Raw genomic sequence first — 144,179 nt, forward strand, 5'->3', positions numbered from 1 at the left:
ATCTTAATAAATATTCCTCAATGTTTGATGGATTTGTTGAATATTCTTTCAATTTTTATCAAAAGTTGTAGTATATCTCAGCTACTCTATTTATTAGATAAAAGATGTGTTGAATATAGAATTAGGTTTGAATCTGCGAAACATTTTCACTGTATGCAATCATCTTTATTTTGATATGTGAAACTCATACAGGTTTATTTTTAGAATTCATTTCAAATGAGATGTTTTTGCAATCGCATCTGGAAATCATTTAAATGTCAAATTTCTCCTTTTTCGTTTTTAAAAAAATCAAATATTACTGAACAAATGCTTATGCGTAATATTAGAAACATTTTACTATTACATATACTTATTCTTTATTACTGAAAAGAGATTTTAAGACAGTCAGTAATGTATACATAATGATGTCCATTAATTATTTGGCTTATATATCATTGAATTTTCAAACATTACTGTCTTAGATTTGAAAACTTAATATTAACTCATGAACTCAACCTTTTCTGAGAACTTAGTACTTGTCTATCTGTGTTCATTTTACAGTTTGATAAGTTTCTTTGGGGGGTGGGATAATGATTCGATTCTTTGGAAAATTTGTGGGATGGTTCAGTCAATTTTACTTAAGGATAAGAAGAAACACTCATTTTCAATTTCTACTTTGGACAATATTTCAGCTACTTTGGATGAAATAATGTTGTAAAACTTGTGGCCATCACAGCGTATCGATTTATTTTATAAAGTTCAATACATCTATTCGAAGAAATCCCATCACAGTTAAATGATTTTGTTTATTATATATATATATATATATATATATATATATATATATATATATATATATATTTAATAGTTGATACGAAACGACAATACATCTATTCATAAGTCTTGACCTGAATTTTAACTGTGTTCACATGATTAGAAATGAATTTGAACTTTTAAGAGTTTCCTCGTGAAAGTATCAAGAAAAAGATTGTCATAACGCAAGTCTGAATTTTTTTCTAAAAATCAATCACTATTTAAAAAAAGCATTATGTATTATTGAAACTTTCTTTCAGAAGGGAAATGAATAGAATTAGTCGTTTGATATATCAATAAGTTTATTTCTTGTCAAAAGAATTACAAACAAGATGTGTTGTTTTAAAATTCATCTGATTAAAAATGAGATATATACATATGTTAAAAACTTTTAATTATAGGAGCTAGCAACAGAGGCTAGGATATGATTTCTGTCCTATTTAGGACTCATTATTTGAATGCACTTGTATCTGAATGTTGGTGTATGCACTGAAACTAGAACCTATCACCGTTCAATTCATATGCCAACGTGTTATTTATTGAGCTACTGAGTTTAGAAACTCATTCATTTGTGGGTTTATTTGTGAAGGTTTTTAATATCCCATTGCTAATATTAAAGGACTGTAGTTGAACAATCTTTTTAAACACGTGTGCATTCTAAGGGATTTGGCTTGATATTGTCATTTAGTCACAAGTTCTTTAGTATTATAATTCAACTATTCCATCTACGAATTCTCTCCTGGTTTCTTCTTTTAAAGTTTATTATTACTATTATTACCATTAATATTGTAAGGTTAAACTGAAATTATAAATGTAATATGTTTACAGTTGTCAACTCTTGACACGAAACACTTATCATTTACACTCTGCTTTTTGATAGTCCCCTTAACGATGTTAGTTCGTAATAAAATCAAAATAAACAAGCGAAATTTATTGAGAAAAAGTTTTACACATTAACACATCTATCTCTTTATTTTTCAGTTTACTAATTTGAACAAATTAGAATTGAATGTAGTCCATACCACATTGTCATGTTCAAACTTCAATAAGTTACGAGAAATCATAACAAGCTATAAATAAATATGATAATGAAAATCATAGGAACATAATGGGAAACAAACAAAAATTTGTAATCTCAAATTGTATTATATTATTCTAGAAATGATGAATCTAATTAATTGAATCAATGGTGTTTCATGTGATATTCCTTTTTTTGTATCGAAACATTCACTTCACCGATACTAAAACTATTTATTCTCTTACAATAATCAAATCATTGATAATGATTTCATAAATGTACACTAAGTTTGTAATCTGATCAATTCGAGGTCTATTAATTTCTTATTATCACTCCAGTTAAGATCACTACACGTGAAGCTAGGATCACAGTGACTGAATATGTGTCATACAATATATATACACTTCAACTGTCTTGATCTAATGCATGCTAAAAATGGAATGAAATCATTTACCACATCAATTTATAAGAAAATCCTTCAGATTGGGATATATATACTGCAATGGTATATTTAAAAAAGAGTACGAGAACCACATAATATGTGTTCGATCCGAGAAATACTAGATATCTCTTAATGAAACTATAGATTATCGGTTATATATACGGAAAAAATCTTTATATATGTTGAAGTTATTGAATTTTAGTAGATTTATTCTCAGGTTTTGTTATCCATACAATGTTCTTGTTTGTGTTTTTATACGTTAGTGTGTGTATGTGTTCATATCTAACTCTTTGTTTGTGTTTCTTTGTCTTATAAAAATCGATAGCTACTATATTTTGTTGTTTAACCATCATCATATAATTATTATAACATTTAAAATAAAAGGAGTAAACTATTTCGTCGTCTGTTAGTTAGTACAAATATACATCTAACAACAAAGTTCGTTTTTAAAATCTAAGGCTACAAAAATAAACATTTTAAATGTTTGTTTTTTTTTCATACAGAAAACTTCGAATATGGATTATTTTACTTAGGAATCTTATATTTAGTTGCATTTAATTATCATTACTGAAGACTACTATGTTTTGTGATTATAGTAATAAAATTAGTAAGAATGTATTAGCCAGTGTTGTGACCTTGCCAAAGCGTTCTGTCCTAGAGAACGTATATAAACTTAACTGATCAACATCTACAATGTATAAAGCTCTCAGATCGACAGTTTTTCTATCAACTACCATCATTTATCAGTGCATACACTAAAATAGACCTTAATATTGGGTTGTTTGACTTAATGACCATAATTGAAACTTGATGAATAGAATCTGCTCAATACTAATGATAAAATCGAGTCTTGTCTATTAGCCTCTAATTAAATTTTTTTTTAAAAACTAGACTATTGATCAACTAGGTTTGTTTTAATAAATATGTAATACAGTTAATTTATTATAGAATATGTAAACTTGATTATATACCATACATTATGTATATCTGTTTCATTTAAATGTTTTTCTTTTCAATATAATTCTAAAAAAGGTAATATTTAATTGTTTATTAAGTCTAATATTCATTTAATAAATGACAATCATTTACCATTTGTGTTCATACAAACTGAGTGAGACTGTAATTTATGGACGGTCTTTGAGCGACACTAAAGTGATCTTGAAAATGTCCACCTACTTACTAGTGTTAAATGAGGGTTATAAACCAGTGTGAAGAACTAGGATTATGATTTATAGTTGATGTTTAGTGTTAGAAATTAGATTTAGGGTTTTCATTACGAACTGACATAAGGTATAATGCCAAAACGCTATTTAAACAAATGGATGAGTGAATTTCGCGTCAAAATTCAAAACCTGTTACTCTAAATCTGATTGACTCGTCCATAAATTATAGTTTCGCCGAAGTTGTTTATTTCAGTTGATTAACAAACAATGTGTTTTATAACTAGTTATGTAGGTATTTCTACATTTTTTCTTCCTTTAATTTATGCATCTCAATAGAGGCCATTTTTTCCCATATTCATATTCAAAATAATGGACACTGAACTCATTGACGAATTTACACTTTTTAACGTACTATTCAATAAATATTGATGAGATTATATTGATTTATATACGAGTCGATCGATCAATTGATCGATTCAGTCATTATTATTATTTTACATTTGACGAGATTTTCAAAGACATGAAAATAGCCATTTTAATTTGCACTAATAATATAAAATTTTAAAATATGTTTTATCATAGGGATAATTTATGCATTTTATTCTGTACTTCTTCTTCTTCTTCCCGTTTATACTTAATTCGATATTGTGCGAAAAAGAAAACCAGTAAGATATCATCTCTGTTCCTTTTTATTCTCTAAATATTCATAACAAATGTTGGATATATTGAATCACAAGGTCATTCGATGGTTGTATAAATGGACTAAGTAGAATACCGAAGAAAATTAATTCCATATTTATCTTTTGTAAACATTCCTTTCAATATTATTTATTATTATTATAATGCAGAATATTGATTGTTCAGATTGTTTCTATAAAAGAAAGTCACATGATAATTAGCTTTCTTATTAAGTGAATGAATGTATATGAGGAATAATTATAGGGAAAGGTTTTTATAAAAGCCATTGTTAGTTAGATAGGTGGGTAGGTGTATCACTACTTCATTGTATCGTAAATGAGTTTATGTGACTCTCCATTTGTTTATTTAATAATAATTAGATTCTGTGATCGATAGATTTTGATTAGATTTTTATGATTGGAACATTACAACCATTTCTCCCAGAAAACATTAATCTAACATTAATTAGTAAACGTATTAAATGTCTTATTAGGTAGCTATCATTTGACGATACTTGGACTAATTCATTTACATTCAACTACCAAAAGATGATGATGAATTGTAGATGTTTTATGTCTGAAATTGTAAATATGATTTATATTTGTATTGGGGAAAAACAATCAGTATGAGACTCTTCAGTAGATGGAATCTAGGATCAGGACCTTCGGATCCCAAAGCAAGCGCTTGACATTTAGATCAATAAGTTAACATCGCATGGTCTACTTTCCTAAACTGTAAAAATATGATTAAATTACTCTTTATGAAAATCCAAATTAAATCGTTTAATCAAATCTTCGATATATCCAATTAATAATTATGTGTTTTTCGAAAATCCTCTTTTCAGATTGCACACATATGCGAATATATACTCTCTTGATTTAATCATATTCATTCGTATAAAGTCAACTCTTCTTTATAATAAAATCAAGATGTTTTTATTTAGAACAAGTGAAACTTTAAATCAATCTACGTCCATTCTAAATATATGGCGCCATTTTTCAATAAAGTTAACGCATGAAGCAATGAAAGCATTTGAGTTACTAGGTATATCAACATCCAGTACACCTGAGGAATGTAGGAGAGCTTATTTAAATTTAGCTCGTCGTATTCATCCAGATGTAAAGAGCGAACTAATTAATACTATTAATGACAACAATAGTAATAATAAGATCAATAATGATTTTCAAAACAGGACAAATGTTGAATTTCATCAATTACATAAAGCTTATGCACTTGCTTATGAAATTTGTCTTGACAATCATGAGTCTGGTAATGATTATATACTCGAACAATTGGACAATGATATTCAAGAGTTTCCTCATAAAGCGCCTCAAGTAAGTCTCATTAGTGTAATATATATGTCTAAACCTTGTTATTGATCATTATTGGATAACTAAAGGTTTTTTTATACTGAAGAGTATTTTCATCATGGTTATTTTTGTTAATTCGTTTGGGGTAATAGACAGGATATTTTAGGATTAGGTTTCACGCTAGTAGGCATTTTTCATCAGGAAGCAACTAAATGCTTGAGAGAACTGATACTTTCTCCTTCTGAGATTCGGACTCGTTTCACCCAGCTTCACAGTCTAACATGCTACTACTGGTTTCCATCTCCATAAAACTTTTTTATTGTCTACATAAATATGATTTTTATTAGTTTTATCTGAGTTTCAATCTGTATCTCGAACCATTTTTCAGTATTTCTATGACTTGTGGAGAAGGTTTCAATAGTACTGATGTATAAAACGAAGGAAAACAATTATTTCTGTTTACGAAGGACAGGGTTGAGCTTCCCGATTCGACATGAACCATTAATAACTACTTAGTTCTCATATGTAAGCATTCTGTTCTCCTGTAAACGTAGGTATATTCACCAAAGCTAACTTCTTTAATGCATTTGGAAAGTACACACATGAGAGAGATTCTTTAAGTTTTACTACTGAAATAAATAAATATGTTCCCCTTGTACTACGTTTCACACTTCATGTAACTCATTTAATAAGTATATATCTATATACTTGATTTTAACCTACAATCTTCATGATAGAGTAACGTTAGTAGTCGGTTATCAAAATAGGTGAAGAGGAGCGTTTGAATCCGTGAGTTAGTCTGACTATTATCAGTATAGCAATATTACATCAGCAGATCAAATTCACTAAACAAAAGTGTTAGCTACAAAACACCGTAGAATCACCTTGGAACCCAACTATAATGCAGATATGTTATTATACACTGCAGTCTGTTTTACGTATTTATTTCCCTACCTATTATCATACTTAGCAGAGTGCTTGTTACAAGACTTGAAAACCGTTCCAATCTTATTTTAGATCGTGATTCAGTCAGTCATAATCAATATAGAGCCTAGGGTAAATTTGTGTTAGTCCAAGTTCCCATTCTATATCAATATAACGAGATGAGTTTAACAAGACGAATGCCGAACGAGTCGAATTACTTGTAGTGGTACTAGTGATGAAAAAGAGTAAATGTTGAGAATGTGATTAAAAAAAAAAACAGAATAAAAGTAGTCTACAATTCACAATCTAGAGGAACGTGAAAAGTGAATGAGTCTGTGATACTGTGACTGATTTTGAGCCATGTCATACACAAAATCTACAACCAAGTTCGTTGTTATCTATTGAACTCTAAAACTCAAAGCTAAAACGACCTTATTATTGGATCCTTTCTTATTTTCGAATAGTTTTTTGATTTGATATCATTTCAGTAATGAGTAATAGCTTAATTAATTGGAATACAATAGACATATGATATGTTTTTCCAATCAGATGTGACATGTATTCATCACATCTTAAGAAAGATTATAGATACTTAATTGTATAATGTTGTAAATATATTCACACAGTAAGTTCTTGAAGGATTATTGTTAAAAATGCAGCTCAATTCAATATATACAAATCTGTTTGTTAATCTAATTGCAAGTAAATCATATAAAGTGTCATGTATTGTTAAATCATTTAGATTTATTTCGGAAACCAAATGAAAGTTTATCACTAGTCTTCACATTTTTCTCTCGTATTCAAGTTACCGTGTAGATTTAGAAGCGTTCAGCTAGAAGATTTATCATATATATATATATCATTTCTCTAAAAGAATTTTCAAATAGCCTTGATTCATATCGATTATCATGAGTAGTAAGGTCATATGAGAGGAGAAATATGGTTTATTACAGTAACTTAATAGTAGTTTGTTCTTTTGCTCAACCTTCACCTTCTTGTCTTTTTTAATTTTATTTTCTCCTACCTGTTCTCTAACTAATTTAATTTCCTTCTTTTAGAATGTGCCTTTGTTCCTGTTATTGTACTTTTAGATAAACTACAGGAAATCATTTCACATATCAAACTATATTATTATTGTTATTGTTATTATTATTATTAAAGTAAATATTACTTTACAGTGATTGAGACTGAATAGCTTTGTATGCAAGTAATTTCTGTTTTGAATAAAGGGATATTTTTCAAGTTGAAATTGAATCTACATTATCGTAAGATTCAAAACGTCTCGGACTCTGAGTTGATAAATATTCTACTAGGCTTTCATGTTTATAAGAGGTACGCGCACTTTCGTACTTGCTACATGAGCTGGTGTTGTAGTATGTCGGAAAGAATTTAAGGTGGGTCAAACCAAGTCTTAGGATGCGTCTGTGAAGACACTCACTGTTGAACTGAGCCATGTAAGTAGGTGAAGACTACCTGATTGGGGTCCTTACGATTATCGTAATCGATGATTGCAGACTTTTGGTAACGTTGGTCAAATTCTTTTACAATGATCTAGGTGCATTCATTATTTTCCGTCCCTTAGATCCTAAGTTTCCAAATTATCCAATAAACGTTTTCTACCCCACTAATCAATATTTTCTCCTGAAACATTTTCTTCAGACCAATCTTTTTTATGACTACTAATAACGTCAATACCTCTACTAATCTGGGATTTGCCCTGACAACTTCATCTCCCTGTGCTAATGTCGTGTGACAAGTTGAACCAACGTACATACATAACAGCTCCTACATTGTGTACAAGAGACTATGCTATCTGCCTAACGATGTCCCTTGGAATCACCCCACAGTTAGATATGAATTATATGAACCATTTGACTGATTGAATATTTAGTGTATTATGCTATCTTCGTAATTCGAAGATTACCGAAACTGGTAAAACTACGCTATCCCACTAACCATAACCGGTGTTAAAATTGGTCTTGAAATGTTGAAGACATTTATTTATTAGCTAGTGCACAGATAACAGACCAAATCCAGAATATGTAAATCAAAACGCAGCGAAATTTCAATATCAACAATGTTTTTATATAGTTTTTACATTTCATATTGTTCACGATAGGTTTTTTTATCGTGCCCAACGACTGTTACAGTAGAACTTCAACGTTAATAATCCACATACTAATATGAAACAGAGACGATGTGACATTCGGGATAGGTTTATATTCCGAACATAATTGAAAAACTGAAATGCAGTTACTTTGTTTGCATCCAATGACCTTGAAACATAACAAAGTTAGCGAACGAAACATGACAACAGACAATCAAATAACAGCGAAGATCATTGCAGGAATATGAGTCAGAGAAGTTAGAAGAACTGACCTCTTTTTGTCATCAAAATATTGTTTTTATTTTATGTGTTACACAAATGCTAATATTATAGTTATTACTAGGAATGGATAGATTTTGGAATACGGAACACAACATTCGTTCTATTTCGTCCTGTTTCAAACACATCAGATCCATGTACCTGCATCTCAGTGTTTATGTTCACAGAACGACTCGAACTCACAACGCTTCATACACTGAGTTACTCAGTTCACTTAACCACAACCTTGTTCAATGAGCATGATTTCCATTTTATTATTATTATTATTATAATCAGTAAAGGTCTGAATTACCGGGTTGTTGATATTCAAAACTGAATTTGTTTGTCTATTTTGATGCATATGCACACGTCTTGAACTCCACTTCTATTCACAATCTAATCTATTCTAATAAACTTGTTACAGAATGACTATCTTGAATACAACGCTCACAGTAAGTAATAACCAAAGACTGATCAAAATTCTACAACGAGATAATTCAAACCCTTCCCAATGGCTATATATTTTTTTATGAACGTCTACTAACATAAAATGTAAGTCGATTAAATTCAACTAATTAAAAATATCGTTTATATTCAATGTTCAATGGAGTTTATGTCATTTATTTCTCGTAAATTATATCCAATATTGAATGCTGATTACATTATTAAAAAATAGATGAAAGTTGACAAAGAATAGTTTGAACAGTGCTAAACTGAACTGAATGTCATTCACACAGAAGAAACAAAGAGGAATAAAAGGTAGGAAGTATCTCAGAAGAAAACAATTTTTTCATTGGACAATTCACTGTGATAATGTCAAATGGCAGTTGTTAAAGTTGACCATAGTTTATTTATTGACATACAACGCACAAGAATGTATGTCTATTTCTATATATGAACGTATGTTTGATACCAAGTCTACCAGGTAAAATGCTAAAATACACACATTGTCATAGTTAATGTTTTGAAAATTCACATAATACAACATAAGTAGTTAACTACACTGATAAGATTAGAAACAGTAAATTGAAAAATCCTTAGACCTATTCAACTAATCAGAAAAACAGTAACTGTAAATGAAAGATTCACAATTTCAAAAAAAGTAGGAAGAATTTGCAAAGTAGATGTAGTTTGCGGGCTACTGATGGCTTTTCTCAGTTGTCTGTAGGTTCCTCAACTCCGCCTGTAGCTCTTCTAGAGTTACTGCCGGTCCCAATCCCAGGTAAAGGAGGAGGGTTGGGCATGGGGTTAGCGTCCCCATCCTGTAGAAAACTAACTCGCTAAAAAAACGCTTACCAGAAAAAATAATTCAAACCATTTTAACTCTGCCCTGGGAGTTAGAAGGTATTCATTTAGAAGAATTATGACGCTTCATGGTGAAAGTCGAGTTCCTTCGGAAGCCACGAGGCCGATGCCCCTTCTAACAACCAGAGCAAACATTTTTATAGGTACATGGAACGTCCGAACAATGTGAGAGACCGGGAAGACCAGTCAAATAGCAACGGAAATGAGGAGATACAACTTGAGAGTACTGGGAATCAGAGAAACCCATTGGACCCAAGCTGGACAACAAAGGCTAAATACGAGAGAGATGCTGCCAAACTCCGATCACGAAGAGGAAAATGCTCCACACGCTCAGGGGGTCACTCTAATGCTGTCCAAAATAGCACGAAATGCACTTGTAGGATGGGAATCTCACGGATCCAGAATCATCAAAGCATCATTCAAAACAAAGAAGGAGGGGATCACAATGAATATTATCCAATGTTATGCACCCACCAATGATAGCAACGACGACATTAAAGATCAATTCAACGAGCCGCTGCAATCAATCATAGAGGAGTGCCAAAGAAAGGACCTGACCATTCTGATGGGAGATCTAAATGCCAAAGTTGGAATAGACAACACCGGATATGAAGATATTATGGGACGACATGGACTGGGACAGAGAAACGAAAATGGAGAAAGATTTGCAAATCTATGTGCATTCAACAAATTGGTCATAGCGGGCACAATATTTCCGCATAAGCGTATACACAAGACTACATGGATCTCACCGGACCACACTACAGAGAACCAGATAGATCATATTTGCATCAACAAAAAATTCCGAAGGACAATGGAAGATGTGAGAACCAGGAGAGAAGCTGACATAGCTTCAGATCACCATCTAGTTGTAGCCAATTTAAAACTGAAGCTAAAAAAGAACTGGAGAAGTGGACAAACAACAATACAAAGGTTCAATACAGCCTTCCTTCGAGATACTGACAAACTCAGTGAATTCAAGATAGCTCTCAACAACAGGTTCCAAGCCTTACAAGATCTACTGAAGGAAGAAGAAACTAGTATGGAGGACAACTGGAAAGGCATCAAAGAAGCATTAACTTCAACGTGTCAAGAGGTTCTGGGCCTAAAGAAACACCATCATAAGGAGTGGATCTCTACAGAAACACTGAACAAGATCAAAGAAAGGAAGAACAAGAAGGCAGTAATAAACAACAGCCGAACACGAGCAGAGAAAGTCCAAGCACAAGCTGAATACACAGAAGCAAACAAGCAAGTGAAGAAGAGCATTAGAGCCGACAAGAAGAAATACGTGGAAGAACTAGCAACGACGGCGGAAAAAGCCGCAAGGGAACGAAATATGAAACAGCTTTACGATACAATGAGGAAACTAGCAGGGAAATATATTAAACCAGAGAGACCGATCAAAGACAAAGAAGGCAAGCCAATCACTGAAATTCAACAACAGCGGAACAGATGGGTAGAATACTTCGAGGAACTCCTGAATAGGCCGGCTCCAATGAATCCACCGGACATCGAAGCAGCACACACAGATCTTCTCATAGACGTCAACCCACCAACGAAGGAAGAAATCATAATGGCCATCAGACAAATCAAGAACGGGAAAGCAGCGGGACCCGACAACATACCAGCTGAAGCACTGAAGTCAGACATCGAAGTAACTACAAACATGCTTTACCTTTTATTCAAAAAGATTTGGGAGGAGGAACAAGTGCCGATGGACTGGAAAGAAGGGCACCTCGTCGAGATTCTAAAGAAAGGAGATCTGAGCAAATGTGAAAACTACAGAGGCATTACACTGCTGTCAATACCAGGGAAGGTCTTCAACAGAGTGTTGCTGAACCGGATGAAAGATGCAGTAGACGCCCAACTTCGAGATCAACAAGCTGGATTCCGTAAGGATCGATCGTGCACAGGCCAAATTGCAACACTACGGATCATCGTCGAACAATCAGTTGAGTGGAACTCGTCACTATACATCAACTTCATCGATTATGAAAAGGCATTTGACAGTGTGGATAGGAGGACGTTATGGAAACTTCTTCGACACTACGGAGTTCCTGAGAAGATTGTCAATGTTATCCGGAACTCATACAACGGACTACAGTGCAAAGTAGTGCATGGAGGACAGCTGACAGATGCATTCCAAGTAAGGACCGGAGTCAGACAAGGCTGTTTACTCTCTCCCTTCCTCTTTCTTCTGGTGGTCAACTGGATTATGAAGACCTCAACATCTGAAGGAAAATACGGAATACAATGGACAGCTCAGAATCAATTAGACGATTTGGACTTCGCAGATGACCTAGCCCTCCTATCACGTACACACGAACAGATGCAGATGAAGACAGCCAATGTAGCAGCAGTCTCTGCATCAGTAGGCCTCAGCATACACAAAGGGAAAACCAAGGTCCTCAAATTCAAGGCGGAGAACAGCAATCCAATCACTCTTAATGGCGAAACTCTGGAAGATGTAGAATCCTTCACATACCTGGGAAGCATAATCGATGAACAAGGAGGCTCAGATGCAGATGTAAAGGCAAGAATTGACAAAGCAAGGGTCGCATTCCTACAATTGAAGAACATATGGAACTCAAAACAACTTTCAACCAATATCAAAGTGAGAATCTTCAACACCAACGTCAAGGCAGTTCTACTGTATGGAGCGGAAACTTGGAGAACTACAACAACCACCATCAAGAAGGTACAAGTATTTATAAATAGCTGTCTTCGCAAAATACTCAACATCCACTGACCGGATACCATCAGCAACAGCCTTTTGTGGGAGAGAACAAATCAGCTTCCAGCTGAAGAAGAAATTAGAAAAAGACGATGGAAATGGATAGGACATACATTACGCAAATCATCAAACTGCATCACGAGACAAGCCCTAACTTGGAATCCTGAAGGGAAGCGGAAAAGTGGAAGGCCTAAGAACACATTACGTCGGATAATAGAAGCAGATATGAAAAGGATGAATAGGAACTGGAAGGAGCTGGAAAGGATTGCCCAGGACAGGGTTGGATGGAGAATTCTAGTGAGCGGCCTATGTTCCTTCACGAGGAGTAACAGGCGTAAGTAAGTAAGTGTAGGTTCATTCATCTTGAATTCAGAGATAGGTATACATATTGACAGTAATAAGTATCAGTGAATAAGTATCGCTCCATTTCTTTTTTGTTTCCAATCATTCCTGCATTCATGGTCTTGTAATTTTATCGGCAACTCAACGACATATTGTTTCTAGTGTTTTGGTAATTAAGACTAATGACGATATGGTCAATAGTCGACATTCTAGCTAGGTAGAATCGTAGTCTGCTCATCCTTGATTGGCTCATTAGTTTCATTGACAAAACAAAATACTAAATCATAAAAAGACATTATTTTCAAGTTTCAATTGGATAAATAACGTATTAAATAAAAGTAGATGTTGTATACACTATACTATACTAGTTAACTTAAGTAAGACGCTACACTCGTATTGAGCTGATAAATAATAAATGATGAATAAACATTTGAATATGGCATTTATCAACTGAAGTGCCATTAGGAATCACGGAATATTACACAAGAGTCTTGTTTCAGTGAACGACGCTTCAGTAACGAACAATAACCTTCAAACCAGACAAAAATCTCCAGACAGCAGCCTTTTCAATCAAGAACTAAAAATTTAAGCCTAAACATTGAAGACTGAAGATGGAGACAATAATCGAAAAAAGAACATTGTTACTGGAGGAATAAAAAGATTTTAATGTTCATCAAATGATAAATAAAATTATCATAAACAGTCTTCCAGATTTTATCATATGATTGAGTTCGTTTCATCAATGATCTGAATCTCAATTTCATTCATACCCCAAAAAAACACATGTATTCATTCTGTAGTGAAAAATACTATAACTTACTAAAAGTTACTCTATTTCTAAATAGAAAACACTTGCTAAAATGAACTAGTTACAGTAAAATCTAATGATATTTGAATCGATATATGCGATTTTCTAGAATAATATTCATTACAGACTGATGGTTTTATCTAAAGAACAAGCGGAAACCAGAGTGTATGATAAACATCTAGTTTCATCCTAGTTTAACAGTGAGTAATCTTGAACAATTGAGACTACTTTGCACAATTAATCGGTTAGGTTTTTATGTCTGAAATTATCAAAATACAGTTTACGAAATCAAACACAGTTCATCGATAATTGATAGATATCACCTGAAAGGTAATTAAAATGCGATAATGTTCTAACTATCGCTAGTTTATTTTATCGTTCTGGACAACTCCAATAGATAACATCAATTTATGTTTCACAATAAATTAGAGATTGAATGAAATTTTCTAATTATTTCACTTAATAGTATGTGAACTAGTTCTTTTTAAAATTTTAACCGTTTACAAAATTGTATTATTATAAATAAGAGTTTGAGTTATTTCATTGTCGATATGCAAAATTAAATTTTGATCAGTCTTTGGTTATTACTTACTGTGAGCGTTGTATTCAAGATAGTCATTCTGTAACAAGTTTATTAGAATAGATTAGATTGTGAATAGAAGTGGAGTTCAAGACGTGTGCATATGCATCAAAATAGACAAACAAATTCAGTTTTGAATATCAACAACCCGGTGATTCAGACCTTTACTGATTATAATAATAATAATAATAAAATGGAAATCATGCTCATTGAACAAGGTTGTGGTTAAGTGAACTGAGTAACTCAGTGTATGAAGCGTTGTGAGTTCGAGTCGTTCTGTGAACATAAACACTGAGATGCAGGTACATGACTCTGATTTGCTCGAATGAAAACGAATGTTGTGTTTTGTATTCTATTGCTAGCCACTTTTCATTTTTTTATATACCTGTTTAATAGTAACTATCATACTGAACTAATCAACATGTGTACTTTCAATCTTTGGTTATTAGTGTTTTAAAAATTTAATATGCTTTCAAGGTTACTTTGATGCACTTGAACTTAGCTGGAAAATCACTAAACTCTAAGATATCAGTTTACAAATGCTTTATCTTCGTTTATAAAGTTTCAACAATGAAGATAAAAGACTTCATACATGAGATTGAACTCACGATCTACAGATTTTCTAGTGAGTATTACATCACCCAATTCTTCGAATAGTTGTGTTGTATTTCATTTTAAGCCCTAAGTTTCATGATATTTATTTTTCATTTTATGTATTAAAATGCACTACACTGGAGCGTTCATAGCAGACAGTTTGGATAACTTGTTTTGTTTGAAAGGAAGTCTTTATTAATATGCAGTTTTTACCTACTAAATGAAAGGAAATATGATCGCGAGTGCTGAGTACGTTAGATTTATTGAACATTCAAAAGTTTTCAGAAATCCCATACAAAGACAGTTTTTATTTCTATTTAAATTGAATTAAAATCCATTGAATATTATATTTTTGCTATTATAATGTTCGCTATTGTTGTTAATAGTGACGATAATTTTGTCTAATTCACTAAACCCACTAACTAAAAGTATTTAGAAAACGTCGATGATAAATAATTATGGTATCGCAGACTATTGAATTGATAAGAATTTTAGGTATAAGTTAATGCAAGATAATTGACATTAATGTTTTTTTCTAATTCATTCTATTAAAGTAATTTAATAATCATAAAAATAATAACTATACTGTAATGATCAAACTATTAAAGTTAATAAGCCTGGTTGGATAATTTTGATGACTAGCTATTGTATTGTATTTGTTTATTGGTTTGGTTCAATATTCACAGTCTAAAAAAATTTGAACAACTGATCATCATTACTATTCTTAGGATTTTTATTATTATCATTATGATGTTGAAATTATAAAAAGTACAAAGCAAACAAGTTAACGCTGAATCAAAAAGACCAATAGGTCAGGAAGTAATAAAATTTTAAGTACTTACAACCAGAAGAATTTGAATGTTTATGGTGAGATCATAATTTATGAACGACCTTTGATGCGCATTGTTGAGGAGTCACATACTAGTTCGAGTTGGTCGTTTATTGCTTCCAGGTTTCCAATCGTCGTCTAACCGGTTTGCGATTTCAAAGAAATTCTCCGATTTGTTAATTCCTCTCTTATTTAGCTACTTTGTCATGTTTTTCTATAGACATTATTGTTACTGTATGAAGGATATTATTGTATCACACGTTTGGTATATTTTAGAAATATGAAAGCTTTCCTGAAAGTCACACATTCCATTTCTTTTATTCGTGTTTTGACCAGTAACCCTGAGATTTAATTGTTGTATATTAGTGTTCCGATCTGTCGAGTTTGCGTAGCGCCTATTTCTTATTAGAAGAACATCTTAATCGTTTTTACCTTTCAACAATAAGCAAATAACTCGCAGATCATAATCGTGATAGATAGCCGAACACAGTAAATACCCTAACTAAATGTCTACTTGGACTAAGGGTTTCACTAAAACTTGATCAATAGAATTCGAACGGCAACTAGGACCAGAAACTCAATGCTATTGGTGACTCTTCAGTAAACAAACAGTGTATACTTTGAATGACCTCGGCAAAAATAACTTAATTCTGGGTCAGTTTTTTTTCATCATATGCTTCACAGTTGAACACGGCTTATAACAGTTAAAAATATAATACATGAATGTTTCGATTCGTTTTGAAATCATAAAGCAGTAAGCATCACCAACTTCTTTTAGTGTTTAAATCAAAAACTCCTATAGCTTGACGAATACCTTGACTTTTAAACTAGCATTTCATAGATTCTTATTCTACTAATATGATATTAATACCCATAGTTAACTTGAAGAAAAACTTACATCAGTTCGCCGTAAGATTGTTTTAACGTGTGTCTAACTCAACAACCATAAATATTAATATGCCAAAAAATAAAATCATATTTGATAAGTGTTATAAAGAAGAGATTTAGAGTTTATTATGAATAAATAGAATACTAATTAATGGTTGATGCATGATACAAGATAGACCTACTGATTAAAACTAAGTGATCTGATAGAAATTGACACCCAAATAAGAAATATTAACACGAGATTAAACACTATGAAATGTCTTTTATTGTAAAATGTTATCATTTCTAAGTTACTCATTTGCCAATCCAATAAAGATCTGATCATTGAGCTTAATTTTTACTCTTGATATCAATGAATTTGAAAAAGTCAGTGTTTCAAGAAATAATACACTAATTAAAGTGGCTTTTATTGCTGAATTCTGTATAAAAAAGATTCATAAAGAATTCCCATACCTGCCTTAAATCAACTTGCGACCTTACAGTATATCGATTTGAAATTATTTATCCCAGTTCATTTAATTAAATAAGTGACATTTAAATCATTCTGTTTAATTATTGTTTAACTGACGAAGCAAACAATCAATTACAATAAGTAATTATAGCATTTGAACTAGTTGTCATAGAACTGACTTACATATTGATGTAATTAGGATTGGTCAAGTAACTGTAGAGTTAATATTTTATTTGAATGTGTTTTTTAATTTGTGTCTAGCAATTTGTTCTTTCTAACAATTGAGCAACTTTTCAATTCCTAATTGTTAGGAAAAATAACAAAATGGTTGGTTGAGTATACTGCAGGCAATTTTTGCCAAGAAACCGTAAACTATTCGAATATACAGACTCACAAATGTATCAATTTCTCAATGTCTAGTCACGATGATGTGCATTCTGTCCCACAGTTTCCGTTTTTCGGCTGTGTGTTCACTTAAAATATAAAAATAATTTAACGTTCTAGTGTATTATTTTTATGATAGTTACTGATCCATCAGTTTTCTGTTCACAAGTTCGTAGATATCAAGGTTTTATCGTCGATCATATCCTTTAAGATAAGCACATATATAATCAAGTATTAAGAAGAACTTACGAAATGAAATGTAGTTGTGTTTTTTTGTTTGCACATTTTATTTTTCCTTACTTATCACATGACTTTGTATCTATTTCCTGCTAAATATCTGTATATTGATCAATTTTAATGTTTTCAAATGGTTTGTATGTTATCATACAAATATATAATGGTGCTAATTTTGTAATGTGAAAATGAAACGTGATTGAACATTTTCCTCATGATTTGATGGTTATTCTTTGCTTGTATTTTTACTAAGATTGTAGAAACACTTGATGTTAAGTTGGTAATTTTATATATATATATATATATATATATATATATATATATATATATATCAGTTTGTAACTAGTGTTACAGATGAACTGAAAATATTTGAACTATTAAGAACTGCTATATTGAATATTAATAATTTCACTGTGTTTTGGACATATTTGTTTTACTCAACGAAACGAACAATTTACTGCTTCGCTTCATGTAGTTGAAAATTCAAGAGTAAAAACAGGAAAAAATGTGTTATTTCGTTAGGTTCTCATCGGCTGCTCATAGTCAACAATGTTTTGAAATGAAAATTATGAAATGAGTTGGAAATATAAACTTAAACTTATTTTGAAATTTAATGTAAGAATACATGTTAACACAGTATAATAAACATTGAAATAAAGTTAAAAATATTGAATAAAAAAGAACAAGTATATTTTGTGTGCAAAGAGTATTCTGGAATGTTAAAAGTAGTAAACAACCAAAAAGTTGGAAATAAATAGCTACATAATGAGCAAATACCAATGATATATAAGAATAAAACGAGTAAAGCTCAGTAAGTCAAAGACGAAATTATTGACCTCAGAGAGAGTGAAGATATGTAGTAAATAAGTAATCAAATAAGATAGGATTAATACAATACTTTTTAATCAAATAAAAGACATATTAACAAAGCAAAGAATAATTAGTGACAGTCATATTTAGAATTGATAAATCAAGCTGTGGGTCACATGTGGAGGAATTCGAACACTTCACTTCTACTCTAAGTTTGTTCTGATGATGTTGTTCTGAGAAACAATGAAATCTCCACGGTCAAACCCTTCAGCTCAGAGAAAAAAACTCTGTCACTTAATATAAATAATTCAATAAGTGTCAGAACACTTAATCTTGACTTCTTATTAATGATTCTGTCATTCAATCCACGTGCAGTGGTTTTTAACGTTTGTCCAATCGGGAGGCTACAAGTCAAGATTTTGGAATGTTCTTTCAAAAGACGACTGGATGGAATGTCTTCAGCTCTTTCAGAGATTTTTAGAGCTTCCTTGAGTTTACGAGAGGCCGTCCCTACACTGTCATTATTTAGATTTATTCATCTTAATAATCCTTAATTCGTTCAGTATTTATCAAAATATAATCTATAATAATGGTTTACTAATTATTCGAATTTCTTTTGGGCTACTTTAAAAGTAAACTTGTTGAAATTAGACAGTTTTGAGCAAAACAACTATAGATATTCTTTTTAGTTAATTAAAATAAAGTAGAAATATGTCTAGCAGAAATTATATGTGATAATTAGATTTATAATTAATTATTTCCAACACTAATGACTTTTAATCATTTTGTGTTAAAATACTTTGGCTATAAAGTAATTTTCGTATTGATTATTAAAAAAAAGCAATGAATTCTGCTACCCAATGGATTCGTTTTATAGCATAACATTTATCAATTCATACAAACAGTCATCTCTCTTATAATTTACGTTGGACCATATGGATTAATAAACAATTCTAGAAATAATCAGACAATATTTTCTCCTTAATACAATGGTAATTAAAGTTTTCACCATAAGGAATATATTAGCCATGATCACCATTAACAGTGAGGTTTACGGTTGGCTTATGGTAAATTCTATTTACGAACGATTAAGAAATTTTCTAATACGACTCAAAGAGTCGGGACTCAAATAGATCGGATTTCTGTCACACAATAACACTCCAATATTAATACTTCACACTGTAATAGAGGAAATGAATCATTTTCAGGCTAACTTTATATCCTGTACAGAAGTCAGTGATTGAAAAAGGAACAACAGTGTTTTTATAGTAACATACATTAACTTTGGGATACATAACCAAGTTAATAAACTAACGGTAATGAAAACCATTTAAGTAACAATAAGTGTGATCGTGGAAATATGATTAAGAAAAATACAATCAAGGTTAACCTTACATATGATAGCGGAAAACCACGTCAGTACATTATTAATATAAAAATATGTCAAAATATACAAGGACATAATTCCAAACTTCCTACAAATATTTGCTTACTGTTTATACAAAAGTAGATAGAAGAGATATTTGAGTATATGTGACCAAATAATCGAACTACAAATCCACATAATCAAATCTGTAGAAAAGTCCCCTTATATAACAAGACTTATTTCATGTAAATTTCACTAAAAGTTTTTACAAAGTACTCGATATTTTATCGAACATTTTTGTCTCAAAAAGATGGTAATATTTTCAGTTATCTTTCGAATTTTTAATAACTGTGTATTATGTTAAATAACTTTGTAAGTGATTGATTGTAGATGGATTTTTACAGCAAAATTACATCACTGAGGAGATCGTTAAGAATTAAGGACAACTAGATTTGTTAACAGCGTGAATCTATGACTGTATATATAGTTGAAACTATAACTCCCACGTTTTTCGACAAATTTAATCTCATTTACCTGTGTATTCACTTTGTTTGGTATTCTTAAATTATCAACGTAGTAAGCTATCTTATCTTGCTTAAATTTCTATGGTATTTCAGTTGATGTCAGTTCGCATGAAATAACTTAATTTAACTAGTGAAAAAAATAACAACCTAGGTCTATAATTTATTATGTTGTTATTTAAATACAAATGACAGTTACTGTGATGTTGTGACGTTGTATTATACCTGATAGTTGATTTTTATTAACAGTTAGAACGTGAAACATTCCTGTTAGTATGTGCATAATGATTATTTTTCGGAGTGACAGGAACATAGAAATATAGTTTCAGTCATTTCAGAACCAGTAATAATTTCATTCTTTTATAATTTATATCGTAGACTGACTTTAGTTAGACAATCACTCAAAACTAGGAATCACATTACAGTTTTTTCATTATGATATGGGGCTCATCAACATTGGCTGTCCGCCTCCCCGCCAGTGGCCGAACCTAGGACCTTGAAGCTTCGCATGAACGTTTAACCTTCACACCCCTGATGCGGTATTCAGCGGTCTACGTATCTAATTCCAGTCAATTTTCGATACTGAATAATCGTATTTCAATGCTATTGATGGTCAATTATATATTATCCGACATCGTTGAACTCCACTGGTCATGGTTAATCACCAAAATCTGGTCACCAGTGTGTATATGATTATTATTGATATAGGGCGTTTGTAGAGATTGGTGAAGTTCACAGTGTACATCACGGATCGTGAGATCTCGGATTCAATTTTCAGTAGGGTCATGAATATGCACTGTCAAGGAGTCCCACACTAGTATGAAACAACTGCTCCATCCTCGATAGAAATTAGAAAAATCAATAATCACCCCAGATCTTCTGCAGTAATAAGTTTATTAATTGTTGACTTAAAATATATAAACTAACTTCTCAAAAAATAACTGTTAACTAAAGTTTCATATTTACCTTTCAATTTTTTTCCGCGCTCTTCCTCACAATTTGCAACTGCTATTTATTTTATCATCAAAGACTGTATATTCCTATCTTAGATGCAGTTTTAACATTTGATTTGTTGCTTAAAATAAACTCTTCCAAAGAATTTTACACTCGATTTTTTTGAACCTTGTTTAATTTCTATTAAACTCCAGTAGAGATTGATCATTTGTAGCAGTTCTTAAGATCAACAAAGCTCTTCCAAATAATATCATGTTTAGTTTTAAGAAAAACATTTTGTTGTGTTTTGTTTTAAGTGTCTTTTTTATTTACAAAGACAAGTTGTAACGTTAGTAGAAGAAAAGAAAAACTCACACCACTTTGATGTTACTTCATCAAATAACCAACTAGTTTATAATGAATAAAATTAGAAATTAATCGATTTTATTGTCTAGCCAATAAAGGGTATGGTTGAAGAAGCTGTTTATTTTCAGGTGTTTTTTTACGATATAGTCTTCCTATCTCTCCTACTGTAGTAGAGGACACGTCAAAAGTGTACACTAACGATCTCGGCTAGAAATTGAACCTCGAACTTTCAGGTCTTTTAATAGGTGCGTTATTTTTAGACCATTATAGTTGATAGGTGTCATTACCAAGGTTTGACTTGATTTGATATAATTTTGATTTGGTCATTTATTCTCTAAAGAAACGGCTTACACTAAGTCAAGAAAGGTCAGAAAATCTCATTTTTCTACTCATTGGGATATTACGAATATATTATTTATCATTATAGTTGATGTCCACTAGTTTACCTGTTCATTATCAGCTAACCTATAATATTGCGTAACCATTATTCACTGTCTTTTGTGAAGAATACTTCTCAAAGTTAGTCATTTTACCAGTCACCACATGCTTATTATTAGTACACGTAAATTTGTGAAAATTATCAAGATTGTAACTTAAATACCACAAGCTGATTTCAGTATGTTTAACTTCATTAAATTTGTTGTGTCGAGTAATATTGAACCATGATTGTCCATCGAACAACGATTGACATATCCAGTTATGATAATAAAAGAGAATATTTCATATGTAACTTTGATTCACTCGAGATTTATACTTTGGGTTTTACTGTGGTTGACTAATGGTGTGAATAAACAATTGCTCTTTAAAAGTAATTCTCAATTGGTGATTGTATATTATATAATTGTACGTATCACGTTATCTGGTACTATGATCTGTCAAGTATACTGATCAAGTACCTTGCCTACTCTATCTAATTTAGAGTTTAATGTCTTCATCCTATTACCTACTGGTAGTACTATCTCTTGTCAAACGGTAAATACTCTAATCACTCCATTATCTCTATTATAAAAATAAATAATTGGTTACCTTGAGTAGGCAAACCGGTTTTTTATAAAAGATAACTATTTACATAGTCAACTTACTATTGATCGAAACAATATACAATAGTCTATATTCATCTTTCCTGTTAAGCGATCTTCTCATATTACTAACTTTGTTTATCGTTCATATGCCCATATACTCTATTTCACAGCCATTATACTTGCTATTTCACACATAACGTGCAGTCTGATGTAATCCAAGTTATTACCTACTGTTTATCAATTCTTCTGTATTAAATAATCCTTTGCTAATTTATTTCTATGCGACTCTCGTTAATGCCTTTCGTTTGTGTTTTTATTGGATTTTAATGAATCGATAAATAATTTGATGTCATTGTTAAAGATGTTTCCGTTAAGCTACTTGCATATGACTGATCTACTATAGGATTGAAATGTCTACATAGACCAGCCAATCAACCATAACTAATATCATGCTGTTTAGTCCTTACGGCCAATCGAATTACGTCGATTAAGACTATAGATGGGCTTTACTGAAAATTATCAACTTAATTCCAAAGTTCCTTATCGATTTTTTACCATCACTTAACACTTTATAGGTTATCATTAGAATCATTGTGTATAATTATAGTTGAATAACTTTTGGTTTAAAATCACTAAAACGAGATTTATTACTGAATCGTTTCGTTGTCATTTCAAATTCATCGTTTATTATTCACTGCTTATTAGCAAGTAAGTAAAACTGGAAAGAATTAAATATTGCCTTGCATTTAAATCTCTGTTATAAAGGAGGATTTTATGATTTTACGAACCAATTTTGAATTGTTAAAATGAATGTGAATAAAATACCGATTGACAGGCGATATTTAATGATACGATTTCGCTCAGTGATAGCTAAAAACCAAAACATCCTATTTTCTAATGACTTATCACACTAGTCGATAAACATTCTCAAAAGATAACTGGTGGGCGATACGGTTTTGTTTCAAGGAGGTAGTAATCTATGATTAAGCAACATTCGGTGACACAAATCGAAACTAATTATAATGATGATGTGTTCCCGTTAAATAGGGAGTTTAAATGGTATTTTGGTTTTCATTTCATCATTCAGATTTATTTGTTAATTTTTTTAACTGTAAAAGGCTGATGATAAGTAGAATTCATCAGTTTGTAAAATCCATCCTACTCCATCGATTATGAATCCCAATTAATTTCGTGTATTTTCTGAACTAGTTCCGTTGGAGTGAGGATTACTATCCTCTTTCAATGTTCAGCAAAAATAAGATATCTTGTATTTTCAAACATTTTCCCATTTATTTAATGTGTCAGTGCTGCATATCGTGGACTTTATTTCAATAATTTCAGACTGCACATATGTCTTCTGTGAGAACGCTACTGTAGCGCATCTCAACTTTCTAGGTGAAATAAACGAAGAGAAATTTAGACCTTGAAATGAAATCTTCAACAAAAATTATGCTCTTAAAAGCACTCAATAAGCGAAAAAAAATGCTAAGGCTTATCTACATTTAACATTAGGGCAGATGCGCTGCTGATCCACGGACACGTATGTATCCCTACCTATTGTGTAGTTACACTCATCTGACAACTCCATAAAAGAAGTCGGATACAAAATGTTTTAGAAAGGGATATTTATTTTGGTTATACATTGTATGCAGGTAGTGTGAATTGATGTACTGAGAAATTGTCGTGCTACGTGTTGTATGTACATAGGCCCTGAAGTCAACTCGTCTAATGGATTGTTGACTCAGCTTATATAGCTATAAATTTATTACAATAAATAGATAAACAAAAGATGGGTACATTCACACATGTGCAAAAATTGCACCTGGATAAAATGTGACAATTTTTCATACCAAAGTGGAATATTTACTTGTCAGACTTTTTACCTGTCCAGACAAGAACAGATTTGAATACGAGTGTATAGTATGATATAACTAAAGAACTATATTCTTTATGTTTTACCTTCACAACTTCTATATTATTGGAAGTTCATGTCAATGGAAATTTGTATCACCTAGACCATCAAACTAATAATCAAACAACTGTTCTATTCATTCAATTATTATTAAGTTGATTTGACTTAAGCGATTTATAAAGCTTTTCAATCCGAACTCATTTATTTTACCTACTAAACCAAATAGTTAATCTACAAAAGAAAATGATGAAGTTTATTCTTTGATTTTAAATTTATTCTAATTAAGTTTGATTAGACTTGTAATTAATAATTTATCACAATGAATCAATGAAATCCGTCCAGTGTTTCCAGGTTTTCAATGGTGGTCTAACATCGATCCACTCATGTTCTCATTAAAAAATTGTCCGTCTAGTTGATACGGTTTTTGTGTTAATCATATAAAATAATTCAATGTTAGATATATATTTAATATAATTTTATTCAGCAAACTAGTGATTATGTTCATAGTATATTGTCATTAAATGAATTTTAAATACAGATGTTGTTTAGGTAGTACAGATTATACATCCACTTTTCACTGGTTAAATTTATCTTCTATCAATATGAACGTATATATATATATATATATATATATATATATATATATATATATATATATATATCTTAAATCAGTTTTGATTAACTAAAATTAGTTTGTTTTTTCTTTTACCTAAAGTTATTGAAAATGTACAATCAATAATTCAATGTTATATTATTAAAGAAATGAATTTTTAATAAATCGAGAAAAGCGTTCACGTGAGGCTGACGGCCCTATGTTCAAGTCTCTCGTGCGGGATGGTGGGTGCTCGTCGCTGAAAAGTCTCATACTAGGAGGAAACGATCGTCCAGTGCTCCCAGGTTTTCAATGGTGGTCTAGCTTAGAATGACTCGTTAATTCAACTGTGAAAATTCTACAATCTACACAAATCTCCATACTGATAAATGTCAAAAAGTGTAAAAGTTCTGTTTGAATTAAGTCGTTCCACATGACTGTTATGACAGATCATAAAAATTATTTTTCTTTATAGTAGTTCTCATCACTTACGACAACTGGAGAAGCATGGAAAACTAAATAGGACCCAACGACCGTTTCTGTTTCGAGTTTGCGACTTACCGTGAATGATGGAACTCAGGGCCTCCAGCTTTGATAAATAACACAAAACCTTTAGATCACTGAGTCATAATTCACTGGTTTATATTTCAGAAAGTGCGCATTTTCTTATCACCTAAAGACTATAGGATCTGTTAAGACAATGTAAATGAAAGCTTATGTAGTACACAAAATGAAGTATACAAAATGAAATTAAGTCGAAGTTCATTTTGATTATGAGTATATAAATAGTTGAGAAATTTTCATGTTAATGTGGGATTCCTCAGTGGATAACGCAACCGATCGTTTGTATAACAGAATATAAGCTTACTAAATTGTATATATATATATATATATATAAGTGAAACTGTACCTGAATTTTCTAACATATGAAATATCTAAATATCGTTATGCAAAGAATTTCACCCTAACAATGTGCTGATCTGGAAAAGAATAACTCGAAAAAAAAAAGTTATATCCACGATCTTCTACATAGTTTCCGTTCGTTTCTTATTTCTGGGAAGCCAATTTTTACTATACCTTAACAGTAAATAACAATTCTTTTACGTAATCTTGTTCTATAATAATCATATTTTGCAAGTCGGCCAATGGATTTAAAAGTTAACGAGCTTTTTCTTAAAATTGATTCATTTTAACAACTAAAGAACGAGATTTCACGTTCATAATCAAGTGAGTACATTGTGTCATTAACTGTTTGTGAACACTAAATAATCAATTATGACTAGTAAACGAAGAACGGGAAATTAGAATGAAATTCAGTTCTTTATCATTTGAAGCGTCTAACTGTTAGTTTAAGTAGCCACTGGAAGTTCCATTTAGTTAATGAACCTTAAGTAGGGTGAAATAGATGTTTTAGATTCTAATGCTAATCCCAGGATAAAGGGAAATTTTTTTACTCTATCAATTCTATTTATCATATCTTCAGCGCACATCTAAGTGTAACTTATTTACAAAGTACGTTTTATTTTACTATGCTCTGAGCCACATTTTGCGTTTATATGGTCTGGTAATACTACCTGGTCACTCAAACCAAAGTCTATGTAATGAGGTTAGAATTACCGTTCTATTTATTTAAACATGAAACTATTCCTTTGCTTGATGCACACAGATGGTTGTTTCTTTACGGATCAAGTAAAATTCATTGGTTTACTTCGGAGCTTAAAATTACACTTTGAATAATTGAGACCATTAGTTTGAGAACTTTAACAATTTGACATTTCTTAAAACTATATTACTTCGCATGTTTTCATTTATTCTGCATTTCTCCCTTTATGCTTCTTTGTGTAACTATCAGAAATCATTGTGATCACCAGATTTTTTACACCAGTTAGTTTCGATTATCTTCTGTTGTGTTTAAAAACACAGAAAAAAAATCAATTTAACAATAGTGAGACAGAAAAACAGAGAAAAAAATTTTTTTCGATAAATTTCGATGGCCAAATAATCACATCATGCTATCCTACATGTGTACTAATGACTTTTCAAAAAAATCTACAACACTTTGGAAATACCATCAATCTAAATGCCATATATATATATGGTATTATTCTTTAATGCCGATTGATTTTCACCGATTTTCTTTGTTTTTCCTGCATTTACATACAATTATTTGTAATTTTGATAATATTTTCCAGTAACTTCTTTAAGTTTTCATAGAGGATGAATAAATCATTTCATGAAGAAAGTGACTCAGAAATCATTAATCTTATGTTATCATATACAATTCAAATTGATAATTACCATGCACAACTATACAGATATAGTAATATGTTTATACTTTGAAAATGACTAAAGAATTGATACTGATTCAAAGAAATGCAAAAGAAGCAATAATAATATTTATAATAACCATAATGATATTGGTACATTATTTGAGAAGGCATTATTCATAAATTGTTATAACTGGGCATTTATTACAGAATTATCACTAATGTATGACATATGATCAATTCACAATGCAAAATACGAGGTGGTATCGATTCTAGTTAACCACAGAATGCGGGATTTACACTTTAGTAATTTCTTGTTAGAATGACTGAAATATCATTTATACTAAAAAGTAAAAATAAGTATTAACAATTTCAATTCAGTTAAATAATTCATGTTAACGTTTTAATTACAACAAATTAAAATAAAAACTTCAATTTCATAGTTCACGTCATGAATTGATCTCACTTAAACAACCATTGGAAAACAAGAAAGCATAAGACAAATGTTTAGTTCCATTATGGTACACCTCAGCAGTGAATATCCACGACCATGCTAGGAATTGAACCCAGTGCCTTACTTTGACACCACTGAACTAGCACTCATTAGTTTACGTGTCTAACTTTAATTGATTGAATGTATATTAAAAGGCTAAAACTATCATTTAGCTACAAAACATGCAATCACCATAGTGACTTATCAGATAACAAATGTTTAGCTAGGGTTAGACATGAAAATCAACTAGAAACCAATAATTATGCGGTTCCGATTATCATGTCGTTGTGATATTGATTCCTAAAAGAATGATGGATGCCAAAATTTCAAAACTCTGGTAATTATGTTCTTCACGTGATTTCAATTTGTAACCAATTCCGTGCTTTAATATTTAATGATTTTTTAGTACACTTGGTTCATAGCTACCAGTAGAGTTCAGGGCGTGTGTTTCATCTTATTTAGGTCTCTTCATCTGAATGCATTTCCGATTGTTGATATTCACAGTGGGACTAGAACCCAGTATATTTTTCTTCAGTCACCAACGTGTTACTCACTAAGCTACTAACTCAAGATAGCCACTTACTTGTTCGATTGGCATGAGGGTACTAATGAGAGTTTTTAATTTCCGATTGTTGATCATTTTACTCTTAAAATGACATGATTTTCTCGATATTTCGACATCTATCATTAATTCTGATTTCATGATGTATAAAAAATCAATAGTTCCAAAATATATGTCTAAATGTTGCTTACGTATTTCAAAGTATTAAATTCTGATTGCATTAGATAGAACTAAACGATACTGATGTTATTGAACAATTCTAAGAACGATTTAGGGACTAGTCCATCAAATATTAGCCAATAAGAATACATATTTTGTAAATGAAACATATATTACGAAAAAACGATCAAATTACAAAAAAATGTAGTTTTAAAATATTAAACGTAACACTCCCAACCCTGATAATCCTGAAACAACTTTATCTTTACACACCATCCCTTCGGTGTATGTTTTTTCTGGTCACGGTCATATAAGATGCATTTTCTTAATATTTCAACGTTCTGTAAATGATCCACAATTGTATTATCATCCAAAATGCGAAATCTCGTTGGAAAAGGCATCTAATAGCAGGCTACTCGTAATTCCGTTAAAAATTACTCATCAAATCAACAATCACTGTCTCCATTGTGACTAATAAACTCTATTTCTTTCAAGGTTGTCAGTATAGTTTGCTTTTGTCTTGTATTACAATTTCTCTCGAATCGAGAAATTTAATATTGAAAGAGTATAAACTACACAGATCCATAGATGGCATCAATACTATATGATTTCTCACTTTGATCTTTTCGAATGTTATTTGTCGGTACTTTTACTCTTACCTTTTTTGATCAGCTCATATTTCAGTTGATCTTTTCATGGGCTTTAAAAAAACACGTAAAGTCGATTTTTTGCACAGCATTATTATAGCTCTAAATAAATCATATAGTGAGACGTGTTTAAAGATGACAAGCTCTTTCACACTGTCCGAAATTGCATGTCCTTATGTTTACTTTTGCTCTGGCTGTTAATAAAAATGTCTAGCTCATGGCTTCTGAAGACGGTTGGCTTTCACAATAAGGTGAAGACTATTATTAAGTAAGTACGTAAGTAACCTATTTAACGATTTGGTAATGGAGATTTTTTAAGGCTCTGCGCAACCCTTCTCTCTTTACTAGGTCCTGGGACCAGTAGCGAACTTTAGAAGTGATCTATTCGGGGTTAAAAAATTTTTGTAACTAAATTAAAAGAATTCTTGAAGACTAAAAATGTACTTTAATAAACTTATATCAACTGTACTCAACTTTGAGTGTTATCCTTTAGTTGACCATCAGCTTTGGAAGGAAATGAATCTGGATTACTGTAAACGTGTTGTCGTATGAAGTAGTTTCGGGGTAAACCTGTATGATCTACAGCAAATCAACAAGGTGAATACTATCTATATTTCATAGGTAAAATGGAATCCTGTCCACAGAGTAACGTCTTGAATCAAATGTGAATAAATCCATCCCGCAGGATTTTTTTAGCCAGTAGTATAAGTTGAGACCGCATATAAACAATGTTTAGAAAATATTGGACAATTTGTTATCTCAGTCTTGAATATCGTAACCTGTAAAGTGAATTGAATGGGTTCCCAACTGTTTTTTTTATGAATAACATAACAATGATGCTTTCTAGAACCTTCTAGATTAATGAATTAAATTCAAAAAAGACTTACATGTTATTTTCAGCCTATTGTATGTGTTGGTGAACCAACTGCTTTTTGCACATGGTCCACAAATCACCTTGTGAACAAACTGATTAAGTGCAAAATCATTTTTAAAATTCAGTAAAGAAAATTCTCTTTTCAACGATTTTATTTACTTAAACTGTTCAGTCGTGTTTATATTTAATTTTATTTGCCAAAATAATAGTCGATAGTATTGATAGTATTGAATAATTAAAAATACTTGAGGTGATTGGAAATGAGTAGTAGTAATAATTGAAAAAAAACACCATAGGTTATGGAAGATATGGAGGAAGGGTAAGACCATAGAAGGACGATGGACTGAAAATACTGTTTTAATATGCAAAGTTTAGGCTTGAACTGATGAATAGCAATAGTCTCTGAGATGTATAATTTTTTTCATTTTCATTTCCTTTGAACCGTCTCCCCTGACTATATGTGTATTCACGAAGGAGGCTTCTAGTGAAGATAGTGGCAGGAAGTGACTAGATGCTCCAAGATTGAGCTTTTGACTGACTTCTGTAATTCTTTGGAAAGCCAGTCAGAGTAATATTCCTATATGCGTTTCGGAAAAGCGCGCTTTGTGTGGCCAATATCACCTCCTCTACATGAGCAAGTAAAGTGATAGACCCACATTGATTTGGCCCAAAGCAAGAGCTCATCCTTCACACAACTTTAATCATAGACCAACTAGGAAAGATAATGCGAAGTTCAGCCACATAGAACATTTTCCTCAGAGATCTTGAAGGTCTGTTTTTCATAATTTTTGATGATGGCTCATTTAAACTAAATATTTATGAAGAGAGTCTTCCTTAGTGCTGCGGACACTCTTTCATGGTGTCGTTTTAGATTCGTATTTTTCTCAATGAATGTACGTGGATATCCATTGTCGATCAGTATCTGTCAAAGTTTATCAATTTTATTCACGGTACAGATTTGTCCGGCCCTTGTGCAAAGACAATAGACCGGGTTTCTATTTCCCTTCAATGGGATCCAACTTTGAAAATTTGTGTATTAGCCATTGCATGTTGGCTTTCCATATATTCCGAGAGCTAAATGAATCCCTGAATTGCTTTCGTTTTCATTTAATGGAACAATGAATCTCTTTCGTTATTTTAATTTTAAAATTTCAGTATTACTTTCTTATAAAACCAAAGTATTCATATTATATTCATTTCACTTGATGCCGTTAATATTATCAATAATCTCAATGTGAAAGTATTATTAAGTATACTATTGAGTTAAATGAATGGCTTAAAACAACTCATAACAACTGACTAACAAGATAGAAGCAATCTAGATCGTTCTAATCATTTAGTTATTGAAGACTGATCTCATTAACGATGTTTGCAAATTCATTTTACTCGGTGAAGCAAAACTTTTGTACCTAGTCAAAATTATCTTCAATTAGATTTGTGACATTTGACTGTCACTTATAATTTCTTATCCTGTTTCAAATTCAAAACTCTTTTAGAATATTCATTATAACGTTACATTTAATTGAAATGTCTGTCAGGCACACATATAGAGAAAGATTTAATCAGTCAACTTAACATTTGAGTTTCACTGTTATTCAGTAATTATTTGTTTTCTCCACTTTTATGTTGATTAACCTTCAATTTAATTAAATTCTAGAATAATTAAATTTGATTGGTTAATACTTTACAAAAACAAACAAATTTTCATGTTCTTCGAAAGTACAATTTTATCGATCCGTTAAAGTAATAAACTTATCGAAAGAAAAGCCAAAAGATAAAGAATTGAAGTAATGCATCATCCGTAGAAATTATCATTCTCATTTTGATAAACAAGAATTGTAAAAATATTTTGTTTCTTCACTTATAATAGTAGCTTTTTTGAGATCACAATTTAATCAGTCAAACTGCAAGAAATCTGAATACATTTTATGACCTGGATATATACATACCGTTATCGACCATTCTATTTGTTTTCGTTAGTAAAAATTGTCATCCGATCATTGGTTAATGATAATAAATAATAATAATAATCAATGGTTTAATTGGTTGAATTTTCGTATTGTTTAAGGTGATGTATTGTATACACATATTTCTCTTTATTTCAGTATACAGAACTGTAAATACCTACAAGTTTATCTTTTAAATTATGATTCTTTACATTATATTCACTATAGTACGAGATTCAATACACTGAACTCAATAAGACAAAACACCCATAAATAAAATTAAGCATTATTCTCTTAATAGCTTTTTCATCGAATCTCCAACAATGGGACCGATAAGTCGTAAAACAGCAATGTTGTAATTCATCTTCGAACTATAATTGCACCGTATGAAATGTGCAAGTATTTATTGCAAAATTCTGAAATATCTGAGAATGACCTACTAATGTTGAAAGCTTTAAGGTTCTATATTCCAAAAGATATTTTGAGATATTTGAAAAACTCGTTTTTTACTGATTCTCGTTGAAATATTTATGAAAATATATTATTTTACAACTATTCACTTTGTATTATTTGTTTGAGTCTTCCGATTAATGTTAAGAACTGCAATTGATCTGTCTCTTATTGACATATGTGCATTCTGTGTGGATTGCCTCGATACTGTCACTAAGTCGAAATCATTGTAAGCAAAGTTGAGTGGTGGCTAGCAGTGAAATTCAGGACGCGCGTTGTGTCCTGTTTGGGACCCGTCAGTTGGATGCATGTAGATTCCAGAGTTGATGTTCACTCAGGGACTCGAACCCAGTACCGTTTGCTTCAAACGTCCACTTGGCTACTAAGTTCAGATAGCCACTAGCTTGTGCACCGGGGTGAAGTTTGGTTCATTTTTGTATTGGTTATTTGAATCTTCCCATTGATATTTGGGACTGCAATTGATTTCGCAACTATTCTTAATACTTACCGTGATAGAGTAATATGTCTCATACTTAACTGCTTAGGTAATGACTTGTGTATTCCTTTTGTGGACTCCTGAATTCTTTTACTCATGAATTTTAGATATAAAAAAGAAGTAATTGTATGTAGAAAACGAATGTATTTATAAGATATCATGTGACCTTGAGGCTATAAGAGCCTCTGGAAAACATGCTGAAATCGACAAAAAAATCAGTAATCGTTCGGTTGGTCTGGTGAATGTATAATTTGTCGTTTTCTAGGATCCTCTTTACATTTTCTAAGTAGCATTGGTTCGCTGAAGTATTTTCTACATTTTCCCCAACATTTTCCTAACATAAAGCTGGCCATAGTGTTTAATTACTCAATTTTGAGTAGTACAAAGTTTTAATTTAGCAATTTACATGTTTATTATCAGAACCTGATTACCAAGCTATAGTTACGCACGTTCAATATCAAGAAATTACAGGTAATGACTTGTCAGAAATGTTAACAATGCTACTACTAGTTTGGTTATTTTTTCATAGCTGCGAAATAACTGCTTTTTGCTATTTATTCAACGGAACAAGACTGAAATATCAACTCAGAGAAAATCAGACTGTTGGCGGAGACTTGTTTATTTACTAACTACTAATTAAAGCGACATCAAAAATAATAATTAAATCTGCTGAGGAGTTCCATACTAGGACGAATCGGCCGTTCAGTACTTCCAGATTTTCCATGATGGTCTGGCTTTAATCGACTCATGAATTCAACCATTAAATTACTACAATCTCCATAAAAAAAACCCAATCTGAAAATATATATTTATTTGTATATAATTTTTAAATGTTCAATCAATAAATAAATTTGTATGAAATGAACTAACACTTAATCGATAATTTAATGTGTCTATACAATTTACAAAATTAATAAATTCAGTAACTTAATTCATTCCTAACTTATACATTTGTTTCCATCTTAACATTTTAATTTGTCTCAAACATACCAAAATTTTAGTTAAACTTAAAAGCAACTTAAATAGACTGTTATCAACTTATAAAAATTTATTTCTGACTTATAAGATTATTTTCCTAGTCAAGCGTTTCTGTTTCAATGAGAAAGCATTGTTTAGATAGTTGTTTAATCAAGTTTAGAGTGAGAAAATAACTAACTGGCAGCATTGAGTAATTATCTCACTTTAACAATGGTTTGAATTTTGATACAAATAGCCAGATGATCCCGTATTAACCTCTAAATGTAGTACACTTAATCCTTGATAGAAATAAGAATTATGGATTGTTGTTTATTAATGATTTATAATTTTTTTAATATTTCAATCAAATAAGTGGTATTATTTATTTATCGCTTAAGATACTTTTTTTGTCTAAATTTTTCTTCATGTTTAGAAAAATTAACAGACTAGTACTTAAAAGTAGTACATAGATTCCAGCCAGTTATTGATTATCTGAAAATTTCTCTCAAATTTATCAGTTGAATGTGGAAAGGGTTTTAGTTGAGATCTTAATTGATTAGGTCGTATACGAATTATAAGTTCTGTATGTTTGTATATTACTCTCGTCAATTATTATTGATGTTTACACTTTTCATATTCAAATCCATTAGTTTCGGAATGTATTTAAAGTATCTTAGTTGGACTTTTGGGGATGGGGGAGTTACATACGGACGTACAACTAACTGTTGCATTTTACAATTGTTTTTATTCAAGATATATTAGTTTGTTTTTTTAAGCTGCTTTTTTCAAAGTTATGAAGCGTTTTAATTTCTAAAAACGATCTTATTATTAATTTTTACTCTTTTCTATAAAGTGAGGGGTTAACCAATCAAAATAACTTCACAAAGATTGCCATAGTCTCTTTTCGAACTCTTCCTAAAAGTGATTGCTGGCAACTGGATAATTATGGGTCACTAGTCGATAAATTCTCATAAAACAGTTATCGCCCTGTCATTCTTTAAACTGTATCTTTAGCAAGTACAATTTCCTCATTCATGCACCATAAATTATCGCACATATAATTTGCGTTGGTGATCAATCATGAGGTGAAAAGCAGAACTTGGAACTTACATATTACCTCTCTCAATAAGTTAACACTATTTTTCCTGGTAAATAATCTCAGTCATGACTAAAGACTAAGGAATGAATACTGCAGTAAAGCCGAGCTGATTTGAAGAAATATATAAAAATTCGGTCATATAAGCCCCATTAGAACATTTGAGATTTTTTTCGAGAAATGACAGGTTATGAGTGTTATATATTTAAAAAGAGAGTTGAACTGTGTTAGGGTCTGTGTGATCGCGCCGTTTCGATGAGAGTCGTATTATCTAGATCAATTATCATTTAGTTGAACCGATGACCTTCTATTTTACCAAATTATTCAGTGACTAACTTGCAGCAGCTAAAACCCTAACGCTCATTCCAACGTATTCTCCAACCCGAAAACGATAGCAAGAATATTTGATCTCTTTTATGCTCTATTCAGTCGTGACTTGAAACTCAGAATAACTCATTTCAAATACTTAACTGCACGGTAACACGAACAGAATATAACAATGTATACACAACTCAGTCATAAACGATAGAAAAACAGAGCAATAGAGAAGTAATTAATTGGTGATAAATCACAAACTATGAGACATCTGACAACGGTTTATAAATTCAACAAAAGCTAACTGATGGAAAAATATACGATTTTAGTAAACAAAGAGTTTAGTAATTCTTTAATAAAAATATAAGCATCAGTATAGGGTTGTAGAAGTTGTTGAGTTTTAATCCCAAATGATCAATGTTAGACTACCATTGAAAACCTGGAAGCAGTGGACGGCTGTTTTATTTAAGTATTGGTATCCTCAGCAGTGCGCATCCACTATCCCTCACGTGAGATCCGAACCCAGGACCTTCAGTCTCGCGCGCGAACGCCCAACCTCTAAACCACTAAACCGGCATCCGACGGTGTTAATGTCTAAATTCAACCAATCCACGATATTCCGCGACTATCTTCCATTGTTTTCAGTGGGTAGCTACCTCACGCTCTATGTGGTTCAACTCCAATAGTCGCAGTTTCTCATGGAGTGGTTGAAGTTAGACATTAACACCGTCGGATGCCGGTTTAGTGGTTTAGAGGTTGGGCGTTCGCGCGCGAGACTGAAGGTCCTGGGTTCGGATCTCACGTGAGGGATAGTGGATGCGCACTGCTGAGGACACCAATACTTAAATAAAACAGCCGTTCAGTGCTTCCAGGTTTTCGATGGTGGTTTAACACTGATCAGTCAGTGATCGCAATTAAGAATATAAGAAACTTCCGATAGGATAATTTTAAAGGTTCAACCTCCCTGAAATTCCTCCTTGATAAATATTCACTTAATTGATATTGATTGAGTTTATTTGAAAATATGCAAACATATTCATGTACATTTCTCACATAAGTCACAATGTAACATAATCTTATTATTGTCGAAAAAATTCGATATTCTACTGTCTTTTTGTAAATACTACACTTTTTCCTCGCTCCCAAAAATATTTCAACCCATCCATGCTTAAATACAGGACTGGATAAATCTTGACTATAAAAACTGTTAAACCTAAGTAATTCTTAAATGATTTTGGGATAATAAAAACAATTTTGACCCGATTACAAAGCTGGTGTTATGAAAGTTTGACTTAAAATCAAAAACGAAAAAATGAGAAATCAGTTAGTTTTAATGTCATCCATCAACGTTTCAATATTCCTCTTTTTTGAACTCGAAGAATGTTAGTGGGATTCATCCTTTTGACTAAAAATTCCTTTCCCTCTAGAACCTTCACACAGGTGCAGACTGTTGTTTAACTACCGTTGCATTTACTCCACATTATTAGTCTGACATCCAGAGGAAGATCTACGATATTTCCTTAGTGAATGAAGAATTCATGTTGGGTATCCCAATCTGTTAAGAAACTTATAGATTATCGAACCAATGTTTTACATGGTAGTGTCTGGATAAACATACTTTCTGATTATACGAATAAGGGGAGATGATTTTCGTTATTTCACCTTTTCGAAATACCCCTTCTGGTGATTTTTGTCTCGTAAACCTACTAAAGTTTGATTAAAGCTATTTACCTAGGCCCCTCTAAGCTTTCTTCTGTTACATTTCCGTTTTAAGTATATGCGATCCTGGTACTCTCCTGAATGTTCCTCATCAATTGACACATTGTTATCATTATGTTAATATTAGAGACAGAACAACCATCAGCTTTGATATAACCTTAAAGTATTAATCTTGACGCTGGTTGGTTCGGGAGTATGGTTCGATTTAACCAGCAGTAATTCTAAATACATTTTATCTATTCATTAGGGTATCCATATATTTTAATATTGATTACGATGTGTATATTCCTTCGAAGTATTGTTTTTATGTATCGCAAATTGCGATCCATGGTAGGATAATCTTTTAACTCTTAACAGGAAAAACGCAACCAATTATTGCACTACTTAAAAGGTATGCGTATATCGTCTATACAACTTGTTCCAGTATAGACTGTTTTGCTTGTTCAAATAGATAAGTGCCTCCATATACTTATATCAATAATTCTTTTGATTGTATTGTTATTTAAATTTTGTTTTTATACACATTTACAATCGATGACGTTGTTTCATAGGATGTTTACCATCTCTTTTTCTCTCTCCCTCACTATGCAAGTTTAAAATGACAATAAGAAAGCTAATACACACGTTTGTAAAAATTATACTTAGTTCCTAAAAATAATTTCTAAACATTTTAATGATATGAAGACAGTTTACCATATACGCCAACTTAAGTCGGACAACTGTTGGAAACCATGGAATCTTGAACAGTTGATTGGATACCAACTTAGCAGTTTAAAGGTAACGCACTCGCTGTGAAGATTAAGGCTCTAATGAACCGATCCCGGGAGTTATCATGGATTCTCAGACTGAATGGTCCTTTAATAGAACAAAATAACTGTCCATTACTTTCTGCTATTCGACGGGCGTCCAACTGAAATTAGTATGTGATGTGAATTTTCTTTGTATAAAAATTGTTTGCTATGTTTAGGAATTAGAAGTAATTTTTCACGAACTTATGAGTTACAATAATCATAAAAAAAAGAGAGAGAGAGCAGATGTTAATGTTCAATTGTTTAGTACTTAGGTTATAACATATACTCTAGGGTAATGAGAAAGTTTTAAAAAAAAGCAAGATTTATTTAAAGGACAAGGTTATTCTTTGTGTTACTTGTATCAATCAAATAAATATTCATCCTTTTATAGTTCCAGTACTCATTACTAACATATATATATATATATATATATATATATAAACATCATATCACATGACATGATTTTGTATTTATCAAGATAGGTGTATAAACTAACACTAACTATTCGTTATTTTAATTGGTAGAATAAAGATTTAAATGAAATAAAAACAAAATGATAAATGTATGGTCCTTTTGATTGTAGCTCCCATTTTACATTATTATTTTTTCTTATTACTGAAATTTAATCTTTAAGTTTAACACCAATATGTTCCTCGAGAAATAATTAAATTATGCTCTGTTGCTTAGTTCTAATCAAGACTGTGATATGTTAATACGTATGATTACAAAAAGCGTAACGTCCTTGAACAATTAATAACGTAACCAATCAGAAAATAGATAACTATTTATTGATCGTTTGCGAGATAATTATCATAATTTTAATTATGAACAGTTTTGACGAAAAACTTACAAGTGATTACTGAGAACATGTATTTGTCAGCATGATTGGTACTTTTCATGAAACATGATAAATCGTACGTACATATGAATTAGAGAATTTCTCGAGATCAAGTTATTTTTTCTGACATTTCAACTGATATTAAAACATAATCTTAATAATATTTTATCGTATTTTACGTAAACCGGTGGTAAGTGCAAGTACGTTAATTGGTCACCTATAGGTTGTTATAGAAGAGTATTATCTGTATAAAACTTGATTGAATTTCAACTAAAAACTTATCTACCAGGATCATAGACAAGTTTATAAAACTCATACTGTCCATATATGCAGCATAGTATTCAATTCATCTTCACAAATAAATATACGTACTAGTTAATATCTGTGCCTTTACTAATTGTTCAAGGTTAAAAAATTATTCCCACTTGTACAATTTTATCAAAGTTATGCTTTTCATGTTGAATAACAACATGATAAAAATTAGACATGAACAAGGTAAATAGATGAAATTACATATTTTATAGCTAGGTTATCTTTAGCTAAACTCGTGCTGTTGATTTTTTTTAAATCAGCTAAAAGTTTAACCTAAGTGGTTTTGTGAAGGTTTTAAACATATATGCTGAATATAATGGTGTATCCAGTACTTTCAGGTATTTTTTCGTTGAATGAATAATTATTTGTTGCATGCGCAAGTGTAGTTTCGACTGGTGATTTGGTTTAAAGTCCTAACTTCAGTGCTTTTGTTCTTCACTCGACGTGTTTGTCTACTTCATATTCGTATGTTCACTGCGAACTGTTACGGATAACTCTATGAAATTAAAATGAGATCGTCAATGAAAAATACGCTCCAACACACAGTACTCACTCACTAAGTGACCAGGAAAGTAGCCGAAAGTACTTGAAACTACGTGTTTATTGAATACTGAAAATCCTCAGCCTAGTTTTCACCACTGACTGAAGTAAGTTGCAGAACCATTAATGATCAGAAAGTACTAGATAGATATTTTCTTCTAATTTAGGACCCTTCAATAGTGGTAGACATTAACAATCCGGTACTGGATAACAACAAGAATCTTCTGTTCTCATAGTATTCATTCACGTATTCAGTAATTCATGGTCAACATTTTCAGTTCCAATCAATGCTCAATATAGTCCTATCCCCATCCAATGTTGTTGCTGATTTACTACTTCATTTTGGACTTTTCCTTAACCTTAAAAAGCACACATTCCCACCACACCGTCAGGAAATTGTCATAACTAGCGACCTTGTACCCTATTAATATATAACGCAATGATACCGCCAATTAGAGAACAGTGATTTATCGACCGGACCAATAACGTCTAAATCCGTACGAGCAGTCTAGAGTTTTTATCAGTCCTTCTTCCTGCTTAGCTCTGCCTGTTGAGTTCAGAACATAGATCTCAGCCTCCGAGATATTAATCATGTATTTTCAACATACTGGGTCTATATACAAACCAAACAGACCACATCGTACCATAAAATTGTAAATATTATTTGTACAAGATCTATCCAAAAGTGGCTGTGAAAGTGGGAGACTGTAATTAATAAACTGAGCATAACTCAAGAACGGTAAATCGTATAATAATAGTATATAGGTTGAAATAAAGCTCATTATAAGAGGAATATAGATATACATAATCTAGTTACTTAATAGTTATAGAATAAGAATACATTTATAGTATTGGTTCATAACTGGATCTCATCAGCTAGAATTCATTATTCTCGTCGGGATATATCAAAAATCTATTCTTGAACCCACTCATCAGTGAATACATGATTGTCATTTAGTTAAAATACTTTTGAAAAGGTGGAATTCCAACTTAGTGGTTGAAAACTATTATGATCGCTATGAGACCCTAAGTCCATGAATTCTTCTCTATGTATACAATAGTAAAAAACCACTACAATCCCCACAACGCTAAGTAGGAACACCAAGACAGGTACATGTGAAGATTTAGTGAAACCCTAAAAAACTATGACGACCCCAGTCGAAAATACGCAAAACATATCGATTGTACACCGATTTTGATTATTGATTAGAATATCATCACAAATATAAAAAATACATGCTGCATAGTTCCTGTTAATTAAATACAAGAATATCGTATCTTGAATAAAAAATCACACTCAAATAAATTAATCTTATACCGAATACAATATCACATTGAGAAATAAAATAAATATTACACTGAGTAACTATTACATTGAATTGAAAAAAACGGTAATAATGTTGAACAAAAATCATAATGAGTTAAAATGTGATTTTACCATTTCATCATGTCCTACCAAGAGTTAGATTTCTAAAAACAATCCCTAAATGAAGTCAAATGCAACGTGGAATATTCATCTTTAATGGTTATGATGATAGTCATACTTTTTTAATGAAAGATTTATTGACTGAAATTGTAATATGTAAATCATTTAACTTGGAGTAAAAGAACTTGGTTATATGCTAATAAGTTTCATTAATTAACTTAATTTTCTTTTCTTCTCTTAAGCCTATAAATATCTAAGTAGGAAGTTTATAGTTTTTCTGTAGATGAAAGTATAATGACTTGTTTTTGCTATTTATTTTTTCATTTTAAGACTACTCGATCGATTGATTGCTTGATAAATAATGTGTATCTGAATGTTAAGTGTTACATTTCTCTAAATATTGATAAACTTTTGATATATTCTTTAATGTCTTAACTTAAATAAAGCATAATCCACTTAAAGAAAAAAATATTGCTATGACCAAATGTGGATGACTTACTTACGCTTGTTACCCCTCGTAGAGGAGCATAGGCTGCCCACCAGGATTCTCCCTCGAACTCTGTCGCGGACAAATCTTTCAAGATTTTCCCAGTTGCTATTCATTCTTTTCATGCCTGCTTCCAATCATCGGCTCAATGTGTTCCCATAGAAAACAACCTTGCTAAAAAAACGCTAACTAAAATAAACAAAAGTAGACAGTCCGATAGGTTTTTCTCATAAAACCGATTTTCAAGAATTCAAGTAGACAACTTCAAAAGACAAAAGTATTTGTTAACTAAGACGGTATTGTTATAACCATAAGTCTTCTTATATGTCTCTTAATCGAACGACTAGATATAGCTCACAAACACCGATATGGTTCACTCCTATTAGACAACTGACCTTCTCTTTGTCCACTGATGTTATTCGACCTCCAGTTAATAACCTTGAGTAACGATTGTGAACATTCTTACTCCTGTTGGTCCATAATACAGCTCCTCTGTAGTTCTGTGCCAAGTCAGAACATAGACATAGGAAAATGATAAAACCTTTATTACTATACCTTGAACAGTCATAGACTTATGTACATTTATTATTACGCCACAATATACTACAAATAAAATGTCATAGTTTGTACATAACCGAACCTTAAGTGATAGAGATCGAAACAAGGGATGAATAATTATTCAACGATAATTTAAGAATAGTAAAACGCATACCGAGAAATATAAAATACAATCGAAGCTTATAAATAGGACAGTTTCGAAATATCACAAACCAATTATTTAATGACTGCATAGTAAAAGAGATAATAATTCGAAAAGTCCTGACTCCCCCTCAATTACTATTGCTTTTTAACAGATACGATAGTGAATTACTCGTTAGATAATAACTGATAAGTGATTAGTCTAAAATGAAAATAAAGGTCACTAAAAAATCAATTTCATATATATACATGGTGATTCATCTTTTCAAACAAATCCAATCAATTAGTTAATCGTATCGCATACAATATGAATATCAAAAATGAAAATTTTATTACGATTACGAAAGGTTTATTTAATAATGTGCTTCATTTAACTAATTCTCGGAGTTCTAGTGAGAAGTAGTGACTAGTAGAGCTAATCCATGTCAGGTAGAAACAGATATCTACCTCAGACGATAGGAATGGTCGCGCAATTTCGTGGTTGGAGTTAGACATTAACTCAGTTGGATGCCGGCTCAGTGGTCTAGAGGTGAAGCGTTCGCGTGTGAGACCGAAGGTCCTGGGTTCTAGACCCATGTGAGTAATCGTGGATGCGCACTGCTGAGGAGTCCTATGTTAGGACGAATCGGCCGCCCAGTGCTTTCAGGTTTCCAGTCATTTCTAACATTCATCGATTCATGATTTCAATCTAAAATTTAATCAACCTGTTATGATCTGTTTTCTATTTATTTTCTCAAGTGCCCTTCACAGAGTTGGACGTTGTTTGATAACTTAATGAAGTAAGCTAACTGGCGTGATACTTTTGTGATCCCGTCGTGCCATTGATCTGACTTCAGTGTTAAGCACTTTTCAACCAATTTCATATATGTTCTTTGGTCATTAACGCCGTTACCCCAACAGACGTCGCAATCTAAGATTAGAAAACAAAATACATTAATTATTGAAAGAATTTGTTTCACGCCAACCCAAGCAACTATCCGAAGTTGGATCACACATGAAAGTGAGATAGTGTGAAGTGTTCGTAGCTTATGATGAGGATTTTGATTGTGTTTGGTTCTCTGGGTTGGACAGCATAATCATAAAGCATTCATTGTCTCTATCGACATCATCAGCACACACTTCAATAAAAAGTGAGTAGTGAGAATTTCTCCGCAATTGACTAGCCGCTTGTTCTTTTAACCTGAAATTTGGGTGGTTGTTGTCTGTAGGTGTGTAACTATGGTTTGCATGCTTGCTATTATTGTTTTCACCTCTGATGTTGTATTTGTTTTTCCCTTGCTTTATTGGTTGATAGATCGGGCCAATTTCGATATGTCTATTAATTGATGCGTTAACAGAGTGTCATGTGTCTAAGACTTCGTCACATTTCTTTGTTTCCCCTGCTCAGTATTTAAATGTTTTCTTAATCGAAATCATGTTCATAGTTGTCCACATCGATTGATATGAGAAAAGCTATGTCATGGCGTTTAATTGTCAGCTGATGTTCATGTAAACGAAGCGAGCAGTCGTTTTGTCCTACATGGTGCTTCTCACAACTCCTACAATTAATTTTATAGATAATGTTTGGACTGTCTTCGTTTGTTGTTGTTTCCTTTAACTTATAAAATACTGATTGCCAATATTTTTTAGTTATTCGCTTTATACATATTCCAAGAAGCCTTAGTAATTAGTTTGTGATTTATGTAGGTTCAAATTATCTGTTAAGTGATACTTATTGTTGGCTTTGTGTTTGGTGATCGGTTTGATAAACATTTCTTGATGAAGTTCCGTGGGTATCCATTTTATTGAAATATATCCATTAGATAGTTTCTTTCGTTTTTCTGTGTAATAGCAATGCTACAGTGCTTCATCACTCTTTTGAACAAAATTTGTATGCAAATTAATTTGTGAGTCACTAGGTTGTTACTCTTGTAATTGAATAGTTGGTCAATGTTGGCTGGTTCCCAATATACTTAAGTCTATAGTTTTCTTGTGTTAGCCCTGGTGATCAATGCATTCAACAATAGTAGTTCGTTGTCGGATTCAATTTCTAATGTGAATGTTATATATTCGAAATCACTGTTGATTAGATTGTAATTTTTTCCTGTTGGTCGTCTTTGATGTTAAACGTGTTGTTTACATGACGTATTCAATTTTTAGGTCTGAACATCAGTAGGACTAAAGTCAAATCTAGTGAAAGACACTATATCCTTTGTGCTCGCAAATAAACAAACCTTTCATACATGCAAACAAAAATCTTGAATTTCATAACAATTATAAATTTAATGATATATTCAAGGATGAATGTAATCAGACTACTACAATCTATAAACTCATGTTATTTTAATTTGATACTGTACGTAAACGCAATATATTTCCTTTTTTTGTACTGATCACCTCATTTGGATTCAGAAAGAATTTTAGGCCAATTAACATTCAATATGCTTAGGTTCTTTCGTATACTTAAATATCATTTCGTTTTATCATAATACATCAATAACCTTTTAATATCGATATCAAAGATTATTACTATTTGTTGGGATTGAATTTTTAAACTTTTGTAAACACACGCCATAATTGAGTACACCGAGTAAATCACAAAGCGAATACCATTAACTAATAAAATCGTAGTTTATAGAGTTTAGCTTCAAATGATGTTACAATGCACTGGTCGAGAACTCAGGTACGAAGAGCAATTTATTGTTTAATACAAAATCAAACAATAGCTTTGTAAACTGAAAATCATACATTGGATACGTCATTTGCAGATCTTCAATTGTTTTTTACATACTTCATCATTCTTCTGGTTCCGTTGTTATCCTGACTGCTCTTCGTTTTCCTTCATCTTCTCTTTATTTCATTCTTCTGCTGGTAAGCATTCTATTTCCGATTCCTGATACATACTACATATGTCTGTCCGCATAAGTAGCGCACAACATAATCACGTACAGTTTGTCAAAGAATAGTCTCATTTAACTTAGGAACCATATTTGATTTCTTCATACTGTGACTTTTCGTACCATTCACATGAAAATATAAATAAATATTCTCGAGTTTAAAATTAATCACATACGGATTAGTATACAGTAAGAACAAAAATTGTATTTCTAAAATTACATTCAAACTATCGGGTTATACAGTTGATCAAATGTACGTAAAATTATTCAGTTGTCTAGAAGTTCAGTACAAATCGTTTAAAATTATGTAAAGATAACCACTAGGGCGAAGATAGCTCATTCAGCTGGTTAATATACTTTTGATGTTGTATGTAGTCTTAACACTAAAGTCTAGCTCATGAAATTGCTACACCATTTATCAACCGTTCCAAAATGATGCCTTAGCTAGTATGTGGTACACAGGAATTATCGCTGTTGAAGAGTACAATAGTGTCGTATGAAGTTGACATTTAATTTTAGAATATGTATAGTAAATATATGTGCAAGCTACATAATAAATATAAACAAATATAAATATTAGTGTACATTTCTCTTCGTCTCAGTCAGTTACATATTACTTCATCCATGAATGTGATCAATAAAGTAAACCTAATTAACGGACATAAGAAGACCTAGACCAAGGTCATTTTTGATCTTACATGAGAGATTTCTTTTACTGGTTTTTTTTCTCTCACTTATGTGTGACAGTCTGTGATGATGAAATGCATCCAAGTAATAAAATTGGTATTTGGAAATGTCTAGCTATTTTATACAACAGATAAGTCGAACAAATAAATAAATACTTTTATGACTTCTATTTTGACCACTGAAGTATTTTATTTATAGTCTGTACTCATTACAAATGGAACCTAGATGAGCTAACAATCAGAACCTAAATGTATTGGATAGCTGTTTGTCATGAAAAGAGACTCATAAGTGCCCACGCACTACCTCTCTAAAAATCGAACCCAGGACTTTCAGGTCTTGTGGCAAGCGCTTAGCTACTGTACCTCTAAATCGACATCCGATTTCTCATAGTAATCTCACTACAACAAGTCTGTACGGCACTTTTAACTTAGTTAAGTCCGTGATGGATATCAACTACACATTAAAAGAATCTCCAAAAGTCCGATTTATCTAAAATATGTTATTCGTCATCAAAACTAGTATCTGAATATAAATGATTTATTAGTTCATTGTGTTTAGTTTGAAACTCTGAAATAACTACAATATCTTCAGGTATAAGCGATGTGTTTAAAGGTGTTATGCTTTATACTAGGTGGATGGAGGTAGTCGACTGGGAACTATGTACACAAGCTTCTAGCTATTTTGCATTCATTAGCATGTGACTAGAGTCTAAGTGAAACTGGTATTTCCTGGTGAATATAAACTCGGTATAACCAGTTGCTTATTTTGAGAGGTTACTGCCAGGTTGTTCAAGACTGTATTGATCTCTTGTAGGAGTGAGATATTTACATTAATGTATATGTTAAAAGGTTCATTTGCAATGACTATTTATATATCATACTACTCTTCCCAGAATATTCTGTGGAAATTAGTACGATAATATATTGCAAATTAATGTTATGGCTTATCCCATAATTTTATTTTCCTGGAATTTTCTGTGTAAATACACTTTTTATAGCAAAGTTGAATAAGTTTTCCGAATTTAACTTTTTACATTTGTATCTATGCTTGTTCAAACTTGACGGAAATGAAGAAGAAACGAAAAATTTAGCGTTAATGCATAACAACTGGACATTAATTATGAAAAATCGGAAGAGGATAGTAATAACAAATTCACTGAATAAAAAATATGATAAAAATAAAAACAGACTGGATGAAATAGAAGGGTCATGAAAGAATCAGCAATCGTACATACTCCTTTTGTATTCAGAGTTCAAACTTGAACTTCTCAATTGCTAGGGCCTCTGTAGTAGAAATTTAAACTGGATCATTCACCAAGCATTTAGGTACTACCCACACTCTAAGTGTGAAGCTTAATGACACTACCTGGCGATTGAACTGAAGTAGGCGTATGAGGGTTCGAATCTAGTACTAAGTAGCCTGTGTGATGCACGAGTTTCTTATTGACGCTTCATTTGAACCACCTTGTTTATCTGCATAGATCATTTTAAGGCAATGTAACCAAAATTGATGAGATGTTCTTATATTGGGCTATTGATTGTTTTGGGTTTTCCTTTCAAAAGCTACGTCAGTTAATATGCTGAAATGCGTTTATAAAGGATTTGTTTTGTTAAATAACTAGAAATACGATTGTACAGCTTTGATAAATTATATCTTCGAAAAGAAATCTTCCTTCGCTAGATTGTCTTTAATTCTTTTTCTATGGCATAGTAGGTTACTTTTCTTACATAAATACCGGCAATCCGGGTAATTAGGGGAAGATTAGCTCGATTTTCAAATGGCTTGCTTTACGGACTGATTTCACCTAATGAATTATTGAAACCCAAAGAAAACTGAATAAATATTTCCTCCTAAATTGAAGCTCCACATTAGTGTATATCCATGATGTCGTTAACGGTAATACCCAAAACCTCCCTATCTGGTGGTGAGCACATTACCTTGAGTCTATTGTGTTAAAATTCTATGGTCTATATTTCGAACTTCAGTTAATTCATGACATAAAGTGAAAATTATTTAGTGTCATGTGTCAAATATCTTACTCATTCGTAACATGTTTGAACTCCACCAATCAAATCGTCTTACTAATGTTTTCGGAGTTTACTTCAATGCACAACTATTATTTATAACAGCGGTTGCTTGTGCTAACTTGTTCAGCTCAAAAATAATTGTACTAGAATAAACGGAATTTTTGTGAATTGAATTGTTGTTGACATTATCGAAATTTATCAAAGGGACTAATTGCTTTAAATTTCTTTCTTAATTCACCAGTTGAATTTGTATCAGAAAAATCAAGTCGGATTATTATCGAAATCATCAAATTTTGAATAAATACCAAACCTCAATACAAGTCAAACCTAATATTTATCTCTGTCTTAGATACTCTTCTCGTATTAGTTTGTCACCGTTTTCACCATACTATTTTCACCTTTTGTTCATAATTTTCCAAGTATATTTATCAGAAATAACTGTTTGCTCAACAAATATTTTTTCAGTGGGACTAATGTATTTTTTATTTGGTATTCGACATTATCTTCCTCTGGATTATCTTAGAGTTCTGCTACTAAGGCCTCAACCGATCTATTTTTTTACTTTTGATAATAATTTGTGATTTCGACGAATAAGCAAGTCAACGATAACACCTACATTTCTTATAATTTCCAAGTTGACTTTCGTTATTCTCTGATTAGTTATTTCCATTTTTAGTTTGCCATTTTGTTGTATACTCTCGGGGTCATCATTGTTATTGTGTAAACCGATTTGTTGTATCGTATTTCCGACTTCTTAGAATATGAAAGCTTTTTAATCCGTTACTGCGATGTTGGGAAAATTATGATTTTACAAGCTGTAGTTACATCTGGCAAGCAGCTATCAGATACAGAGAAAGGAGGGGGAGTTAGTCCAAGTCTCTAATCAGTTAAAAAGGAGAGCACTTTCGGTTCATTTTTCGAAGTTGCTCACCTTTATCATCATCGAACTGTCCGTAAGCAGTAATTGACGGTAGTGACATTGAACGCGTCTATTTTGTCACTATCATCTATTGCTGTTAGGAAGTTATGATCATATAACTCAGTAATTAATTTATATTTATTAGTTACAACAATTTAGTCTACTGTGCACACTATAAGTCATCGATTAAATACTACTACTGTTAATACTCAGTTCAATTTACTCAACTTTGAGCATTAATCAGTATAAGTACAACATATAAAACGCAGTGTATTCAGACAGTTTCAATCTACTTTTGGCGAACAATAAATCTTACTCTATCATCCATCGCCTTCATCTTCTTTTTTGTATTGTGTTATATCAACGCTTGTCCACTCATAATAAACAGGTAGTGAGTAACCAATTTTCTCGCGGTTATAACAATTATGCTACAATCGCATTGACTGTAGCATTATAGAAGTTTTTTGTTTCTTATTTCATATATTGTTCTTGAATATTCAAGTAATGAAGAAAATTCATAGTTTTTCACAGTGTTACATTCTTTCATATGAATAGTTTACTTGAGAGGCTTTCATTGTAATTCTGGATAGCCTACTTCATGTAGAATCGTGATATCTATTACAGTTTAGATTAATATTTCCGTTATTCCAGTAGTTCACATTGAAATAATAAAACGCAAACATTATGTTTGTTTTTTCATTTATATCATTTCATATTTTACGTGAAAATATGTACATGTTTAAATATATTATCGTAATTTTACCGAAAACGTGTTTGAGATTATTTTTATTTGTGTATTTATTCATAAAGTTAAGTTAGTGAATTTTTACTTTGTGTTTTTCTTTAGTTAAAATATTTAATCAGAAGTATTAGATAGTTAAAATAACGTTTCTTTACAGACATACGCTAACTGGAAAACAATTTCATATCAAAAATGGTAATTTACTGTAGTCAAGTTTTAACGCTTATCAGAGTGTAGAATGATATTTTTTTAAATATGTTGGAAAAATTGAAATAACGACTGTTAGCCTTCGTACCAACCATGTTATCATTCTACTGACATATTCACATACAGCGTAGGATAAACATTCGTACTAATTTTATTTGATTAACTCATAGTCACTACCAACACTATGTTTCATGATATATGTTGTGTATACCCAACTACTGTCTAATTCGACGGACGATATTGTCTGATGTAGAAATAGGCTGAAAGAAAGCAGAAGATGAACAGTCCACCAGTTCAGGAAGACATTGACAATTAATTTGAACTATGTTAATAGATGTAGACTGTGATTGGAGTTCGTGTGATCATCTTAACCAATGGTTGGAAACTTTGAATGACATATCTTAGAAGTGTTCATGATGGTTCAGATGCATTCGCCATTTGTCTTCGCTTAGAACCTTAATCCTGAAATCTTCCCATACCTTTTCTTTTATTATACCCGATTTTCGCTGTTATTACTACTGATACTGTTACTGTTTCCACAATTCTTGGATTTGTTTTAATAATTTCATCTCCCTGTGTTAATATCTTATGCCAACTTGAAATTATGCATATATGCGTCAGGCTCTACTGTGCACATGACTTGATTGACTGACTATGTTTCAACAGTAAGTGTATCCATTCTCTCACTGTCTTAATGATATTTTTTGATGATGCGATATCTAATCTATTTAAAACAAAAAATACAGTTACTCAGTATTTTTTTTACCTCAGTTACACTAATTCTTTTTTTAAATTATACCATACATGATAATGATGAAAAATATATTTTTAAAATAGATCGATCTGTCTGAGAACTAGTTAAATGGATAGTATTGTCGATGATTTACGTCATTCCGTAACAAACAATAAATTTAATAATTGATTCTAAAGTCAAATCTTAATTAATTAGATGAGTGAATAGTTTTGGAGTTTCAGATTATTCAAAATGTGAAATTGATTGAAAAATAATTTTAAATTACTTGGATATTACATAACTTTCACTTTCTCACATGTTGCTGTTAGAACACTGAAACAGAAATAGAATCCACTTGAACTGAAATCTAGAGTTTATCTCTCTCTTAACTTAGTATGGTTGAAAGGCTCAGGAACGTTTGGTTTACTTTAATATCTTAACTAGCTATAAAGTACAAGACAAATACTTCTTTCTTATCCAGTTAGCCTTCGTTATTTGCATCAATGACTTTCAGTGATTTCTAATCCAAGCACTTTTCTTCAAATAGTTTTTATAATGAAAATATTTGGGTAAAAGTGTATTTTATTGACGATTGATTAACTCAATGCACACTTAATCCTTGAATGTAATCTTACTTTTATCAAGAATGAGTCAGTCAGCTAAAAAATGGCGCAAGAATCTGGTACAAATAGGCAACTCTTCAAATTCATAAGTCCTAACAACACGACGACATGAATTTATCACGATGAATATCGGACTAACATTAAAAGTAACATTAAAAAAGTGCTTTGATATAGAGAAATAATTCACAAAATAAAAGGTATAAAATAATTTTGAAGCTCAGGACCTACATGTAGACAAAGAGTGAATGTCTCTGCACTCCTGCAGCTGATTCCGGATCACATCTTTAAAGATTTCTAACTACTAATAGTTGTTATCGCACCGACTCCAACCATATGGTCTATGCCTACCAACGTCATTTATGAAATTTTATACGACTTTCAGTTATTTATTAGGTAACTTTCAAAGGTCTTGAGTTTCAAACGAAATTCTACTTAGATTGGTTCATGATTTAAATAAAATTCAACAATCTCCATACTCCTATACTGAAAATAATTTAAGTATATCAGTAGGTAAAATGTAAATTATGAATTTCTATTACTCTATTCTACTGCAGATTTCATCACAAATAAAAATGAAACGGTTTCAAAATTAAATTTTCTTATTGATTTATATTTATATTCCTCATTGTAACAAACCGTAAACAAAAGTAAACCCTGTAATTGATAATTGATAATTTCGAGTATTTGTTTTTCTGAAAATCGTTTGTATCAAATAGAATTTACTGAGGCTAATTATTATGCTTGTACTCAAATGGTGAGTTAAGATTATATGTGAAAATGCAATGATCAGATCAGACTAAAAATGGATTATTCGCAAAGTCAAACATCAGCACACATATACTAGTGTTAATTTATTCTCATCTTTTATAATTACAAGTGTAGGTGATTTGTAGACATTATTGTTTAATGGTAGAGCTTTTTAAATTGGTTTGGTCAGTTAGATGTTAATATTGATAGATGAATACTGTTAATGATTCGTACTGAGATATCCGACACAGTAGGAAACACGATTTCTATATTCTCTTGATATCTTACCAACACTGACTCTTAAGAATTATATAATTGTAAAATACAATCTCTATCAAAAAAATCACGATTCGTTATCAGAAAACTCTGTGAGTTAGGTAAACAGTAAGCGCACGTATCAATGCTTTTCAAATGAACTTATCAGCTTATTGACTAAAGTGGCATACAACAATACAGATGGACGGTGTAAACACATTTGATGTTCGTTTGCCTCTTCTTAATACTCAGGACATGTTATTTCCATTACAAATTATGAGGAAAAAATGAAACCGTCCTGCTATGCTTTAATAACCATCAAACTATACGACCTAATTAGAAATTAATATGTTAGGCTACTAATCAATGAAATAAAAGTTGCATCGCCTCCCGTTTCCATTCACTTTCCTAACCAGTATAAATAATCCAATTGAATAGTTTGTCTTTAATTGAAATCATGAACCAATCTAATTTAGACTATCATTGAAAAACTGAAAGCGTCGGATAGCTGTCTGATCTCAGTATGGGACTTCTCAGCACAAAAAACCGAACTCAAAGACCTTCGGTCTTGTGCACATATATATATGAGATTCCGGCTAGCAAGAATACAGTTGTCTGATGAATTTACCGGACCGCTTCACTTTTTTGTCTTGTCTTATGTACAGATATTTCCAAGTTGACATTAGTTAGAGAATAATTAACATCCATGGAAAACTAATCTTAGTTTAAAATCTCTTGATGTAGTACATCGCTAAACTAACTCTTTTATGATCGGACCATCGTCCGGTACGGTTATTTTTAGACATCAGTTCTCACTTTTTATTTGATAGCTGAGTCCACTCGGCTATACTGACTGGTGAGTATTGATGTGTATTTTTTAATATTGTTTTTTCTTTCGCGATCTTTTTCTTACTATTGTATTCTTATTTGTTTATATCCATTTTTTAAAAATCTTTTTTAGCATAGACGTTTTCTAGATTTAGGAAGACAAGAACAACATTTAGACGGATTACAACAATGTGTAAACAGTGGAAGATTAAATGAACATCGTAAATATATACAATCACAGAGAGTGGTAAAAGCGTTACAAGGTGCTACCGATTGTCGAGTGAAAAACCTTATGAAATCTGTGAATTATGATTATGACGATAGTCAAAGGGATTGTAACAAGTTAATACCTAAAAGATTGAGTGTTAGCAAAAAGAATATTGATATAAACACGGTAATTAATTTACGTAAACGTTTTATGTCAGTGAATCGATTATCATTAAACTTGTTTAAATAACATAACTGAACTTGAAGCTCTGATTTCACGTATTCAAGTAGCTAAAAACAAATTTTATAATACCTCCTAAAATTCTTATTAGTTGTATACTGCTTTAAAGTCAGTAGTAGTTAATGTATTGTATAATAAGAATCATAGCATATAACAATGAAATTAGCTTTCAATTGTTTAGGTTTATCGAAAAATAAATTAATGAAGGTTGAGGATTGATTAATCTACTGATGGGTGTTGCTTTAGTACTCATGTATGTTAACGGGTTTAAAGGCACAACTTTATATATCCTTACATATATAGATGACCTATAAACTTTTTTAATGGATTGTTTTAGTGATATAAAGAAATATTAATCACTAAGATATCATTAGGAAAAAAATATGGCAAATTACATTCTTCGATACTTACCATATGAATTTCCTTGGGTTTTACATGTGTTTTCTTAATTACACAATATACTAATTGAGTTTCATACATTCCTATGTATTCCTCTGTTTTATGACTAACATAACGTTTATTAAGACTGAATTGATGAAAATCTATGACCATTTTTATGTCAGTATTGTCAAATATTACTTGTTTTGATTAGGTTTACTACGACCAAGTTACTCAGTATCCATTGTGTGTGCATACATTCCTCATCATTATGAACGTTCTGAGCAGTATACAAAGGTATTTCTACCTCTTGTATATGTAATATCAAATATTTTCGAGCATGTTTCCTTTCATTTAATAAATGACTGTTGCAAACAAGAGCATTATTTTCACTGGGGACTTCATCTAAAACTAGGTGCATGTGTCTTCTGTGAATACGCTACTGTAGCGCATCCCGAATTCCCGGATGAAAAAAAACAAATAAGGCGAAATTTAGAGCTTAGAATGAAATCTTCAATAAAAATTGTGTCTTTTTATGAAGCACTCATTCACCGAATTGACGGAAAAATGCTAAAGGTTGGATAAATACTAAATCCTGCGAAGCTGATGTGCTACAAATTCACGAACACGTATCCTATCCTCTCGTTTTATATGAATTTTGAGCAAAAACTGAAAAGTTATGAGCTCAATTCTGATTAGATTGTCCTTATACTATACTTTTACTAATAAATCTTCCATTTTTTTAAACACAAAATCATAATTATGAAGTTTTCATTATGACTTTTATTGGCTTACAAATACACCTAACAATACACTTTTCTTTGGCTATACAATGCATAAAGAAAAACTGAATGATAACATTGGAAAGAATTCCCAGTACTCGAGCTAGCAAAAATACATCTCAAGATATATATATTTCTACTATTGTGTTTGACAGACTTGACTATTATGAACAGAACGGTGAATATTAGTAAACATTTTCAATTTTCCGGTAGACAATGGGTTCGAATTCCAGTATGAACATCACTGGGATGGAAGTGCATCCACCTGATGAGTTCCAAACAGAACAAAATGCGGATATTAGACTCCAATTATAGTCATATATCATGTATACCATGTAGTAGTGAAAATTTTCAATGTTATTATATTAACGTTCATTTTATATCAATAGTCCCAAGTATAAATATATGACAGTTGGAGTTATTTTAATTGAATAGAATATATGCTATTCGTTGAACGGGTGAAACTATATTATTACTTTTAAAATAATCAGTTTTCAGATTTTAGGTTTCAAGTTTTGAGGCATAATCAAAAGTATCATGAAAACTATTAATTGTACAATGTGAAATCTCGAAAGTAATATGATTGTAAAGTGTTAAAGGTGTGTTGAATTGCTATGATTAGGTATAATGTGCTATTTTGAAGCAGACGCTTACTTGTTCTCATTCAAATAGTATTAACAACGTACGTCAGTTAGGACAGGCTGTCTTTTTGTTCATTCACTTTTAAATTTCAAGGAAAACTAAGTTTCTAGTGATTCACTATTGGACAGAAAACAATCTTGTAAAAATCGAAAAGATTCAAATAGATCTAGATCTGGCCATAACGTTTATCATCCTCACTTTTTGTAGTACATTAATGAATATTTGTGCATACGAGCAATGTGAAATCTATTTGCAGTTATTTAGGGAAAAATCATTATCTGATATAGCATTTATAGTGAAAACTGTTTTGAAGTCAAATATGAGTTGCTGTGCTGAGGATACTTTAATTTCATAATTAAATAGAGTTTAGTTAAAGGTTCATAAGCTTTAAGAGAAGGCTGTGGACAATATTTCAAATAAATATTCTAAAGGTTATCTATCCGCCTGCTCGTTAACCAAGTAAGAGACAGTATAAGATAGCTCTTTCATTAACATATTTCCGTATATTATCTGACCGATTAATCTATCTGTTACAGATTCTTGGGATTCTTATCCTACCTTCATGACTTGATACTAAAATCTATAATAAGAACTGCTTATCAATCTAATTCTAATGATATAGTCACCGTAATAACTGTTACAAACGCTCTTATCAACTGTACGGAAATCATATTTTGGTGTGTAATTTATGTTTTGATTAAGATCATGAAGGGATCGACGTTAGACCATCATTGAAAACCTGGAAGCACTGGATGGCCGTTTCATCCTGGTGTGGGACTCCTCAGCATGATCTCAACCAAAACTCAACAATCTCCACAACCCTGTACTGATAATTATCATGTACTAACTAGTTATTAGATTCAAGATGGATTTCCTGGAATAATAGTGAGAAGCCGCGACCAGTGGAGCTCAACTTTGTCTGGTGTGAGGCAGTTACTCACTGAAGGCAATGGAGAACGGTTGAACAATATCGTGGATTGGTTGAAGTTAGACATTAACACTATCGGATGCAGGCTCAGTGGTCCAGAGGTTAGGCGTCTGCACACGAGACCGAATGTACTGGATCCGAATCCCACGTTAAAGATAGTGGATACACACTGTCTATCAGTGGGAGAGTATGATGTGCATCAATCCCTTCTATATTACTCTACAGTTGTAAAACTGAAGAAAGCATTTATAAGATCCAATATTGTTACCGTAGTTATCTTTGAAGTTTTGTCCTCGTATTATGGGAACCATCGAGTCAATAATGTGAGATAAAATGTATGGTGCTAGTTATAAAAGACAGGTTGATTAATAAACCTCTCAGTTTTATCGACCGAGGTGGCTGAAATATATGTTGTGCTTAACCACTGTCTACCTAGAAACCCTTTATTGGTTGACATAGGTGTAGGTTGAAAGAATGCTAAGGGTTCAAAAACATGATAGTTCTAGATTCTAGTTTAATAATTATTAGCTTAAAGTTATAATAATTTCCGTTCTTTGGTTTCATGTACCTAGAATAAATGTTCAACTTTTTATTGACGAATTAATGAGCAGTATTACATCAACCTATCTCACTTTACTAATTTACATCTCTCTTGTGACCTGCTGTTGTGTCCCATTGTAATATATGTTTATTTCCCATTACATGTGTAGAATAATTCTTTTGGTATAATTCCAGCATTCCATATCAAGCGAAGATTCTACGCTTATGTTAATCTGACTTATCTAATTCAGATTCTTGTTAAGCGTCATCTGAGAAGTCTAGATATCCTGGATTCGATCTCTAGTGAAACCGTGGATACCTACTATTGAGTAACCTTAGACTATGATGTAACAACTGTTCAGTTCTCTCTGACTTTCAAAGATTGTCTAACCAAAGTCAGTCCATTATGTAAAACTTCATAATCTAATTGACTTCAGTTATAAAACTGAGTTCTCATGATCAACCAATAGGATTATCTATGCTACTGAGATTTTAACATATTACTCGTTGTTATCTAGTACTATGATTTGTGTTTCATAATTTTCCCATTTCAGTTTATGGTCAATTGCCCTAGTTAGTCAAGTCGTTACCCGGTCAAGTTTCCAAAATCAATAGTTTCTACTGTAAATTTGCGACTAATGTATTCGGTGGTGATGAGGGCTTAAATGGGTCGGTCTTTACAAATGTAGATTAAACAAACGGTAGTTTTATCAGTAAACAAAACAAACTGTATACCTGTACTTATATTTTCCTAAACCAATGCGCTATTCTACCGTGCTGTTCCAACTAATGAGTTTGTAGCCTACTTATTAGTATAAAACAATTTCTATTATTTTTTCAGTACGTCTCGAAAACAACTTAACACTGTTGGTATCTATACGTCATCAACAGTGGCATATAAATTTTAATGATTCTAGATTTAAGTTATTCAAATCAAAGATAATTGTTTAACCTTTCTAGGAATAGATCCATAAACTGTTTCCAGATTTCTAAAAAAATTTATTACTGAAGGGCAAGGCAGATTTTCCAGTGTACCAACATTTCTACTGCTCAGAATAGCAAAATGTTTTTGGAATCTTTGGTCATATATTGAAAATCTCCATCGATAATGTCCAATTATTATATCAACTTAACCAATGCCGAGTTCTTTTATTGACGATATACAATGTTTCATGTTTCCTTTTTTTAATTTACTTAGCCTGTCCACGTAGATTACATTTCACGTACAGCTGAGGAACAAATCCAAAGAGCAATGAATCATGGAGAATTTAATAATTTATCAGGTCAAGGTCGTCCAATCGATTATGATAAAAATCCTCATGTATTTGGGGACTCAACTGATAAACGTCTTAACCAATTAATGGCTAATCAAGGTTTCCTGCCGAAATGGGTTTTGTTAAATAAAGAAGTTAATTCTCGTTGGAATATTGCTATTGATAAGTTAAATTCAATCTATAATGTAGAATCTAATTTACATTCTTCAATATGGTCAGAAGCTTGTAAGGTAAGCGACCATTATGACAACAACAACAGATATTCTTCTTGAATAAGTAAAAGATATAATCATAGTAGTGCTGTAATCATTAGTTAACTGTAGTTGGAAAAGCAGACCATTGGATTCCCGACTCATTGGTCTTAAGGTAACACATTCATTACAAAACCAGGTCTCAAGCTCGAGTTTATATGAGGCTGTAGATGTACAATACTGATGGGTATCAAGATTATAGGATAGACAAATAAATGAACCTTTATAGAAACTAGTAAATAAATGGATAGACTGAGATTGCTAAACTTATTAACAAAATAAGTGAACATTAGGAATCGGAAATCTACACAAAGTTCAAAACCGCTTCTGTCAGCAGATAGTCGGGCTTCGACAGTTTGTCTAGTCCAAGTTTTTTCGCAGTCTTCTCAACTTAAGTAAAAGTTTGATGATTCACTGAAGTGCAGTTTTAAGCTGCTTGAACTGTCCGTCACAGTGTATTGTCTAACACCTGTTTCGGGAAATTGTTGATGACCTCTATTATTGTATAGTAGTTTCAGCAAAAATTTTCTTTTCGATTTCATTTACTTAAGCTGTACAATCGTGTCGTATGTTCATCTATCAGTCTACTTGCTCATGTGGAGCAGGTGATATTGGCCTCACAGAGTGAGGCCTTTCGAAACACATCTCGGAACATTACCCTGACTGGCTCTCCAAAGAATTACAGAATTCAGTCAAAAGCTCAATCTTCGAGCATGTAGTCAATTCCGACTACTCCACTTGACCAGAAACCTCCTTCAGAATTATACGTCCAGTCAGAAGAGTTGGCGCAATACGGATGCAAATGAAAAACTTATATATGGCAGAGTCTATTGTTATCCACGAGTTTAAGCCTAATTTTGCGTACAAAAACAGTACGTTCCATTCCTCATTCTCCTATGACTCTAACTTCCCTTTCTATCTTCCATAATCCATCGTTTTTATTCATTATTAATCACTATCCTTCCTACTCCTTTCCAATTATTTTCACAATTATTAAATAGCAAGTATCAAAACTTTTAATTATTCTGTTCTCAATAACTATCAAGTGAACAATTATTCCACCTCACCACTTTTCCACTAGCCAATTATTACATAACTTCCTCTCAATATCTGATTTCCAAATCTTGACAACATACCATTTTAAGTTTTTTAACTAATTAACACCTTTCTATCTCGCTATAGAACACTATTTTAGTCAATAAAATTGACTATAAATACAATTTAACAGCTTAAGTAAATGAGATCGTCGAAAAGAAATTTTCTTTTGCTAAATTGCTTTCCTTTTTTGATGTGGCAGACTTAGCAGGTAAAAATAGCTACTAACCATTTTCTGACGTCATCATCCTATCCATTTATATTTTTGTCACCCATCATACTGCCATCAGTTGTTGAGCAGAGTCGTAGCTCATTCTCGTTAAAATTGCCTTCATACGTAATTTATAACTTGTTGTAAAGATTCACTAACTTAAATAGAGTTCTCTTCCTGCCATATTAAACTGAGTATTTCGATAAACTATAATGTCGTTACATTTCATCAACTGTCTAGCGAATCCCTCCTACAACACAAAATTAATGCTTTCTTCTTCAGAATGATGAACTTTCCAACTGCCTACACCTTACAAGTATTCAAGAAATGACATATACGAGAACAAATCAATGCATGATCAGATGTCAAGTAGTTACTCAAATAATACCAATAAGCTCTCACCGTTCCTATTTGATTTATAACAATATGATTTAATTGTGCTCATAAACAGATTGACGTTAATGGTTATTGAATAGGACACTTTTTCTCCTTCCCGATACTTAAAGTTATGAACGATTTGCTAATGGGATGAGACCGTAAAAGACGATAATTCTCATCGGTTTGCCATCATAGAATTTCAGAAATACTCTCAAGATGCTTTTCCGGTTAAGCTCTTTACCCGCATATTTAAGTCAATCCCATGTATGACTACATCTGTATACTTGATCTTTTGAATTTAAACTGACACCTTTTGATAAAATTCAGGCCAGTTGTTGCCTGGACTGTAGTCAGTAGGAAAGTGTGTAGGCGGAGAAAACAAATAGGCATTATTGTGAGTCCACTATCTTTACAAGTTTCTATAGAAACATTCGGTAAGAAAATTCGCATGCTGTAATCATCTGATATCCAGATATCTTGCAAAAAACGAATATTATCTATATGATTTATATAATCCTCATAGTACAGTAGCCTTTAACTAAAATGGCACCACACCATTTTCCATTCAGATTGGCAAACATTCTACCTTCAATATATCTTTCTAGAAATTCAATTGTTACAATAATAAATTTTTTCTTAAGGATTTCTTTAAAAAGGACCGAATGTATTCGGTTGGAATCATTTTGTAGGTATGCTTTATAATTTACTGTTTCTTATGTATCTATACCTTGTTAAGTGTGCATTAACACACTAAACTCAAGATCAAGGAGGAAGGCGAAAAATGAACCCAACTGCACTGTTGAGACCGGTTTCCAGTCATATCATCTAAGGTAACCAACCATGGATTACAACTATCATATAATTGTAAACTAGGATGCATAAATTTCCCTTGAATAGTTCAGAATATCATTCGAAAACTTGAAATTCAAGTTAACGTTCAAATAATAACGATTGTTTCGGATATGATAAATTTCGTTCATAATAGTATGTCATTTAATTCATGATAAAGTGTTTATCTTTTTTCGCATTTTCAACAGGATTTTGAGGAGGAAGTAAAAAAATTAAACCGATTACTTGATCAATACAATCTATTAGTCCCTAGTCATCAAATGCAGCGTTTTCATTTGAATAGTAAGACAGCTATTGACCAACTGATGAAAGCTAAACAATCACACACGAATGAGCAAAACAAACGTGATCCTACTACGACTCAAAATGAAAGCAAAGACGGCGTACCACAAACTGAGGATAACAATCAGAGTTTATGGGATCCCCGCTATATGGCTGAAGTAATGCGCGACTTTTACCGTGAATTGGCTAGGTCATGGGCGAGTATTCTACGAGGCTTTAAAGATCATAAATAACACCTTGTATTACTCTAAAATATCGCTGTTTATGTATATTCATATCACAGTTAACAAGTATTCTAAATCAACTTATAGTTCAAATAGGCTAAATTAACAAAGCAATCTCTCGTAAAGTAATGAAAAAACATTCGTATGTTTCACACTTTTTTCTTATCAACTTTAATCTTCATTTCATTAAAGTAAAAAAACCGGCTGAATCTGATCGTGTACAAAAAATCGTTGACGTGAAATCAATCATAAAAAACTAATATCAACTGCATAACCAATGACGGTAGGCCATGACACATAAAGGACTATCGATTTTTCTATTTTAAGACATGCAAATTTTGTTCAATTCACAGATTTTGAGTTGTTTGACTAGACTGAATTGAGGCGACTAAGAAATGATAGGAATCTCATATTTTGAAATAAAATAAAAATCAACTCTTGAGAAAGGAGACGTGTAACTATGAGGTCACATTAAACTTAAAAGCAAACACTAATGGTGGTAGTAAAGTACAAGTTGTCCAACAGTAAACACGTTCGCCATGGGATTTTAGGTGCAGTATTTGAGGCTGTCAAGAATGATCAGCTATTGAAAGTATCATATCAAAAAGCAATATCAATCCTGAGCTTCATTGTATTTAAATATTTTCCTCTTCAAAGAATCAGTATCTCATCTTGTCACTCATAATACAAACGTTTTCTTACACAATCATTTCCCAAGGTAAGTGCTAGACAGAGTAGGATTAATTCGTCGTAAAGAAGTAGTTATGATAAAGTCATATGAAGGAATGCTTGAAATATAAATCAAGTAATAATAATAATATACAAATAGAAATTATGTCTCAAGCTTCCCAGAACCTACTGCAGACGTTTACTACTCACTGTTTATCTTAAACCAGCTATCTGACCTAATGATTGTAACTCATTCTTTACCAGAGTCATTCAACAACTTTAACAGGGCTCCACTGTGAATGTACATCGGTGACTAGAGTATTATTTACTTACGACTGCTACAATTTGTGGAGCATAGACTATCAACCAGGATCCTCCAACCAACTCTGGACTGCGCCCTCCACTCCAACTGTTTCTGATCACTATCCATTCTTTTGATGTCTGCCTCCTCTTCCCGATGCAATGTGTTCTTAGGTCTTCCTCTTTCCCTTTTCCTTTCAGAATTCCAAATTAGTGCTTGTCGCGTGATGCAGTGTGATGATTTCCGCAAGGTATGTCCTACTCACCTCCAGCGTTTCTTCTTAATTTCCTCTCAAGCTGAAAGCTGGCTTATTCTCTGACATAGTAAGTTGTTCCTGATGGTGTCTGGCCAGAGGATATAGAGCATATTGTGGAAACAGCTGTTTATAGATACGTGTATCATTATAGTGATGATTGTAGTTCTACAAGTTTCAGCTCCGTACAATAGGACTCTTTTGATGTCTTCACTGAAAATTCTGACTTTGGTGTTAGCTGATGGTTCTCTTGAGTTCCAGATGCTCGTCAGTTGTAGGAATGCTGTCCTTGCTTTTCCGATCCGTGCCTTCACATCTGTATCAGTTCCTCCTTGTTTTTCAATGATGCTTCCCAAATACGTGAAACTTTCCACATCTTCCAGAGCTTCTCCATTAAGTGTGATTGGGTTGGTGCTCGCTGTATTGTATTTCAGGATTTTGCTTTTCCCCTTGTGTATGTTGAGACCTACTGATGCAGGAGCTGCTGCTACACTGACCGTCTTCCCCTTCGTTTGTTCTTGTGTATGGAATGGAAGAGCTAGGCGATCTGCGAAATCCGAATCGTCTGGTTACATCCAAGCTGTTCATTGTATTCCATGCTCCCCGTGAGATGTGGAGGTCTTCATAATCCAGTCGACAACCAGAAGGGAAACATCGTGAGTAGGCAACCTTGTCCACTAGTCTTCACCTACAATGCATGCTTGTAGCATTTAAATGATTGAGCGTTGATCAGTTAACTCAGCAGTTAACGTTTCCAAGAAGTGTTATCTGTGTAACTCTATCTATTAATCAGTGATATCCTAACAAAATACAAACCGGTACAACAATCCTCCTTTATATTTCAAGTCGATTCACTGTTTACATATTCATGTCATTCTCAATATTTCCAAACTTTGCCTAGCGTGAAAGCTGTAGGGACGTCATGAGTAAAATAGATTCAAGCCACAGAAATCAATGTTTCGAGATGACATTTACTAAGTTGTCTCTACTATGACGACATGATTTAACCTATGAACTACTTACATTATGTTTCTATTAAATGCGAACAATCTTTTATGTACACTGACAATCGCAACGTGCCGCAACTCGGATAGACATTTCGCTAGCGTATAGTCATATTGTTTGCACCGCAGTGTTATATATCAAACGTTTTACAGCCAAACTAGTTTCGTTAGAGTCAAAATATTCCATATTGATGTCACGTCTACAGACGCTAATCGCTAACTGACTAAGTATGTTTTAAGCAGACTACATCACTACATGGTAAGACTATATCGCCTGTACACTCAACGTTGAAAAGCCTTTCTCTGAGCAAAAGATATTTACCACTACGCAAAGATATGGAGTAGTAGTGATTTAGAACAAACTTACCCAACTGTTTTGTTCATTTTTAGTGGAAAAGTGTGGCTGTATCATCTCACTTTACTTGAATTATTTATGTGTCCAGTTTTCAATATGTTGACGGAGGAAACAAATCCCCATTATGTACATTCATGTCACATAAAGTGAAATGAGTTAACTGCTAGGTAAAAAAAAAACCAGTCGCTTTAACTTTACAAAGAACGAGAGATTAGCCCATCACATAATTTACATAGCACTACGAACGTTTACCTTATGTCATGTGCGAAGTATGCATGACAATGTTTAGGATAAATTATAGTCTGATTACTTATCGAATAAATTATGCAGCAGATAGGAATGGAACCGGTAAGTAGAAGTGAACATAGTCACTCTTTGTATGCATAAGATCAGTTAACTTCAGAAAGAATAAAGAGATCATTGCACAAGATAACATATCTATATTTCGCAAAATATTTACAAAATTAAACAGAAATTCAATAAGGATTGAATTGCCATCATCGAGCTTCGAAAACACTCACTAAAATAAAGGAAAGTTTAGATCGATTAAACGATAAGAATACAAAAATGTCAGATTGTCTGAAGTTAATGTTTATTTAAACCAAAAAAACTCATTTTAAGCATACTGCAAGTCAAAGTTTTAGGAGTTGAAGGTATTATATGAAGGAACAGAAATACTCAGTTGTTTTGATGAGCGTATTTGTATCGGAAGAAGGACACTTATAAATTGTTTGCCATATCAACTATCTTTGGATGCGTTTATACCATCTACAAATTCTTATGCATCATGACACTGAGAGTGAATAATTTCCATGTAAACTGCCAAAATCACAGTATAAAGGAGGAGAACTTATAAATTACATAGAGGTTTGTAGGAGGTAAAGTTACCACTAAGTATAATCGAAATCCGAAGTTAAATGATAGTGAATGTTTCTTAATACTTGCATGACTAACCCAACTTTTGAAACTTATAAATCTCGTCAGAGAATGATTGTGAACAGTGGTGGGTAGCGAAAGCAGGAGAGATGGAAAAGGCAGCGGCAATAGGTAACAGCAGACAATTGTTCAGACTCGTTAAGGAAACCGGAATTAGGAACCCGACCGTTAGCGAAACAATCTCAGAGAAAGATGGACATATTATTCATTCTCAATCCAGGAGATTGGATCGATGGGCAGAACACTTTAGGGATCAGTTCAACTGGCCTTCAGCCACACTTCGGTTTCCCACGATCTCTAGTCAACCTGAATGGCAAGTTAATGTAGGCCCTCCGTCCCTTTACGAAGATGAAAAAGCCATAGGAAATCTGAAACGAGGGAGAGCAGCAGGCCCTGACAGGTTTACCCCTGAGATTTTTAAGGATGGTGGTCCAGTATTAGCAATGAGATTAACCGAGGTCTTAGGTAGAATTTGGGAACTGGACGTAATCCCATCTGACTGGTCTCAATCACTGATTGTGCCAGTCTATAAGAAAGGACAAAAGTCCTCTTGTGACAATCACAGAGGAATCAGTTTGACTAATATAGTGTCTAAAATATTAGCTTCAATAATACTTCGACGCCTAACTAAAGCTCGTGAAGAGCAGACTAGAGAAAATCAGGCTGGTTTTCGACCTGGACGTGGTTGTATAGACCAGATGTTCACACTACGTCAGGTTCTAGAACACAGACACACATTCAGACGCCCCACAATGGTAGTATTTCCCGACCTTAAGGCGGCATTCGACTCTGTTGATCGTGAGGTTCTATGGCAGTGTTTGTCACTGAAAGGAGTACCAAAGGAGTACATTAACCTTGTAAAGGCTCTCTACTCGAACACAACTGGTCGAGTGAGAGCTTATGGTGAACTGTCATCAGAATTGATTACCTCAAGTGGTGTTCGTCAGGGCTGTCCACTCTCCATTCTTAACTTTGTCGTTGACTTGCTTTTAGAGATGATACTTCCCTCATCTAGATTTCCAGGGGTTGAACTTCTACCGGGAGATCCTGTTATATCCCGATAAGAATAATGAATGGTAATTCTTGGGATCCATTTATGGACCAATGCTATGAGTATATTTTTATCGTATAATTGTTATGTAACTAAACTGTTCATATTCATGTTGCTCTTATCATAAGCTTTAATTTGACCCATAGACTGTTACTATACGATTTACCACTCTTGATTTATGGCCTGTCTATTAATTACTATCTCTCTCATTCACAGTCACTTTTGGCCAAATATTGTACAAATGTTATGTTCTATTTTATGGTACATTGTGGTCGGTTTGATTGGTATATAAACCCCGTATGTTTGAAATAACTGATTCATATCGCAGAGGCTGAGACTTGCGTTCTGGACCTAACTGGCTGGGCTAGACAGGGAGCGAGACCAATCAGAACTCTAGGCTGCTCGCATGTGTTTTATGTGCTACTGGTTCGACCGATAATTCGCTGCTCTCTGATTGGCGGTATCGTTGCGTTATCCAATATACAGGGCACACAGGTTCACAAGTTATAACAGATCCACTTGTTGACTTAGAATATGCCGATGACATAGTTCTATTTGGTGAAGACGCTGACAAAATGCAGAGTATTCTGACCACTCTAAGCAACAATGCTAGCATGTTCGACATGCGATTCTCCCCCTAGAAACCCAAAATGTTGCTTCAGGATTGGGTTGCAACGACACCCGAACTAATGATAGGGAGTGAAGTAGTTGGGTGTATCGACCGCTTCACTTATCTTGGAAGTCTCATCAGCCCTTGTGGTCTGGTGTGTGACGAAATCCCAGCACGGATACAGAAGGCTCGACTAGCTTTTGCCAACTTGCGTCATTTATGGCGTAGGCGAGATATCCGTCTATCAACCAAAGGACGTGTTTACTGCGCAGCAGTTCGTTCCGTCCTACTTTATGGCAGTGAAACATGGCCGGTAAGAGTAGAGGATATTCATAGGTTACTAGTATTCGATCACAGGTGTCTTCGAAACATCGCTCGTATATCCTGGGACCACCAAGTAAGTAATACAGTTGTTAGGAAACGGGTACTAGGTAAGGATGGCAAATCAATTGATGAAGTAGTGAAACTTCATCAGGTGAAATGGCTGGGACACCTTATATATGCCCAACCACCGATTGCCTCTATGAGCGATGTTTTCTGGTGTGGGAGTAGGTTGGAAGAAAGCTGGGAGCGGCCAGACCAAAACATGGCACAAATCCCATGAAGTCACTGACAAGTGGACTGAGCCATGTTGGTAGGTGTAGACTATCTGGTTGGGGACCGCGAGATAATAGCAACAGGTGGTTAGAGACCTTGAATGACATGGCTCAAAATCGTTCGCAATGGCGCAGGTCCATCTACTCTTTGTGTTCTCACAAATTTTAATCTCCTGATTCCTCCTTGTCTCTTTTTTCTCTTCCCAAATTTATTTCACTGTATTACACTCTTTAAATAACATCTTCAAACCATAATCTTTCTGATTACTGCTTATACTCTTACTACCTCTACCACTACGGGATTTGGGGGGATACAGCCGAAGATCGAAGCGACCAGTGATCTGAACAATACTTTGATGTAGCTCGATCGTCTAGTACAAGTTTATGCACTCAGATTTCAGATACATTATGTGTGAGGGTTCGAGTCTGTGACTTACTTGTTGGAAAGCGAGTTCTATAACCAATCAGTCACCACTTAACAAAATGACCAAGATATGTCAATCCCTCAAAATATCTGATTCGTTGTCTTTCATTCATTTGACCAACATAATTTTTAACCCTATATTGTTACGAATTATAACAACGTTAATTTCTTGAGTTTTCTGGTAAATAATCCTGTGCATAGTCCCCGTTACTTAACATGAATATGAAGTTCAAATTCAAAAATACATTTCAAGAAATTGTAAATAAACTATTAACGTAGAAGGGGGCTCTAAACTACTGTAATATGTGTGACAGGTAGATGCACAAATTAAAAGCATTACATAAAAGTTTATTAGCTTATGCTGTCACAATTTACAACAGCACACAATAGGAAAACAAACAAAAACAGGAAGCCATTAAAATCAAAAATTCACATAAGTTGACAATGGGAATTCATTCATAGGTTATAAAATTTAAAGGATTAAGAGTGAATAGACCTCTACCATTCTAATCTACTGAGTTATTATAGCACTTAGGGTCTCTAACCAATGATTTTCATCATATAGAGAACCTTTCAAAAATCTGGGTCTATGCGTTTAAATCAACCGTTAGTAAGTTTACGAGGTGATATTACGTTGTTGTTGGAGGTGCAGATCAAGAATATTGTCAACTGATTTACCATTTTTATCTAAAACACCGTGCCTAGCTTCAACACTGCTGACTCAGTTATCCTGAGTTCAAGAGCTAAAACAAGATAAGTAATGAGCGCATTTGAGCTATTGGAACCGATATGGAGTCATGTAATTTTCCTTCAAAATACAGATAATGATTACTTCACAAATCCTAACCGGCAGGTTTATTGTGTAGTGCAACTTACCAAACACGTTTATCAGCTTGTTTTGAATCGCTCTATTTTGTGTGTGCGCCGGTAATACTACCGTTTAACCTATGGCTCAATGGTTGAAAGTCGAAAACTGTAAACACTAAGTAATCGCTCATTACATGATTTAGACAAATAGTCGATGGTCTCATAGTGTGATTATACATGGCCTGACCACTTTTCACACTTTACCAATATAAAAACAATATGCTGACATGAAACTGTTATGAAATTTTGTCAGACGTAAAATAATAATATTTGGGACTATTGAGAATTGTTTCATACAAAAAGTTGGTAGAGAAAAGGCTTCTACTTCTCTTACTTCGTTTTGACCGTTTCTTGTATAAAACTCTGTGTCCACACTCAAGACAGCGAACAAGTTCTCTGGGTCGAATTTCATTTTCAGCCCGACATTCTATAATTAATTAGACCAACACATACAAGCCATCATCAAAGATAATACAAAAAATTTGGCATGGATATAGAAAAAAATACACTTTATAACTGTTAAAATAGAGCAAACATTTTAGTGAAACTGTTTTTCATGACCAGGTTCTTAAAAGCTATAAACTCATATCTATATGGAATATTGTGGTGAACAAGGTTTAGACATTGGTATGCCTGTGTGTAATTAGTTCATGGGATACAATTCATATTAATAGATAAAATAGATTAACAAATGAATCGTCAAATTGATTCGAAAATAAAGGACACCAAACTCAATGCCAAAGACATAACTAAAATATGAGAAACTGTGACATGATTCTTGAAGTAGGTAAATGAAAATTAGTTGAATTATTAATTTCACTTATTATATCATTATGGCGTTATGTCTGAACGCAATAAACTGATAACAAAATCAACAAAGCAAAACGTGAAGGAAAATACAGGAATATAAAAAAACCAGGGCCATAACAGAGAAAATATTTTTGCAAACTGTTTCTGTGTACATATCTTGCTTTAGTTCGAGTATCCTCAGTATTTTTGTAACAAAAAAGTGTTTACACCTTTCAGTAGATTTGGTTTAATTTTACAAATGATTTTGAATGATAGGTCGAATAATTCGTGTTTGTCGTCGATCAAATGTTCCAGAATAAATTGTGTACTTCCACATTGTTTCTCAATGAGCTACACTGGTAAGTGCTCTTTTACACGTAAGAAAAGGGTCCTTATATACTTTTTCAAAGTTCCATTGTTCACAAAGGAATATATTTGCATAGGATGAAGTCCAACTGACGAAATTCAGTGAACAAAAGGATAATATCCCAAGTGTGGTTGCTTATCTTTAAAGTGAATCCTTTGTAACAGCTTTGCGTCGTATATTGCTAGATCTGAGAAATTTTAACTACTGTACATTTTTATTGACTGCCAAATTATAAACGATAGAGAATACTCTGATTCATCAATGCTAGTTGTTGGTATCAAAACGTCAGCCATGGAAGTAGTGTTGCTCCCAAAGTTTAAATTTACCCATCCTCTGCTATAGGTGTTTATTTGCAACCGATTGGCGGCTTAGAGAGTAATTTTAAGGTTCAAATTTTGTTTATCAAATGCGGTGAATGGTATCATCCTAGTTTCCCCGTGTTAATCAGAAACTACATACCGGTTATCCTATCGGTAACATGCAGAAGACGACTATCTTGAAGGTTTTGGTCGGCGACCAGAGTCAGTAATCATTGGCTGTTGTGTTTCTCTGGCTCTTAATACCAAACTGAGAGTGACGTGTAGTGTCTAACACTAGTTCTAGTTTTGCATCCTAATCTTTTCTTAAAATTTGAACGCGATGTTCTGTTTAGTCGTACTTGTGCCACATATTTTACTAATGTATTAACCATTTCCTTCAACTCTTTAAGTTGGTCGTTTGATGCGACAGTATTGGAACTACTGTTGGCGTTTTCAAACATTCGTACATCCTGTCAGTGATTACTGGGAGCCTGTCCACATTGACTTCTTGTTCACTAAACATTGAAATCTGCTGGATGTTTCGTAGACTCCTTAGCCATAATTGATAGAGCGAAGGCAGGTCAACCTGTCGATCGCTTAAAATGTTTAGCATGTGCCACTTTAGTTGAGACGGTGTGCTATTTCCTAGTTGTACATTAGGCAATTGTTGCTTAAGCGTTAGGTAGCCAGAGAGACCAGTTGCTGTAACAACTTCTGGTTTTAGGACACGATATGGTGAGTTTGATTTTAATACAACGCTGACTTGCTCGATATCTCATACGGTAGTACAGAGTATTAATAATTCTATGCGCGGAAAAAATTCTTCCAAGCCCAACAAACCATAAAGCGGAGTTGTATGCTTTAAAAGCCGTTACGGGCAGAGGACCGGTTTTGGGAAGTATAAGAAAAGATTCTTGGGACAATGAGAAAAGGAATATAAGACACAATAGTGAACATAAAAGGAATAAGTAAAACGCAAATAAGCGGTAAGAATGTTCGCCGAATAGTGCTTCTAAATGTGAGTTTATGAATAGTAATGTGATATGGCAGTTCTACATGTTGTGAGATTGACAGTGGACAAACAGACGAACACGTAAAACCACCTAGAGTCATAAATAACCGTAAATTATATACCAATAACCGACTATTGTATATGAATAACTATGGATTATGTCTATACATCGCGTTATAACAAACAATCTACTCACAATTAATTCCATAACCAAAAGACTCAAACAACCGAAAAATCAATTAAAATAATAGAAAGTTCTGGAAAATTCAGTGATTATAAAAACGACTAACGAGGTCCAATAATCATAGTGAGTGTGCTTGAAAACCGGTATCATTTAGCTGAATCTGAAGGATTTATGGTTAGTTTGCTAGTTACAGTTAATGTAGAATCCACTAGAAATATTACCGGCTCAAGTTGGCAAAACAGGCCAGGCCAGTTCAACAAGGAGGAAATGAATAGGGTGAAAATCAAAACGGTAAATGATAAATCAGGATTGAAACATAGAGATGAAAAACAAAGGTTATAGTGGAGTGAATGAATTTAGAGGGCATAAAGTCAGAAAAGATTGGTAAGTTATGGTATTAGGAAATAAACCGAACAGTATGCAATCAACTTTGAGATCATCCGACTCCTCAAATAATAAATGACTACCTTACGGACTCTAATTAGTAAGCCACATCTATAAAGATAGCCTACATTGATAACCAGGAGAACCGAGAACTAATATCATTTTTGCATTTGACTGCTTGCTACTACACATATCTAGCGCGAAAAATCTTACATACTGGCTAAAGAGATGGGCAGTCTAGTGCTTGAAACCATGTTAGTACAAATGCAGCAGACATGGCAACAGAACACCATTCTTACACATTAGGCATCATATCATTTACAACATAGTCACCACAAACAAACAATAAGTGGGAAAATATATTGAAAAATAAAGAAAAAATAATTGGGAAACGCACCTAAATGTTTGCTTTTTCGCCTGTCAGGTGGGAAATAAAGTGAATTTAAATGTTGATGAATTGTCTACTTTTCACCTAAATATACGCCGATTCATCTAGTTTCTCTTCAATTTTTAACACACCTTTGGCCTAACCCCAAACGTCTCCTGTGTTCGCATTTATTTCCATAACAAACCACACGACAACTGCAATCGACGTTAAAGATGGTACATGTTTAAAGAAATCTATTGGAAAGTAAAAAGCGTCATATTGTACAATATAATGAGTAGCTGACAGATGCTAGAGCATTGATCGTTACGTATTTTAATTGTAATTACCGAGTTTTGTTGTAATTTGAAAAGAAAGGACAGGTTATGTGTTACTAATTAGGCACGTGTACTTAATTATAAGTGCATTTAAAAGCAAACAGGTTTTCTCAACACTCATTCAGAGTTTCCCGTGCAAGTTAAGAGATAAGCGCATGTTTAAAAAACGTTTATTGGAAACGAAGTTGAACGTGAAGAATATTCCACTGGTAATGGCTTTCTGTAACGCCTGTTGGACTATTGAGAAGCAAAGTAATCTCGTGAATTCTAAAATTTAAGATATGTTGAACTTTGGTTGTGTACTTGTGATTTTGATACTTTGGATTTGTATATTAATGTAGATGGACCCTCTATTTCAAGGAGCTCTTGTCAACACTTATGGCCTGTACTAGGACGCACCGTTGCCCGAAGGTTCAGCGACGTGTTCATGATAGATACTTATGGAGGGAATACTAAGCCGATAGAATTCAACGAAATATCTGCGGACGCCATTTCTGAATTAAAAGAAATGACAGACATAGGTATGCTTAGTGTGAAGCTCAATAAGTACATAGCTATTAAGTTGGCTGCTGTAATATGATACGCACCTGTTCATTCTGATGTTAGATACACAGTTAATCACAATGGAAAGGCAGGTGTACTGTATTTGGTCGACGGCTTGACGGAAAGATGACGTTTCCAAATGATGAATATACGTTGCAAACTGATGACGGCTTTCGTCAGCAGACTCAACCTATTCGCCATCAAGGCCATTCCATTTTAGAAGTGCTTCCGATTAATATGATCTCAACCCTTCCATTAGATCCGATGAACATGGTATGCTTAGGTGTGGCGAAGAATCTAGTCAATTCATAGATAAAGTTTCCTCACAAACGACTAAGAAACATGAACCACAGGTGTAATTAGGGATATAAATAAGTTAATATATAGTTGCGTGGCAAGTAATCCCTCCAACGTTCAGTGTAAATGCCGCACATTAGACTTCGTCTCAGTATGGAAAACTTCAGAGTGTCGACTGTTTCTTCTAATATTTAGGTCCCGTAATTCTTCAACAAAGTTTGCCGCAACCCTTGTACCTTAATTTCAGGCGTTTGGCTTTGTCGATTTATTTGTTAGCACATCCAGGATTACATAATAGCGCTACAGATTCCGTCAGAATAGATTTACTAAACTTTCTTAAGGAATATGAATGGTGTTATGGGCCTGAAAACTTAGTTTAGAATGTGCATTTGTTGCGGCACCTTCCTGACGATGTTCGTGCTGAAGAGGTCAGTACAATAATCTTACTAACCTTCTGTAGAGCTGCATTGAAACGGAAGGAAGGGTTTCTTTACATTTCCGTTGACATGGATGTGGCCGAGATTCAGGCGACAAATTTGCGAATCAACAAAATTAATAGGATCATTTGTTCGTATTGCAGATGACCATGTAGACACGGTTAATGAATGATAACCCTCAAACGTCTACACACTATATTTTGTCATACGTTATGACACCGGGGGTTGCCAGCCATTTCACACTTCATCGAAAAGAGCACTTCAGAAGTGCAGATTTTACGGCTGCATAAGTAAGAAATTTTTTTGAACTTCAGGAGCATTAACGAATCGGTCCCTACCTCATCCGCTAACGATAAAGACCTTGCGAAACTGTATGATATCACGACGCAAGGGTACTTACACAACACGAGACAAAATACAAAAGCGTCATTGAAAACAAAGATATGTAGGTACTAATTTGAAGAGATAACTATATCCTACTGTCCTATAGGTACAGTGTTCAGTGTTAACGAACATAACTGTAAGTAAAAGTTCATATAGATATTTGTTTAAAAAACAATAGCAGTTAGATATCGATGTCATGTTTTGTGTTCATTAAATTTTAGGATTCACGAGATTACTTTGCTTCTCAATAGTCCAACAGGCGTTACAGAAAGCCATTACCAGTGGAATATTCTTCACGTTCAACTTCGTTTCCAATAAACGTTTTTTAAACATGCGCTTATCTCTTAACTTGCACGGGAAACTCTGAATGAGTGTTGAGAAAACCTGTTTGCTTTTAAATGCACTTATAATTAAGTACACGTGCCTAATTAGTAACACATAACCTGTCCTTTCTTTTCAAATTACAACAAAACTCGGTAATTACAATTAAAATACGTAACGATCAATGCTCTAGCATCTGTCAGCTACTCATTATATTGTACAATATGACGCTTTTTACTTTCCAATAGATTTCTTTAAACATGTACCATCTTTAACGTCGATTGCAGTTGTCGTGTGGTTTGTTATGGAAATAAATGCGAACACAGGAGACGTTTGGGGTTAGGCCAAAGGTGTGTTAAAAATTGAAGAGAAACTAGATGAATCGGCGTATATTTAGGTGAAAAGTAGACAATTCATCAACATTTAAATTCACTTTATTTCCCACCTGACAGGCGAAAAAGCAAACATTTAGGTGCGTTTCCCAATTATTTTTTCTTTATTTTTCAATATATTTTTCCCGTTTATCGGTTGTTTGCGACCAGATCGTATCTAACTACCGGCTTGTCAGTCCAACTAACTTTGTCGTTAAGTTGCTTGAAAAGATCATTCGGGTTAGGTTGCTAAACCACACAGATTGACACAATCTGTTAGCTCCTGAGCAACACGGATTTCGTAACAAGTGTTCATGCTTGACTAACTTACTTATTGCGAGAGAGGATTGGACAGCAGCATTAGGTAAAAGCCTGTCTGTCGATGTGATATTCATAGATTTTAGCAAAGCATTTGACAAGGTCTCACACTTAGGTCTTATGCAGAAGCTCACGAGCTTCGGAATAATGGGTACTGTACAGGAGTGGATAGGTAGCTTCTTATGTGACCGCAGACAGAGAGTAAGGGTCAATGGGACGCTATCCGATTGGAAGCCGGTCAAAAGTGGTGTACTCCAAGGCACCATCTTAGGCCCTCTGCTCTTCCTTCTCTACGTTAATGAGTTACCGCTGTTTCTTAGGTCGTCGACATTATTGTTTGCGGATGACGTAAAAATCTGGAGAACAATAAAAAATGAAGCTGGTCATCTGGATTCTCAAGCTGACTTAGACGATTTAGTTAGATGGGCTCGATGTTGGGGCTTAGAAATCAATCCTAGGAAGTGTGCTAATGCACATCGGTCACGGTAATAGTTACCATTATACTATTGGTGGTAAACCTCTTCCATGCGTTCAAGAGCATAAAGGCTTAGGAGTAATAATAAGTCATGACTTAAAAACAACTACATATTGCAGCGCAGCCGCTATCAAAGGTTTTCATGCGTTATGTTCACCTCGCCGAGCGTTCAAATCTTTTGACGAGGAAATGTTTCGAATTTTATATCCCAACTACGTAAGACCACATTCAAAGTACTGTATCTAAGCAGCTAGCCCATGTCTGGCGAAGGATACTAACTCACTTAAGAGTTTCCAGCGTGTGGGAACGAAATTAGTGAAGGGTCTTTCTAAACTCCCTTACGATGAGCGTTTAAAACGCCTAAACCTTTTCCCCTTGTCGTATCGTAGGACGCGGTGACCTTATACTGGCATTTCGTATCTTTGACTATGATTTGGGTGTTAATATGTCTTATCTTTTTGCTCCCTCCAGCACTAATAATCTCCGAGGTCATAGCAAGAAGGTTTATAAACCGCGATCTAATCAACTTAAAGTGGGGTCTCGTTTTTCTCACCGAGCAGTCAATGATTGGAACGCCTTACCCGAACAAGTGGTATCGGCCCCATCAGTGAATATTTTCAAGGAGAAACTGGACCTTCAATGGAAGGCTATCTGTCAGGATTAACACAGGTTCACCAACCTACTATCCTTATTACTGAAGACTGAACTAGCTTTCCAGTCAAGATTTTGAAGGCAAGTGTCTACCCCTGTTCAAAACCCTCCCTTACCAGAAAATATGCTGTCAACTTGTTTCTGACAATAAGCTAGACATACAGACCAACAAGCAGAGAAATGACAAGTCATTACCCAAGATGTGACTCACCTCCGCATATATACGAAACAGTTTTTGACAAGTGAGTTACAGAATTTGCCGCTGGTGTGGCACCACTCACACTTCTACTCTCCATTTATGATTCTACGAGCTATTACCGTAGAGAGCTCTGGGTCAGTAGAACACCACAGTGAGGCGCGACAGTTGTATCTCGCGCCGGATGTGACGAAGGACAGAAAGTCAAGGTTTGAGCCATGAAATGCTTTAGTGTTAAAAAACGGGATTAAGACCTCTTTGATTTTCGTTGTAATAAGTCTGGCCGTTCAGGTAAAACAGCCTTCCAGAATAATATGTTTAGTTTCGGAGTTGCTTTCGGAAATTGAGCTCCTGGGAATAGCATTTGTGATATGACGTGTCGGAAATTTGGTTAATATTTATAAAAGTATATATATTACATAACATCAGTCGCGGTATTCTTTCACAGTAATCTAGGAAAGTCGGGGATAAAACATCAAAAGAAATTAAGGAAAAATACATCGAATGAGAAGATAGGGTTGTGTATGTAGCGCCAAATAAATCCCCAAAATAAATACTTCAGTCAACCTACGACATTGATTCTAACTCCACCGAATTTACTGGACATCCTATCTGGGGGCGCTTGGTCACACATTCATACCAGATCGCGAGTAGGTACTCCGTTATGCGCATCCCTTGCAACTGCTAATCAGTTTAGATCAAACGCTTCTCGTAATAGTGATAACTTTCCGAATATAACTTTGAGCCCCTTCTTTTCTGACCTTTCATTTGACTGGGTTGGTATGCTTTGACTGTTAAGGTGTTACATGTAAAGACGTTGTCAAACTCCGAATGCCTGTGTCATCTTTCGAGGTGAAATCGACGTGATCTGCTACCACAGACAGTGAAGTGTGAGTCTATTCCTTGTTGGGACATTTTTTTATTTTCACATATTGTGATATCGTTTTCATATTTTTCCGATATATCTCCTCATCAACTATTATATATTGTATTCATAATAATAATAATAACAATAATAATATATTTCTACATGGGCAGGTACACGCCATTTTTACAGGCATGGTCTACAAATTACAAAATTTGTTGGCTCACAGTATGCTTACCGACTTATTAAGTTTATAGTTGTCATAAAGTAGACTCGTAGAGCGCTTGCTGTAAACCATGACCTTGAGGAGACGTGAACGTCAAGTTTGTGTCTAGACGTCAGAAGTTCCATAGCTGTGCCCCCAGAGCAAGATTCTGAAGAAAAAAGAAAGAGAAACAGAGGAGCAGCAACGCACTTGGATGTGAACACACAACGTTGCTCAACATTTTGTAGTAAAACAGAGAGAGGTATAATAAATTAGATTAAATTCATATTATCTCTTGTTAGAGCGAAATGAAATCAGAGGCTCCATATTAGAGAATGTAATAGTAAGGAACAATGAGTTGTATCGTTTAACAAGTTGGAGTAAGCTCACATAAAGGAAGGGAGGTCAAGGTTGATACAAGGAAATTTGTCTATTAGAGGGGAGTGTGCATATAGAGGGTGAACTGTTGAGAATGCTAATAACTATATCTTTTATTCTCTAATTTTTTTCTTTTTTTTGTCCATCCGATGCCAGCCGCACAACCCTAGTGTAAAAGTCCGAGTTAGCATGTTATAGGTTGTCTTAGTAGAATGGCTTATCCAGCATAAAATCGGAAACACGAGTCTGAGTGGTGAGCGTAAGAACACAATTTATACCACAGATTGATCGACTTATCCTCAATCATAAAGAGCCTGATACAAACAAAGTGTTCTGCCCCACAAACATGGGTGGATTGAAGTACTCGCCCTCACCATCAATGCTTGCTGTTAAGTAAATCCACCCTCCCTCCTTTTGTGATGTTAGGAACATTCAAGCTTATTTTTGGATATATGTCATGCCTCACATAATCCTCTGTATTTCATGATGGAACAGACACCTAAGCTGTTAAAGACTAAGACTCTTTTGCGTCCCACATTTCAAAGCATGCCAGACAATTTTGAAGCCTGCTGCTACTTCTCAGAACCTACTGCAGACGTTTACTACTCACTGTTTATCTTAAACCAGCTATCTGACCTAATGATTGTAACTCATTCTTTACCAGAGTCATTCAACAACTTTAACAGGGCTCCACTGTGAATGTACATCGGTGACTAGAGTATTATTTACTTACGACTGCTACAATTTGTGGAGCATAGACTATCAACCAGGATCCTCCAACCAACTCTGGACTGCGCCCTCCACTCCAACTGTTTCTGATCACTATCCATTCTTTTGATGTCTGCCTCCTCTTCCCGATGCAATGTGTTCTTAGGTCTTCCTCTTTCCCTTTTCCTTTCAGAATTCCAAATTAGTGCTTGTCGCGTGATGCAGTGTGATGATTTCCGCAAGGTATGTCCTACTCACCTCCAGCGTTTCTTCTTAATTTCCTCTCAAGCTGAAAGCTGGCTTATTCTCTGACATAGTAAGTTGTTCCTGATGGTGTCTGGCCAGAGGATATAGAGCATATTGTGGAAACAGCTGTTTATAGATACGTGTATCATTATAGTGATGATTGTAGTTCTACAAGTTTCAGCTCCGTACAATAGGACTCTTTTGATGTCTTCACTGAAAATTCTGACTTTGGTGTTAGCTGATGGTTCTCTTGAGTTCCAGATGCTCGTCAGTTGTAGGAATGCTGTCCTTGCTTTTCCGATCCGTGCCTTCACATCTGTATCAGTTCCTCCTTGTTTTTCAATGATGCTTCCCAAATACGTGAAACTTTCCACATCTTCCAGAGCTTCTCCATTAAGTGTGATTGGGTTGGTGCTCGCTGTATTGTATTTCAGGATTTTGCTTTTCCCCTTGTGTATGTTGAGACCTACTGATGCAGGAGCTGCTGCTACACTGACCGTCTTCCCCTTCGTTTGTTCTTGTGTATGGAATGGAAGAGCTAGGCGATCTGCGAAATCCGAATCGTCTGGTTACATCCAAGCTGTTCATTGTATTCCATGCTCCCCGTGAGATGTGGAGGTCTTCATAATCCAGTCGACAACCAGAAGGGAAACATCGTGAGTAAGCAACCTTTTCTGACTTCAGTTTTTGCTCTGAATGCATCTGTATTTCGTACGCACTTTACTTCTTAAAGATAAATTCACATGGTGATTTGTAGGTTTCCAAATACCCACCTTAGACTTATTTTTTTAACATTTTATACAAAGTCCCCAATTGTTAAAATTGACACGTCTTTATGCCCCGATCATACTTTATGAAATTTAACTATTCAATTGACAGTTGCTATCTCACGTAATGACCCAATACATTATCTCTAGAATTCCTTGTGTACCTACGGTAACTTATTTTAGCATTAGTCCGGTTAATAATTAACATTGTCTATTTACCTATTTGTCCCATTTTGTTAAACGAGCTCTCTACTCATTAAGCTTCCATATTGGTTAGTAATTCCTGTATGGGAAATATCATTTTGTTTCGCACCATGTAAAGGGTGTAAGTCTGTTTTCCCCGCGTCTAACAAATGTGTACTTGACAGAGTAAAACCTTTTTCTTCTGAACTCTAGTCTTCTTATCCACAAATATCACTATCACTATGATTTTCCGTGAAACAACCCCTTTATCTCTTTATTCTGTATGCCAGTGGTAAAACTGGTTGATATTAAACCTATTATATAAACATACAGTGAAATGTCAATTCAGTGTACCCATCACTATCAACTAATGAGAAAACTCAAAACCTAACAAACCAAGGCGTCTAATACTCTTTCTGATATGCACCGAAGTACTGATTTTTAATGTAGATGTTTAAGGCAGTTACAAACTTTACTACTGAAGTTAACAATAAACCTGACCAGTTAGCACGCCTCACTTATGTGTAAGCCCTACGTAATAATAAAAACCTCGAGAAACTCACTAAAGCAGAATAAATCTCAAGATTTTCAGCTGAAGAGGTAACGAAAAAGGTAATGCCTTCCTATAATGCTATTGCCTACAATCTCCTTTATTGCACACTGCCCACTAACCTGAGGGATGTTTGCCTCGGAGAATGTGGTATGTTGAACGTCAAGTGGCACGCCACCTGCCTTAGAAAAGATTATTAGATAAATCTGCACGCGTGATCCTGTCCAAATTTAGCTGTTGTAAAGATGCTAGATAATTTATTAATTCGACGGAAAATATAAGCACATTGGTTCCATTTAAGAACAAAAAAGTAACTCTGAGTCTAAGACTTTGCCAACTTCGTACAAAAAAACGTGGAGAGACAGGATCAAAAGATCGTGGTATTGCAAATAACCAACCATAGGCAACTTAAGAATCTGTAAAGAATACCAAACACATTTGTCATGAGCGTATTTTGGATACACAAACGGTAGACCACTCTGTAGATGTGGATGAGTCTTCCGCCCAGAAATGCAGGTTGTTTACGCAGCAAATTACTTGAATATTAGTCATGTGATGACACGACCAACTAAACTTTACCAAGTAAAAAACTACTCTTTCAATAGGCATTACACAAGGTAACGTGAATGAACGTGGATTCATCACACAGAACACTTCTAGGACACCAAGAAACTATCCAGCTCTGTGAATGAGGAATCAACAGACGAAATACAGGACATAAAATAAGAAAAGAGGCAAAGATGAACCCAACATCTCCATCGCTTCCAGTGACATTGAACAAATTCTCTCTCTGATATCATGTAACCTGCCCCCAACTTTTCTAATTAGCTAGAGATGTGACAGGCAGAAGCGTAATAAACCCTTGAGCGATGATGATCACCAAAGTGCTGGACATATCACTCACTCACTGAAGCGCATAAATGTTAATAATTGTGGTAATGATAGACTTCCCGTCCCACAACCCATTTTACAAATTAAGTATTCAGTGTATGATTCTCAGATTTTACTAAGATGTTCTGTAATTTTGTGTTAAAATACATTTGATTGGCCCCACTTGTGTTCTCGTTCACTAAAATATGACTAAGATACCGAATTAGGCAGATATGGATTACACACACCCTAGAATTCGCTCCGAACAAAACTACAATTTCGTTCTCGTTCCGCCGAATAAGTAAAGAAATGATAATAACCGATTATAATCGTGGCTGTTTAGTTATTTTAATTTACTGAAGTAGTTACTTAAGCTCGAAAACTAACTAATAGTGATACAAAGCAAGGAATGTTCACAGTAATCGACTAACTTGTCACATCTCGCGGTTAGTATCTAACATGAATTACCCTTTAGTCTTATCCAGGTACTACGACCACTTTGATAACCATGCAGCACAAAGCTGTTGCGAAAATATATTAACAAGAGTAGGTGCAAGGAACGGAGTTTGACCACTCCCTGGCGTGCGATTTACCGATGCGCGTTGTTTGTCCTTGACTTTGACGTGGATCAGCCAACTTCTCGCTATTCTGAGGGATGATTTGGCAAGGGCCGTGACATTTCACTGGCCCTGCAACTTTGCTAACATATTTGCTATATCCCCCTTTAATCTTTGTTATCAACGGAATGAGCTACTGAAGAACAACCAGTCCCTCTCTTTAAGCCCGTGACTAGGGATCCTCTTATCTGCAATAGTTTCATACTTGGGCTTTCTGAACAATTTCTAGATACACAATTGGCCGACCAGTCCTATCCTATTTCAACTACTCCTACAAACCTTCGATGCGAATCGTCATTATCCCCTCCAACGACTGCAGCATCTCACTACCGATGATCATTACTTAATTACGAAGAACCATCTCTTAAGATTGACCACTTAAAAATCGAGCAAGGTAAGGTTCTATTTACTACGATAGCTGGGGATTTATACGACTCCACTATTCTGTTACAGCTTTCTGTTATTTTAACTCACACTCTTCAATAAGATGACCCATCTTAAACCTTCAGCTTACTTGGTCAATCCGTACTGGTATCTGATTACTGACACCTAGAGTGCACCTGTTTCTTATTTAACACTTGTGCGGATAGTCGCAAAGTGTACCATTAAGATCAAAATTCAGGTAAAAGTGTGGGCTGTATAATATGCGTGCAATCTGATACTAGAAGCCTGTTAACTTTGTTGTTTGGAAACACTGCCAAGAAGCTTAAAATAATACATTAAAGTTGACGCCGTCAAATGACTGACTGTGGGTGTATCCCATTACTTCTTGTTATAAAAGGCCATGGACTTCACTTGAATTTGTAGAATTATGGTCTACTTTGTTATTAGTACTATTATAATAATAGACCTAGTCCTAAAATTGTAGATATGTTATGATATGACTGCTTTATCTAAAAGATCTTGCGTATAAGTCAGATCATTGTCTACACTGACTCATCGTGTCGTAACAATTAACAATATGACACTCAGTACCCCTAAAAAACACATTTAGGCTGAAGATCGGGTAGTATATTTTATGTGAACAAAGATAAGCTATACAGAATGACCACGTCTGCGGGGATGAGCCATACCATCCGATTGATTCAATTTGATTCTCACGTTTGCCATTGTTGGCCTTCTCTTTGTGTTAAGTGTTGAATATCTATTTTCCCAGTTATTTCACTTTCAGCTTTGGGGTTTATGTGGTTATAGCCAATACCACTACATGTTCACCCTCCATCATCAGTCGCTCATCCCAATGAGACCTCCACTAAGCGCGCCAACCCATTTATTGAACATCTGGGTCTTATAAACATTATCCATATTTTAATGTACGAGAATCTATCCCTTAATTCTCTGACCAATCTGTTTTATAACCTATGGACCCAAATGCGAAGCTTATTACAGCAAATCCTGTAACACTTGTAACAATTTGATCTTGTCTGTAAACTGACATCCCTCGTATAACACATTGTGGTTTGAGAATTAATTATTAATACATTCTGCCAACCACACTTCTTTTAGAGGGTTGTAAACCTTTAAATAATGCTATTTCCGCCACTACAGATAATTTTGCTTATCAGCACTTCATAATCGGCTGCATCTATAGACCACCAGGTGCCACTTATGCAGTGGATACACATTTAAATCAAGTATTTATTGTTACCTACTGCTAGTTAATAAATGGTGATTTCAGCATACCGTCTTTTAGTCAGAATCCACGGTATGGCCATCAGTTTGAAAAGCTTTTTAAAGTATTAAGAACAAAGAGTTGGCACACAATGAATAAGCTACTATAAAAACTAGTTCACCAAACTTCACCCTCCTATACAATCCTCGAACACATACTGAATACACTAGTCTTGATTTCCCAGATAATGATCACAAAATTGTAGCCTGTCAACTTATTAAACCAAATCGCTCCTAAACTTCTATTTTAACAAATGCCCTTATAGATTTTATCATAAACTTTAAAAACACCAACTGATCCTACACTGAAATTCTACTGCGTAGTCTTGGCTGGTACGAACTTTTTTCTTCCAATGATAATATCAATTCACTAGATTTTCTTTATTTCAATCAGGAAACTTGTCTGGATTTAATTGCTTCAATTATGGTAAAAAAAACCGCAGGCCTCCTATTGCTAATATGTTTCTATGAAATTCTTATCTGAACTGAGGAAATTGGGAAGAGAGTTCTTTGTTCAGAATGACTTTTAAGCTAATCTCAACGCCCAATCATTATTTGGCGATATTAAAGATTTTCGTCAATTAAAGGAGCTACAATTCACTAAAATCAAGAAAAGTTCCTTAACAGCTACTCTGAAAAAGGAATCATATGTCTAGCTTAATATTTTTACTGTCCTGAAGGTCATTGATGAGCTTACAGGAGACGCAGCAAAACTATGTGAGCGACTTAACAGCACGTCCGCACCGTAATTCACCAAATATAGTAGGAATGAATGCATAACCAACAGCTGTAAGACAATATACATTAGCAGGCCTGGACTTCACACCGAGTATTGTGAGAGATGCAATAAATAGACTAAAACCTTTCAGAAGTGACAATGATAAAACACCGGCTAATTCAATTAAATAGTGTAGTTTTAACATTCAAATCATGATGACTAAAATATTTAATCTATCTTTTGATTCATGATCTAGACTGGACCTAGATAACTATTGACTGCACTTCCATATTGACACTGTCAATCATCCAGATAAAAAATTGACTATATGTTGCATGAAGCATAACAGTAGCAGGCAAATCGAAGTCTTCTTTTTTCTGTAACACGCTATCCAAGCCTCTGGAATAGGTTTCCTATAAACATTCTGTCAATTCAAATCTTCCTAAAGCTGCTTTGTGGACCAATTAGGAGTTTCCTACATGATAATTGTAGCTTCCCTAAGCCAAGCTACATTTAATGATAGGCCACTGAACATCTAACCTTGTAAATAAATAGCCGATTGGCACCCCGTGGTTACATCACTAACCACAAATATTTAACCCTCTAATAGCCTCCTCAGTTCGCAACCTACGTTTTTCAGTTTAAACACCACGTGCTTTATTCATTCTTCCTTTAGTGTACACTTCATATTTATTTTTTATAACCATTAAATAAACATGTCTAATGAGTTTTCCTTTGGTTGCCACTGTTACATGTTCTAATTGACTAGAGTGGAACACGATATGTAACTAACGACACTGAAATGTGTAGGACTTCACAGTCGTAGATCAGAAGACAGAAGAAGCAGGGAGTGACTACCGGGTAAAAAATCAAAAATGTATAGAAAAACATTGGTATTTATAATTATTAGTATTAGCTGTAACATCATTATGATTCAAACAGTCCGCAAGCTTCCTTATTAATTTCTTATCGGTTTTAGATTTTTACCATATATGTTACAGCTCAACTGTTTACTTTCAAATCCTTACTCGTTACCTTACAAGTGTTAAATGCCGTAACCCTTCTACCTACTAATTTGTTCCTAGTAACGTATTTTGTTTGGAAGCTCATACTATATCTTATTCCACTATGCATTACTGTTTCGATGATCTACCAAAGGTCTGCCAGTTATAACTACTCGGTATGAGTGTCCAGGATGGTTGTACGATTATTGTTCTCTGAAAGCATGTGGAACATAGAACTTAAAGGTAAGAAAATAGTTGCAATCCGACCATCACTTGAATAGAGCCTAACATCAAAGGTAAGGAATTCAGAGTTACTAACCAGCATATGTTGATGGTGATGGTGATCACTTTTCTCCGCCAATATTTGTTGGGCAATACATTTTGAATGTCTATGGTCTTCTAGGACTAGTGGTGAGGCAACCTTTAAATGATACAGAGGATTTTGTTCCATATCTGCTGCTTCTTGGACGTGTGTTTTCTACCTTGCGTTGGTTGACTATTTTACTAAGTTGTCTTATCACATTTCCGGAAGCTTACGCACAGACCTAACGGTTGGCATTTGATAACAACAATGATAAAAATAGGAGCAATAAATAAGGCCTGTAGTGATAAGGTTATATGAGAATTCAAACAACTTACGTTACTGTTAGTTTTTCAAAATCAATAATCATTTATCCAGTTTTGCTATTTGACCCTTCTTCCACTAGGTGAGGCCTGTTTTTCAGTCGCAGCTTTTCAGATATCAAATTTAGTTCCTACAGTTTACCCGAAGTTACTTCATCACTTATATATATATATATAATATTAACCCCTTAGACTGCAAAAGAACTATATCTTATCATCCAATTTCTGCTATTAGGTCCGCTGCTTTTATTTCCTCTCCTTTTTTCAGCACTACGAACGTAACATGCAAAGTTGGAGTTTAGAGCAGGTGTGTTAACCAAGGTTACAGTTTGTACGAATATAAAAGCTGTGCTTATAGTACCGTATCAACCCACCAGCCCATTTAATTTGTCGGTATATCTGTATGAATATTCCATCATAAATTCTTGCTGACTTGGTCTGCCTAGTAACCCTGCCTGGATAACATCTTATCAGTAAACTCATTTTTTAAATGTTAATCATGCCCGTAAAATAGCTTGCACCTGCTATGCCATAAATACATTATTATTATTCTTATGTAATCAAATGTACCACTCGGTTTCTTTGGTTATTGTGTCTTACGACATATCAACCTAATTTAGTAATTTAATACTGCAAATCCAGTAACACTTGTGACGATTTGATCTGGTCCCTAAACTGGTATGTCTCGTGTAACATATTATTGTACGAGAATAAATTACTATGATAGGGACATTTATTTACTGCACTTGCTAGTTCTCTTACATCTTTTACCAGTTTATATACTTGATGCAATCATAATTTGATCTCTGATTGAACACTTAATGGTTAAATAACTTCGTGATAACATCATTTTAGGTCGCACTGTACAATGAAATTTAGTACAAAATTTAAAACCATCATCTGCCCAATCTTTCTTTTGTATTTGGATTTGGCGATTGCACCTGTCTGAACTAACCTCAACAGTTATCCCTCATTCCAAACTGCTTTGTTTTGAAAGCTACAAGAGTTAAAGATGTGACGGATATTTACGGTATGACAATGCTTTAGTCCGTCACACTTTTTTCACCAAAAACATTTAGCACAGTCAAATCAGGAAGCAGGAATGAGGGAGTTTGAAGATATATCTGGAAGGTTATTGACATTGTGAAAAGCGTTTGATATAAGTTAGCTAATTTTTGCGAAAGATGCGTAGCATGGCGTATCTACTCGTGATCAGGAGAAAGTGCTCTGCCGAGTGTATTCAGCTATGGTGTGTCCAGTGAAACTAACGATGTCAGTATCAGTGTCGAAGACTTACGGAACCATTTATTTTGAGGATAATCTACATAATTCCCTACACACTAGTAGAGTTAAGAGAACAAATAATGGTTAATGTACGAATGGAATTAATTGTAATTAGTTGCTTAAGGTAATCATTAGTGTTAGTGATAGATGATGCTAAAAAACCAGTTTCTACCCATAAACCAAAAGATCATATTCTCTCAATATGACCAGATTTCCATTGACTGACCTATTATATCATTTAATTGCTTTTCGGTACGTAAAACGTTTGTTGCCCAACCACAACTCTGTCTATAGGAGATGTAAACTATATAACACCTGGTTTATAGAGAAGAAAATAAGTTGTTGAGGTATCTGATACGTTCCTCAATATACGTTTGCCCAGCTCGGGAAAGTGTTTGGTCCATTTTGGGAACTTACTCACGTCTGTTACCCCACATGGATGAGCATAAACTAACCACCAGCATTGTCCATCCAACCCTGTCTTGAACAGTCCTTTCAGGTCCTTCCCAGTTGCTGTTTCCTCTTTTCATGTCAGTTTCCAATACCCGATATAGTATATTCTTCGGCCTTCCTCTTTTCCGTTTCCCTTCAGGATTCCGAGTTAGCACCCACCTCGTGATGTGGTTTTTTGATTTCCTCAATGTACATCCTAGCCACCTCCAGCGTCTTCTACTAATTTCCTCTTCAGTTGGAAGCTGGTTTGTTCTCTGCCATAGTAGGTTGTTGCTGATGGTCTCCTGCCAACGGATATTTTTACGTAGACAACTGTTTATAGACACCTGTACCATTTTGATGACAGTCGGAGTACTTCTCAAAGTTTCAGCTCCGTACAGTAGGACTGTCTTGACGTTCGTGTTGAAGATTATCACTTTGATATTGGTTGAAAGTTGTTTTGAGTTGCATATGTTCTTCAAATGTCGAAAGGCGTCCCTCGCTTTGCTAATCCTTGTCTTGAATCCTACATCAGATCCTTCTTGTTCATCGATGATGCAGGTGACCAGGTACGTAAAAGATCCCACATCTTCCGGACTTTCTCTACCAAGCGTGATTGGGCGGGTGTTCCCCGTGTTGTGTTTGAGAACCTTGCTTTTTCTCTTGTGTATGTTAAGGACTACTGTCACACAGGCTTCTGTTACACTGATTATCTTTGTCTGAATTTGTTCGTGTGTGCGGGGTATGAGGTCTACGTTATTTGCGAAATCCAAATATTCTAAATGATTCCGAGTGGTCCATTGTATTCCATACTGCCCCCAGATATGGAAGCCTTCATAGTCCAGTCTACCACCAGAAGAAAGAGGAAGGGACATAGTTTGCAGCCTTGTCTGACTCCGGTCCTCACTCGGAATGCATCTGAGAGTTTTCCTCTATGCAAAACTTTACACTGTAGCCTGTCGTATGAATTCTGCACGATATTGAAGATCCTCTCAAGTACACAATAGTGTCGAAGAAGGTTCCATAAAGTTCTCCTATCCACATTGTCAAACGCCTTCTCATAGTCAAGGGAGTTTATGTATCGTGATGAATTCCATCCCCTTGATTGCTCAACGATTATATGCAGTGTCGCGATTCGGTTTGTGCACGGTTGATCATTATGAAATCCGGTCTGTTGATTTAGATGTTGGGCATCTACTGAATCTTTCATCTGGTTCAACAACACTCTGTTAAAAACGTTTCCCGGTACTGGCAGTAGTGTGATGCGTGCTATGCATTAAAACAGATATTATAAAATAATTACATGTATTTCTCGATCAGTTGCTGCCGCCTTCCTTTTGATTCATCTTTCAGCTTATGAATATCCGGAGGATTCTTATTATTCTTGGTAACCTCCGGCGCGCGACAACCCCACTCAAAATGATATCGAACCAACGTCATGTTGATTCTGGTGGGGGAGTAGTGTAGTGGCATTGGGCCCTAACTACACAATTCTCAAAGCTGAACATGGAACAGTTCGGGAAATAGACATTCAACATTGAACGCGGAGAAAAACTCAACGATGGAGAAGGTAGGAACAATGGATAAAGTAAATTCGAATTGATTGGATGGGTTGGCTTGGCCTTGCAGTCGTGGCTATCCTTGAATGTTGTTATATACCCTTTATTTATATTAAATATATTGTTCTATCTCTAGCCTAAGTGTGTTCTCCATATACTGATGATTGTTACGACGCGGTGAGTTGGTGTAGATAATAATGTGACTTTCACGTAAGATCTTATAGATTGGGCAGTTACATTGCGAAAAATGTACAATTTTAGGATTATGTCTATTATTAGAGCAGTACTAATATCATAGTAGAGCATAATTCAACAATGCCTCTGTAGTTCGCACATTTGCTCAGATCGTTTTTGGTATCTTGATGAAGTGTCTTTCTTTCCAGTCTGTCGGTGGCAAGTCTTGCTCAATACAATGTGGAGCATGTTTGCAGTTACTTCTATATCTCACCTCAGAACTTCAGGTGGTACACTATCAGACCCTGCTGCTTTCCCACTCTTAATTTGTCGGATCACCCCATCTATACCAAAAAGAACTCGCAAGGCCGACTGGGAATGGTTCAGGCATCAAACATTCATTGCTAATTACATGTTAACACCAACAGAGGTATAGGGACTCCCAGGTCTTGTAAGGAAATTAACTAGTGGTTTGGCCGTACAATCTACCCCTAAGGTTATCTAAATAGTCAGCAAGGAGCACTGGATTTCGAAACGCATTTCAACTACCGAACAAAAAGGACCGCAACCTGAACGTACCCGAAAACCTACGAAAATGATCATGGTTCTCAAAAATTCTCTGTAAGATCCGTTTTGAATCTTTTGTGTGTGAAACTCCCTCCATGTATACATTTGCAGTTTGTTCCTATTGATTACTTTATTTGTACATTGTTAGTCTTTTTGATCTCACTTGAGTGGTTAATATTTGTATTTTATTATAGTTTTAATCTTTCTTACGCCTTCACCAAGTTTCCGTGTTTCTTCCTGAACTGCATTTATATTGTTTACTCTATGCTTAGTCTGGGCGGCAGCCATATTGGTCTGTTCCTCCTTTTGATTGCGTTGCTTGTATTGACTGGAATTGTGCATTTCTGATTGTGAATTGAGGTACTCTTCCAGAATTGGAAACACCCTGTGTTATAAAGCAACCAAATATATTTTGAACGAATCTGTGCGTGATCTATCCAGACAGGATAGAACAGCATTTATTTGTTGTGATTGATTTGATTAATTGAACAATTGGTTAGATAGCTGGGTGGTCATATTTGTTTAGAATCGTCATTTTACCCAATTACCTTGTTTTGGTTTCAAGCGGGCAAGGGCACGTATCTAACCCACCTAGACAGTTATCCTTCAGTCCAAACCTTAGTTTGGATCTTACACTCTCATAATCATGAACCTAAAAGACAGCTCTGACCTTCCTCTCTATCTGCAGGCCGGAAATGAGAGGATGTCTTGAGAAGAGTTTAAGAAGAAGCTCAAACTCTTCAAAATAGAGCCACTGTTGATTACACGGCTGACTCCGGAGAAGGACTTCAAGCACCAAAATCACTCTAGACCTTGTGTAACGTTCACTAACACTGCCGAAGTAGAGGATGTCCCGTTGGCTATTCACTTACTGAAATCAGACGTGAATGCAAGAATACTGCCTGATATACCATATTGTGGGCGCAATCTCATCAGGGATATTCCTAAAGAATCCCATGAGCCGTTATTTGTGGAGGAAATATCATTGTACAAGGTGTGTCAGAAAATACGGCCCTGACAACGCAAGCTTTGATATTTTGGAATGAGGATTCATCATACATTTCTGGGAGTTCGAAAACATGCTGACTCAACAAGTGGCGAGTCTAGCCAAGACGGATAGGGGTCCTAGATTCCGGCTGGTGAAGATAACCTCCCCATCCCTCAGTATGGTGGCTACCACTCTCGAAACATTTCGTGCCAACAGACTCCGGTTGGAGATCCCAAATTACGGATCAGGAGCTGGCAATACCAGGGATGTCTTTGTTTCTCAACGACAGAAAAGCAGGGGTGGGGGCGTAGGAACCTTGTACCTGAGATCTTGCATAGAAGTACATCAAGTACATAACTAAGGGTTTGTCAACCCTGATGAATCGGTATGGTACTCAGTAAGATTATCTAACACCTCGAGGCGACTAGTTAGAATAATCTACACTCACATCCTGATTCTTGGTGGCTTCAGTCTTTCTAAATCGAACTTCGCAGAACATACGTACACTGGACATGACAAACCTACTGAAGCTCGGTTCTTTAACGTCATTTAAGATTTGTGATTATTCCAAAATGTGAAGTTAGCAACTTAGTAGAGAAACGGTTATATACCGTCAGTCTCAGACTGCATATTTACAAACGAGGAATTCCTTAGTGATAACCTCTCGATCGACATTTTAAGGTTATGTTTAACTTTAATTTCAGGATACGGACTGTCTCAGTGGGGTTCCGCAGGGCTAATTACTAGGACCTGTTCTTTTCTCAATTTATGTAGACGGTCTTCCAAAACATGTGTCGTCGGATTTATTACTTTTCTCTGATGAGGTGAAACTCTAGAGGGAAGTATGAAACTAAGAGGGTAAACTGGCACTACGGGATGATCTGACTCGAATTCAAAGTTGGGTAGATAACAACGGACTCACCTTCAACACTCCAAAGTGCAAAGTAGTCCGAAACATGTTGTAGACTACGAATATAACTTGGTTAACTCCAGTCTAGAGGTATCTCAAGTTGAAAAAGATTTAGGAGTATTGGTGTTCTGTGATCTGAAGTCTTACGCTAACTGTGACAAAAATGCTTTTCGAACAAACCTGGCACTGGTAACGTAGAAGCGCATTCACGACCAGTTTGACAGAAAGGCTTTCCACATAATCTTCAGAGGTTTTATGTGACTCCGTTTAGAGTATGGCAACATCGTATTCCCTGCAGAAGGATATGAGACACTGGCACGTATCTGACGGCGAGCCACTCAAATTCGAGTCGTATGGGGAGCGCCTTCAGTCACTGAACCTTTTCTCGTCAGAGTACAGGCGTCTTAGACGTGACTTTCTAATGACTTACAGCATCCTCAATACTTTACGGCATCTCAAACATCAATCTAAGCCTAGTCGCAACACAAACCTTAGGGGTAGCACCCCGAAACTGGAGACTCAACACAACAGAATGTACTGTAGACACGCCTTCTATTTCTTAAGAGTAATCAAATTCTGGAATTCGCTACTGGCTGAGTTGGTCCAATCGACTTCCCAGGAATCATCTAGGGGAAAACTTGGCATATTCCTAAGGACTAAGAACAGTCACTATGATTTACTAGTTCTTTTTTCCTCTTTCGTCGTTAGTATACCTTGGTTCTTATTTGGAGGCATGGGTGAACCACTGCTACTAGATACGAAAACCAATCAAGTGAAAGTCTATTCCGTCCGAGCCATTTGTACCATTTGAAGACAGCAACTGCATTGGCGTGGATTTGGAACTTTGGTTATGTTTAAATAAGAGTTTAATGCATGTGAGAACTGAGGAATTTTTATGGTACAGCGAACACAGATTGAAGACCTTCAAATTTTTCTTTGCTTATTAACCCGGATTGATAGTTGACACTTGTTTCAATCCCTTCCCTTTTAGGCGCTCCCCAGGGAATAATCGGTTTTGTCTAGAATGGAGCAGGGGTACGAGAAACGACTGTTAGGGTCTCCTTATAAATCGGTATGTGCTTTTTGTTACGTCTTTACGTCCATAGCCCATTAAAACAGTTAGCCCCATGAAGACTCCAACGAAGGAAAATTACATGGACCGATACATCCCATTGAGAGCAAATGCACGTTGGAAAACGTCGACATCTTTCGAGGTTAGTTTGTTTATGGTTTTATTCATTGTTATGTAGCAAACAAATAGTAATCCAACGCGTAAGCTGTTTCAAAGTAGTCGCGGAAATACTGATGGGCTCAGTAACGATGTTGATTCTCCGAATCAGAATGGCTATCCAAGTCACGGTCTTGCGTCTTTTACTGGCGAAAGTAACTGGGGAACATCTGGTGTCAATTCGGCCGTGCAGGAGCCTGCACCACCTACGGAGGCGAGAGGCTGCGACCTTCTGTCTGCTCTTGTAGCCAACGAACTTGAGGAAGCTTCATTAGGTGGGGCTTATAGCCCTGTGAATTCAAGATGCAGTTTCGGTAATTCTGGCGTTCTGGCAGCTAGAGAAAACAACAATATGTTTTCCGTAAGTTTGAGTAACAGTATGTTTAGTTGTCTATATTTTCCGTAATTCGCATTAACATATTGGCTGGCGCCTACATGAGCAAGTGCTATTCTCAATTTCTAAATCCACCAATAGTTAAGATAGCTGCTCCTGAAGTTCATCATTAAACGGTTGTCTCTATAACAAACCAATGGTCGTAATGTCAACATTGCGGACTCCTCAAGATGGATAAGTGATTCACGTTAAAGCACCTACCTTTTGAGGTCATGATTTACTATCCACTCAACATTTAATAAAGTCATGTTCTGTAAAGGAAATAAAATCTGTAAGAATTACCATACTTATACCATTATTGTATTCAGTAAATAGTTGTCTAATTAGTAGTCCAGACCTAGACTTTGACGAGTAGTCTGCAGGTTGCAGACTTATAGGCGTTCGTGCCGTGTGTTCTGTATCGTGTTGGCTTTCTTTGACATGATTCAAGTCATTCCTTTCTGAATTTTACAAAATTGGCTTCTCACTTGTCAAGTAAATTGTGGTGTCGCTGAAGAAAGTAACACCTGGTCTCTGACTTAGTAATTATATATGCTAAGTAAGTAACACATGGTTTTTGTAAATAAAAACTATTCAGACCCTAGTAAAATGTAGTGTGTCCGTCCGGTGTCTGTTTGCAAGCCAACTCTTTTACCTTCCAAAGTCCGATTTTTCAGAAATATTAGTTCAACATATCTTGGTTCGTTTTCGTCATAATGTTTTGCCGCTACCAGCTATGAGTTAAAATAAAATGTAACTTAGTCTGGGACGCTAGGTAATCAGGCTACGGTAATTTGTCAAGTAAGCCACACTTCCGTACATAGTTCCACATTATTTTCTAGTCTAGCCCCGAGTGTAGGATAAATTTACCTGTCCGATACTTTTGTAGTCTAAATGACCCTTTCGGTCTATACTAAATAAATACAAAATACCTTGAAACAGCTTTGCTTGTTATTATGTTTGACGTGTCACTGAACGCTTTATTTCCCATTACAAACACAACAGAAACTTGTTAGTTCACCCTGTTCGGTAAGCGAATCAGATTCTCGGTCGTCACATGATGCATAATTGGTTAGTTAGTTGCTAGATAATTTTACTAGCTCGCATAGCATCTCTTATAGTGCTCGAAAAGTAGGTTAAGTTGGCATTTAAAATGCTTCGTACATAGTTTGCGTCTGAATTTATTTATTTATTTGACTAGTCATTACTGTTTTGTTATCCAGTTATATTCGTTTTGATTATTGTTATTCCTCACACCAAATGCCACTTATACCGCGCACTAGTTTCTCAATCTTGTGTCTGTTTTGACTGGCTTGTTCCTCTTAAACTAGTTTTTTTCTGATAAGGAAATTTGTGGTTGCAAATTGTATGCTTATCTTCATCTGGTGATAGATAGTAATAATTAGTCTAAAAGCCATACAGTACAATAAGAAAGGACTGTGAACCAGTAAAACGAGGTTATAGACTTGCTCTAAGTTTTGCACTTTATGATCCATGTCAGGATTATAAAAGCAACGAAAGTCCTCATGATCGTCAGCTAATTTATATTGGCGACCACCAAATCTGATAATTGCTTGTCGTTATACTGATTCTGGAGACATCTTATTATTTGTTTTCTACTCCATTATCTCAAACTGGTTTAGTGACTTCAGGTAACCTTCCAAAACATTTTCCCCAATTCTATACAAAGTTAACACATTTCTTTTCATTTTTGTAAAACCTAATTTTCTCGTTTACTATCATTAGGTGATTATGTACTTATAAGATGTTCATTTCCCTTTTTTTTCTATCCTTGGTATTTAACAGTTCAAGCTTAGAAGGGAGAGTCCATGTAAATTGAAAACATCTCCCTATACCATGTCTCCAGTATCTGAAAAAAGTCAACATTTGCTGAAGTTTCCACAAAAAGTAAGCAGGTGGAATATATTTTAAAAATGTAATTATGTAATTCGCACCGAGGGGCTTTACTTTTGCTTTTGTTATAATCAGTCTGTTTTCTGTCCTAGTTGCCAATCTTGTAATAGGCTAAATAGTAAACTTGTCAGTAACCGTCATCTTATTTTTTATAACTTGTTACAGCAAGCGCGTAAAATATCTCGGGTACCATATAAAGTTCTAGATGCTCCGGAGCTACAAGATGATTTTTACCTTAATCTTGTTGATTGGTCTTCTCAAAATGTATTGGCGGTTGGGCTGGGAACGTGTGTTTACTTGTGGAATGCTTTCACTAGTCAGGTAAGACAATCATGTCGTTTGTCTACTCTTATTTTAAGCAAGTTTTGTCTAACTTTTTAAGTGCAATAAATATCCTAATTTTTAACTTTTTAGGTTACTCGATTGTGTGATGTTTCTGGAGAAACCGATGTTATTTCATCAGTTGCGTGGTCCAAAAAGGTATATCGGTAAAACTAATAATTGTAATCATTTATTACATTACTCATATGTTGTGCCAGTTATAAAATGTTTGTAGTTATTTAGCCGTGTAATTTGACTAGAAAAATTGCTCTTGTATCCATTCAGTTTGCTGTATAATAAACCTATTTTTACTGGGTAACTTTCCGAACTAACTAATGCATGAAAAAGGGTAGTAACCGAAATTTTTTTTGACGAAGCTGGTGGTTTATGAAGTGAAATTTCAATGAGAACTTCACTCACATAGTTCCCTTGATTTTTCAGTAATATCCAAATTTGTTAGCGTTAGGAATTTCCATTCTATTTTGCCATGTACTTGATTCCCGGGCCGTTTATAAAAAGACTGGTTTGAAGTTGCGTGACTGATTGGCTGGCCGTCATCTGTTCGAAGTAATTTCTAGACTAACTCCAATCTTACTCATACTAATTTTTCGTGATTTCTTTTAGTTAACAAAGTTATTTAGTTGGGTCACAAAATATAACTTACTACTACTGTGTTTACTAAAAGGAACTGTTTCACCACATAACCCCCTCACTTGCTTGAATCGCTTCCCTGCATTACTACATAAGCTACAGCTTTGTTACTGTTAAACTGGGTGACAAATTTGATGACCAAATCCATTTAAATTACCAACTATGGAGAGTTTTCTATTTTCTACTTTTTTTCCATTAATGAGACAATTCATTCGACCTAATTGAAAGGAATATCCGTTAATTAGCATATGTTCACCGTTCCGTACACTTATAGTTAAAGTGTTACTGTTAATATGTCCTACAAATAAGAAAATAACTGGACAGGCACCTACTTACATATATAGTCTTACTATGTAAATGCATATACTCAGCAGATAATACATTCGAAACAGTATAATTATATTAAGGCTGTGTAATGAATTCATTTCTCATAAAATTTTCTTTAAATAGATTAATGTTAATTCGCTTTAAGTAATACTTTCATCTTGTTTTGTAGGGTAGTCATTTAGCGATCGGCACTTACCGTGGTCATGTTCAAATATGGGATGTGACTAAAAGTTCCTGCATACGCTCACTAAACGGACATATCGCTCGTGTCGGTGCTTTGGCGTGGAATGCTGATCTTCTGGCATCTGGCAGCCGAGACCGTTATATTCTGTTACGTGATACACGTGCTTCAGCTAATTCTGGTGGTGGACCCACTGGTCATCTACCTACTACAAATCCCTCTAATGCTTCTGTATTAACTGCTGAACTTGCTGATAGAGATGAGATTATGACTGATTTCAATTCCATTAGTTCACCGAGTCACATTGATCAAGTAGAAAGTGACCCAAACTATCCGCGGGCTTCAACACCTATGGTATCGATCAATAGTGACCTTCCGGAAGTTGATCCTCCAAGTACTCCAGCTCAAATGGATATAGACATGCTTGGGTTTCGAGATACGGATCACGCTTCATCATGGTCTGCCGCAAGGACGTCAGCAAATTCCACTGTCACCCAGACCACTGCTTTACAGTCGATCGAAAATGGAGCAGATCGTCTTGTTCCTGGAGCAGTACGTGTGCTAAAGGATCATAGACAAGAGGTTTGTGTGATATTTTTCTTTCAAGTAAAATTTCTGATTGCTTATTTATATTTTGAAATTTAATTGAGATTTTATCACCATCATTTTCTGCGTTACAAACCCACGTCATTATCAACCAACATCAAAATTTACTATCTTATTAGTAAGTTTCGTGTCGTATCATGAAGTGACTACGAGTCTTAATTTATTCACATTATAATCTAAAAACATTTCAAGTTTTATCTGGCCATTCATTGTTAGCATATTCTGTTTTTCAAAATAAATTCTTTAGCATTGATATATATATTGTTGGAATTCGTAGGTATGTGGGTTAAAATGGTCTCCTGACAGTCAGTATTTAGCATCAGGAGGTAATGACAATCGTCTACTCGTTTGGAGTCAGCATGCACCATCTACTGGTGGCCCTGTCTTAACGTACGAAGAGCATGTGGCCGCTGTCAAAGCAATTGCATGGTCGCCTCATCAACATGGATTACTCGCAAGTGGCGGTGGTACAGCTGATCGTTGTATTCGATTTTGGAATACATTAACTGGTCAGGCTTTACGTAGCGTGGATACTGGAAGTCAGGTAAGTGATCCATGCTGACGACGTATTATTCAATAATCTTAGTTTATGAAAGAAAAAATGATTATTTTGATAATAATAAATCAGAAAGTAAATTGGAAATTAGCTTATTAAGATTAAAGAATAGATTGTTATTTCATTATTTAACATTCATGTAAATGTTTTTTCAATGCAAATATCATGGATGTTGTATTTCTGTGTAAACTGCAAAAAGACCTTATTATAGTTGTTATTTAGTAGGTCGATGTATGCGTTTTTGGTTTTGATTGTACATACAAGTATTAAGTGGATGGTTTGCACATTTTTGAGAAATGTTTTAGGGTTTGTCAAATATAGGTGACTGTTTCAACTAGTATTTATACACGTATAATCTAAATGTAGACACATTTCAAGTATGTCGGCAGTTGAATTCGTGTTTATTATTTTGTATGAGTTAAGCAAATTGTTTTTGCAAACATATCACGTCAGTTTCAGAATGTGTATACAGATCGATACATTTTAGTTATTTCTTCCTAGTCGATCGGCTAGTTTGGATTGTAATGTGGCGTTTTATTTAAAGAAATTGACCATGTAGAATATATTGTTTATACTACCATTTGGTCAGAAGTTCGTCGGACGTTACTCCACTCAATACTATATGTTGGCAACTGGCTGTTGCCACTATCAGAAAGCTGAATATAGAAGCCTAAAATTGAGCTACACTAAAATCTACATTGAATAAAAATGAAAAGGATCTTACATGCCCTATATCGTATTACTGAAATGTCTTTAGGAATTCCTAGTGGAAAGTAGTTTAAAACTTCACTATTTATCCTAACACTTCGAGAAACATGTTCCAAAAGCTGCTATCTGGGTTGCATAAACGGCTTACTTTTTGTAGGACTTTCACTTGTAAAGATCTCAAATAAAAAGAACAATGATCTTTTCTTAACGCTTTAAATAAATTGTACTGTGTAAATTTATGTGAGTAAAAATTGTTGCTTCTTAACCGTGTACTCAACAAAAACTAGGTGTCTATATTGTTGACTGGTTTACATTTTGGCTAGGTTTGTAATATTGCCTGGTCCGTACATAGTAACGAATTGGTCAGTACACATGGTTACTCACAGAATCAAATTCTTGTTTGGAGATATCCTAGTCTAACACAGTTAGTCAAGTTGGTTGGGCATTCATATCGTGTGCTGTACCTAGCAATCAGTCCAGATGGTGAAAACATAGTAACTGGTGCAGGAGATGAAACACTTCGCTTCTGGAATATATTTACTAAAGCCAAAACTCCAAAAGTTAGTATACTAAGTGTTGTTTGTGTCGTTGTTTTTATTTTGACCTTGTATAATTGGTTGATCTGATCATCTAGTTTTGATCTCTTCAGATATTTGGTTATGAAATGTTTTTATCTGTGGTTAACCAATATAATTCCAAATAGTTACGATGATTTTCCCACAGTTCACTTACAGAACATGCAGATACTACTCATCTCCCTGGGGTGAATTTTTTCTAGTATCCTAATAACTAATTTTCCTAGCTAAATTAGTTTTTTTGTTGCATACTGTCACTATCAAACGGAACAACGTAAATTCACACACAAAAGCCGTCGAGTTAATCTTTTTAAATATCACATAAGTTTGTCAGTAGGCTCCAACTCAGTGGGGTTGAAAAGACTATGAGTAATCTAAAGCGAGGAAGGGCAGCTGGGCTTAACGGATATTCGTAGGTCACCAATATTCGTTTATAGGTGTCTTTGAAGCATTGTTTACGTATTTTGGGATCAGTAAGTAATCAAAGCCTGGGTTAGGGATAAATTTCTATATGAGGATGAGAAATCGATTGATGAGGCTTTAAATCTTTATCGTCGGAGGTGTTTAGAACATGTTTTGCGTATGTCCAACCACTGTCTACCTCGACGGGTGGTGTTTCCCGGTGCAGGAGTAAGTTGTAAGAAAACTAAGGGCGGCCAAATCGAAACATGGCATCAGTTCACGGAGTCACTGACAGTTGGACCTAACCATGTTCATAATTGTATGCTGCCTGGTTAGAGTCCGTGTGATTATCGTAATTAATAGTTAGGGACATGCCTCAAAATCGTTTGCAGTAGCGCAGATGCATCCGTTCTTTGTTTTCCCCAAATCCTGCGATTCTAAATCCCTCATAACTTTTTTGTTTTTATTTCACTAACTTATATTTTCTTCTTGAGTCGTATCTTCGATGTTTAATTTTTACTATTACCACTGATATTGTTACTATCTCTACTATTCTGGGATTTGGTCTGGAGATCTAATCACTGTGCTAATGGGGTTTAAGAACTTGAACCCGATATACATACGTACTAGGTTCTACGTTATGATTAGCTGTGTAATTTGGTGCATGTCTTCTATGTATTGGTAACCTGCTTAATAGTTATATTTCGTTGTAAGTTACCTCTTAATTTCGTTATAATACTCATGTCTGTATCAATTATTGTAAATATGAAGCGTTTCTGTTGACTTAATATACAGGTTTTTAGCCTTATATATATAACATCAGATGATTGACTGGAAACAGCAGATAAAAAAGTACTTATCAATAGGCAATCAAATATACTCTGTCGTTAAATAGATGTATTTCACATAATCTGGTTTCTCTAAACATGAGTAGCTGAAAGCAAACTTAGTACAGTGGTATTTATTTTATGTTAAACAGAGTTATGATGTTCATGGAATCACACCAGTTAATATGTTTATATTTTAGTGTGGATGTAGTGTTAATTTTTATCGTAAATGAATTTTTATGTTATGCACAAATATGTTGCGTATATATATTCAGTACGAGTAACTTTTGTGCTACCGTATGTTTCACAACTTCAAACTATCTCACATTAAATCCATTGATTTTTATTAGATGCAACCATCTTCACTGAACTTATTCAATGGGATTAGATGATCTATCTAAAAAAGAAGTCTTTCAAAACCTGTGGATATTTCTCCGATGTGTTTTATTCTACTTAGCAAATATATATGTATCATCAACAATATGCGCACATTAGTTATATGCTATCCATACATATTACTCGACTATATTATTCATTTCTGTAAATATATGATTACTTATTGATAGAAATTTCAAATGTGTTAATAACTATATATTCCATCATTAACAATTACATTCTGGTCGTATGTATCAACGCCATAACTCTTATTTTCTACAGGTCTTGAACTTCTAACTTTTACTTCAGTCAGTTCAACTGTATGCAAAATTATATGGTTGCTTCTTACTTCTGTCTTTACTTATTACATATTGAACGAAACAAAATAGTAATCATTATTAATTTATATTTTCCTCACAATTGCTTGTCTTTGTGAAATTGTACTTATAATATATTTCTTAGTTTTGTAATTCCTTTAAATAACACATTGTGTAAGCCACTGTGTATCTGTTCATCCTAGTCATTTGTGACAGCTTTTTCTTTTCTTTTAATCTATTTGTATTTTTCTTTTGGCTGTCTGTGTCGTATTTAGTTCAACTTCTTTGACACTGTGATAGTCTTCCTCATAATAATAACAATAATATATATGTACATATATATAATGTGCAGCGAAAATAAAACATCATCTTAGTTACTATTGTTTCCTTGGTATACTACTCAATGTGGTTTAGTCACATATTTATTTCATACAAAAACACGGGTGCTCCTATCAATTGATACTTGCGGTGAAATATTGACGAATTAATGTGTAAATTACTTGTTTTGCAAATTAGTGTCTAGAGTATTAAATTATCTGAAAATCTGGTCCAGGAATTTATCAGTCTTTGATTATAAATAACTGTCTTATAATGGATGGTAATGATGAAAAGAATGCGATTCTGGACGTTGATTGTGTTATTAGTTATTATCACTAAGATTAAGAAATCCATGCAGTGATTCTAAGAAAAGTTGGTCAATAAAATACGTTTATTCAGTCAAATTTTTATTCCTTTGCAAAAATTTGTTCCACTCAGTTTCCGTAAGGAATATTTTGACTTGCGTTACCTTTATAAATTCTACTGGAACTGCAAACTCATCATGTACAGTTAGGTGTATACTAGCATAGATGTATCATCAAGTGTTATTGTAGTTTTTAGGAAAACGAGTGTACGAAAAGATCTGTTTAAATTGCTCAAGTAAGTATAGTTTCCAGTTTTTTCGGATTAAATAGTATTATCTATTTTTACTTGTGGAATTTTCAAGGCATTGAAGGTCATTTGCTCTATGTGATTTTTATTATTATACGTATATGTTGTACTGGTTATGGTATCTTTATTGAGATAGTGAAAAGCTTCACTAAACTGGTTTTTATCACGATTACACTCCGAATAGGTTTTCAACGACTGTAAACTTGAAAGTGATCCTCAGTCAAGAGTGTTATCAAGTAGCTGTAGAAATTTGTTATAATAATAGTGTACACTTTATTGTTTTTAACTTATTTTGGTCGAATATAAAAGTTAAATAGGTTGTAACAATAATAACTCTACACCATAGTGGATAACGCTTTGAGTATTGAATAAGGTCTGGTATTTCATATTTTAAAGTATTTGTTGCAATTTTAGGATAAGTTAATTTATATTAAGGATACTGTGAATTACCAGTGCTTAAAGAACGCAACGTTTGCTTCATTCTGTAATAGTAATGGCACTGAGATATAGTTTTCTCACTGGTGTAACTTATATCCTATGAATATTTAATCTAGTTTATTTCATAATCTGAATCAGATCACATATGAAGGCGGTTGTGAATTTTTACTTAATTAACATTATTATAATACAGAAAGAACATTACATTGTAGGTCAGATTTTGTTTTCCAATACAGTTACAACGAAAATAATCTGAACAACCGTGATATGTAAAGAAATTATAAACGAATCCTTTTTTTCACACTCATTTGTAATGCTGCATCCTTCCATTTGTAATCTGATTCCACAATCTATTTAATCTAATAACGGGTATATTTTTATTCATATGGTTGATAAATTTCTAACTAGATATATGATAAAATACAACTGGGTTGGTATGACTTAGTACCATTATCGACTATTTAATCTCATGTTCATTATGGTTGATCTTCAGGGTTACTTCATTTTATAGCTTTGACAAATCTACCCTTGGTGGTCAGTTAATCGATTTGACAGGAAATAATCAATTTTGAGCTGGTTGTTGTGAAACTAGTCGGACAATTAGTTCACTGATTACATTGATAATTAAATTATGATGATAGTGATACAAGTTAACTGAAATTGAATTATTTAGACCATCATATTCGTACATTACCAGTATTTGATGATGATTCTCTTCGAAGTATTGCTTGTGTGTGTCAGGAGCATCAAGTGAACAGTATCGAGGTTAGTAGCGGTATACCAGTTTATCATATTTATTTGAGCACAAATATTGGTACAAAGCGGCACCGAATACATATGCGCCACACAAGTAACTTGATTTGTGTGTAGGCTGTGGTACTGCTCGGGTGCCCAGACCGAAGCAGGTGGTTTTCTTAGGAAGCCACACCCGGAGCCTTCGACATAAAGGTCTGATCCACAAGGCAGTGGGACAACATCAGGAGATACACAATCTCTTGGTAGCCGGTGACCAACATTAGGTTCATACGCCATTTGTTCCTTCAAAATACTGCAGCCCATGTACACCATCGGTTTGGAATCAGGGTTTCCCAACTTCCCTAGGTGGACCCTCCATATCCACCGACCCGGTTAAAGCTCAGGACACTCGCTTTTTGTCCTCTCAATTTCGTGGACAACACCCCCGCATAGAGAAGGCAGCGAGTGGGAATTCCCTGGTGGTGTCTGTATACGCGTGGCCATATGAGAGCACTTGGAAAGGGAGAGCTAACTCTCACCACCCTCGGCTGTACCGGGGCATTTGGAGGCTGACGTGGTTAGAATATTTGTCACGTGTGTCTTATCACCTTCGACTTCATTGTTTGTAAGAGTGGGTTGGAAGGCCAGGAGCAGCTGCTAAACAAAAATGTCGCATATTGTAATTGACAGTTGGACTAAGTCATCTAGTTAGGTATAGACTACCTGGATGCGATTCGTATGATTGTCGTAACCAATGGTTGAATTGCTCTCAGAAATGCAGATGCATTCACTATTTGTATGTCCTTTGATTTTGAGCTTTCAAATTATGTTACACTTGGCTATTTCATAAATTCATTGCTCTCGAATAATACTGTCTATACGTAATGTTTTCTTCTACTACTTTTGAATTAATCTTGATAATTCCCTATACTGACGTGGTGTAAGGACTTAAACTGATGCACATATGTGGCTGGTTCTATATGGTTTTAAATTATGAATGTTAATTTAACTCCTATTTCAATATTTCTTCATTTGGTATCCAACACTTGGTAAAATCATCTGAAATAAGCAATCGATCGTTAAATTATCAAATGAAATACCAGTTTTTATAACAATGTCATAATGAACGTATTTATGATTATATTTGTATTATGTCTGAAAATCTAATTTTACTAATCTTTTTCTGAATTTCGATTATAATATTTCTGATATTGTCTCGAATCCTACTTGAATTAAGATTGATAGGTACAACTTACTGATAAGTTCCAACAAAATGGAGACATATGCTCAACTTTTTCTGTGAAACTTTTCATCATCTAATATCAGAATTAAATATATTCCACCTGCTCCTTAGTGTTAATGCTTACATATAAATGATGGAAGATATCATCATGTTAAATTAATAACAGCTGAAGCATGGTGACTTGATAATTGAATTACTTCAGAATTTCATTTAGGAAATATTCAGTGAAACACACTTGAATATTTTAATAAATTCATGTTCTTACCACATTCTCAAACAATTATTATGTCAATTAAATGGACGGTGACGATCAGTTGAAAATATCCACTTGTTTCAAGTTGATGCGTACAAACATATACATATTGGCATCATCGTATAGATTTTAATAAGTGGTTTGACATGGTGTAATATTATTTCACTGTTACGTCATGATTGTACATGTATGAATTTAAGGTGATAACCATCATCTAAGTATTTGAACGTCAGTCTGTTATTTATGTTTTTGTTATACGTAATGAATTCATGGACTGGAAATAAAGTGATACTAAAGAAGAATGTAGGTTTAGAAAAGTAAATTAACCAAGTGTTAAAAATATAGAACAGTAATAGATAATATCTATAGGTCAGAATGAGGATATTAGATTTTATATTTTCTAGACAGGATGGTTTAATTGAGCTTTCATTGTTCCTCTAAAAAACATCATCAGAGAAGTGGGTAATTATAATTTCTTCACGAATGGCTTACAACTTGTTTTGTTGACCTAGTATTTGGTTGGTTATTGTTTGTTTTTGGCTGTTTTCTTTCTTAATATGAACTCCGAGATTACAACTGCCAGTTCTTTTTTTATTGATTGGTAGACTTCGATTTAAAGTGGTGGTTGGAGGTAGTTGACATGAAGACCTAGACTTGGTTTTCATGCTCGACACAGACTTGCACCCATATTACAACTGGGTCGATAGAATTTGATTAGCACTAAGAAGGACTGGACATACATGGCATTAATCACTACTCAGTGATCAATCAATAGTAAATTTGGTTGTTTTCAATGTCTCTATTGATTGATGCTTGATTAAAGTTGTAACAGCTTCTATTTTATTACTCGATCTATTCCAGCTTTTGGACAACTGAACAGTTCCGACTTTCCCACGAGTTTTGTCGCTTACACATATACGCGTTGTTATTAGTGAGATTTAGTGAAATAACATATAAGCTGTGAGTAGAATCTATATTTCGTGTAAACCACTAATGATTTGATCACATTGGAGTCAGACAGCAGGTATTTAGAAAAGTGCAGGGTTTTGAAAGATTCTCCGGTTCTCTTGGTGTTCTTTTAATACAATATCTTGACATTTCCCAAGTCAAAATTATGTCCATAAGCATTAATGTAGGACCATATCTTGTCATTTAACAGCGAACTGGATTTTACATAAACATGAACGAAGAGTGTGGCCTTGCTTGTCGTGCATGTTTGTCATAGTCGTTGCTTCACAACCGAACTATTTAATTCAGAGACCACAGCAGCAACAGTAAATATATCTACACCAATATGGTCGACCATGAGGAATGTTAACTAAGGTCTCCAATTACTGTGTCTGATATTCACAATTAAAAGGTTTGCAACCCTCCATCAAATAACTAGCTAACATTCTAAGACTTCATAGTCTGGAACTGTGGCGTAGCATTTTGACCGTTACTTTCTTATATTAAATGAACCCATTTCAACAAGCATCTCACTTCAAATTAAAAAGTGGATCAGAATGTCCAATATGGCCAAGCTACTTTAGTATTGTATTCTTAGCCTAGAACTTTGAATCGAACTCCAACAACTCTCAAAATATTGACCATCCCCACACGCGAGCAATAGCACAGAGATGATTTTTATCAAAAATTTGTAATCTACAAATATCTTCCACATGTAATGACGAAGTCTTAAATTCGTACATCACTGAGCGAGCTATTGTTCAGCATACTCTCCATGTGATAGATAATCAGAGATTTACCTGATACTGTAGATGCCATGAAGAACTATCAACTCCTTTGCTCTTCGTATCGAAAACAACGGCATCATTTTGCAGTTTTATTGTGCAAGACACAGGAATTCTTACCTGATGAGAACAATGAAACTTAATTCCTGTTCAAAATATATATATACATGTGGAAAATATGGCACACAGAGACATGCATACATAAAAGCCTCTTAGAAGAAAATGAGAGGAAGAATCAATGAGAAGCATTGCATATGACAATTATAAACTGTTAGACTGTTCAAAGTAAAATCGAATGATGATTATTTTATCACCTTAAATTCATACATGTACAATCATGATGTAACAGTGAAATAATATTACACCATGTCAAACCACTTATTAAAATCTATACGATGATGCCAATATGTATATGTTTGTACGCATCAACTTGAAACAAGTGGATATTTTCAACTGATCGTCACCGTCCATTTAATTGACATAATAATTGTTTGAGAATGTGGTAAGAACATGAATTTATTAAAATATTCAAGTGTGTTTCACTGAATATTTCCTAAATGAAATTCTGAAGTAATTCAATTATCAAGTCACCATGCTTCAGCTGTTATTAACTAAATTGTGATATATACATAAACAATAAGAAGTGTGTCAAGCAATTGTTTAAAATTTGGATGATACGAGCATATTCTAAAATAACCATCTGATACTATTTGAATTGGATTGGATTACCCTATTGTTTATATCTTTTGACTGAAATTTGATCAGTCTTGTTTGGCATATGTGCTTTCTGCGCGGATTGCTTCGATGTAACCATTACGACACTCGTCCTGAATTCTATTGCAAGCCACATTCCCTCTATTCCAGATTAACTTGTTTCATGATGACTATATGGAGGCTATCCACATAGGATGCACATATGTCAATCAAGTTTCAATCAAAAATATAAAGAATGGGGTAATCCAGTCCATTTCAAATTGAATCAAAACTCATATCCGTTACACAAGTCGTCAGCTACCTGAACTCAACAGTTAAGTGGATAACACGCAAGTGTTTGGAGTGAACGTTACTAGGTTCGAGTTATGAAATGAATATCAACTTCGGGATGGAGGTAAATCTAGCAGCTAACAAGTCCCAAGTGAAACGAAATGCCTATCTTGGATTCCATTACCAGTCACATTCTGTCTATTCTATATTAACTGTTTGATAGATGTTTACTAGGGATTCAAGGACTAATGCATCGAAGAATAGTTTCTCATTTCTTCTCAATTGAAAACAATACAATCAAACACTAACTTGTGGATTAAAATTAGTTATAACATACTAAACAATGCCAAATTGCTTATTTCATAACGCCTAGTATATTCCACCTATCACGTTAGTAGTGTAATAACCACTAGGTTAACGAATTCCAAAAATCAAGATACTATTTTGTGATAAAATTAGCTAATTCAATGGCGAATAACATAAATCCTATAACTGAGATTTTATTCTTGTCTATATTCATCAGTTAATCATTTGTATATATAACAATGATAGAACTGCTTTTATGTGTAAAGATTCAAATTGAAATACTTGTTTAATATCAGATGGGTTTTTGTGGAGATTGTAGTAATTTCAATGGTTAAGATCATGAGTCAGTTGAAGCTAGACCACTATGGAAAACCTAGGAGCACTGGACGGCCGTTTCGTCCTATCGTGGGACTCCTCAGCAGTGTGCACCCACGACCTAGCCCTCTGCGAGATTCGAACCCAGGACCTACTGGTTTCGCGCCCGAGCACTTAACCACTAGACCACTGAGCCGGCACCCGACGGTGTTAATGTCTAACTTCAACTAATCCACGAAATTGAGCGACACATTCACCATTGTCTTCAGTGAGTTTCTATCTCACAACAGACCTGGTTGAATTCCACTGGTCACTGCTTCTCACTAGAACTCCAAGAAATACCTCTTGGAGACCGTCATTAGTGGGCATATGATGAAAATTATCAGAGAGAGGTTTTGTGAATATTATGGTGGACGGTGGCGCTATTTCGTGGATTGGTTGAGGTTAGACATTAACACCGTTTGATGCCAGCTCAGTGGTCTGGATGTTAGGCGTCCACGCGCGAGGCCGATAGGTCCTGGGTTCGAATCTCGCGGGACAGGGGGCGAGGTCGTGGATGCGCACTGCTGAGGAGTCCCACAATAGGACGAAACGGCCGTCCAGTGAAATACTTGTGTTTAACCTTAGATTTTATTTAGTTTAACTGAATTTTTTTACATGAATTCACAATCTTAGCATTAACAATAAGTTTCTAGTAAATTCATACCTTCTAATGTTAAAATTAGTAAGATTATATTGTATTATTCTTTATTCTTTTAGTCGTAATGATCCATAAACAATTACATTATTAATGTTATTATTCGTATTACGTAATCCTAGTATTATAATCTTTCTATTACGTCATCTTGGTTATTCGTGTTCACATTTCTTCATGGAATTAGTACTTTAACAAAAAGATTTTCATGTATATACGATTGTACAGCTTGATAGTAAATTCGTTGAAAAGAGATCCCTTCGCTGAAATTCGTGTTTTTAATTACGTTATTTTCGTCTCAGTTTAACTAAACATTTTGTTGTTATTCTTAGTTAATTACAGCTAATCCTTTTTTTTAATGTTAACCGATTAGTGAAATACACCCAGTTCAACCGTTTAACTCTAACTTAGATAAATCAATAGAAGTATCTTTAAATGCAAATGTAGAGTAAAGCCTAGTATAAACTCCAAATGCAGAACAGATTCTACCAGTTGACAGGCATACCTTGTTGGTAGTTGTTAATTCAAATTAAAACTGAAACCTATAATTTCAAGCTATATAAGATCAAGGGATTAAAAATAACATAGATGGCATCGAGTCACCGAGATGATGGAAAAAAAGCACCACAAATCTGATAGACAATTTAGTCAATGCTCTGGACTAAAAAACATTACAGTGATTGATAACGAACGATTTATATAAGATCAATAATTATTATTATTATCTATTCTAAACAGATAACAGATCTTAAAATATTTTTCATTATAAAACTATATTGATGAAAAATTCATTGAAAAATCAAGGATGGATGAAAAGTCTTTTCGTCTTGATCAACGTTTAATGAGAAGTGTATATACACACACAAAGTCAAACACAGAACCGTCAAGTCTTTTTTAAAAGATGGTACTAAAGAATCGTTCAGTCAAAATTTAATGTTTCACATTTCTGAATCGAAATCAACTTGTTATTTGATTTGACGAAACGCGTGTCCTGGACTCCACTGTTAGCCATCATCCATCTCTTCTTACAATTTGTGTTGTGTTTACTAGTGCTACTCAACATACAGAAAAAAATGTTAACGGTGAAATACATAACATTTTAATCACATATACATGTATACAAGCACACATGTGAATAGATATACCCTTTTCATAGGTCGTGTTGATTTGAGTTGGAGTACCATAGTAAAAAGGAAGTATTGAACATCTGTTTCCTTCTAGAAGGCAACTCCTCAATAGTTCACACTTGCAATTCTCTCAATGATCTAACCTAGGACCTTCATTCCTCGCAATGGATGCTTAATCTTCAGAACTGCCGATTCAGATAGCCATGATTCTACGCTAGAACATTCAATGCATTATAAAGCAAGTTTTAATTAAGGGGTTTTTTTGAAAATCGTTTTAATTTTTGGGTTGTATTCTTCACTGAGTCCAGACATGTAGAGAGTGGAACAATTGTCTTCAATGACGTTAGAAGATCGTCTGATTATATCACAAATTGATTGAAGTTGAAATTGTACTATTAGACTCCAGCTCGGTGGTCTTAATAGTTAAGAGTCCTTCGTGAGACCTTGAGGTCCTGGCTCCTCACCATGTGAGAGTTTTATACTAACAGAAAGCATCTCCTTAATACTTCTTAGTTTCAGTGGTAAATATAACCTACAACCTCCAAAAAATAAATTTCGTTTTAACTATACATATAGAATCGCTGGAGAAAATAATCAGTGTTTTCTGTTGTCGAAATGTACTGAGTTGCTTAATTTCAAGTCTAGATAACATTTCAATGGTTAAGATCATGAGTCAGTTGAAGCTAGACCACCAGGGAAAACCTAGGAGCACTGGACGGCCGTTTCGTCTTACCGTGGGACTCCTCAGCAGTGCGCGCCCACGACCTCGCCCCCTGCGAGGTTCGAACCTAGGACCTACTGGCCCCGCGCCCGAGCACTTAACCACTAGACCACTGAGCCGGCATCCAACGGTGTTAATGTCTAACTTCAACTAATCCACGAAATTGAGCGACACATTCACCATTGTCTTCAGTGAGTTTCTATCTCACAACAGACCTGGTTGAACTCCACTGGTCACTACTTCTCACTAGAACTCCAGGATATACCTCGTGAAGCCAGTCATGGTGGTCTAGCTTCAACTGACTCATGATCTTAACCATTGAAATTACTACAATCTCCACAAATAAACCCATCTCATAATAATAAACATTTGTACGGTAGATACTTTTTATCAAGTTGACCTTTTATTTATGAATCACTAGAAAATGAACTTTTTATCAAACAATTAAATCAAAATTACATGAAAAGTTGAACTATCTTCTTAGAACCTAAATATACTGTATTATTCTTATTTATGAATCATATTTATCATTGATATTTTGTTGCTATCATACAAAACTATGGCATAGCGAAATTACATACTGCTGTGAACAAATAAAATCAATGTGATTAACATTGTACTATCAAAGTGTATGTATAAAATTCAGTTATTTAATTTTCTAGACAACTGATAAGACAAACAATAATTGAGATTGTATAACACAGATTTATACATATAATAGCAAGATGATTAATATGGAAACATCCATACGTGAATGGAAAATTTTTTTTCTCAGTAATTTCCAATTCCTATTTTTTCTTTTACATAGAAGTATTATTTAAAGTGTTTAGGTTATTTACTATACAAAATACAAAGGTCACTTTCTATCCTAATAACTTAGTAGCAATATTTCTACCTATAATACTGAGTGATATATATTAAAATCTCACAGGGAGTATCATGGGTCTGGGTTTTGTGCTCGTTAGCAATCATTTGACAAGGGTATCTGTAATCATAACTAAATTGTTTCTCTCCATTGAGACTCGAACCAACATCATACAGTTAGTGATTTTCGTAGACAAACCGATTTTGAGGAGAATCATTTACAATCCTTTGACGATGAAACAGTGATGTGAATTCAAATCCCAAAGCGATGAGTCACTTCTAGCAAGATTGCAGAAACGCCTTGGTGGGAAGCTCCAGCTAGCACTACACTTGAGTACAAGAATTCTCATTGGTCGCATCCTTACTTACTTACTTAATTATATATGTTATACTTATATATGGGCATAGACTATCAACCGGGATTCTCTAACCAACTCTGATCTGCACTCTCCATTTCAGCTGTTTTTGATTGCTATCCATTCTTTTGTCGTCTGCCTCCTCTTCCCGACGTAATATGTTCTTTGATTTTCTTTTCTTTTTCTCTTCAGAATCCTAAGTTAGTGCTTGCTGCATGATGCAGTGTGATGATTTCCGCAAGGTATGTCCTATTCACCTCCAGCGTTTCTTTTTAATTTCCTCTCAAGCTGAAAGCTGGCTTATTCTCTGACATAGTAGGTTGTTCCTGATGGTGCCTGGCCAGAGGATATAGAGCATATTTTGGAAACAGCTGTTTATAGATACCTGTATCTTTATAGTGATGACTGTAGTTCTACATCTTTTGATGTTTTTACTGAAAATTCTGACTTTGGTGTTAGCTGACGGTTCTTTTGAGTCCCAGATGTTCGTCAGTTGTAGGAATGCTGTCTTTGCTTTGCCGATCCGTGCCTTTGTAGAATTATGGTCTATTACGATATTAGTACTGCTCTAATAATAGACCTAGTCCTAAAATGGTAGATTTGTCATGATGTAACTGTCTAATCTATAAGATCTTACGTGAAAAACACATCATTGTCTACACTGACTCATCGTATCGTAACAACTACCGATATATGATAGAGGACACATTCAGGCTGGAGATAGAACAATATATTTAATATGAGTAAAAGATATAGAGTAACATTCAACAGGGACCACACCCGCACAGCCGAGCCATGCTATCCGATCAACTCGAATTATTTCGATTCTTTGTTCCTGCCTTTCTCATCGTTGGGTTTTTCTCCGCGTTAAATGTTGAATATCTATCTCCTCAATCGTCTCGTGTTTAGCTTTGAGGATTGTGTAGTTAGGGCCCAATGCCACCATACCTTCATATCTGCATCAGATCCTCCTTGTTTTTCAATGATGCTTCCCAAATACGTGAAACTTTCTACATCTTCCAGAGCTTCTCCATTAAGTGTGATTGGGTTGGTGCTCTCTGTGTTGTATTTCAGGAATTTGCTTTTCCCCTTGTGTATGTTGAGGCTTACTGATTCAGGAGCTGCTTCTACACTGATTATCTTCTTTCTCATTTGTTGTTATGTATGGAATAGAAGAGCTAGGTGATCTGCGAGATCCGAATCGTCTGGTTACATCCAAGCTGTTCATTGTATTCCATGCTCTCCGTGAGATGTGGGGGTCTTCATAATCCAGTCGACAACCAGAGGAAAGTTGTGAGTAGACTACCTTTTCTGATTTCAGTCTTCACGTTGAACGTATCTTTGGGTTTCTGTTGGGATACTCAGAAAAATATCCCAGAAACAATTATCCGGTTAAGTCTAACGCTACCCTTGAACGTTAAATGGTGTCATTTCCCTATTGGTCGTTTCCCTACTGATCAATATTTATTTCGCGTGTCATTTTCCTATTGGTCAATATTATTTAACGTGTCATCTTTCTGTTGGTCAATATTTATAGTAATCCTAACTGTATAAATATGCATTTGTTTGTAAGTCATGATTCTGCTGCTTCTGACCCCATAAACGATTTTTCATCTACGGTTCGTGTTCTGATATATTGGAGATTGGGAACAGTATTGGGGTCGAACTAGGATATCCGAAGCTTGTCAATTGGTAGAATTTAGAGTAGCCAACTCACGATTCACAATAGTTTCCCTCCATGCACGAATTTGTAGTGTAGTTTATCGTGTTAATTTCGTATTATGTTGACAATCTCCCCAGGTACACCACAGTGTCGAAGAAAGTTCCATAAGGCCCTCCCATCCACGCTGTCAAATGCTTTTTCAAAGTCAAAGTAGTTGATGCATAGTGACGAATGGCTCGTGGTGTTGCAATTTGGTCTGTATATGACCAATCCTTTCGGAATCCAGCTTGTTAGTTTTGAAGTTGAGCGTCTACTGAATCCTTCATTAGGTTTGGTGAAACTCTGTTGCAAGTTTTTCTCAGTACTGATCGTATTGTGATGCCTCTGTGGTCTTGACATTTGCTGAGGTCTTTCATTTGTATCTTGATGATGTACCCTTCTTTTCACTCTGTTGGTACTAGTTCTTCCTCCTAAATCTCCCTAAATAACACGTGGGGCGTGTTTACAGTTACTTCTATATCTGACTTCACTGTTCCTTTATCGTGCTCTACACAACTGCTCCTCTGTTCTTGAATCTCAGTGATTGACGTGCCTTCATTGTCCTTATTGATATGATTGAAAGAAAAGTCAATTTTCGACTGATTTACTCATTATGAGTTTTGTTCAACATTACTTCTGTTCTGATTCAATGTGATAATCATTTAGTTTAATATTTGTTTTCTTTTCTTGTATGATATTTTATTTCTGTATAATATACCATATTCTTGTATTTAATTGACATGAACTATGCTCTGTATGTGATTTATCATATCTGAGTATTTTTTATATATGTGATTTCATCCTAATTATTAATCAAAGTGTGTGTGTACAATCAATATGTAAGTGAGTGTATTTTCTCCTACGGTTGTCGTCGTCGTATTTTGGGGTTAATAAATTTTCACTTATACCAGTCTTGTGTTCTTACTTTCTCGTCGTGGGAATTGCAGAGGTCCCTCGTTCCGAGTATAAGTGATAAGCGTTTCCGACATAACAATCAGCGACGACCAAATACAAAAAGTAGCATTAAAAGAGCCAAGACAATAAGCATTCAAACGACAAGTTACAACACTTATCTCTTCTCTGTGGTTTACTATATTTCCCTACCAGTTTCTTTGTTGTATCATATGGTTATCCGATAATTCCTTCTCTTGCAGCCTTTTCCGCTGTCGTTGTCAGGTTTTCCACTCATTTCTGCTTGCAGCTCTAATGCTCTTTTTAACTTGCTTGTTTGCTTCTGTGTATTCAGTTTGTGATTTGACTTTATTTGCTCTTGTTTGACTGTTGTTAATTTCTGTCTTCTTGTTCTTCCTTTCTCGAATCTTGCGCTGGGTTTCTACAGAGATCTATTCCCTATGATGACGCTTCTTGAGGCTCAGAACCTCCTGACACGTTGAACTTAGTGCTCTTTTGATCCCATCCGAATTGTCCTCTTTCTTCTAGTAGATCTTGTAAGGCTTGTAACCTGTTGCTGAGATCTATGTTGAATTCGTTGAATCTGTTAGTATCTCGATGGGAGGCCGTATTAAACCTTTGAATGCTGTTTGTTCTGTTGTCCAATGCTTCTTTAGCTTCAGTTTCGTCTCGGCAAACACCAGATGGTGATCTGAATCTATGTCAGCTCCTTTCCTTCTTCTAACGCCCTTCACTAACCTTCTGGATTTTTCAGTGATGTAAATATGATCGTTCTGGTTCCGTGTAGTGTGATCCGGTGAGATCTACTTGACTTTGTGTATCGGTTTTTGAGGTAATATAATGTCACCGTTAACCATTTTGTTGAATGCACATAAATTTGCAGATCTCCCACCATTCTCATTACTTTCTCCCAGTCTATGTCGTCCCATGATATCTTCACAGCCGGTGTTGTCCATCTCAACATTGGCATGTACATCTCCCAGCAGACTGGTTAGGTCTTTTCCTAGAAACTTCCCTACAATCAATCGCCCTTTCTCGTAAAACTGACCTTTGTCATCGTCGTTGCTATCATTGGTGGGTGCATAACATTGGATAACCTTCATTGTGACCCTCTCCCTCTTTTTTGAAGTATGCTTTGAGAATTATGGGTCCATGAAACTCCCGTCTTATGAGGGGTTTTCGTACTTCTTTAGAGAGCATCAGCGTAACTCCCTGTGTGTGAGATATTATTTTTTTCACTACCAGAATACAATAGGAGATCTTTTGAAATTAATCTTTTTTACATAGTTTGTATCCAATATATTTCACTTATTCCGAGCTTCGCCAGGTTGTATCTCCTCATTCCTGCAGCTGTTTTGTTTGTCTTCTCGACCTCCCACATTGTACAAATATTCCATGTACCTATGTTAACTGTTGCTCTGGCCTTGTGACTTCCGAAGAAATTCAGTCTTCATCATGAGACACCATAATTCTTCTGAAAGAAAATCCTTCAACACAGAGGTCAGAGGTTAAATAGTTTAATTTGTTTATTCTGGTTTGCGTTTTCTTGCCAAGTTTGTTTTCTACGGGGTGGGGTTGTCCAACCCATGCTCAACCCTCCACTTTGTGTTGGCTTGGGACCGGCAGTAACCCTAGAAGGATCGCAGGCGAAGTTGGCATCTCGATATCTATGTATTAAACCTACTAGCCATATCACAATTTGTTTATTAGACTCTGATCAACACTTAAGACTAAACGACAAACTATCGGTTGCTGCTAAATTTTCAATTAAGATAGAAAACGAGGTATTAAACTTTGGTCAGTTTTATTGTCATAAACAGTGATATTTTTTAATCCGCAAAGATTTTTAGCCCTTTTCAGTTTACCTTAACAATAGTTGTTTTAATACTTCGTTTAACATTCAAATTATGAATTTTGATATCATTATGTTATTCAATAAATTAGAACATTCGAGAAACATCAAATAAAATACATTCGAAGGATTAATTACACCATCAACTTTGATCACCACGTTTGATACTGTATGACTGACTGAATTCACCGTATTTTATAGAATACAGGTAAAGATGGATAAACGATTTTTTAACTTTTACAAGAAACTGTTTTGAAATGGTGGTATATCAGCTGGATGATTTTGATGTTGTTAAGTTCTGTGAACCAGACATTTCAACTACAAAGATTTCATTATCGTTTTGGACAGAACTATCAGTGCCCCTGTACACAAATCAGTCACTCATGATGATTTCCAGAAGATAGTGAAATAATTACAGTTAGACCATCTGACTAAATGAACTCAACAGCTAAAATAAGAAAATATTTTCCCAAAGTCATAAAAATGATTTTTAGAATCTTATTTAAGACTATAAGTTATAACAGATTTATTGTGAGAATTTCGATAATAATTGAGTCTACCTTTGATGAGTCTTTTTTCTTCATTTCACGTTAGTATTATTTATTCAGAAAGAAGTTATATCACAAATTTCAACTCTGTTCAATCTATGATGAATAGAAACTATAAATGTAAACAAATTTCTATAAAACTAATGAATCTAGAATATAGTAATTTAATAGTTGAGATCTTTGGTCAATTGAAGCTAGACCACCATTAAATTCAATGGTAGACGTGTGGCTCAATTTCGTGGATTGGTTGAAGTTATACATTAACACCGTTGGATGCCGGCTCAGTGGTCTAGAAGTTAAGTGTTCGCGCGCGAGACTGACAGGTCCTGGGTTCAACTCTCGCTTGGAGGGATCGTGGATGCTGAGGAGTCCCATACTAAGATGAAACGGTCGTTCAATGCTTCCAGGTTTTCCATGGCGGTCTAGCTTTAATTGACTCATGATCTCAACTATGAAATTACTATAATATCCACAAAAACCCCTTTCTGATATGAATCTAGAATAATTACTAGTTAAAATTAGATTTCATTAACTTGAATAGATGGTAACAAATGAAGTAGACATTTGAATAAGTTCAACGACAAGATTTTGCTAAATGCATTTACTAAATTTATCCTGACTGATTGTCAAATTAATCAATAAATTAATTCTGATTATGTAACTTCAATAGTTACCTATGAAATATTCTCTATCAGGATAAATCATATGGTCTCAAGGTTACGTATGAATAAGAGGCGCGTGCATATTAAAAAGCTTTAGAAGACTATCAATTCGAAATTAAATTTTGTACTTGAAAAAGTGATGTCTAATACTTCATTCTGACATCATTGTACTCTCTTTTCCAATATTTTTATTGTATAATGAACAACTATTATCTTCTATTTGTTTCTTTGAGTAGTGTTAAGTCATTTGTTCTAATGTCATTTATGTCAAGTCCTTCTTGCTGTTTATCGAATTCTATTGACCAAGTTGGAAAATGACCACTAGTCTAAGTGACTGGACATTAGTGCACTATATTAAGATGTAAGGTAGTGATTTTGAGTAGACTACAGGAAATTCTGAACTTAGATTTTGTCCTATTTGTCACTCGTCAGCAAGTTGTACTCGTAGTATTAAGGGAACTAGTGATCCCTGGTGGATTAAAGCCGAACTATTTCGATAGTCAAATAAATATCATTGGTAGTATTAAATAATCACTTTACTGTGTATTTTGATTTAACTAAATTAAGAAATGTGAACATTTAGACTTTAATTCAATAATCTAAATGTATTTTACTTACTATAAAACATAACGATTCTGAGTTCATCCTTTGATAGATTTTACAAATGATAAATTCTGAGTTATAGCACAATGTCTGTCGAATATTACTTTCTCTTAATCTTTCATTATTATTAAGTATCGGTGATAAGAAATACACTCATATTTTTTTTATCGATTTGAAGAAAAAAGAATTAATAACACATCACGTGTAAAAAGGCATAGATACTGTGATACTTTATTGGATCACATCGAAGTGTTACTAGAAAAAAAACAGTATTGTTAGAAGTAATGAAGTAATGTAATTGCTTTAAATTGACTAAACATTTATTTCATAAGACTTGTGTACGTGTGTGTGGGGTGCTCAGTAAAAAAAAGAGAAATCATTTAATCTTTTCATTTTAATTACATATTATGTAATTTCGAAATACACATCATATCAATTTATCATGTCATGCTAATCTGCTAGATAGTTAGTTTTCATCATAAATAGATATTAGATGGAAAGCTTATCGGAATCATGAAACAATCATCATGAATGATTAACTTTTTCTTATAATCATGTCTATAATGGATCATTTTGAAATCACTCAAATGAATATATAGCTTATGTTGATTGATTTATTACATGCTTTAAGAATATTATTCATCACAGACTGATATTATCCGGAGAGTTAGCGAAGACCACCGAGCACTGTATAACTACCTCTAACTAATTTGAGACATCTAAGCAGTGTGTAACTCATTATCGAGATGAATTTTAGGAATTCAGATCTTACAGTGAGTATGATATTATTAAGCCACTGGGTTGAAACTGACGTTCATGTTTTCAATCTTATTACATCATGAAAGCAATCTTGAATGGTAAAAAAGCCCCTACAACCAATTTCGATTATGATTAATTTTAGTTAAGCCCTTTTATTAACTTAATAGACAATATTATTCGAACAGTAACAATTCGTCTATTTCTTTGTACTATTATGATCACTATCTTGTCTGTATAAACGTGTGGGCTCGATCACATGACACACCCTCGCTGAAATGTTGATCGCTTAAATATGACTCAATGATTCATTCTCTTTTCTATGTATATATGTACTTGAATCTTATTATTCGTCTTTGCTTTGCCTTGCTGTGCTCTTATACGATTTGATTGTAAATTCGCCTCTGCTTCATTTTCGCTTGATATGCTTATAGCTTTGTTATCTGTGCTATCCACCAATAAACTGTAGTTGTCGCTTGTTATTACCTTCTGAAGTCAAACACCGTTTAGATTTATGTAATAACGGTTACAAAGGTGATTGATTAACGAAACAAAGCCACTATGATCTAACTAATAGTATATTTAACATAATACGTGAATACTTTGAACCCAACCAAGAATGAAGTCAAAGTTTAGCTGTATAAATGAAATATCGGTTCAGATTACCTATTTAAATATCATTTAAAGATTTGACTTGAAAGTATTTACATTCAGTAACCTACATTCTAAGTTATTAGTGTTTACTACCATGTTATTCAATCATAAAGAAAAAAATATACATGAAGTCATTTATCGGATCACTGCCTACAGATAACATAAATTATGGCTGAACAAAGTTTTTTGTCATCGATTGAATTAGATATTTAGAAGTTTGTAGACAATTTTTATTTCTAACAAAGTGAAATTATGAATCGATCTAAGTTAGACCACCATCGAAAACCTAGATGGACTGAACGGCCGTTTTGTGCTTAGCATAGGACTCGTGAGCAGTGTACATCTACGATCGTGCACGTAGGACTAGAGCCTAGGACCTTCGGTCTCAGGATGGTGGAGATTTGTAGCTCAGGTGGATGGTTTAGGTGGAGTTTCGTTCTCTGAGCTGGGTGGTTTGACCGTAGAGCTTTCACTGTTCTTCTGAAGGACATCAGCAGCAGCACAAACTTCACTTCTACCTGAAGTTTGTAATGATGATGTTGTTCAGAAGGACAATTATCAAATACATATTAGTGGTATATATTAACAAGTATGTTTTAATCATTACACATATTTTTAAGGTGAAATTCATATGTCACCTGATGTGACTTTAAACCCCGGTTAATTATCAAATGATTTATTCGTCAATCGAAATACGACTTATACAATCTTACCACTGTGCCAAACCAATGACATTCGACCGATATGAGCAGTCTAGTGTCCCTATTGGTCATTTCCCCTCCTAAACCTGCCAGTTCAATCCAGAATATCAATACTAGCTTCCAATATACGAATCATTTATTTCAAACATACTTGGTTTATATACAGGCCAAACGGATCACATCACACCACAAAATAGGCAATGACATTTGTACAAGATCAAACCAAAAAGTGGCTCTGATCGTGGGAGACTGTAATTAATGAACTGAGTATAATTTCAGAATAGTAAGTCGTATCATAGTAGTCTGTAGGTCAAAATGAAGCTTATAATAAGCGAAACATAGATATACATAATCCAATTACTGAATAGTTATAAAATAAAAGTATGTATATAATATTAGTCCATGAATAGAACTCAGAAGTTGCCTATAATTTAATCAGAAGGGGTTTGTGGAGGTTTTTAGAAATTTTCACAGATTGAAATCATGAGTCAGTTGAAGCTAGACCACCATTGAAAACCTGGAAGCACTGGACGGCCGTTCCGTCCTAGTATGGGAATGCTCAGCAGTGCGCATCCACGATCCCGCATCAGGCATGTCTCGAACCCAGGACCTACTGGCTTCGCGCGCGAGCACTTAACCATTAGACCACTGAGCCGGCATCCAACGGTGTTAATGTCTAACTTCAACCAATCCACGAAGTTGCGCCACCGTACTCCATTGTCTTCAGTGAGTTGATATCTCACAACAGACCTGGTTGTACTCCACTGGTAACGGCTTCTCACTAGAACTCCAGGAGTATCTCTTGAAGTCAGTCACTAGTGAGAAGATGATTATTATCAGACGGGGCTTGTGGAGATTTTTAGAAATTTTCACAGATTGAAATCATGAGTCAGTTGAAGCTAGACCACCATTGAAAACCTGGAAGCACTGGACGGCCGTTTCGTCCTAGTATGGGACTCCTCGGCAGTGCGAATCCAGTGCTTCCAGGTTTTCAATGGTGGTCTAGCTCCAACTGACTCATGATTTCAATCTATAATTTAATCGTCACTAGGATATAATAGCACTATTTAATTTCTATGAATATAATCATTAATTATTAGTGTGAATATTTGATTAAATAAATACACTTTTCTATTCTAAATCCAGTTTAATTAGTTACTTCTATACACATAAATTTATTCTAATTTTATGACAAATAAAACAAAACGTTATAGAAAAACTTATGTGTTTTCAATGTATATCTATTAGATATATATCGACTAATTATTCAGTTCACTTATATTATATACCTTAATAAATTAGTAACTAATTTAATAAATTTTGAATCTAATCTCATGTATCTATTGATATTTTATTCTAATTAAATGAATCATAATTCAATAGTTAAATTCATGAGTCGATTATAAGTTAGATCACCATTGAAAATGTGGAAGAACTGGAAGGTCGTTTCGTCCCAGTATGGTATTCCTCAACAGTGCGTGTTCACGATCCTGTACATGGGACTTGGACCAAGGACCTTCGGTCTCGCGTGCGAATGCCTAATCTCTAGACCACTGATCCGGTATTCGATAGTGTTAATGTCTAACTTTAACCAATCCACGATATTGCTTGACCGTTCTCCATTGTATGAGGTAGATACTTGTCTTTTTACAATATGGATTAGCTCCACTGGTCACGGCTTCTCACTAGAACTCCATAACCCCCCATTCTGATAATGAATCATAATTATTATTAATTCATTTATATCTCTTTAATTACCATTATTGTTAATATTATTACTACCTATAAACACTAGGCTATTTGATTACAGATAATTGAAATAGATTAAACCTAATTAGGGTTATCCACCTGAATAAGTTGGAGAATTTTGGTCGACGGCCTATGCTCCACGAGGGATAGCAGGTGTAAATAAGGTTGTAGGGATTGGTATAATTTCCTGAAAGCTTCTAAACCAATTTAACATCAATTAGAAAACTACTGAGAATTAAGGATCATTAAATAATTATTTATTCATATCTAGGTACTGTTCAACAATGTGAACTTACTAAATCACTAGGAATCAAAGGTAATTTAGTTGCCTTAGGATGACATTTGGAATCCTTTTAAAAAGGTTTGTCATGATGTAGATGTAATAGAGAAATTTATTTTCTTTGCAAAGACTTTTTTGTTTCTTTTATTCGATAGATGAGTTATCTGAATAAGTGTTGAAGGTTGTTCAATAACCATTCAACACAGAAAGTTAAAAAGTAGATTATAAATGCATGATTATTATTACAAACCGACCAAAATTTCAAATATGAAATATTACTATTATCATTTAAGAAATCAATCCAAAGCTATAGTTATGCATCGGATCATTATGAACATAATGATCCAATTATTTAAAGAATTCATCTCATTGATTATAATGGATCTTATAATTCGAGAATCTATAAGTCAGCTATATAACAAATTAGCCCTGTTATGACCTTGATCTGTCTACTCTAGATTAAGACCTTGACGCAATAGGTTGGCCGGTTTAACCTTGAGGCTAGTACGCGTGAGTCCGAGGTGGGGTAAAGAGAAAACTATTCTAGCACCTGATTGGCTGGCAAGCACGCAAATGAGAGAAGACAAGTCAGTTGGGACACTATTGGCTGTATTGAGATATCCTGGTTTCCTGAGAAATCTCTGTATTCTCTGAATTCAGATTAACGCAAAAAGGTACATGAATAAATAAGTGAATATCCTGAGCACAACGTACGATAATTTGGGAAAATACAATTATGTTCAAAATTGGGAATTAGGATAGAAAACAAGGTGCAAAATATTATGTTTAAATTACAATAGCTTCGGAACAAAAAAGGGTATGGCAATGAATGATACATCGAACGAAAGCTCATGTTCTGTAGAATAAAATAGGGACAAAAATAAATATCAGCGTTTTACAAGCTTTGAACAAAATGAAATGACGTCCCGAAAAATAGCTTTCGTAGTTTGTCAGGGTTTCTTGTTTCCCTGTTCACATCAGCACCTATTTAACATAAGTTTAATATTTCTTGGCACTTACCTCGATGATACTAATGATATTGAAATGTATACCGCCACAATAGATCAAGTCTGTATTTAATATTACAGCCATGGAAGTCACATCTAATCTGTTCACGATGCATATTAATCGACTAGATTTAAGTATATGAGATAAGTCCTAATATCACATAACATGAATTCGGTTGTTATAATTAGTTCTTAAATACTCAAATTCTGGTCAGTACTTCAGATAAGATTAGTAATTATCATCTAATTTTTATGATCTATAATTTAAGTATATCAGATTTTAAGAATGAAATACATTTCCATACTAATCAGTCATGTAACTTATCTACCTGTCAATCGCAACAGATTGATGAATGAAATATTTATATACTACTGAAATATTTGCAAGTATAAATGTACGAAAAAGTAAATAGAAATTTTATAGTTGAATTCATAAGTCGATTGAATGATTGGCCATAATAAGAAACAGACCACAAATTACTTAAGAGTTTTCTATGATTAAATAATTAATTAAGCTTGAGATTTGTTTAGAAAAAAGAGAAGGAAAGTATAAACAAGTTAATATGAATAAATATCGAGTCCTCTTGTCATTGAGCGAGTGAATTGTCAACATCACTATTAAATAAGCTCTATAGTTGCTGCTATTTCATTAATATTTATGTAACTGATTAACAAATGGAATCAACATCATCAATACTCATATTAAATGGTCTTTATAGATGATTGTTTATACAGTTGGCAAACACCATGTAAAAACAATGTTGTGTAAAAACTTCGCTTACTAATGAGTAGTCAAATTCGTATGCGGAAAGATGAATTTGTATTGGATACAATATCCCAACGGGAAACACAAGTTCTCTATTTGTGCCTCCACAGAGCCTAATGGTTTGTCCGTCTAAATGATTCTAAAAGATGTTTTTTGGTGGGAGAAGTGGTGGACAAGTTTCTGCACTCATCTACTGATTGATGTACGCTTTCCCTTTAAAACACAAATAAGGTAATATTCTCAAATGCATTTAGCAAAAACTCTTTGTTCGATAAATGTAATCCGTTCCAAAAGATCAAGTAAACTTATAGATGCACGTTAATAAAATTCAAGACGGAATTTGATCTCTGTTCTATTCATTAATCAAAGGTCATATGGAAGAGACAATACGAAGCTTAGAGTAGAAGAAATGTTATTTCCAATTATTTGGAAAATCGGCTTTTTAATATCTCAATGTTTACGAAGACAGTTTCCCTTTGATGATGTACTTATTTTTAGATACATTGAAATTTGGGCTTGTTTATCTGGGTTTTTTATCACTAGTTAAAAATATATTATTATCAGAATGGGTTTTGTGGGGATTTTTAGAAATTTCACAAGTTGAAATCATGAGCCAATTGAAGCTAGACCACCATGTAAAACCTAGGAGCACTGGACGGCCGTTTCGTCCTAGTATGAGACTCCTCAGCAGTGCGCATCCACGAACCCACCCCCTGCGGGTTTCGAACCCAGGACCTACTGGCTTCGCGCGCGAGCACTTAACAATTAGACCACTGAGCCGGCATCCAACGGTGTTAATGTCTAACTTCAACCAATCCACGAAGTTGCGCCACCGTACTCCATTGTCTTCAGTGAGTTGATATCTCACAACAGACCTGGTTGTACTCCACTGGTAACGGCTTCTCACTAGAACTCCAGGAGTGTGAATGCGCACTGCTGAGGAGTCCCATACTAGGACGAAACGGCCGTCCAGTGCTTCCAGGTTTTCAATGGTGGTCTAGCTTCAATTGGCTCATGATTGCAACTTGTGAAAAATATATTAGTTGATTGATGAAATGGGAAGATTTTTAATTATATACAATACAAATCTTTTTTAGCACACTATATCCATATAGTATTTTTAATTGTCATAACAGTTAACTCGGGTCACTTAATTTCTGAATACTATTTATAGATGATTGACTATGAATCGGTTGGAAAGGAAATGATTTTAATAAGTTCACCCTAAGAAGGACGAATTGTTTTCGTATCAGTGAATACTACTTAAACTATCAAGCTAATAAAATAGAAAATTTTTCATAAAATGGGGTTAGATTTTCACATTATCGAATATCATTAATTTGAAAAGTTTTCACTGTTAACTAATCTTAGCAATAAATATATTTAAAAGAAAAAAAAAGGTTGAACTTCTTGTCTGTTTCGGATTTTAGAATTTCTTAACAGAGTACATTAACGATCCTAAATGAGATCAAATTAATGAGCTGTAAAGTACTCAATCATCAAACGATTATTCCGTCGTTTACGTTTTCCAACATTATATTCACCACAAGACTTGACAGTCCTGTACCCGCTGTCATGTGATATCCCATTTCCTAACTGCTGAAAAATTTTAGAGTAGGATGAATAAGTTATATTGTGCTCTTCTGAATTTCATTGGTGTTTCAGTCCATGGTGGTTTGTGATGGAAACTATCTTTAAGCCAATACAAATATTAACAAACTACTCAACTATATAATCTTAGTTATATATACATAGTTTGCTTTATCATCTTAAAGAGAGAAGATGGAAAGATTTGGGTAGAATAGTATGAATTCGTTTTATACCATAAGCTCAATTAGTTATTTTTTATAGTAGCGCGCTGATCGAAAGTAAACGTAGATGCAACCGGATGGCGGGCCCAAAGTGACATTAAGCGTTCGTTGCGTATTTTACTGATAACCCCGTACCAAATATGCTAAAAATAAACGTTCTGTTTTCTTAACTATGTGCAAGTTATTCACTGTTCCCTATAAAACGATTAATTATTGTTTTCTATTTGTTATTAAACATTTAATCGCAATTCAGCATGACCTGAATAATTATCAAAAACTAGGAACTACTGAATATTTATTTCATCAAACTGAACACTTTCGTAGAAGTAACTATCTGAAATAAGAGAGCCATAACTGGGTTGCCTTTAGTAAGGGCATGGAATCTAAAAAGCAGCCTTATTAATTGTCGGAATGGTTGTATTCATAAACATTGATGCTTTTCGACAAGCATCTACTCTTATTACTAACTTTGTGAATATTTGTTTAGAGCATAATAAACTAAAACTTCGGTGGAATATTTCGTTGGATGTTGGAAAATTCAATAGTTCTCAAAAATGTTATCCAAATCGATAAGGAGATTTTTTGAACAAAGATTATTTTAGATCCTCAAACCTTGCACGTTCTGTTGAATCAAGCGGCATGAAACGGACACTCAGAATGGATACTTTTCATGGATATACTAAGACATCCTATAAATACCCGCTCTTGTTCCTATTTGTCATTGTTGTTTTGAACGGGAATAAGTATTTGGTTGTATTACGTTTTCTCAATAGTTGAGGTATGGATCAAGAGTTATTGGGGAGGCTGTATTGAGTTAAGCGATTGTCCGAGTCTGATACTGATATACACGCTTCCGATATGCGAGCCAAACCTGCTGCCTAGGTAAAAAATTATCAAGGAGTAGCAAGATTATATATATATCCTTCAGAAAATTGAAGTAGATTTGCGACTAATAGGGTACGTCAGATAACTAAGTCTGAACATGACATATAATCTGCACCCACCTGCATCTTTCCTCCATCATTTGACCTTGAACTGATATATCTGATTGATCCAGCCTGTCGAGTTAGTGTAAGTTGGATTGAGGAATATATTGCGTTGCATTAACTCTTGCATAGCTAGAGATTGGTCAAAACATTGATCAGTTTTATCATTATTTGGTTAGATCAAAGGTAATTTTTATAAAATCAATATTGTTTGAAAAAAGATGTTTCATCATAAATTGAGGCTGATTAATGATTTGGCTGACTAAAACTATAAATATCAATGAAGATAACATTTAACTTTTATAATAGAATTCAATTTGTCTTGATGAAAACTGAATGTATCCATTCCTTATCATTTTTTTGTATACTGAAAAAGCATCGATTGAACAATGACCAAATAAGATAGATCCTAATGCACAATTGATACATAATACAGTGTCATATGTTTCTTTCAGAATAAAGATTCAATTCATCAAAGAATTTAAGAAAACCAGTTAGTAAATCAATTTTTATTATGATTGTTACTTTTATTATTAATTGACTGTAATCAAACAACAAGATTAAGAGAAAATTCCTAACAAACAAGCAAAGATCCCTCAACAGTATCGAATAAAACAACCACAACAAAAAACAAACGAAAAGAAGAAGTTGTATAGAATAAGCGAAAAAATAAGCAAATAAATACAACTGATAAATGTATATCTATACATCTATGTATTATAAGCATACATGATTGTATAGAAAATTGAAAATTCCTGAGTTCTATATTAAACATTAAACGAAGTGTTTAATGTTCGAAAAGAACTAACAACAATCAATATACATCAAGCGAATATGTATCATGATTAAATGTAATAAAATTAATACTGTACCTTTTATTATTACAAAGCCAATACAGTATATTACTAATATGTATATAATAAGTAATATTGTTATAATTTCATTAAACCACATTTGGAAATCTTAAAGAAATGAAATAAAATAGAGTTGTTGTTTTGTTTTTTTAACTTTGATAAGACTCCCTGTATGTTATATGTTTGTGCGATGATAATTTACTATATTTCCTTTAAAAAAGAAAAAGAAATATCAAGAGACAATATGATTCTAGTGTATTTTTTTTCTTTAAAAAAGAAAAAAAAAAGAGAAGATTCATTTTCAAAAACCAAAATCATTAACTTCAACACGAATTTTAATTTTACTAAAATTGAATTTCATTGATAAATCTTCACAACGTACTAAATGTCCTAAACTACCACGTCTTATAGCCCAATATGGTCGATGAAAATGTTTACAACATAAACGTGCATAACGTTCAGTCCAATAATGTATATGTATAGAATCTGAAAATAAATGAATATTTTCATTACATAATAATGAAAGAAAATGAAAATCTGAATAATATAAATATGGTGAATAATTAACAGTTAATGTACGTATTTCACAATGTGTATCTTTAAATGCTGTATAAGCTAATAAACGTATATAATCAGCAAAAAAACATCGTCGACTTTCATCGACACCAGTTAAAAAAATATTTGGTTGTGTTGTTATACCCATATAAGATCCATTATTATTAAATAACCAAAATATATGTATAAAATTTTCATAGAAATAAATCATTTGTAATATTAATCCAGTTAAATTTAAAAAGCCTATACTTAATATAGACATATTTACAATAAAGGTTGTTTGTAACATACAAATAAATAATTTATTCGATAATTGATAATCATTAATTTGGCATATAAATAATGGTGCAAATGGTGTACCTTTATAAATACCAATAATAATAAAAGTGAATAAAATAGTGCATCCATGAAATACTAATAAAACTATATGTTTAGTTATATATCTTGACCAATAGAAATCGGTATTTTGCCATGCAGCTAAATAAGTATTTAATGACCAATCTGCATGACATGCATGAAAACATGGTAAATCTAATAAACCTGGAGCTGATAAATCAGCATCACCAAAACTTATTGGTATAGCTGGTGAAAGTGTTGGACTATCAACAATACCACCACATCTAATTGTACCAATTGTTGCAGATTGTTGTTGTGCATGAATCACAGTTGGTGCAGTTGTTTGTGATAGAGCTGACCCACCACCAAATGTTGCAGCAGTTGTACGTCCACTAGTTCCATCATTTTGTACACCATATCCTATTCCAGTATGAGGATAATATAAACCATTTTGACGTATTATAGGACCTGTTGGAATAGTTGATGTAGGTGATAGAAAAGTTCCAGTTGGTGCACCAACATCAGTTGATGCAGTTGCAAGTGTTTGTAAATAAGCAAGTTCTTGTGTAACAGCTCTTCTGAAACTATGTAATTCGGCACGTACCAAGCATAAATCACGTCTAGCAGTTCGATCTGTAGAGCGATGATATAAGTAATGAGGTATCCACATTGCTATTGCATATATAATTAAAACAAATGGATAACATTCATGCTGTAGACGAATAGTACTAATTTCTTTATTGGTTACTTCTGATTCAGAATTAATTTGACTTGAAGATTTAAAAGAATGTGGTAATCGTTTAACTGTTCCTTGCAGTACTTCCGTAGTCAGTTGTAGACCACATGCACGATCAATAAATGTATTTGTAATTGTGTAATAATCAAGTTTATTTTCTTTTGTATCTGGAAGACAACGAGTAACGCCCAGAAGAGCATGCAATAATAAGAGAACTAATGCTTGAATGACAGGGATACATACAGTTAAAATGAGTAAAATCCTATCAATCCAAAAGCTCGTTTTAAATCGTGAATACGTGGTGGCAACAACTCCAGCACTAGTATAAACATCCGGATTAGCATATACATTACGATCTTTAGATCCATGAAGAAATGGTATATCAATTGAAGCCATCAATGTATCATCAGAATGTTTCAGGATATTTGATTTTTGTTTGTGAACAATAAATGAATCTTTGAAATAGTCATTAGATTTGAAATATTCAGTAAATATACATTTATTAACCAAATGTCGAAGGCAATGTAGATAAGTCCCACATTCAAATAACTCAATTTTTGTTACCGAGATAGTTCATGGAATCAATTATTCAGATAATATTAACAATGTTTCTCATGAAAACTTTTAACCGTGTTCTTTCAAATTATATTTAAGGAATCCTAACATAATTGAGACAATACAACTGTCATATAAACAGAAAATCCTAAAATGAATTAAGAGCACGTTATTTGTATGTCGTATTTTCCCTATCTTCAGATTCTTAAAATAGCTGGATTGGTGGAATCTATTTCATTGACCTCTATTTTGATTCGCCTATTATATCAGTTTACTGAAATTAACCAATCACATTAAAGATTGAAAATTAGTCAGCAAAACAAGTTATAAGACCTGAGTTAAATCCTGCATTAAAGACAATGATGGTTTTGCGACGAAAATTTTGTTAAATATGTATTTCAGTGGTTAAGATCACGAGTCAGTTGAAGCTAGACCATTGAAATTACTATAATATCCACAAAACCCATCTGATATTAAATATATATTTATCGTATTTTTAATATAATAAATATATACAAATTAACATTATGGGGTTGTGGAGATTGTTAAGTTTCTGATTGACATCATGAATCGATGAATGGATACTCGGAGGCACTGAACGGCTGTTTCGTCTGTGTCAGATAGAGACAAATATCTACCATAGACAATGGAAGATGTCCGAGCAATTTCTGTAATTCGTTGAAGTTAAATATTAACACCGTTGGATGTTGGTTCAGTGGTCTGGACCTGAAGCGTTCACGCGCAAGACCAGAGGTCTTGGGTCCAAATCCCACGTGCGTAATTTTGGATGCGCACTACTGAGGAGTCTAATACTAGAACGAAACAGCCGCCCAGCGCTTCCGGGTTTTCAATGGTGGTCTAACATCGGTTGACTCATAATCTCAATCAAAAATCCAAATTAACTCTTGTAAAAAACATTATAATTGATATGAAAAACTAAATTTTGAAATTAGGCCCCCATGAATTGATCTAATTAATTGCATTCTTTATAGTGTCAATAATTTTATGTTACTAAACTTATGTGATTATATGACTGGGAGAAAAAAATGAAATGAGACAGAAATAAGTCACTATCATCTCATAAAAATTCTTAAGTAATAATTAAGTTTAGAACTGGAATTGAATCTACGAAGCAACTAAATGATGCGTTATTATGTTAATAACTGCATATGTGAACTGAGTTTAAGAGAAAAAATAATCAAATGAGCACTTGGATAATAATGAAATCGGTATAAAATTGATAGACTAAGAGTAACTGTCCAAGCAAACAATTTAGTAAAGTCAAATGTTAACACAATAGTTTAAAAATACTACGGTTGTCGTGAATCCTCAAAGTCATTTGATGAATTGTCGAGTGTGAAATTCTAAGGAATTTCAGATTAGAATGGAGCAGATTTTTTTTTAAAAAGATGCTCAGTTAAATAAATTTATTAGCTTGCATATATTGTTGATTATTATGAGATAAAATAAAATGAATTCATTCCATTATTTTAAAACCTTATAATCTATTCTTACTTATTAGATTACACCTGTTATCCCTTGTGAAGGAGCATAGACCACTCATCAGTATGCTCTTATTATACATTAATTGTTCATAAATTAATTTTTGTAGAAAATATCTTTTACTAACTTGTTCTTACTCACTTTCCTTCTTTGTTTTAGCATGAATTAGTCTAAGCATCAAATAAAACACAATATAAACAATGTAAATCAATTCACTCATACATAGAAATAAACAATTAAAAGTTAAATAATTGAAATGATAGGTCAATTGTAGTTAGACCACCATGGAAAATCTGGAAGCACTGGACGGTCGTTTTGTTCTAGTATGGTTAAGCGCTCGCGCTCGAGACTGATAAGTCCTGGGTTCAAGTCTCGCGGGGGGCGAGATCGTGGATGCGCACTTCTGAGGATTCCTATACTAGGACAATAGGGTTGTCCAGTGCTTCCAGGTTTTCCATGGTGGTCTAGCTTCAATTGACTCATGATTTCAACTATTGAAATTACTAAAATCTCCGCAAAAGCCTTCTGATAATTAAAATTTAGTATTTACACACAATGAATTTAGTAGAAAATAAAATTATCTATTTATTTGTACATTGAAAATTTGTCCAAAATCACAGAATATTATTGTTTATGGGAAATTTTATCGGTTTATTCTATGTATTTGTTAGATATGGGAATATAAGTAAACAATTAAACAGTCTGCCTATGTTGAATTATAAATAGAAAAATTAAATTGTATAAGTTTAACTTAAAATGACAGATTTTATTATTATTAGTAGTATTAGTATTAGTAGTATTATTATTAGTAGTAGTGGTATCAGTATTAGTAGTAGTATTAGTAGTATAAAACAAATTTTACACAGGAAATATAAATTTTCTGAAAATCATTTCTCAGTGAAAAGTTACTTTAAACTTAATTATTCTTTACTATCAACCCAATTAAACAATTTACTATATATTCAATAATGATTAACTTTAAGAGAATTATTAATATTGTAATGAGAATCCGTAGTCAGTAGAGATTATTATTATTGGCTTTATTCAATGTTATATTTTTGGTACAATATAGAATTCTCACACAAAGCATTTCAACAAGTTTCTTTTTCTTATTTCTTGATCAACCCTTGCGATAAATATTGAGTGATAGCCAGTTAGATGTTAGCAATTCAGGAATCGACATCTGATTAATGTATATCCTTTTCGATGCACATTGATAGTAACCACGATGTCTCTGATTAGACTCTTTTGTAACTTGTACAGTCGTAACCTTTTCACAAACGCACCTGAACAGGTTATGCGACTAATAGGCATAATGATGTGTTAAAACAAAAAAACAGATGACTTGTAAAAGTTTCCAGGAAACAGATAGCTCATATACTCAAGCAGGCCGCCTTGTTGCAGATAATATCGATAGTACCAGTTGATGTTTATACTTTATAGCGAAGTCAGGAATAAGACAGGTGGAAACCTTCTTATAGATCTACAGATAATGTATTCGAACAAGGACTGTATTCTATGGAGTTGATCTCGTCTAGGTTTCAGAAGCAAATTACTAAGCTATTCTAGAATACAGCCCAAAATTGACTATCAATTCTTAGTTTTTGATGATACGTTCATTGATTTCTTGACTCAGAAGAGGTGAATTTCCTAATATAATATATTTATTTATTTGTGTTTTTATATTTGTCTTCTATCTACATCGAATAAAATGGATAGGACAATCATTTTTTACATGAATGCAGATTAAAGTTTAAATATCTTAATGCGGAACCTAAAGGAACAGAACGACATATAAATTACCCGTATTCCTATATCCACTGAGATTTAAACAAGGCTTATAAAAATCCCACTCATCATATATATATATATATATATATATATATATATATTCTCTGGTCTATTTTGGACAATAAAAGTGATATCACTTTTCTATATAACCTGGAAGTTGAATCATAAAATTTCGTTGTGGGGGCAGAAAATGGTCAACAATAAAATGATTCATATAGTCAGATTGATTTTTCACTAGGTAAAAAAAGTCTGTACTTCCACATAGATATCAGTATTCCACGATCTATTAAGAAGTCACCGTACAATACGTCTACACTTTTGTATATGAATAAGAATGAATAACTGAGCTATACATTTGTGGGCGATTGAATTACCTTATTAAATAGCTTCAAATCATTTGGAATCTGTCACGTATAAATAGAGTTGACACTCAAATAACAAGTGCTAACAATCCAATTTTCTTTTTGTATTTTCAAATAATCAGTTTTTACTTTGAATATACATCAGTAATCCTTGATTCATTTTGAGTAGTATAATTACCATGAGATCATGTGAATTATCCCTCTAATAAACGTGGTGTTTTCTATTATCATGTTATATTTAATTTCACTATTGCATAATAAAGATAATAATTACTACACCAAACTGCTCGAGCTCTGTATGGTTCATTCTTTTCAAATAAACTTTATTATCTTATTAATTTATGCAATTCATTAATCTATTCAAATACTAACTTGGGTTAAATGAACTTATTTTCAAAATAATACAATTAGGATATACTAAGGATTTAATAGTTGAATTAATCAGTCAAATAAAGTAGACAACCATGGAAAACCTGGAAGCATTGGACGGCTGTTTCGTCCTAGTATGGGACTCCTCAGCGGTACGCATCCACTGCTGATGGACCTATCAGTTCATTTAAACACTAGACCACTGAACCGGCATCCAACGGTGTTAATGTCTAACTTCAACTAATCCACGAAATTGAGCGACACATTCACCATTGTCTTCAGTGAGTTTCTATCTCACAACAGACCTGGTTGAATTCCACTGGTCACTACTTCTCACTAGAACTCCAAGAAATACCTCTTGGAGACCGTCATTAGTGGGCATATGGTGAAAATTATCAGAGAGAGGTTTTGTGAATATTATGGTGGACGGTGGCGCTATTTCGTGGATTAGTTGAGGTTAGACATTAACATCGTTTGATGCCAGCTCAGTGGTCTGGATGTTAGGCGTCCACGCGCGAGGCCGATAGGTCCTGGGTTTGAATCTCGCGGGACAGGATCATGGATGCGGACTGCTGAGGATTACTATACTAGGACGAGACGTCCGTCCAGTGCTTCCAGGTTTTCAATGGTGGTCTAGCTTCAACTAACTCGTGAATTCAAATGTTAGGTTACTGTAATATCCACTAAACCGCCCACTGAATACAAAAGATTATTTCTTCTGTCGATTTTCAAATGATTAGCGCTTTACATAAAAAGTTTATTTAATAATCAATTTCGTCAGAGAAAAATTTAGAATGTTATTAGAATTACGATTTGTGAATATTGTTAAGTGATATATTTAATACCATTAATTAGCCTTAGTTAGATAACCAGTGAAAATTAGGATTTATTGGACTAATATTTTGTCGTAACACTGGACTCCTAGACAGTATACATCCAGGAATTTCAGGCGTAGTTCTGACACGTCGAGTGTGGGGGAGTTATTCATCAGTGACATATGAAGGAAACTGTAGACTGTCATGAATTGATTAGAGTTATAATTACACCACATTAGAGGCTGTCTGAACAGACTAGAAGTTGTAAGGCCTCAAGATTTTAGGTTCGGTTTTCAGCTTGATCGTAGGTTCGGAAGACAGTGTTTCACATTGACCTCAATAACTTTCTGTATTCCTTCATCAAGATGAATGTAGATCAAACTAAAGTTTATAGTAACGCTATAATTTCAGGAAATATTAACGTAATCTACAAAACAGATCTTCATCGTGTTCTTTTGTAAAGGTAATTTTTTATAAATCATGTGTATATTTTTGTACAATTTGATGGTAATTGTCAATATGACATAACGTCAGTTGGAAAAAAGATATTAGGAACCAGAGGACACTGGAAAGTTGTTCTATCTCCTCTCTACTTAGCTTAGTTCATAATTGAATACACAATAATGAGATTTTGAAATAATCAGCTTCATCCATATACTTTGTTTAATTGAGAATTGTATACTATGTGTTGTTTATATATTAAACTAATTTACATGAGGGAGTATTGTGGTACTCATTTAGGTCATCCTCAATATTTCTAATTATCACACTATTTAAATATGAATTTTCCAACATATTGTCAGGGTATGTTACGTATAAATGTGAGGCTACAATTAAAAAAAGACGTTCATGACTACTTTAGCCGACTACCTCTTATCATCATTTAAATTTATGTATTGTCTAATAGAATAACCCTTTTTAAGATTACCTGTATACTTATAATTATAAACAGTTTTATATCTTCAAGGAATAAATGAAGTGGTATCCTGTAGAGGACATCATTATTCGTTAATATTTAAATTAAATCTTCAATCCAAAAGAATTTTCTATTATACACCGTTAACCACTTGAAATAATTCCAAGTATTTTAAGTAATATAATTTTGAAATATTTCAATAAAAAGATGAGTTCGATTTCATTGCTTAGACCCTCTGCTGAGTCATGTATATATATTGAGAGAGAAACAAGTTAAGAACAAAGAATATCAGGACGAACAATCATTTTCGATAGCTTCTTCATCATGCTCTACACTTATAAATCCATAATAATTGTATTATATCAACCAAACTAAAGTATAGATATTTCACAGATTGAAATCATGAGTCAGTTGAAGCTAGACCACCATTGAAAACGTGGAAGCACTGGACGGCCGTTTCGTCCTAGTATGGGACTCCTCAGCAGTGCGCGATACATGTATAAGTTATGTTCACATTAAACATTTGATAATAGTGAACTTTTGCATCGATTACAGTTTAAGTACATCTGAAATAGGTTATTTGAAAAGGTCATTTAAGGAGAGGGAACTAAACGTTTTTGTAAAGGGTTGAGTTACAATCAACATTATAGAAGTTATGTGAATATAATACATAACAGGAATTATGGGGGGGGGACAAGTGACATAATAATAACGATAATAATAACAATAATCACGTAAATACAGTATATAAAGAAAGGGATACTGTTAAGGCAATTATGATAAGAAATTCGTATGAATTATAAAAGATAAATATACATGAAAAATGGAGCAGAACAGCAGTTAACACAAAAAAATAAGTGAGTGTTCATTATATATGACTTATGTATAGTATGACCTAGTGGTAGGCCAAAGTAAATATGGAAGAGGCTGAACATATCTTTTTTGCAAACATAGATTTGGTTTCCGGGACTTGGTCCCGATGATTTCCATCATGTAGTGAAACTACAATCTTATCACGTTACATAGATTATTCAGGACTTAGTATCAAACTGAGAAGGATTCTTCTGTTTTTTAAAAATAGTTTTCATTCTCTACCAAATAAGAAAAGATTGCGCTATTAATAGATTGAATGACTATTGTTCTTAGTTAACTCGATTCACGTCGACAAGCAAGCAACTATAAGGTTATGTGAATATTTATGTAACTTATGTAATTAATTCACTTTTTTGTGTAGAATAAATAAGTGAATCATGGGAATTTCGTGATAAATATTGTTTTGTAAATAAAATTAGATGAATAAGAGTTTAATGGTATGAGAATATGATAATGAATTATGCTTATCCATTGGTTATAACATAACCTGAAGTGCGGATATTTATTGAGCTAAATTCCGAATCTTTTTTAATTGATTCATATGAGATTAACCACCATTCTTATGCTGTTCATAAAAAGATGAAACATCTGAAATTTTCGGACGTTTTCCTGTTCATTTAGTGGACAAATGTTGTAAATAAGAGAATGATTTTCTCCGAAGATTTATTTATTTATTTAAACATGTAAACGCTGGTCTAAGGAGACACGAAATTTTTCGATTTGTGCGCGGGCTGAGATACTGCCCGGGCGCCCAAATCGAAGCATTCATTTACATAAAAATATCGACATATGTCTTGTACGAACGAGACAATGTAGTGCTGCTCATCTTTCCAGATTTTAAAAGCAAACAAAATAAAAGATACTGCTTGAAATGAAATCTCCAGTAAAAATTACCCTCTTTTATACAACATCCACTGAATGGAAAAATGATAAATACTGAATGCATATTGACCATTGAAAGGGAGATAGTCTACTAATTGATTGATAAATATCCTATCCCATTTTTTTAGGTCATATGTTGAGAACTTCGTACAGTCAACTTCTATCTGAAGTTTATGATGATGTTGTTGTCCAGAAGAATAATGAATGTCTCATGATTTAAAATGTGAATGAGGTAAATGTTAGATGTTGAAACGAGATCTTCAGAATAAATGATCCTTTTATATTCTGAATTCCTTCACTAAGTATGCCTGGAAATACTTGATAACTCATTTATATTGAACTATAATAAACAGATGCGCTACAGATTCATTGACTTGTATACAATCTCATAGATTCCTACAAAATTTACAAGATAAATACATGTGTATATTATTTATTATAAACAGTAATTTAAGGATGCATATCATGGACAGTAAAACGATACTGGATTTTGAAGAATGAACTAATTTCATCAATATTTTTTACACAGTGATTTCGGATGGATGAACGGTATATATTGACCGAGAAATTGCATTTTAAAATATTCACAGATTGAGACGAATCACAAACTATCAAACACCTTCACAAAATTTATTTCAAGGATAAATTGTAGACTTAAATACTTGATATAATGTCACAAACTGTTTATGTTAAGAAAAATGAGATAATTCCTTGTTCAGAATCAAAGTAGGTCAGGTTCATTTCGATCATATGACAAATAGGGGATCTTTAGATTTCGAATAAACTTCCAGACACCTGATACAATTACCATCCTTTGACTTTTGGTCTCACTGTACAAATTTGAATGACATAAAATAATTTGTTTGATTTGGGGTTGATAGAAATTTATTGATCTAGTTGTAATGTGGTTATTATCTCAAGTGACTTGACAGCGCTGTACGATTCTATGAATACTAGATAACTGCAGGCAATCGTTAAGAAGCTTTAGAGTCAGTTTCCATGTCCGTTGGTTTTTACTAACACTAACTCAGTGTATCCTGCATTTCTCGAGCTAAAATCACCAAGCGTCACATGACACTGGCTTTTATTACATTATTGATTGGTGTAAGCATTGGCGTATGTGGTTAGAATTAGTCAAAAAGCAACCCTGGATCTAAGTTTGGCTCTGAATGGCTCTCGCTAGCAGGACGTATCTACGGCATTGAGGGAACTGACGATCCTTGTTGGGTTCAGTGCCTCGCCACCCAAGTCTCAGGCTTTTAAACTGGGTTTTGGGGATATGAGTACAACTGTGACTTTCAGTTCTCCAAAGATTGTATCCCTTACCGTTGTGTCAACTGACGTGAAACGTAATTCCAAAGTTTCCGCAGTCTACATTCAAACATCGATCATCTGTACATATCCCATGCTGTCAAAGCACTGAAACTAGTGTTCACATTATAAATTGACTAATGGAATTCGATAGGAATTGAAGGACTAAAAAAGCATTATGTCGTATAAGCAGATATGGATAGTGGCTAGCAGTGGAATCTAGGACGCGCGTTTGGTCCTGTTTGGTACTCGTCAGCTGAATGTACCTCCATCTCAGATTTAATGTTCACCCCGGGACTCGAACCCAGTACTGTTCGCTTACTTACTTACTTACGCCTGTTACTCCTCGTGAAGGAGCATAGGCCGCTCACCAGCATTCTCCATCCAACTCTGTCCTGGGCAGTACTGTTCGCTACAAAAATTTATTTTGGTCACTACTCAGTGATCAGTCAATTGTATATATTGTAGTCCGGTAGGAACTAATTGATAACCTGAACAATTCAATGTCATCGTATACTTCTGTGACAAAACTGATCAGGCAAGTTTAAATCCCCTCGAAGAAAACGATTTGATTCCATCTTAAAGATATACATTACAAATAAATGGTAGCTAACATGCTGCAAGTTTAATGCCTTCTGCATTTCAAATTTAACCGTTTAGTGGTTCAATCCATTAATGTAAGGAGTAAAAATGTCAAATCGAATTGATGAAAAGAGAACAGACAAAGGTGATGATACGGATAATGATGTTAAAGTAACATCATCAACTTCACTCTTAATAATGAAATTGAATCAATTGAACCAAATGAGGTATGATGTCAATGCAAATTATTTATGAATAGATAAGTGAGATTTAAATTTTCTATATGTATTGAGTTTCAAAAAAGTACAAACTATAAACTCTTGTCTATCCAAATGATTACATAGAACTCAATAACATTGATTACGTGTACAAAAATGTGCTATTTTAACGATATCTTCCTCATCTAAAACGTTACATCATTGGAATCGATTTTATCATTGTCAAAGAATTCAACACTAAATTATCATTTCACAAGAATGAATTGATTATTTCTTTACTTGTATGCTTCAATCAGTTCGTCGTTTCGATTGTGATTGTAGACGTTGCATCATTCTTGTTGGATTACGCCATCACAACCATCAAACTTACAATAATGATGACCACTTTCTGAAATATTCACTAATATTAAACAATTATACTATAAAATCAATTTTTCGAATACAACTCACTGTAATTCAATTCACATACAAAAACACAATAATGAATTAACAAAGACGAAGTTTACCGTTTGCGGGCCCATGGGTGATCACTGAAGAGGAGTCTCATACTAGGACGGAATGGCTGTCTAGTTCTTACAGGTTTTCAATGGTTGTCTAGCTAAGATCAGTTCATCATTTCAAATGGTAAGATGAAATCATTTGCTTTCACAATTTTATTACCGTTTTCAATAAGTAAACAAATTAGGTTCAATCTACGGTGATGCTGTAGGTGGTTAATGCTAAGGTGTCCCATTATAGAATAAAATTACCTGTTAATAGCACTCCTAGTTTCTGTATAATTTCAAATAAGGTCAGTCTGTGACAAACAGTTTCTACATATAGACGAGGTGTTTAAAGTCAAAATAATACTTTAAGAATCTAAAAATAATTAGTATTTTGGATCATTTGATTCAGTATTAAAATGTTCAGGTAATCGACACGTTAATGTGTCAGAACATTGTACGAATCGCAATCATGAATTGCTATTTAGAATTACTGTTTAAGTGTATATAATTCATTTATTTTCAAAACAAGAACAAGAATTTTGAAGACTAAATTGTAAACATGATATTTGTTCAATGCAAAGAAAAAAGAATAATATTGTTAGTAGATAAATATATATATTTGGTAAAAAAAGAACGAATCGAGCGAAGAAATGTGTTTTCAGAAAGTGCTTCTTTAAGATTACAATTCCTAAATGATGCCGCTGAGGGAATTGTTTATCGAAGGATAAGAAAGGTGATACAGAAAACATTTAATTCACCCAGACTGAGTGCTGTTTTCTACAACCACCCCATAGTAAAAAGCATTAGTAAAGACAGATTGTCTGAATTCGCCACATCCATGTCTATTTACCAATTCAACTGCTCCTGTGGAGTCAGTCATATAGAGCGTGCAATTCAGCAAGTCCATCATAACATGGCACATCACTATTCGTCTTGGTTGAGCAAATGACAGGTAAGAGTGATTGACATTCCTATTCTCGCTAACTTGGTGGACAAACAAGTCATCAAGTTGACTTGAATAAAGCTTTTAAGTTTATCTACCATAATCCATTAAATTTACCACATAATTTACGAGTTTGTCTTTTGCACATAGCCAAAGCTATCGAAATCCATATTCGCAAACTAAACCTTTGTACCAAAAGACGTTTGTACAAGCACTGTCGCTACCATGGCCATCGGTACAGGAGTGAGTTTGTAGCTGAACTTTGGTGAATCCCTTTCCTTAAAAAATATTTACACTATTTTCTAATCTCTTCCACTTTTGTATTTTACATATTCTCAACATTCGTCTCTTGATTCTTACATAACTATTATAATACTGACCATTCATCAAAACATTTTATTCATTCTTTTTATTTTTATATATTATGCAACATAGCAACTGCTTAATATCCAAGTAATTACTTTGATTATTATAATCCTCTTTCTTCCAATTGCTCAATGTTATTTTATAATCAATATGTCATTATGTAATTGTTACGTAACGTACCTACTCGATGAGTATTATTTCATTATTGCAAATCATATATATATATATATATATATATATATATATATATATATATATATCAGAATGGGTTTTGTGGAGGGTTCTGGAAATTTCACAGGTTGAAATCATGAGTCAGTTGAAGCTAGACCACCATTGAAAACCTGGAAGCACTGGACGGCCGTTTCGTCCTAGCATGGTGCTCCTCAGCAGTGCGCATCCACGATCCCGCACCACGCGGGGCTCGAACCCAGGACCTACTGGCTTCGCGCGCGAGCACTTAACCATTAGACCACTGAGCCGGCATCCAACGGTGTTAATGTCTAACTTCAACCAATCCACGAAGTTGCGCCACCGTACACCATTGTCTTCAGTGAGTTCCTATCTCACAACAGACCTTGTTGAACTCCACTGGTAACGGCTTCTCACTAGAACTCCAGGAGTTTTTCTTGAAGTCAGTCACTGAGGAGTCCCATACCAGGACGAAACGGCCGTCCAGTGCTTTCAGGTTTTCAATGGTGGTCTAGCTTCAACTGACTCATGATTTCAACCTGTGATATATATATATATATATATATATATTAGGTTAGAACCATGATGAAAAAGTAATTGAAAATAAATTTCTTCGCTCGATTCGTACCTTTCTTTTTTATCAAATATCAAAGTGGGAACTATTTATTTATTTATCTAAAACCTAACAGTTGGTGGATTTTGCGGTAGCAACGTGTAATTTGACCGTTTTTTTTATCATGAGTGATGTTAGTTAGAATGACAACTTTAATCAATTAAAGATATATACTTAGCCATCTCTTCAGTACGATGTATAATGAACTTCCGGGAGTTTCGATTGTACGAGAGGACTATCACGTTGAATAACTCGTTGGGTTTCTGATGTGAAGAGAATCGGGTTGTAGTCTTAATGTAAACATCTACACTGGAATGTAGGTACATGGAGCTGACAAGTAGCAAATAAGACAAAACGTATATCCTAAATTCTACTTCCCGCTACTTTCCAACTTTTGCTGTCTTAATCTGAGACTTTTTAATAATGATTGTTCATAATTCCGTCACATTATAATAAAATGTTCTGTAGATTTTTCAGTGAGTTTCTTTTAAATAGTCATACTCGAAATAATTACCAACTTCATTTCTCTTGTCATTTTCTCTTCCAATGTCATTATTTTGATATATAATAAAAACATCAACTCTACAGGGGGGAATATTAATAATACAACCATTAACTGACAAAAATAAAAGTTTATATTCGTATGTTTTGAATATGTCATTTACTGTCTTGTTGAATGATCAAGATAGTAATGAAGACAGGTAATAGAATGATTAGTTCTCGTAGTGAAAAATATAAATTTAGAGTTTTGTGTTTAACTAAGGTTGAAATTCATCTTTTAATTGCCAGTAACAGTTTTATGGGTTGCATACACAAGATGCATGATATGAGTAATCGTAATTAATGGTATATGACTGTTTTGCCTTGCATTGAGTTGGAGTTCAGGAGTGGAAATCAACAATGCAATCCTGGTACATCCATATGACGGGTCTCAAATAAGAAGAAACGTGGGTTTTACTTAAAAATACTCCTGAGACGGTTTGAAGCACCCTCCCCAAATTGTTTATCTAAATTGGATAAACATCAGTATTATATCACTTTAAGGTATATTTTCAATTAAACTTTTTCAACATAAAGAAAAAATCTTTGTTAAACTATAATATATGGATGACTGAACAACGACATCGAACGACTTTCGGACTTTGAAGCCACTTTGAACTAGTGAATAAGAAGTCAGTATAAATTAAGACATACTGTGAAACTGGAGTAATCAAACCTGCTAGAGTATAGTGAATTTAGGACGTTTATTGGTCTTTCAAGACTTGTTATCGGTTGTTTGATATTTTGTTATGAAAATATCCGTATATGACCTCATTTATCTTGATAGGAATGTATCTACACTAAAGTGTTTTATTCCGCATACTTCTTTTAGCTACAAATATCATTACAGAAAATCTATCATTGCCTAAAAATTCTTTCTGAGTAAGTATTTCGAAGAGCTACAGAGATAGAGCTATGAGTTACATATGGCAGTCGTCATTTATCTTGGCGTTCTCACCTAACCAGTTTACCTATTACTCGGTGAATGACTAACAAGTTAATTTCTTCGAGAGTTTACCATGAATAAAGTAAATTAAAACAAAGTCTGCTTGATTTACTTGTTCAGTAAAATCCGTTAAGAAAACTGTGAGCATTCGATGCATTTTACATTGTCACTTATGCTATATGACAATGGAGAATAAATTATGGATCTCTTAGTTCTATACAAAGATAATTTTCCTGAACTTTTCATAAGATATAAGCGACAAAACATTTACAAATTAATTTCGAGCATATCTTTGGATGTACCATACTCTATTCTGATTGCTTCATCCCTATATTATAGATTGACTGAACGTAGTATAATTAAAATCAAAATTAAAGATTTAACGTCAGAAATAATCAGACAAATCAAAAACAGAGATAAATGGTGGCAGGCAGTGAAATCCGAAACGCTCATTTTGTCCTATTTGGGACTCATCAGCTAGAGTTGATGTTCACTCCGGAACTCGAACACAGTAGCATTGGCTTTAAAGGCCGTCGGGTTATCTACTTAGCCTAAAAAAATTGTTGTTCTATCTCCTGAAATTCTATATGAACATATACACATATAAATTGTTTGTATGAATTTTATATTTTCTAGGTTATTTATTGATCACCTGATGGTATACATTAATAAATCATTATATACAGTAATACATCCGTTTGTGTTTTAGGGTCAAAAGGACAAGTATTATGCTAAGAAGAATGAACAGGTATTAATAATAAGACATAACAAGCAAATAGGCGTCAAAATATTTATATTAACTGTATTAGAAAATTATCTTGTCTTATTGCATATAATTGGCACAAGTATTAAATTTCATTAAATTTCATTGTAATAGACAATAATAAAAATAAAAGGTGTGTCTACAA

General features: G+C 33.9%; 3 protein-coding genes across 7 annotated transcripts; 2 read left to right on the forward strand and 1 right to left on the reverse strand.

Annotated features, from left to right (window-relative positions):
• The first annotated feature begins 354 nt into the window (after window positions 1–354).
• On the forward strand, window positions 355–61,623 carry DNAJC28_1 (DnaJ (Hsp40), sub C, member 28). 4 transcript variants are annotated; one of them, XM_051211535.1, is made up of 5 exons: window positions 355–770; window positions 4,938–5,427; window positions 53,218–53,478; window positions 58,001–58,306; window positions 61,049–61,623. In XM_051211535.1, the coding sequence occupies exons 2-5, from the start codon at window positions 5,023–5,025 to the stop codon at window positions 61,373–61,375; spliced, it is 1,299 nt and encodes a 432-aa protein (XP_051071602.1). In that variant the 5' UTR covers window positions 355–770; window positions 4,938–5,022; the 3' UTR covers window positions 61,376–61,623. The 4 variants fall into 4 exon arrangements, with proteins under 4 accessions (XP_051071602.1, XP_051071604.1, XP_051071603.1 ...); XM_051211537.1 differs by lacking the exons at window positions 355–770; window positions 4,938–5,427 and adding exons at window positions 23,478–23,570; window positions 54,125–54,207 and having other exon boundaries at window positions 58,879–61,623; XM_051211536.1 differs by lacking the exons at window positions 355–770; window positions 4,938–5,427 and adding an exon at window positions 23,478–23,570 and having other exon boundaries at window positions 58,879–61,623.
• Window positions 61,624–92,506: 30,883 nt separating this feature from the next.
• FZR1_1 (Fizzy- protein) lies at window positions 92,507–101,220 on the forward strand (the record flags this gene model as incomplete). Of its 2 annotated transcripts, XM_012937484.3 has the most annotated exons (10): window positions 92,507–92,554; window positions 92,589–92,696; window positions 92,733–93,071; window positions 94,890–94,991; window positions 95,163–95,318; window positions 95,412–95,477; window positions 96,466–97,059; window positions 97,361–97,627; window positions 98,671–98,907; window positions 100,502–101,220. In XM_012937484.3, the coding sequence occupies 10 exons, from the start codon at window positions 92,507–92,509 to the stop codon at window positions 100,541–100,543; spliced, it is 1,959 nt and encodes a 652-aa protein (XP_012792938.2). In that variant the 3' UTR covers window positions 100,544–101,220. The 2 variants fall into 2 exon arrangements, with proteins under 2 accessions (XP_012792938.2, XP_051071606.1); XM_051211539.1 differs by having other exon boundaries at window positions 98,671–101,220.
• A 25,813-nt stretch (window positions 101,221–127,033) lies between these two features.
• On the reverse strand, window positions 127,034–129,709 carry MS3_00003678 (uncharacterized protein). Its single transcript, XM_051211540.1, has one exon. It carries the CDS (start codon window positions 129,406–129,408, stop codon window positions 127,687–127,689), a length of 1,722 nt encoding a protein of 573 aa, XP_051071607.1. The 5' UTR covers window positions 129,409–129,709; the 3' UTR covers window positions 127,034–127,686.
• Window positions 129,710–144,179: the final 14,470 nt, after the last annotated feature.

This window comes from Schistosoma haematobium, chromosome ZW (assembly GCF_000699445.3).
Source record: "Schistosoma haematobium chromosome ZW, whole genome shotgun sequence".
NCBI classification, from domain to species: domain Eukaryota; kingdom Metazoa; phylum Platyhelminthes; class Trematoda; order Strigeidida; family Schistosomatidae; genus Schistosoma; species Schistosoma haematobium.

Excerpts from the sequence above, each read along its gene's own strand:
- DNAJC28_1 (XM_051211535.1), top strand. The coding sequence starts at position 5,023 with ATGTTTTTATTTAGAACAAGTGAAACTTTAAATCAATCTACGTCCATT. Across the intron at positions 53,479-58,000 it reads AGAATATTGATATAAACACG|CCTGTCCACGTAGATTACAT; the intron begins GTAATTAATTTA and ends TAATTTACTTAG. Across the intron at positions 58,307-61,048 it reads TATGGTCAGAAGCTTGTAAG|GATTTTGAGGAGGAAGTAAA; the intron begins GTAAGCGACCAT and ends CATTTTCAACAG.
- MS3_00003678 (XM_051211540.1), bottom strand. The coding sequence starts at position 129,408 with ATGGCTTCAATTGATATACCATTTCTTCATGGATCTAAAGATCGTAAT.